Source organism: Musca vetustissima, unplaced genomic scaffold (genome assembly GCF_032173495.1).
Source record: "Musca vetustissima isolate MV318-11 ecotype Yass unplaced genomic scaffold, APGP_CSIRO_Mvet_v1 utg17137, whole genome shotgun sequence".
Lineage (NCBI taxonomy): Eukaryota > Metazoa > Arthropoda > Insecta > Diptera > Muscidae > Musca > Musca vetustissima.
Genome location: NW_026880094.1, coordinates 74,902 through 219,080, shown reverse-complemented (window position 1 = coordinate 219,080; position 144,179 = coordinate 74,902). Strand labels below are relative to the sequence as shown.

Here is a 144,179-nt window from a genome sequence, read left to right as displayed (position 1 = left end):
AAGGAAACGAGATAGACCCATAGTTCCTTTTGAGAATATGCATAGAATCACTTTCTGAGTTGATTTATGCATGTCCGTCCGTCCGTCTGTTGGTGTTAAATTGTAAACAAAGTACAGGTCGCATTTATAAACCGATTTGGATGAAACTTGGCACAGCTCATTTGTTTGGCCCAAGGACGAACCCTATTGAAATTGGGAAAAATCGGTTCAGATTTAGATATAGCTCCCATATATAGTTTTCTCCGATTTTATGTAAATGGTGCACCAAAGTCTCTATATATCTTTCGATTTGCACGAAATTTGGAATAAGGGACTGAATAGAGCCTAAAGTAATGTCTGCCAAGTTTGGAGAAAATTGATCCAGATTTAGATATAGCTCCCATATATAGTTTCGTCCGACTTTATGTAAATTGTACACCAAAGTCCCTAAATATCTTTCGATTTGCACGAAATTTGGCACAGCATACTGAATTAAGCCTAGAATAATGTGTGCTAAGTTTCGTGAAAATCGGTCCAGATTTAGATATAGCTCCCATATATAGTTTCGTCCGATTTCATGCAAATGGTGCACCATTTGCACGAAATTTACCGTAACGTACTGAATTGAGCCTAGAGGAAGGTCTGCCAAGTTTCGAGAAAATCGGTCCAGATTTAGATATAGCTCCCATATACTGTTTCGTCTGATTTCATGTTAATGGTGCACCAAAGTCCCTATATATATTTCGATTTGCACGAAATTTGGCATAATTAGGCTGATAGGAACAAATCGTACTGAAATTAGTATAACCAAACCTGTGGCAAGTTTCGTTGAAATCGCTCCATATGTGGATATAGCTTCCACATATATTTTCGCTTGATTTTAAGTAAATGGTGCATCCAGATTGTCAGATTGACATGAACTTTTGCACAACGTACAAAATTGAGCATAGAATAACGTTGCGTTTTCTAGAAGTACATACATAGCCCAACGATTTACATACTTTTGTCCCATTGTAACAAACGAATGACATGTTTATGCTTAGATATAGGTAGATTCACATTTAGATAAATATTGCATATTTTATTTCATCCAATTTCATGTTAATAGTCCTGTTTAATATACCCATAGTGGTGAAGGGTAACATATAGTCGGCCCCGTCCGACTTTACTACTTTCCTTACTGGTTTTGTATGTTGATGATCCTAGACGCATTTTCCAACCACTTCGGTTTAAAGTCATTTCGGGTTTTAGGTGGGTAAAAGTTTTAGGTGGGAAGGTCCTAATTACCCTGAATCTGTAATTTGGTATTTCGTATTCTCAGATGCATAGCATAAATGTACATACTCCACAATCGTAGATTTGTAGAGTAATATCAGAAGCAAAACCGTCAATTTGTTAACTAATATGTTTATTAAAGTTCTATTCTAAAGGGACAGACTATCCATACAATTAGCTTGAAATGTTTAAAGAATATTTTATAGGAGCGTCTTACAATAAGTGTCTCACATTTAAATAATATCCTAAAATAAGGGTCAATTTTGTACAGAATATTTTTAGAGGACCTTCAGCAAATTTTTATTTCGTCATATAGCATCCACTTAAAGGCCCAAGTTCGCCCCATCGGAGCGATCGGGCAAATATATCGGATTGGGAAATAATGTTCATTAAATCTAGGAAGAATTAATGAGGGGTTTCACCAATTGTAGAGTCTGTCCCTGGTAAAAGTAAATGAGTGTAAAATGAAATCACATAAGTTTTGACACTGTTTCTGTTTTCAAATCTGGCAATACTATGAAGGTTAATTTTTAATAGCCCATGTGACGGAAAATTTTTTAAGGTAGTGAAATAATTTTTTAAGGTCAAAATAATTGAAATCGCTTTTGCAAACGGATCTATTATAATTTGGAATTCACAAGGACACATATCAGAAATTTTTGAGAATATTTAATATTGCTCTGTATCGTAATAAATTGAATCCATTATTGTAATAAAATATATCATCCTTATTCAATAACCCTATTTCATTACAATGATCTGGATATTACAAAGAACCAGAAAAACCATTATAAATACAGGTGTTATGATTGCGATTTTTCATTATTTCCATATTGGCGTGAGTAGGAAATATTAATAGCTTTCAGCAGTTAAATATTGCAACTGGAAACACAAAAAAACATGGCTTTGAACTTCAATATATTTAAAATATTAATTTTAGTTTTGAGTGTTTTTAGTATAGCCAAGTCTATAAATTATTGCAGTAAAAATTTGTGTCAAGATAAGACACACATTGCCTGCAATAACAATGGGGTAAGAGTACACGACATTTACTACAAATTTTTGTAAGTCATTGCAATTGTGTTTTTCATCGCTCGCAGAGTTTTAGTCCACGATGTGAAAATCCCAAAATAGTGACAATAACTCCCAAAATACGCGATTTCATTGTGAATCGTCACAATCAGCTGCGTAATCAAATAGCCAAGGGGTTTCCACCATTTAAACCGGCCGCCCGCATGGCCACAATGCGTTGGCATGGGGAATTGGCCAGATTGGCTGAGTTAAATGTACGCCAGTGTGCAATGATTCATGATGAGTGTCGTAACACGGATGCATTTAGATATGCGGGACAAAATCTGGGTGAAATTCGTTCAAGTCGTGCAATAGATGTCTTAAAGGCTTTGAAGTTTCAAATTCAGTCGTGGTTTGATGAATACAAAGATACCCCGGTGGATTTGATTGATAAGTTTAGATCGTTGGAGAGTGGGTAGGTATTGCGGACATACGTTACTATTATGGGTTTTTAATACATTTTATTTCAGGGCACAAATCGGTCACTTTACTGCCATAATTCAGGATAAATCTACGCATATTGGCTGTGCTATTATGCATCAGACTTTACTCACCGGTAGACATCATCAATTACTGGCTTGTAATTATGCCTACACTAATGTTCTACACAGACCTGTGTATGTAACCGGAAGAAGTGCTAGTAAATGTACCACAGGTACCAATGCAAATTATACTTCGTTATGTTCTGTCAATGAAAAATATAGTTTGGTACCTTAGATGGTATTTATAATTGAATAAATAACAAATTAATAAAATGTAAACAAAATTAAATAAAAAATATCAGTTGGTTTAGCCGATGAGAATTATCATGGGCCGCAAGTTCACCCATAAGAACTATAAAAAAGGGTTGAGCCGTCGGTTTAGTTGCCCACACTCGGAAAAAACCAATACAATGAAAAAAAAACAACAACGAAAAAGCGAAATTCTTCTACATCAGCCTCATTTGCGCCCCTGATCCGACCAAAGACCTATTTTACGAGCGCCTAGGAACAGCATATGAGCGCTGCTCTGGTCATGACATTAAAAATCTGCTAGGGTATTTTAATGCAAAAATTGGAAGGGAAAATATTTTTGGAAAATTCAGCCTTCATGAAGAAACATCCGACAACGACAGCAAAAAACATGGTAGTTAGCAGCACCAGATTCAAGCATCACGATATACACAAGGCCACCTGGATTTCTCCTGATCAAGCAACGAGAAATCAAATTGATAATGTTGTGATAGACAGTGTTTTAGACGTTAGATATATCCGAGGAGTTAACATCGATTCGGATCATTACCTTTTGGCATCCAAGGTTCGCACCCGTCTTAGTGTAACAGCAAAGGCTTGATCTAATGTAACACGGAAATTTGACGTCGAAAAGCTGCAAACACAACACATAACAGAAGCCTACTCCGCTCAACTTGCCCACCTGCTTGAGGAAAGCACTCCTTGTTCCAATAATAAAATAGAAGCACAATGGCAAAAAATTGCCCACTCCCTATAAACTGCAGCAAAAGCAACACTTTGGTACCGAAAACCACCATCAAGAAACCCATGGTACGATCAGGAGTGTCGTAATGCTACTGATTTGAAAAACGCAGCGTATAGGGCAACCCTGCAGACAGTAACAACACGTAATGCGAGGGAGAATTCTCGGGAGAAAAGGAGAAACGAATTTTCAGAAAGAACAAGAAAAACGTGAGCGCGAGAAAATCAAGATGTACAGGAATCAGAATCAAGTCCGGATATTTGACCAACAAGGCACATCCTCCCGTAGCGATGAAGATGGAAACCTGGTAACGTATACAGAGAGCTTGCTGAGGATCTGGAAGGAAAATTTTGAAAATAGTGGCGGTGAAGAAGATACCCCAGAACCAATAAGAGATAACGGGATATATTGTATGCCACGTAACCAAGATGAGGTCAGAATAGCAATCAATCGGCTGAAAAATAATAAATCAGCAGGTGCCGATGGGTTACAAGCCGAACTATTAAAGACTGGTGGTCGGATGCTGGTAAGGAGCATGCACCAACTGATTAGAACAATCTGGCTAGAGGAATACATGCCAATTTATTGGAATCTCAGCATCCTGTGTCTCGTGTACAAAAAAAGGGCACTAGGCAATATGTACCAACTATAGAGGAATTAGTATCATTCGCCTCGCATATAAAATCTGGATAGCACTTTCTTTGTGAACGACTGAAGCCTAGGATCAATGACATTATTGGATCATACCAATGCGGCTTGAGACCTAGAAAATTAACCATAGACCAGATTTTCACACTGCGCCAAATCCCGGAAAAAAATCCCACGAAATATACATCGACACATTCCACCTATTCGTCGACTATAAAGTTGCATTCAACAGCCCTATCCGTTCAGAGGTATTTAAAGCCATGTCAACGTGCGGCAATCCTGCAAAATTAATACGGCTATGCAGGATAACTTTTAGTGGCACAAGGTCAGAAGTTAAAGTCGGAACGGACCTGTCGGAGCCCTTTAATTCCGAACGAGGATTCAGACAAGGTGACAGTTTGTCGTGTGACCTATTTAACATGCCGCTGGATAAGGCCATACGAGGGGCAAAGGTGAACAAAAAAGGCACTCTTTACACCAAACAACACATATTACTCGAACTTTGAGAGCGGTAACAGTCAACTTTGAACAAATTGAGAAGGAGTCTGCCAAAGTTAGTCTGGCAGTAAAAGACGAGAAGACCAAACTGATGGTGTCAACGCGAAAGACGTCCAGTAGACTCGGACCAACTGTGGAATTTGATAATTACAGCTTCGAGGTAGTTAACGATTTTATATACCTTGGTACCGCTTCTGGGGTTGTTTGAGAGAAAATGTCTCCGTAAGATCTACGGTCCGATCTGTGTCGACAGTGAATATCGGCGTCGAATAAACCACGAGCTTTACAATCTATACGCGGACATCGACATAGTCAGTCGTATCGAGCTGCAGCGACTACGGTGGCTAGGCCATGTTGTGCGAATGAATGAGAATGCCTCAGCTCAAAAGGCATATGAAAGCGAGCCTACTGATGGTTCACGCAGAAGGGGAAGGCCATGAATTAGATGGAAAGACCAAGTAGAAGACAGCATCTCGGAACATGATCTTTCAAATTCTACGAATAGTTACAATGTATGTACAATATTTCAATGCTCTGTCTATCTTATGATAAAGATTATAAAAATAGTTTATTATTAATAAAATATTTAACTTTTAAAATGAAATATTCGATGTTCAACAAAAAATCTCTTTCTAATATAGCCATATTCTTCACAAATACGGCATGGCAATTACTACGTCTTTACTGTTAATTAGTGTATGGATTGCTAGAATAAAGAGAAATGTTGTCATTTTCCTATTTATTATTGCTTAAAATAAAATTTAAATAAAATATAATTTCATTTATTTCAATTAAAAGAAAATTAATATTTATTTTAAATTGCTTGAAGATTCTATGAATTTATCTTACCGAAGTACAGTTGAACCTGGCTTATGAAGTTGACATTGTCATTGCTATATGAAAAAACAGAGCGGAACTTTTCAACATTAGTCACTTCAAGGTTCATATTAAATTGAAAATATAAATCTGAAAATCTTGACTAGCACAAAATAGAACAATTTTAAATTTTTAGGTTTTTAATTATCTCCTCTTTTATAAACATTTTGGGACAACCAAGTCGCAACAATCAATGTTTTACTGTATTTGATGGTTCATTAATTTACCCCCAACGTCATTGAAACAGAAATGGGTGATCTTATAAATTTGTATATATTGGAACAAAAGATGATTTATTTGATGTACGTTTTATGTGGTGTATTTACTTTGGTCTATTTAACGCCTAACTTTTGTGTTGTTAAAGAATTCTAAAACAATTGCTTAAATATCAGAGTAAACAATACTAAATATATCGAATGAAATATGTATTTTTTATATTTTCCAAGAAAGGAAGTATAAAAGTATAAACATATGTTATTTTTCGAACATTTGTCAGTAAATATTTCGATAGAACGACACAAGAAAATGTTGGCCTTCAATAAACGGTGTTTGGTGATTTTGTTAGTATTCATATTGGGTACTTTGGATTATTGTACGGCAACGAATTATTGTGATCCTGATTTGTGTTATGGCCTTGAGGGACACATCGGATGTAATCATAATGGGGTAAGTAGGTGGAAGTTGGGAAAAATAAAAAATAATTTTTTGTAAGAAGTAATAAATTTAAAGTGATTTGAACTGATCTCAAAATTGCCGAGTCCCAATACAATAAATGTAAAAACTCCACGTCAGTTCGTTTAAAAAATGGAAGGTAACCTGATCTCAAAATTGCCGAGTCTCAATACAATATATGTAAAACCTCCACGTCATCTCGTTTCCAAATACCCCCTTCAGCTCGTCTATAAAGACTCCCTTCAGCTCGTTTATAAAGACTCCCTTCAGCTCGTCTATAAAGACTCTCGTAAGATCGTCTATAAAAACTCCCTTCAGCTCCCCTACATAGACTCCCTCCAGTTCAACTAAAAAGACTCCCTTCTGGTCGTCTCCAAAGACTCCCGTCAGTCTATAAAAGACTGCCTTCAGCTCCGCTATAAAGACTCTCTTCAGCTCCGCTATAAAGACTCCCTTCAGCTCCGCTATAAGACTTTCAGCTACTAAAAAGACTCCCTTCTGGTCGTCTCCAAAGACTCCCGTCAGTCTATAAAAGACTGCCTTCAGCTCCGCTATAAAGACTCTCTTCAGCTCCGCTATAAAGACTGCCTTCAGCTCCCCCATGGAAACTCCCCTCAGCTCGTCTCCAAAAACTCCCTTCAGCTCGTCCATTTTAAGTTCCACTTTTTCAGTTCAATTCCTCATCTTCTCGCCTCAAAAGATCCCATTTCGCCTCTATTCCCTTCTCCTATATTATTGTGTTTTTTTATTCTAGGAATTTGCCTCCACATGTTATCCCGATGCAAAAATAATACCCATCGATGAAAATTTACGCGAAGACATTGTTCGTAAACACAATGAATATCGTAATCTTGTTGCGGCTGGCTTTGATAGATTTGCACCAGCCTCACGAATGGCCAAAACACATTGGAATGATGAATTGGCCCAATTGGCTGAGCTGAATGTCAAACAGTGTGAAGCTAAACACGATTTGTGTCGTAACACCGATCAATTCAATTTTGCTGGACAAAATATTGCGGTGCGCTATTTTTGGAATGATCAGTTTGATGCCGGTGCAACAGCTCTCGATCAAATCGATCAATGGTTTGATGAATATAAATTGGCATCAATGAAGGATATTCGTGAATATAGAACACCTAGTGATGGGTAAGTGAATAAAAATTCGCTATCATAAAAATTCATCATTATTAAAATTGTAAATTATTTTTTTACAGCACTGTTATTGGTTCCTTTACTGCAATGGTCCAAGAAATGGGAACAGGCATCGGCTGTGCAATATTGCAACAGACAGGTGAACAGGGTATTGTCCAGCAAATATTGACCTGTAATTATTCCTATATTAATATCGAAGGATTGCCTGTCTATGGTATTGGAGCACCTACCAGTCATTGTACCACAGGTCCCGATGCAACATATACTTCGTTGTGCAGCGACAATGAAGTATATGAGGTGAATGATATTCCTCATTATCAAGATTAAAAAAATAGATAAGTAAATATGGTAGAGGATATTTAATTAAAAAAAATAAAATAATTTTCAAACGAGCAACTAAAATATATATTTGTATACCAAAGTACGATGAAGCACAACGCCCAGACTCTTAGGTTGGAAAAGTTTTGTTATTAACAGCAATATACTGATTATTGTCCGGCACATACAAATCGTTGATATGTCAGAACATGCACCTCTACTTAAAGTGTTCTGCCAAATTATAGCATCTTCAGAATGCCGCAAAACTTTCATAACACAAATGGGAGAGGACCGATAAATCTCATTTTCAATACCAAACATGCTACGAGTAGTATCAATATATATGCAAAATTTTGCAGAGATATCTAAAATTGTGATTCCAACAGTCGGACGGATATGGCTAAATCGACATAAAATTAAAATCGTATTAAGACCAAATATATGTATTTCGAGGTTTGGGATACACCCCACTTTGTGTAGGAGGGTCATTGCTCAAAAGCAAAGGTAGCCAGAAATTTCTACAAATTCATTCCTTACGTTATTACATCTTGCAATAACCCAATACCAATGTGTTTCCAAAAACACAAACCAGTAGAACAATTCTGCAATAGTGCCACCTGTTGCCAACCATTCACTATTGAATGTGACATGGCTATTTTTTTTTGGTATGGTAATACCGATAGGTTGTTGACTTTAATATTTACAGTGTTTTAATGAATGTTGACAGGAACTAATCCAACAAAAAGGCGTATGTACACTCATTCGTCTTACCAACTTCCTGATTACAATATGTCGACAATCAAAATGTAATTGGTGTTCTTTCGTTTTGAATTTCCTGTGTGAAAGAGACAGCAGGAACGTTAGGTTAAACGTGCTTCAGTTTGCGAGAAACTAATATTCATATTTTTATTGTATTTTAAACAATTAATATTTTAGAAAAACAAACTAATATTTGTTTAAAACATATGTTTATAAAGTGTTAATAATGATTGTTTGGAAATAATAGAAAACTTCATAATTTAAAATGTTTATAAAATAAAAACGTTCAAGATTTCCATTGGCCGGAAAATGGGTGGTGAATAATAATAAAATGCGATTCACTTATACGAACTGACTAATGAGTTGACATAAGATAAATGTGTGGTATGAATCGACTACGGATGTTGTATGTAGGGAGAGGGGGCCCCTTTGAACAGCGCTCATAAAATTTTTCCAAACCACATCCAATTTTCTTATATGACAATCCCTTTTTCTCAATCATCGTAAAAAACGTTGGATAGCTTTTTCAGTTTTCGACGAAATGTTGATGGGTAAGCATGTTTTCGTAATGTGGTAAATTTTTAATTTTTTTTTTTTTTTTTTTTTTTTGGTTGTTGAGCGCAGGAAGAATTCAGTGATCGTTTTTCCGTTTGGGGTCACCTTTTGTTAACAAATGGACGTACTACAACATAATTATAGTACAACAAAGTGAATAAGAATTATCCGATTGAAACTAAAACTTAAGTTTTGATGAAATCGGTTCAGATTGAGACATAGCTCCCACACATATTTTCGTCAGATTTTGTGTAAATGGTGCATTGGTGAAATTTAGCATAGCGTACTGGATTGAATCTAGAGTGATGTGTGTTAAGTTTCGTGAAAATCGTTTCAGATTTCGATAAAGCTCCCATATACACTTTTAAGCGATTTTATGAAAATGTTGCGCCAAAGACATTGGGTGTCATGCATAAAAACGAGTAATAGCGATGAGTTGAGTCATGTAAGCAATTGCTCGTTAGTTGAGTTAGATCGAACAGCAACAGCTTTTGCTCAATTTCGTATGCATAATAATGAGTTCAAACCAATGGTTATTGTTATTATCCTCCTTTTGTTTCTTCCAGCTTCTGAAATTCTTGCTGATTGTTGTTCGAAATAATTTCCTAACTGTCATTCATCATTATTGCTCTTATAGTCACTGATAGGGGTCTTTTAAAAAATTACCTATACTATACAGAATGAAACAACTGGCTATTATGTGTGGCGCTAGCTCTGTCGATACACGAATTTTATTGAAGCATAGAAAATCTTTGCTTCAATTGTCCAAAACACCGTTCTATAATGACACGTTCCCTTGTAAGCACTTTTTGGAAGGTTTTTTCTATATCAGATGTTGGGTTTCGGAATGGTGTCATTAGCCATAGGCATATTCCATAACCCTCATCTCCCAGAGTGAAAGCCTTTTCTGCAAATGTATTCATCGCTGTGATTGTCGGTTTATTAATTTTCATATACAATATACATAAGTACAATCAATAACTCCAATTGCAAATGGAAAGAAATATTTTGAGTGACATTTCATTTGACCATCTTTTATTTGATCTGTATCTTTCGGGAATTATAGCAAATCGCTTGCTTTGGCAGATATAAGTTTTTGATGTTGATTGATGTACTCCAATATCTGTGGCTATACCATTTTGGAATCCAGGATATGCACAGAATCTTAAATAGAGTCAAAATGTATCAATGTGGCTGAGGGCACCACCACACCATTCCTCTGACTCCTCAAAAAAATAATTCGCTAACCAGCATCAAACCTATGCATTTATCATTTTATTATTAATCATATAAAAATAATAATAATTAAGATACAAACATGTATAATTTTTTATCCTCACTTGCTAAATTTGTCTTACGCTGTTGATAATTTTTTTTATTTATTTGTGGTACAAAATATGCAGCCATGATTTTTTTAGTGTACGCGAGTCAACTAAAAGGCATGCTCCACAAAAGTTAAGCAAGAGCTCAGTAAAAGCTTGTTTTATGCATATGAAAATGAGAACAATCTTATCAAACTTCAACTTCTAAGTTCAAACGTGAACAGTGAGTTAAGGCAAATACCTCAAATATTATTATACATACGACAAGCGCCTTTTATTCAAAAAATCGATTCCAAGCTCAAGCTCACGTTTTATGCATGAGACCCATTAAATATTTCTCCGATAGCGATAGAACTTTGCACAGGGTACTTTTCCACCCAGTGGGAAACAAAAATACCTAATTATAGCTAATTAGTTAAAAAATGAAGAAAAACCTTAAAATATCGAATTTTGGGGTACCGCTATATGGGGGCTACCGTAAAAATTGGTCGATATATCTAATTTTCAATACCACACATCCCAGAAGTAACATTAATATAAGTTCAGAATTTCTATCTTCAATATTGCGAGCTTTAGTTTTTTACAGGATTGTAGGTACGGCTGTTTGCATTAATAAAAACATGACATTGTAGTTACGTCCGTTTGAATTCTTTAATAAGATCGCCGTTTTTGACGTTAGATGACTACATTTTTGTGTGAATATGTAGTTTGATTAGACGAACAATAATAAAACAAAATCCGTTTGCTTTTATGATGACGATATCAAGTGAAGTATTCAAATAATAAATATGTAGATAAATTTGCAAACTACAAAATTTAAATTTAATATTGAACAGAAAAATATTATCTTTTACCATAGACAGACGACAGCCTTAATTTGCATTAAAAAGTTCTTAATTTGAATTAAAATTTACCCCTGACAGACGAGAGTTTCTTCATTTATGAACCAGTTTTTTGTTTCAAAACAATTGTTTGTCTGTGTGTAGGAAGAAAATATTGACATTTGTTTACAATATTTTTTAGGGTTACATCTTTTTGAATTGATATATAGGAAGGAAAACTAACAGCTATAATGAAGATAAAACAGCTCCAAATTTGAAGAAATGTTGAATTTTCCCTTTATTTCTAATTTTTATTTTCGTAAACATAAACAAATTTGACAACAATCAATTTATTTTCTACAGCATTGCCATATTGAAATTGCTTAATTCAGTATAAATTCAGTTTGATTTTGTGCATTAACAACACATAAAAATGAGGATAATGTACAAGTTAATTTGAATTAAGGCTGTTAATGCAAATTACGGCTGTCGTCTGTCTACGCTATTACCGCTATCACATTTCACAACTTTATTTCCAGCAGTGTTGGGCAAAATTAAATTGAGAGCAAGTGTGTGCGAGCGTAACTGAGAATTCACCATTAAAAACGGCTGACGTAAGGAGAAAGAAAGAGAAAATGTGTTTACCCATCGACCCTCCGTTACGGTAGCGTATATGGCCGAGCATGCCTGATTTCAAGGGTTTTACCATTGTTTCCACTACAATTGGAGCATTTGATGAGAGGATTACAAAAACAATTGACAATTGGAATTGGGGAATGGAGAAGTATGCACATTGTTGTTGCATTTATTTCTCTACTATGTACAACAAAAAGGAACACTCACAAAGAGTAACTGCTAAACTGAGAGAATAAAACCGTACACTTGTTATGTAAAGATGGCAATAAGAACAACATAGAAATAATCCGTTATTTTTGGTGATAGATCAGATCAGGTGATATGTGTGACGTCATTGAATGTATTTGTTTGTGTATTTTCGTGCTTGTTTAATTTTGAATGAACAGTGGTGCTCATATTTGTAACATACTCTCCCGTCTATGCTAAACAGCGGCAGATCTAAATAGCGACAGGGAATACGTGTGGTTTGTTTTCAGAAAACGTAAAGGGCTGAGCAACACTGATGTATAAGTTACACCTTTTTGCATTTTAGCTAACGATAGCTATATAGCAATATTTCTGCCCTACACAATTATGTTGAAAGGATGTTATAGCTTTGTGTGGCCCCACAAGTATGTAACGCTGCGAAATTTTGATCATAGACCCACCTTTTAATATCATATCTGTCTGTTTTTGTTCTCAATTTAGAGGCCACAATTATGACCCGAATATCACGATTCTCGGCATGGCTAAATAAGGCATTTTAGAGGTTAAACAAATTTTAAATTAAACAATGTCTTCCATTATTTAAAACCACTCAAAACTGATTTTTTATAAATTAATCGTTATTTAGAGCAATTATTTAACATTTTTCCCAATTTTGAGCCAAAATGAACGAAAAGGTGCTTATTATTCACCCATATGCCGACTATAGGAAAAACTTAATATATATTCTCCTCTATGTTCTTTACAATTACGAAGAAGATCCTTGTAAAAATATATAATTTTAATATCATTACAAGTCTTTTGAAATTGACATGCCCACTAATTTTTTCTTAAGGAACATGAATTATCGCTAGAGTTGACAAACCTAATTGAGCAAATGCCAAACTTTGACTGAATAAATATACTTAGCTCCATTAAATTTTATACAGGGATAGGTTGCAGTGTTATTGAAGATTATTAAAGGTATTTTTCATATTTAGTTATAGCATTTTTTCGTTATTTGAAGTTAAATAAAACAGATGCCGACTATTGGTACATGCCGGAATTAGGTGCGTTTACCCTATTTACTTCTGAAGGACATAGGCCTGAATTTGATATCTATAGTATAGCCAAGTGGAGTGGTTGAACTTTAAATTGATGCCTATTATATGGATGAATGTATTACCATAGCAAGGAGCCGAAATGTCGCGCTGATCGTTTTGAAATTTTATCTGAAGTTGTGGTTATGGTCAAGGACGATACCTGTTATTTTTATGACGATCAGAAAATTGAATGGCTGTTTTGATTATGATCGGTCAATACTGTGTGAATCAAATGAACTAAACCTTCTCGGTTTAAAATAACAAATTTTGTGTGTTATTGCGAATTTTATACTCAGGGAAAACCGGAGATGTTGACCTCTTTTGAATCAAAATATGGTCAGGCTAGGAATATATTGAAATTATTTCATTCTATTGGAAAATAGAATATGCATTTATAAATATTCATTGAACAATTCCCATTTGAAAAATAATCTTTCGAATTTTCTCAATGATCTAAATCTTCTATCAAGTCAATAAATGCAGAAATTTAATATGCCAATTGAACTGAAAAATGTATCTTACCTTGTCCTATGTATAAATTTATCCTTCCGCTGTGGAAAATGTAGCTGCAAATTTTATCCTTCCAAGCCAAATAATATAAACTCCCGAATGCGATGCCGCGGAAAATTATTACTGATTTTTAACACGCACGCACAAATTCATTAATTACATTGCGATTTAAGAAAACTGCGAACATTTATTTTTTATTCTTTTGGGATTTTTATAATTAATTGAAAAACACAATAATTTACATTTGACAATTATGCAAAGCCTAATTGTTTTTTTTTTTAATTTTTGCTTTTTATAAATTTTGAGAAATAGAAGAATAGACCCATAATGGGTGATTAAATTGAACAGAAAAGCTTTTTATCAATTATGCGACACGAAACGACCGCCGAAACAACCATTGAATTTTTTTATGCTTCACGAAATAACGAAATGATAAAAAAATATTTCTTATTGGATTTTCAATTCTAAACAAATCATTTCAAATATACATAACTATTCGGTATCCTTTTGGCCGACCGCACATGTAATTATTATTATTTTTTTTTTTTTTGCATTTTAATTTCTTACTTTAATGTGTAGAATTTACTAAAATATTTTTGCCATGAAAAAACAACGGAAATGCAAAAACCTACTGAGTTGGCCATTAGCACACAATTTATTCTCTTTGGATTTCTCTCTCCTTTTTTTAATTTATACATTTGAACATGCACGAATAGAAACAAACATGGCGCACGATTAACAACAACGTTATCAATATTTTTTCTATGTTTTATTAACAATTTAATTTAAGAAATATAACAACACACTTAATTCACTCGCGAAATACCGAAACAACATTAAATTTCTAATTAGATTTTAATTTTGTGGCCACACAATTTTTGTATAGATTTTTTGTTTTAATTTTATATTCCCAATTTCATTTCTTCTTCATAAACATCGACGACATTACTATGTATAAGTAAACGGGAAACGGTTTTACTCTACTCCATTTATCAAAATGCAAAATATATTTGCCACTTCCACACCAACACACAGATTTCTTCTCCTTTTCTCCTCCAAATATACCATTCACATAGACACGATAGAACAAAAAGAGACGCGCTTTGCCGTTTTGCACAACTCACAACATCCATCAACGGCTTCTATCACTTCTTTATTACATTTTTATTAACATTTTCTTTTTTGGCAAATATGAACACCCTTTACATTATGGCTTTTATAATTTTAAAAATTTTTCTTTATATTTTCTGCATTTATTGAAGAATTGTTGAAGAAAACATCCGAACGGTTCTAAAGTCACCGAGAGACTGAACAATGGAGCCTTTGTTAACAAATTAGGAAGAGATGAGATCAAAAGGCACTTGAATTAATGTTTCCATATTTCTCAATTACACTCAAAACACAACAACACCATTTTTTTGTTGGAATACACTTGCCAAAAGAATGAAACAACGGAAATGCAAAATATATTTTGCAATACACCAATACGCAGACTTATTCTCCTCTGTCGCTCTGGCTCTCTCTCTCTCTTTCCAATTAGACATTTTCACTGACACAATGGAAAACAAAAAGGCGCCGGCTTACCGGCTTCTCACATTTTACAACGTTTTTAATGGGTTTTTAGCATTATTTTTACAATTTTTAATTAACATTTTATTTAAAACAAATATAAAAACACTTTTCTCGATGAATATTATAAATTTAATCACTTTTCCTTTGTATTTTTGCACTTATTTAGGAGCTTTTAAAGAAAACATCCGTGCCGTTTTGAAATTACCGAGAGACTGAACAATTGGAGCATTTGATGAGAGAATGACAAATGGGAGTTAGATAAAATTTAACAATTGGAATTGGGGAATAGAGAAATGTGCAATTGTTGTTGCACCTCTTTCTCTATTGTGGGCAATAACACAACAAAAAGGACGGAGTAAATTAAACTATGTAGAGATCAATGTATTACTTTTTTTCTTTTATGTTTTTTATATTGCAGAAATAATTGCACTGATGTAATTTGTAAATAGTGATTTAATATATTTGTAATTTAAAAACAATCTATTGATACTTTTGTACGTTTCAATTTGTATTTACAGAGCAGTTAAATAACTTATCCCCGCCGTAGTGAAGCAACCGAGAGACTGAACATTTGGGACATTTGATGAGAGAATGTCAAATGTGAGTTCGATTTAATTTGACACTGCAATTTGTGAATGCAAATTGTTGTTGTACGTATGTTACATTCAAGAGGACCACCAAAAAAGGGCTTTAAAAACTATCAGTTTTTAGTGATGATTTCTATTAATTTAATAATACATTAAATTTATTTACATACAATTTATTAAGTGGCGTAGGGGATGATATATACCAAGCAACGGCTCTGATTGGCTTTAACATGGCGAAGTCCAGGCTTATCTTGGTGCCTCTTTAATCTCAATTGTGGACATTGACCTTCCCGTGATGCCACCTGGGGTAGCTATTTTCATCACCCGCTGATATGTGCCGCGAGTTCACCTATTCGAACTATAAAAAATGGGTTGCGGCGTCGGGTTAATTGCCCACACTCGGAAAACCCCTCCTACTATAAAAAAGCAAAGGAAAAGAAAACCAAACCCCTCTAATGTTGACGATCCCCGCAAACGTATAAAGGACCACGATCTCCCAATCTGCACTGGAATGTGTGCACGTTGTACAGAACAGGCGCAGTGTTCGCTTTGGCGGATGCACTCAAGAAGTACAAAGGTGATATTATTGCCTTACAGAAAATACAATGGAATGGGACTGGAGTAAGAAAATCAGATGTATTATAGCTGACATGAAACGAGACATGAATTTGGCTGCGTATTTATGTTTAACAGAAAAATAAAAAAACCTCGCCTCCAAATTCACTCCAGTAGATGAGCGAATTGCTATAATCCGTATAAAAGTGAAGTTCTTCTACATCGGTCTCATTTGAGCCCATGCTCCGACCGAAGATAAAGATGACCAAAGACATATTTTACGAGCGCATAGAAAAAGCATATGACCGTTGCCCTGGTCATGACATTAAAATTCTGCTAGGAGATTTTAATGCAAAAATCGAAAGGGAAAATATGTTTGGTCCCACCGTCGGAAAATTCGGCCTCCATGAAGAAACATCCGACAACAGCATGAGGTTGATTGACTTCGCGGCAGCAAAAAACATGGTAGTTAGCAGCACGAGATTCAAGCATCTCGATATACACAAGGCCACCAGGATTTCTCCTGATCAAGCAACAAGAAATCAAATTGAGTTTGTTGTGATAGACGGAAGGCATTCATCCAGTGTTTTAGACGTCCGATCGATCCGAAGAGCGAATAACGATTCGGACCATTACCTTGTGGCAGCCAAGGTACGCACCCGTCTTAATGTAGCAGCAAAGTTGCGATCTAAATTAACACGTAAATTTGACGTCGAAAAGCTGCAAACGCAACAGATAGATTGCCGGCTTTAGACCTGGCAAATCCACCATTGACCAGATTTCCATTCTGCGCCAAATCCTGAAAAAAAACCCACGAAAAACACATCGACACATTCCACCTATTCGTCGACTATAAAGCCGCATTCGATAGCTCTAACCGTTCAGTGGTGTTTAAAGAAATGTCTTCGTTTGGCATTCCTGCCAAATTAATTCAGCTATGCAGAATAACTTTAACTGATACAAGATCAGCAGTTAATGTCGGAAAGGACCTCTCGGAGCACTTTAATACCGAACGAGGATTCAGACAGTTACTCGCCTACGCCGATGACTGCGACATAATGGGTCGAACATTGAGAGCGGTAACAGCCACCTTTTAACAAATTGAGAAGGAGTCTGCCAAAGTGGGTCTGGCAGTAAACGGAGAGAAGACCAAGCTGATGGTATCAACACGCAAGACGTCCAGTAGACTCGGACCAACTGTGGAACTTCTGAACTACAGTTTCGAGGTAATCAAAGATTTTATATACATTAGTACCGCCATAAATAAAACGAATGGTTTCCGTAGAAGGGGAAGGCTACGAATTAGATGGAAAGACGAAGTAGAAAACAACATCTTGGAACGTGGTCTTTCAAATTGGAGGAGATGCGCACAAGGCCGACCCTCATTCGGACGAACATACATATAGAAGCCATATCACATACCAGACGACTGTACAACAGGGCGCATAAATCAAAACTCGATATTGACTGGAAATCCTATAAAGCAAGTTTCAACAAATACAAAAGTGAGATTAAGTGTGCCAAGAAAATGTCTTGGATAAATTTCTGTGAGTCTATAGAAGGGGTCAACGACGCTGCTAGGTTTCGAAGATTACTATCCAAGCGTGGATGGACTCTGGTTTTGAGACTCTTAACCTTCTAGTATAGACCCATTTCCCATGTTGCAAAGATGTGTATACCATCAACATTGAATGTGATGACACTCAACCTTCTGCGACTATATATTTGGATCTCATTGACAAGATGGTTAGCAGAAATAAGATACGCTGAGCAGTCAACACATTCAAACCATATAAATCACCAGGACCAGATGGTATCACACTGGCGATGCTTCAATTTGCCTCGCCATGTATATATCTGATCCTTGATGCACGCATGAGGCGTGCATGCGTTTCGGGTCTACGGAACGAGGTAAAGTGTACATACATTCCCAAAGCTGGTAATCGAATCCACTCTGCACCTAAGGCCTATGGACCCATTAGCCTATCATCCTTTCTCCTCAAGACTCTCGAAAGACAGATCAACCTGGAGATTAGGAGTCGTGGAAACACTACCTCTCTTAGCAATTCGCAGCACGCATATATAAAAGGCAAGTCTGTGGAATCTGCACTGCATGAGGTGGTAAGTTATATTGAGAGGAATATGGAAAACTCGAACTTTCCGTTCTTAGATATAGAAGGAGCCTTCAACAACGTTAAACTTGAGTCCGTAAACCACTCACTAAAAAATATTTTGCATTCCTGAAACCCTTACTTGTTGGAAAGATAATATGCTAAATAGCAGAATTTTAAATTCAAATGTAGAGGATACAAAAAATCAGGAAAACAGTAAGTAGAGGAGGGGTGCTCCCGCAGTTACTATGGATACTGGTAATCAACAACATACTGATACTGAACCCAACAAAGACAAAACTGGTCATGTTCACTAGGAAACGTAATTCCGGCGTCTTTGCTCCACCAACACTGGATGGAGTGCAGAAATCATTGGCACAATCCTGGATTGTCAAGTACGATCGAACAGGAACGAAGAGAGGGCAAATTACAATCTATGCATGCAAGAACTCCATTGCGAAAAGTTTGAGGCTAAAACCATCGACTATACACTGGATGTATAACACAGTGGTAAGGTCCATCCTTTCCTATGGTTCTCTTGTTTGTTGGCACTGCTTGCGCAACAAATCGACATCCAGCAAACTAGACAAGTTACAAAGAGCCGCCTCGACTGTAATAATTGGAGCCGCGAAAAGCAGCTCTGAACGCAATGCTAAACTTAAGGCCTCTGGGTCTCAGCATCGCCTCGAGTGTAATAACAGCTGCCGCGAAAAGCAGCTCTGAACGCAATACTGAACTTAAGGCCTCTGGGTCTCAGCATTAAGTGTCAGGCAGCGCGTAGTGCCCTAAGGCTGCATGAATAAAATCTATGGCGAAATTGTACCTCCGGGCATGGATGTATCCTGAACGAACTAGATATGACATTGGACCAACGTGTAAAACTAAGCGACTATATATCAACAGTCCTGAGATTTGACGATATATATGTCGTTATCCCTCGGTAGAGACGACTGGAACTGGAACCCTCCTCCAGACGGTCTGGCTTTTTATACAAACGTATCCAAGATGGAAGACGGTACAGGGGCTGGCGTCTACTGTGAAAGGCTAGGCGTTGAGCTTACCTACAAGCTGTATAGCAACTGTAGTGTTTTCCAAGCTGAAATCTTCGCGATTTAGGAAGGCAGCGGAATTGATAAAAAGTCTGAATGCAGATATCGTTGAACCGGTGACTATCTTTGTACATAGTCAGGCGGCTCTTAAAGCCCTCAAATCCTGTAATATCAAATTTGAGGTCGTCCTCGAGATGAAAGAAGGTACAGGGGCTGGTGTCTACTTTAAAAAGCAACTGTGGTATTTCCATGCTGAAATCTTTGCTATTTGGAAGGCAGCAGAATTGTAATGGAAATTTTAAGGTCGTCCTCGAGATGAAAGAAGATATAGGGGCTGGTGTATACTGCGAAAGTCTAGGTCTTGAGCCTACCTACAAGCTGGAGGGCAACTGTAGTGTTTTCCAAACTGAAATCTTCGCTTTTTGGAAGGCAGCGGAATTGATTAAAAGTCTAGATGCATAGATCTTTGAACCGGTGACTATCTTTGTGGATAGTCAGGCGGCTCTTAAAGCCATCTAATACTGTAACATCAAATCTGAGGTCGTCCTCGTGTGTACAGCAATTTTGGAAACACTTACTTACAGCTATCGGCTGTGTTGGGTACCAGGACACCGTGACATCATGGCTAATGAAAAAGCAGACGAATTAGCTAGACGAGGATCTCAATCTACAGATCTAGCAATTGATGGCTCAATCAAACCACCCATTTGTCATCTTTTTCGGAACTTTGAGGCGTTCTTCGACGAACGAGCCAATGATCAATGATCTATTTGGCCGACTCTGTCAACCATGAGTACAAACTCACTGTTAAACCTGAGTAAAACTGAAATTAGAGTAATGACAGAAGTCATTAGTGGCCATTGCAATATCAGGGCCTTTACCAATTAATTGGACCATGACGTTAATGATTACTGCAGACTCTGCGTTGACGAGGATGAGACGGCGACAATGGTTGGGTGGTTTGGAAAGTGCAACCAACGTAATAAGTTTTCTGGCCAATTTATATAGTCATAGAAACTATTTCCCACCTACCTCCTAATACTTCTTGTTAGCTTCTTACCTTTTTTAAATTCATATGCCATATTATTTGTGTGGTATGTATAACTTTATTTAACTCAAATATAATAGAAATTCATTCATAATATACTACATTAACATATATAATTGAAATAAAAAAATTATAACATTTTCAACTCAGAATATATATATGATTCTGCAAATACATATAGAAATAAAAATAATTAGATTCAAATTAATCCATTTATTGCAATCAGTTGAGAAATATACACATAGATAAGTGTTTATATATTTATTTATCAAGTTGTACTACTATTAAAAATGTGTAAAATTATATATAGATGATATATATTAACAATGCAATGAAAAAAATAATAAAAAATTGGAGGGAATTTTTATATGAAAGTTTTCCAATCACATATCGAATTCAATTTTGATTTTTTTGTTGATTACAATTAAAATATTTAACTTCTCTATAGAAAGAAATTCAAAAACAAAAGATATTCCACTCTAGAGAAATGCTAAACGTGATCGCCTTTGTTTGTATATATATAGTAATGACATATAACAGAAAATCAATTGGCTGTATTGCTGGTCCCATGGGCACCACCAACACAGCCGGACAAAGCTGATGTTTGATGAGATAAATACGCCATTGTAACTTTATTTAGTTTATTTGCCTCGGGCCAAGTACAAAGTCCACAGTTCTGTATATAAAAAAACAATATTATTAAATAATTTAAAATCAAATATAGAGCCAAGTTAAATCCTTACATCACATATATAAAAATAGTCCTTATTGTATAGATAAAAAGGTTTGATGCGTTTCACTTTTATGAGATTCCCTTTGGGTGTAGTTTTTGTTTGAATATTTGCATCATTGATTTTTTGTAAATTCCAAAATTTGCTGGCATCCTCCTTAATGTCATGCGCCAACGTTCCATTATCCTCTTGATGCAGCTGGCCAAAACGCATTATCTGCATATCGAAACGATTGGCCCAAAGAAAATCATTACCATTACATTCAAGACATCTTGTAAAGAGCTGCCGTTCATCGATGTGAATTTGAAAATTTTGTAAAATTTGTACAACTTGATTTTCAATAGCATCACATGGCATATCCATGCAATGTGTCTGGCCCAATTCTCGTGAAAATATTAAATATCGCGAATCACGTGTCAGAACAATACGCTGGTCGCGACGTGCTAAATCCAAATAGAATTGTGTATCATTTTTATGTTCATTTATCTCCAAAGAGTCTAGGCCAAGTTTACGCAATTCCTTGGAGAGGCCTATTAACATTGAATCGCAGAGGAAACGAATTTGGGTAGATGATCTGAGAAGATAAGAAAATAAATTTGGATTGAAAGGAAACTCACATAAAAATCTTGCTCAGCTTCTACCTACTTTACTTTCTGCACTTTCGCTTTATGATGATGTTGGCCCCACTCGCTGAGATTCTGATGAGCATTTCTGTTATAGCCCGCCGATGCATTTTGTGCTGTGGACTGTTGTGGCTTTGCCTTTGTACGAAACAAGAAACCAGATTTAGATGTTGTTATCTCCTCAACCAAAACATCGATGTCAATGCCGATGCGCAGTAACAGTTCAGCTAGAACTTGATATATTTGCAACAGACAATGGGCATCCAATGCAGCATAGGTAATTTGATCATGTCGCAGAGGGCGATTTGCCCAATTCGAACATTGATTTGATTTATCCAGTTTTTTACCCAAACACATTTCCGTCAGCGCACACAGACTTTCACCGGCCACCGATATTTGCTGATATGGGAATGGAGATATTTGCATATATTTCAAACGACGCCACAGATCACGTAAATCCAAATAACACGAAGTCGCCTGCAGATTCAATTGTAAAGGCAACGATTTGTGTAACATCTGGAGGTCATAGTGTAGAGAGAAACCCAATTTTAGAATTTCCAAATTATTAAATATTCGCCGTCCCATCATTTTCCACAGCTCACTGTCAAGTTCCGCCGACAAGCAATCAACCAAGTAAACCCTCTCCACAGTGGCTAACTGTATAAGCGATACACGATTGTCATTGTTCACGGATGGTTTCCATTCCGAATCGAAACCGATAAGTAAAAATTGTTCTAGATATTGTAACATTTCGAGGAACTTTGGTTGTGTGTCCACCAAAATGATTGATTCCATGGGCAACTGCAAGCTCAAGTAGACATCCTTTTGCAAGTGGGGAGATCCATAACTATGGTTTTTATGTTTCGTTTTTGTTTTCCCCGTTGTTGTTGGTGTTGTCGTTGCTGCTGCTGCCACATCCCATGATGACTCATTGGAATCATTAAGGCTATCCGCTGCCATTGCATCACGATTTCCCATTCTCATTTGTAATGCGGCTGGACATTCTTCCAGTGGTATATTATATAATTGTACCCAATAGTTGGCTTCTTCCCAATCACCAGCATTTGTTATCCTACCGATTAGATCCAATTGCAGAGCCTTACTTTTTTTGGCCTCCTCACGAGCCAATTCACGCCATGAGTCCAGACTCATGCCACCCTCTTGATATTTGTGATATAAATAATGCAGATACGAACAGGATTTCGAATATTTTAAATTCGGTGTATATTCAGGATTTATATTGTATTTTTTAGCTAAACGTGTTACTAGTTTAGACATAGGACGGTAACTTAATATATTATGCTTAACATCGGAATAATTATATTTCCTGGAAAGAGAAAAATAAAAGGCATTTGAATAAAAAATACGAAGAAAAATATTTGTCCGATGACTTTGAAGATAATATGGAGGGTATATTAATTTAGTCATTCTGTTTGCAAAACATCGAAATTATTGTCGGAGCCTCTTTTATATATATATATATATATAACAAAATGCGTAGAATCACTCTTTGAGTCGATGTCCGTCTGTCCATGTTAAATTTGGCATAGCACATTAATTTGGTCCATGGACGAACCATATTGAAATTGGGAAAAATCGGTTCAGATATAGCTCCCATATATATTTTGGTTCGATTTAATGTAAATGCTGCACCAAAGTTCCTATATATCTTTCGTTTTACACGAAATTCGGTATAGCGTACTGAAATAAGTCTAGAATGATGTGTGTTAAGTTTCGTGAAAATCGTTTCAGATTTAGATATAGCTCCCATATATATTTTCGTCCGATTTAATGTAAATGGTGCACCAATATATCCGCATCGAAGTCATTATTATCATGTTTTCTTTTTCCAAAATTATCACCAACTTACTTTAAAATTTCATCACAATTTTCATAGACAGTCTTTTTACGATCCAATAGAGAATCTAAAAATTGTACTGTAGGTAATTGCTGTTCTTTTGCCACATTCAAAAATTCCTCAGCCAAATTGATTTTGTCCTGTAGCAGCAAAGGTAATAGCAAATCAAATAAACCAAAGATATGAGTGCAGTTTAAAAATATTGACCAATATGCAGCCTGAAAACATACATACAAAAAATACAATTTCATTAAAATTCGAATATTTGATTTCAGTTATTATAACTTACATCACGATAGAATTTATCATTTAATAATTTTTGTAATTTTGGTATCAAATAGTTTTGTATTTTGTGTAATTGATACGTTTCGGTCACAGCCTTATAGAGTGGTACAATGCCACTAGTTTTGACAAAATTAAAAGCCACCATTCGGGTATTATCATCACAGGTTGCCTCAATATGGGGATGTTGTTTGTATAGCTCACACACCGATTCGAGTATAAATAATGCCATATTTTTATTTTTCAAATAATTACAGCCAGGGCTGGAGGCAAATAAACGCAATGCCTGTAGCAAGGGTTGAGGATCTCGTATAAGGACCAATTTTAATTGATGCTGTGTTGCCGGTGTGCGATTGCCTATGGGGAAGAAATCAAATTGGGTTAATTCGAATCTATTATAAAAATAGCTACTGCAACAATGCCAATAAATGATGAAATGTTATTTTAAGTTGGACTTAAACCTGATATCTCCACCCATTACACACATACGCCCATACGAATGGAATGCATGTATGTATAACGGGTGTGGATCTTGGCAAAATAATTTTCATATTATAATCATCCATTTACAACTAATAACCTACATTTTCCAAATGTCTCCTTAAAATCCTCAAACCATGCATTCAACTCCGGACTTAGTGTCTTGTCAAAATCTTCACCATTTAATCCGGCACCAGCCGTTATATCAGGAACTACAGTGATTTTAAGATTTTGTGTCGAACACATCAAACCATCCAAACTATTGTCGTCATCATCTTCAAATCCAGCCGGAATACCACAATATTTTCCTCGATTCGACGTCATCTTGCCTAGTTGTTAGATTTTCCTATTGTTTGTCCTCTGTGTGTTTGTCGAAAAGGAAAATCTACACACCGAAGAAATATCTATCCAATTTCACAACAAAGAAAATTTCTTTTGGTTGACGAAACACAAACGAAACTGCTGCAAATTTCTTGTCGTTCGAGAAAATGATGTTGTTTTTTCTCGTTTTGTGTTATGTTAGTAAAATTGTAATTTTTTTAATTGTTCCACAATTTGTATTTACATTTTAGTTTTTCTTTTTTTTTCTAATATTGAATACTAAGCAACAAATTTTTCGCAAATTTTCTGTGAAAAAATAACATATATTAGGTTTGATTATCGATTACTTTTACAGCAATAGTGGTTTTGTTTATGGCTACTTTTTTGAGTTCCAGGGATGACAAGGCAATAACAAAAAAAAAAAACATCCATGAGGGGGACTATTAAAATTGCTATAATCTTTCGGGATCTTCGAAAATGGCGGCCTATGACATGATACCAAATTACTGCCAATTTGATTAAAATGAGGTGCCCGATCTCCCCAACACACTCAATAATAAGGTTACCGTTATTTGTCGACTATTTGTTAAAAAGATTTGCTACCACATGAGGATTCAGAATAAACCAGTGAGGAAAGTTGTAAAGTCGGACTGAGTCGACTATATGATACCCTTCACCACTTGGGTATGTATATTGTACATATGTATCCATGTCAATGTTCTCTCGAACAACCATTTATGTAAAATCGGACGAATATATATGTAGATGTGAGAGTTATATCTAAATCTGAACCGATTGGCATAAATCACTCCAGGTTGAATTCAGTATGTCATGCCAAATTTCGTGCAAATCGAAGGATATATAGGGACTTTTGTGTACTATTTACCTAACATCAGACGAAAATATATATGAGAGCTATATCTAAATCTGAACCGATTTTCACGAAACTTAGCACACATCATTCTAGACTTAATTTAGTACGCTATGCCAAAATTCGTGCAAATTAAATGATTTGCAGGAACTTTGGGGTACCACTTACCTAAAATCGGGCGAAACTATATATGGGAGGTATATCTAAATCTGTACTGATTTTCACGAAACTTCACATTCATCATTCTAGACTTATTTCAGTACGCTATACCAAATTTCGTGTAAATCGAAAGATATATAGGAACTTTGGTGCAGCATTCACATTAAATCGTACGAAAACATATATGGGAGCTATATCTAAATCTGAACCGATCATAATCTATCATTTTATTCGGCCCGAAGGCTTTGTATGCATGTTATTGTTGAATAAAAATTAAATTAAATATATACACTCAGCCTATAGTTAGCGGAGACCTTCGGAATTAAACCCAAGTTGTATTATTCGCTTATTCCAATAACGGAGTAAAGCAGAAATTTAAAGGAACCCTAGGAGAACAAATTGGAACAGTTTTAAAGCTGGAACAGCATCAGGAATCAAGAGTCGTTACGACCTCCGTACGATCAGTGACGTTGACAAATAATCTCCTGAGTTGCTATGAGAATTCTTATCCAATTACCTACACTAGGAAAAAAACTCGGCCGGTGTTGTGGATCAAGGAATCAAAATCTTACATAAATGGTCTAATTACCTATCCAAAACTGTAAGGTATGGACAAAAAACACCTTTCAAATATCCTGGGTCAGACGGCATTATACCTGCGTTGCAGCAGAACGAGCCTTAAACGTCATAAAGAAAATCTTTAAGGCTTGTGGAGGCAAGTAAAAGTGTTTTTTTAGTACCAAAGCGGGAAAGCCCAGCAACACGCTTCCTAAGGACTACAGCCCGATAACTCTTTTTCTACCTATTGAAAACAATGGAAAGATTATTGGACATAGAAGTAAGAACCAATTTAGATCCTCAAAAATCAGTAATTCGCAACTGATTTTACCGGAGCATTGATCGACATATCAATGATAATAGCAAATTGCGCACCTACATTTCTTCCCGTTCAGTGCCTCATTGAACATAGTTAGGATACCGAAATTGGCAGCGGGGATTCCAAAAACTGTTTAAAACACCTTTTCCCTTCGTGTATACTTGCATCTATATCATTCTATCTATAACTGACGGCCTCTGTTTACAGTAAGGTGTGACTTTGGTAACCGTGTTTTCAGCGTCGATTTCCTCGTACGCCATCGTGGTATCGTTGCATAAGTCCATTGGTCTATTGTGTTTATCCTGACATGTAGTAGATCCCTGATTGTCTCTATTTCTGTCTCATCTTTACATAAAACAGCATTGAAGTGCCAATTGGATGTGAGAGAACGAATCCCGCAGTGACTTGTGAGATTGATCTCTTATCTTCCTTAATGACAGCAATGAATTATTTATACGTCGTGCAAATGAATTTTGAAGTTCTCATACAATCTGATTCTCAGCATTCCGCCAATCCACTCAATTAGGCTTGTGTCATAAGCGAATTACTTCTAGGTAATAATTTGTTAATAATAAGAATGTATCAAAAATATACATTAAATTAAATAATAATAATTTAATTAAATAATTTATATACAATTAAATTTAAAAAAAAAAACAAACAAAATATATCCATAAAACACATGCATTGAAAATGTCCATATACACCGCTTTCCATCCCTGCATTATAAATACAGACGTACAATATGTTTACGTTACGTTAGTCACTAACCCAACACACACACAAATACGAGTTCAACTACAGGTAACCATTGCATTTGCAGCACTGCCTTGTTGGTAGCAAGAACAAGCATTTTATAAATGAAAAACGAAACGATTGATGTAAGACGCGTTTAACAAATCGTAAAATTGTGGAAAAATAAGAAAAAATCTAAAGAATTTCTTGAACATTCGAATTGAATCCGGTTTTTCCGGCACTAGTAGATAATAGTTATTGTAGCAAATATGCCTTCGGTAGAGAATGGTAAGTGCCGGGGATATGAATGGAGAAACCTAGCTGGCATTAGAAATATAAACCTTTTTGTGTTCGATTAACTATTGCTGTTATTTTGATGGTGGCAGAGCATCATTCCTCATTGAGGTTATGTTTTAATGTTTTATTTATATTTCCTATGTATTTTCTTTTGTTTTTTCAAGGCCACAATGAAGACGAACAACAGAATCCTACCGAAACGGATAAGGCACCGGCATCACCTTTAGCTGGAAAAGAAAGAAAATCTCGAAGTCGCAGCAGATCTGCCTCTGTCGAAGGTGACGCCAACACTTCCGGACAAACAAGATCGAGTAAATCACGCTCAAGATCACGCTCACCAAACACCACGGCAGAGGATGGCAAACAGCTGGATGAGTCAGCCGAAAGAGAACATTCAAGAAGCCGCAGTCGTAGCGGTAGTCCTGTAAATAATGAACGTAAAAGTCGCAGTCGATCCCGGTCGAAAAGTCGCAGCAGATCTCGCTCTGCTAGCGGCTCTGCGGGTAGACGTTCACGTAGTGGATCTCGACGTAGCCGTTCTGGTTCGCGTCGCAGTCGATCTGGTTCACGGCGTTCTAGAAGTGGTTCAAGACGGAGTCGTTCCGGTAGCAGATCACGCAGTCGTTCCAGATCAGGTTCAGCCAAATCAAGGTCACGGTCACGTTCGGGATCAAGACGATCACGTTCAGGATCTAGAAGATCTCGATCTGGATCGAGAAGATCTCGCTCTGGTTCGAAAAGGTCACGTTCCCGTTCCAGATCGCGATCGGGTTCAAGAAGATCACGCTCAGGTTCAAGAAGGTCACGCTCAGGCTCCAGAAGATCTCGATCAGGTTCCAGGAGATCTCGTTCCGGTTCGAGGAGATCTCGCTCTGGATCGAGAAGGTCACGCTCCGGTTCCAGACGATCTAGATCCGGTTCTGGCTCTCGTTCACGCAGTCGTTCTAAATCAGGCTCACGTTCCAGATCACGTAGTGGATCTCGTCGCTCACGCAGCGGATCCAGGCGTTCACGTTCCGGCTCACGCAGAAGTCGCAGTAGATCTGGATCCAGATCTCGTTCACGAAGTGGCTCTCGCCGATCAAGGTCCGCATCTCGACGATCTCGTTCCGGATCCCGTTCACGTTCTCGAAGTGTTTCCCGTTCTCGTTCACGCTCGCGTAGTAAATCTGGCAGCAGGTCACGTTCAGTCTCCAGATCTAGATCACGTTCTCGTTCGAGATCCAGATCTCGCAGTGGATCAGAATCGCCAACAAGCAAGGGAAAGAAGGCACAAAAGCGGGCGGTTCTAAGTGATTCGGAAGGTAAGTTTTAGATTTACTATAAAGCGATCTTAAATACTCATTCGATTCTGTCCTATTTACAGGAGAAGATGGTCCCGTTTCCACGAAAAAGAAGAAAACAAAAATCACAGATACTGACAATGAAGACGAGGACGAAGATAAACTAGAGGAAGAAGGCGGTGGTGCTCAGGGTGGTGCCCAAAAAATGGGCGATAGTTCAGACGATGAAAACATTCCCCTTGATAGGGACAGAGAGTATGTTGGAATATAATTACGTGGTTCATCATAATTTTATTTTTTTATTTGATTTTAATTTTCTTTTTCCAGAAACGACAATTTCATCTCTGACTTCGATGCCATGTTATTGCGTAAAAAGGAAGAGAAACGTACCAAACGCCGTAAACGTGACATTGATCTAATCAATGACAATGACGATCTTATTGATCAGCTTATTATGAGTATGAAAAATGCCTCCGACGAAGATCGCCAATTGAATATGCAGGGTAAACCGGCAACAAAGAAAATTTCCATGCTTAAGACGGTCATGTCACAGCTCATTAAAAAGGATCTGCAATTGGCCTTTATGGAACATAATATTCTAAATGTACTGACTGATTGGCTAGCACCATTGCCCAATAAGAGTTTACCCTGTATACAGATTCGTGAAAGCATTCTTCGTTTATTAGGAGATGTGAGTATTGGATTGTTATTTAGCATCGTTGTTAAAATAAGTTATAATTTCTTGTTACTCTCCATTTTTTAGTTCCCGCCAATTGATAAAAGTTATCTAAAACAATCCGGCATTGGCAAGGCCGTTATGTATTTATATAAGCATCCTAAAGAAACTAAAACCAATCGTGATCGTGCTGGTCGTTTAATATCCGAATGGGCAAGACCAATCTTCAATCTAACAACAGATTTTAGAGCCTTGTCTAAGGAGGAACGTCAAGAACGTGATCGTGTCACAATCAGGCAGCGTAAGAAAACCCCCGAACCAGAACCCTCAACTTCCAAGAAAAAGAAAGGTATTAATTCTGCATTCGCCAAGGCAGAGGAAGAGAATACACTGCGTCCTGGTGATCCTGGTTGGGTTGCCAGAGCCCGAGTACCTCGTCCTTCGGAAAAAGAATATGTAAATCGCCCTAAATCAACGGTGGAGGGTGAGATTTCAACATCGACCAAACGTAAACCAAATCGTTTTGAGAAACACATGAAAAAATTCTTGGATCAAAAACGATTGAAAGCCAGTAGTCGTCGTGCTGTTGAAATTTCCATTGAAGGTCGTAAAATGGCCTTGTAAGAGGAAGGACGTCGGGGGGACATTGGGGAGTTGCAGTATAGAGAGAGACTCTGTCGACGACGAGTGTGAGATTAGGGATATCCATTTAATTTACATTTTTTTAATAATTTTAAAGCCAGCCACTATTAGATTTAATTTAATTTGTTTCCTTTTGTCATATGATAGAATACAATTTTCTTGTACTTTTTCTTTTAATTTTTCGCAAAATTTCCTTTTTGATTTGAAATCCTTTTTCCTTTTTTTTTTATTTTTTTTAAGAAACCATCGTATTTATAACTTGTAGCAAATATATTTACATAAATAAAAGAAAACAAAAGCTATATAAATATATACATAATTGTTTGTTGTTATTAACACCAGTATGGGACCTACACAGGCGCGGATTTTTTTAAAGAATATTTTTTCAGGGACCTAAAAAGGCTTGGATTTTTTAAAAAAATATTTTTTCAGGGACCTAAACAGGCTTGGATTTTTTAAAGAATATTTTTTCAGGGACCCAAAAGTGGCCGTGGATTTTTTAAAGAATATTTTTTCAGGGACCCAAAGGAAGTCGTGGATGTTTTAAAGGATCTTTTCAAGGACCCAAAAGTAGGCGTGGATGTTTTAAAGCATATTTTCAAGGACCCAAAAGTAGGCGTGGATGTTTTAAAGCATCTTTTCAAGGACCTAAAAGTAGGTGTGGATGTTTTAAAGGATCTTTTCAAGGGCCCAAAAGTAGACGTGGATGCTTCAAGGACAAAAAAATGGCGGGGATGTTTTAAAGAATATATTAAAGGACCAAAAATTGGGGGAAAATATTTTTCAGGCATTAGCGTGGATTTTTAAAGGACCCAAAATTAGGGAAGCACAGTTTTCAGGCATAAGCGTGGATTTTTAAAGGACCCAAAGTTAGGGAAGATTATTTTTCAGGCAAAACCGTGGATTTTTAAAGGACCCAAAGATTATTTTTCCGGCAAAACCGTGGATTTTTAAAGGATCTAAAATTAGTATAAAAATATATTGAAGGACCCAAACAGAATGGAGTCTTTATTGAGAAATATTTTTGAGGTCCAAACTAGACATGAAATATTAAAGAATATTTGTTAAGTACCAAAACAGTTGGAATGCAGAATAAGACATATTTGTAAGGACTCGAAACAGCAGTCGTTTTTCTTTAAAGATAATTTTTTCCATTTATATTTCTCTCAAACCTGCAAAAATACAACTTTCATAGGATTTTAATTCATTAGTATTTATTTTCAAAGCATAAATAAATATAAAGCAAACACACAAAAGGAAAATGTTATAGAATTAAGTAATTACTTCGATACATAAATGTAAAATACATTTTAAGACTTATTTTTCTTCTACGACAAATCAAAATACTTAGCCTCAGGCCTCAATAGAACCCACTTTAACATAGATGCGACAATTTAATACATGAGTTGTTGGTTCCTTTTTCTCGGGAGTATTTGTTACAGTATTTACATAAGTGTAGAGCATATTGAAACCAACAAAGACATCATTGCCCGATTTTAAATCCTCATCAGGAATGAATTTCAAGCGCAAATAAACCTTATTCGATTTACGTGATACAATAAATCTGAAAAACAAAAAAAAGGGTTTTAGTAAAAAAATTGTAGTTACAAATTACAGTTTAATTCACTCACTCTGGTTCGACTTTTGTTGATGTTTGTGGCTCATCATCAAATTCCTTGGAATCATCTCTTAAATTCAAAATAAAACTGGCCTCCGGTGGCTGCAGTTTGCTATTGACCTTAAGTTTTACAACTCTTGGCTCTTCGAGTATAGATGTCTGACGAACCAATGAAGTGTTTGTCAAACTTCCAGTACCAGTAAGACTGGGAGAACCTGTTAGAGATTTCAATGAATCCATGGCAGTGGCTGCTGTCAATGAGGTGTCCTTCAAGGTGCAAGTACGTTTAAATTCCTCAATCATTTTTAATTCATCTTCTTCCGTGGGCAGTTCCACAATATTTATTTCCATATCATGTAGAGTTGGATTGCTTAATTTCAAAATAACTGTATTGGGTTGACCGGCCTTCAATGGCTGTTCACATCTGACCAGCAATACATCCGGAACATGATAGCTGGCAAATAATTGTATACGATATTTCACCGAAGTTGGGTGATATTCCGGTTTAATGACATTATGTTCACATTCACGACAACGCAAAGACCGCTTAATCCAAAGGCCACGTCTTTGGGGATACAGCTTGTTAATGGTAAATGGTTGTTCGCATGGTTGATTGTGACGCTGCTTGACCGTGGTGACTGGAAAATAGAATTTTGATAAATCACTGTTGTTAACAAATAGTAACCGAGCTACTTACTATTCCTCAAATTGATTTTTTGCGTAAAAATACTTTCTGGCAATTGGCCCACATCTTCGGTGTTCTGAGCTGGAGCTATATTAACCGGTTTAGCTTTTTGAGTATTTTTATCCGACCAACCCATTTGACGTCTTATAATCGATACCGTGAGGCCGGTGCGATCAGTTAAACTGGGGAATTTATGAGTCTTGGGAGTTTTGCGACGCAAATACTCTTGGCGTTCTTGTTTATCCTGTTGCACAACTGCCTGATAATACTCGGCCAAGGCATTGAAACGGGTTTGATAGGCACACTCGTTATCAGGCCAGGAACCGGTAGCTAAATATACAAGGGAAATACAAATTTTATTAACATATTTTTTAATATTTTATCCCCTTATTTACTTACCCACAGATTGATCGGGTATACCCACATCCCTTGAGGTCCATCTGCAAGCCAAACAAGACAAATAATACATTTTCTTGGTAATGACCTTTGATGGGTCCGGTTTAGTTTCGGAGCCAGCAGCTGACTCGCCTTCCTTGGCGGCCTCATCGGGCTTTCTAAAAAATCGAAACAAAAATTATATTTCTATGGTATTTCTGATTTTAATTATTACCCACTTTTGGACAATCACCGTGGTGGCCCTGGCCGACAGAGTATGATGACAACATGGACAATTGAAACAATTGGCACAGCAGTTCTTTTTGTTACGCGCCTCCGATGAGGGTATATTCTCTAAGCAATTGGAACAAAAATTGGAATCCACCTGCACCAAATATGGAGTTAAGTTTTATTAGAACGAACTTTCATTTTTTTCAATATTAGATGATGGACAAGTTTTTTTGATTACTCACTTCGTGGCAGACACAAAAACCACACCTTAGCTTAGGACAATGACGACAGAAAAATAACTTGCTAATTGGATTCAGTATGCCGCAGGAACAGGCATATTTTACAACGCTATCCTGCATAAAATTTGCCATGGTTATTTGATTTCGGTTGGAAATTTTGCAGCAAATCTCTGGATATTGCAAAATCTATGCAATATAAATGATATCAGAAGCAGGGTTGCCAATTTGCGTCATTGCCCACAACAATTGGGGATTTATTCAGTAAGCGGAAAACATATTGCAGTCTTATTTAGTTTGTTTAAGAATTTAATTAATTTGCAGGTTCGTAATCTTTAGCCATATCCTGGAGGTTATATGGACTATAATATTCGCGTCAATAGACTACTTCTTCTGACAATATAAATTTATATTTTTGGTACCTTCTGGGACTTGCTTAATTTTACATTATGGCAACACTGGTCAGAACATATGCTTATTTCTTAACTTGGTAGCACTTTTTTCTGTTTTGTTGTCGTTATGCTACGTTAATACCATGGCACAATGAATAGGTAGTCCATGATGCAATGATAAGGTGATGTATCAAAACAAAAACATTTTTTTTGTCTCGATTATCTGTCAAATTTTTTCTTATAATATTTCAAAAATTTGGCAGCATTGCACATCGCATTCAAGTAAAATTGACCACTTTGACAGTTAATCAAGACATCAGCTGCTCTAAATGGACTACCTATTCATTGTGTCATGAGGTAGTCCACTTAGAGCAGTTGATGTCTCGATTAACTGTCAAAGTGCGTAATTTCTACTAGAATTCGATGTGCAATGTTGCCAACCATGTGAAATATTATATGGAAAAATTTGACAGATGGCCTATCAAATCAAAGTACATATTTTGTGTATGTGTGTTTTTTGTTTTTAATTCCATAGCATTCCTTACTGGATTTTGGGTAGAAATTATAACTTTCACTTTGTAAGAGGTCAACAAGGTTTCCTTATCTGCGCCCAAGTGCTGCCGGCAAGCATCTTGAGGACCTTGTACCAACTTTTCAACTTATCGCAAATAGCTGTGGTTTGTGCGGACTATTTGAACATACTGTCGAATGGGCTTAACTCTAGTTTAGTAAAAACGATCAGATTTTTCTGAAAAATTTTCCAGAGGTAGGTATTTTTACCCTAATTATGGGGATATCTTTTTTTCTTGGGGGACGTACCCGGCTACCCGGTTATTTGACCCGGAAGTTCGGGTACGGGTACCCGGTTATATCCGGTTCTACGGATCCGGTTAATATAATATGGGTATCAGGCCCATATCATATTCTAAGGCCCATATCTTTTGATCCACAACAGATACAGCCACATATCGCACCATTTTGGAAAGGGCAAATGTGGTCTATCATTTGGATCCTGTTTGGAGAGGGACTATAATGGACCCAAGTTCGACTTTTAGGGAGTTTTTCAAAAAAATCGGGGACCAAAACCCAGTTTTTTGACTATATCCCCAAAATGGTTTGAGATAACCTCATCATATTACCACTCAATGGTATTTTTATAACCTTTAAAATGATACCCATATTATATTAACCGGATCCGTAGAACCGGATATAACCGGGTACCCGTACGCGAACTTCCGGGTAAATAACCGGGTAACCGGGTACGTCCCCAAAAAAAAACATATCCCCATAATTAGGGTAAAAATACCTACCTCTGAAAAAAATTTCAGAAAAATTTGATCGTTTTTACTAAACTAGAGTTGTTCCGTCGAATGTGACCCCGAGTATTTTGGGGTAGTTGGTGGTCGGAATTGTTGGCAATAAGTACAGAAACACAACTGCCTCTTGTAAACGGTGTTGCCCATCGTTTACAAAACCGTTCACAATATGGTATCACTTTATTCCACATTCCGTTGCCGCTGTGGCATTACTTTTTCGGTCTCTTCCCCCTATTTGAATGACAGGTAATCAAACCACTATTCTCAGGTAAAAATTTGAAAGTACCGCTTAACTAAATAACAACAAATACTCGAAGGACGACAATCGAAGAAGTTTCTATACAAATGTCTTAAACTAAAGACTTTTTTGTGAAGAAACAATTTAACTAATTTCTATAAAATAAGACTATTTATTTCTAACTAAACGGACAACTATAAAATGTGTGATATTGACTGTGCTAATTTAATAGATTTAAGCTTGGAAGAAAATACTCCCTCTGAGAAGACTGACAATAAAAATGAAATATCTCCGTCCGCTACAAATGAGAATCTTTCGACACTGCTGCATTTTGTTTCCCCGCCACATGCAGATAAACGTACTAGCCTCGACAATAATCCATTTGATATTGTGGAAAAATTGGCCGATTGCCAGAATGATCCGTTTGATATTGTGGAACGAGAGGCCTGCCTTAAGGCTAGGCTTTGCACAAAAACGCCATCGGTGGAGGTTAAACTGGGCAACCTCTTGTGTTTAAGCAATGAAAATCTATTGGAATGTGGTACTGCTGAATCCGAGGAAGCCACGGTGGGTAGTAAGTTGAAGGAATTTGATTTGGAATTAGAAAGTCCGCCTGTTACAATGTTGGATAAATTTCAATCGGGCACCGATACGGATTCCACACCTGGTGATAGTGCTGAAATGTCATCGGCAGCTAAGCAGAAAAAAGCAATGGAATATCGAAAGCGGTTATTGAAATTAAGTGTAACCAATGCGGCATTTAATTCGCCCATTGCTCGAAGGAATTCGGTGGATGAGTTTGGGGATGGAATGGGCACGCCGGTGTCATCGGGTCTCAATAAAACTCCATATTTGTGTGAATATTCATTGGCTGCTGAATCCCCATTAAAATTTGTCGATGACGATATTATGGCCGAAGAGCCACCGGCTTTGATAGATGCTGATAAAAACTTCGAGGCCGATTTGGAAATGTTGAAAATTCCAATGTTGAGTGAATTGGAATCCCCGGTGACACATAATGTGACACCGCCCAGAGAGGAGAAAAATAACGATGTTTCAATTAAAAATAATGCCGCCACAAAATCATCACCACGTCTTGATTTGGAGGCCATTAAATCAAAGTTGAAATCCAAACGTGAGGAGGAGACAAACAACAATAATCAGGAAATAAATTCACTTATTTGCGATTTAAAGACATTGTTGAACAGCGGCGATTTGGTAGCAAATGGCAAGCAAATGCAGGCATCATCTCTATTGGAGTCGCTGAGCAGTGCCTTGACCACGTCACAGACTTTGGAGAGTCAGGTAATGCAAGAAAAACACAGTCTTACTGTTCCAGAACCACAACCGATGAAGCGACAGGGTACATTCGATCTGGATTTACAAGAGAATTCCGCTGGCGATGAACTGGCCAATCAACCACTGGTTTCCGAAATGCCCAATTGCATGGTTAGTTCATCGGCCACCTATGATGGTGAAAGTGCAGAAGATAAACAAGATTTGAATCTTCCTGAAATTGATCCACCTTCACCACAATATTCAGATGGCGATGGTGGTGGTGAAACTACATTGCAACATGATGTCAACGATATCGTCGAACAGTTGAGTAAACTCCTTATCCATAACAATTCTGGAGATGGCCAGCAGGGCAGTCAACCAAATCCTACTTTTATTGTGGTTATGCCTGCTGCAAACAGCCATCACAATAACTCAATATGTGGTGGTGGGACGGTGTCGGCAAAACAAAAAGCCGCCATGACATCCAGTTATATGGAACGTTCATCGCTCGATGATTCGCCTGAAATAAATATTTCTGGAGCACCGTCCAATCCTCATCGTAGAAGGTCGCAATCACTGTCGCTGCACGATAAAGTGAAAATAGTACAAATTGTACATCCACCGACCCCCAAGGGATTACAGAGACAGCACAGCATCATGGATGATTCTCCGCCAGTGACAACCACACCACCACCAAAGGAGGTGGCGGCGGCGGAATCCGAGGAATTTAAGACACCAGAATTTAAAACACCTGGACGCATGGTACGCCGTAATTCCTATTCGAGTGGTACACCATACACGGCCACTGTGGGTATGAGGAGGACTGGTGTTGGGTAAGTTAAAACTCAAGAGAATATAAAAATCTTAAAAAGAAATTCTTTCGAATACAATTTTAAAAAAAATTTAATTTGCAGCCAAACATTGGACACCCACATTGAGGGACAACAACAAAAGGCCATTGTCCGACCAATGCCACCCACAAATAATCTTCAATCGTTTAAACCAGATCTTAAGAAGAAAAATAAATCTCAAACTACCGAATCTATTATGAAATCATCAGGACCCCTGAAAGCTACCATACCCGTTAAGAAGGTGGCACCAATGCTGAAAACATCACCCCCAACACCAGACAATGGAGGTAATATGTCCGATGATGGCCATAATAATTCGCGTTTGAAATTGAAAATTCCCACCACACCCATGGCAAGTGGACGTTCATCGGCATTGGGTGTGGCGGCTGGTTATCCCAATGCATGTTCAACACCCTCTCTATTTACATCACCCATGAAACGTTCTACTGGTGGAACATTGCAAAAACCAAGATATTCTTATCTCTCTGCCACTCCGAATGCTAAAACAACTGCTACGTCGTCGACGACGGCTACAACATCAAACCTAAAAAGACGTACCATATCAGAGTTTAAAGCTAAATCACCATTAAAATCGAGATTAAATACCACTGCTGGTTCGTCAGGCACAAGTGGCAGGACTTCAAGCACATCGTCACGTTTGTCCACATCATCATCATCACGGCTTTCAACATCCTCCAGTTCCAGACTAAGTTCGAAAACAGGTTTAAAAACAGCAAGCAATACTGCCACAGTTAAGCCGGTATGTGTAATTGAATTTTGTTTACAACATTTTTGTTAACTTGTTTTTTTTCCTTAGACTGGTCGATTGACTTCCAGGGCATCCACGGCCGGCTCCACTTCATTATCCCGTAACAAGGAAAATAAACATCCATAATTCCAAATATGTTTTTGTCTTTATATTTTTTGTCTGTACTTAAATTCTGTTGATTTTGGTGATTGCCGTTCTTTTTGTTAATTTCATAATTATTTTTAAACATATTTTGATACGAGTTACATTATTTTTTTACCAGTATTACAATAAAATTGATATGAAAATGAAACTAGTGGAATGAAATTATTATAGATAGATTTCAATATCCTATATAGGATTGAAATACCGGTTTCTCATAGATTAAAAAAAACGTCCTGACAGAGAACATTCCATTAGGTCCATGTTCTGAAGTCGCCCTTATGCAGCCGACTGACATAGACCCTATATAGAGGTATTGCCTCCCATAGGCATCAGATTAACTGTTATTATCTATTTATCTGAGACCATCTTGATGAGATTTTAAAGGTTGTTGTGAAGACTTGTCAATATGTAAAAATTTCGCCTTCACGATGGTGGTCTTCCCACAATCCTTTTTCGCCACTGACGGTACATGAAAGACGAAGGGTACGTTTTCTTTTGCACCTGGTTGCTGTACCTACGTCTAGTTCACCTTCTTCATTGCCATAGGAGTTCAGGAAGATTTAATCGTACAACTTCTGTTAGAGTCTTCCAATTTCTCTTAGATTATAAAAACTTCCTGAAAATTGTCAGCTGTGTCCATGTTTTGAAGAATTCTGAGTGCAATCTACTGGCATAGGCCTTATATAAAGATGCCGCTGCCAATAGAGGTCAGATTTGATAATGATGGCTACTCTCTAATTAGTTGACACCATCTGAACATGTTTTGGCTGATTTTGAAGATAGCTATAAAGACTTTCTAATAGGTCCGGCTATAGTCTGGAATGATGTGTTTAAAGTTTCGTGAATATCGGTTCAGATTTAGATATAGCTCATTTTCATTTTCGTCCGATTTAAAGTCTCTATATATCTTTCGATATGCACGAAATTTGTGTTATGTTTGGTGAAAATCGGTTCAGATTTAGATATAGCTCCCATATATATTTTCGTCCGATTTAAGGTAAATGGTGCGCCAAAGTCCATAAATATCTTTCGATTTCCACGAAATTTGGCACAGCGTATTGAATTAAGTCTGGAATAATGTGTGTTAAGTTTCGTGAAATTCGGTTCAGATTTAGATATACATAGCTCCCATATACAATTCCGTCCGATTTAAGGTAAATGGTACACCAAAGTTCTTATATATCCTTCGTTCAATTTCATGACTATGTAGAATATACCCAATGTGGTGAAGGGTATCATATAGTCGGCCCAGTCCGATTTTACTACTTTCTTTACTGTTTTTTTTTATAAAAGAATTTCTCTATTAAAATTTTTTAATATTTACAACTTTTATATACAAGTAATGAGCAGCTAATTTTGAGACCACCACTGTTCATTTGTCAATATATTTCTTTATATTTCCAAATATAATTTAGTTCTTTTTTAAATCGAATATTAATATTACCGTTATTCCCAATAGCCCCCCCATTTAACACCCCAAAGTCTTTTGAAACACTTCATTGCCATATTTACGCCGTTAAAAAGCACATTCGTTAAACTTTGTTCTCTGTGCAGGATTCCATTGCAATCCGTCAGTACAAAAGAGAGTCTGCTAATGAGAGCTAATCGTACTCACACAGTTTTTCCGTGAATTCTTTGATGTTTTGTTCGAAATAAAATTCTTAAAAAATATATATTAATAATTTATTAAAAAGTTTATAAAATAGATTAATTAAATAGTTGTGCTGTTGCAAAATTGAATAATTAATAATAAGAAATCAGTGATAATGATGATGGAAGACATAGAAAGTGAAGAAGTGAAAAATTTAGTAAGTGTTCCAAAAAAAAAGCCCAAGCCAATGAAAATTGAGGATGTACGAAATTAAATAATCAAAAATGATGAAAGAAAATTTGTAATTAAATTAATTTTACCAATTTCCAAGTTATCGTTTAGACTTGAATTACACAAAAAAAGTTAAGAAAATAATAAAATTTTTGCAAAAATCAATAATTTTTGCTTTGCTTTTTTCTGTTCATAAGCAGCACAGAAGAGCAGGCAGGAAAAAATCATGCACAAGTTGATGTTGTGTGTATATGTGTCTGTGTGCACCACTTACTAATACTAAACAAACCAAAGTTATGATAGAAAAAATCCAACCAACCAGCTAAGACGAATCTATTACATCCTACGCACAATTTGGAATTATGAAATCAGTGAAAATTACATGGAATTTATTTGATTTTGGGGAAGTGGGGGTTGCAAGATGACTCTCCTATGGAGACGGAATTCTGAAAGTACAAAAAATAATTGTACAGTGTAATGGAAACGGATAATCCGACTTGTTCCAAACGGTTCACGGCTTGACTCTAGTTTAGTAAAAACGATCTAATTTTTTGGGGGGCGTATTTTTCTGGGTGACGTACCAGGACGTATGGTTAATATGGGGTTATCTCAAACCGTTTTGGATATATAGTCAGAAAACTGGGTTGTGGTCCCCGATTTTTTTTGAAAAACTCCCTAAAAGTCCATTATAGCCCCTTTTCATCCTGACTCAAATGATAGACAACAATTTGTCCTTTCCAAAATGGTGCGATATGTGACTGTATCTGTTGTGGATAACCGGGTAGCCGGGTATGTCCCCAAAGAAAAAAAGATATGCCCTGTATTAGGGTAAAAATACCTACCTCTGAAAAAATTTTCAGAAAAATGTTAAAGGTTGTAATAATACCTTTCAATGATGGGGTTTGGAAATACAGTTTTTGGATCCCATTTTTATAAAATTTCCAGTGGTAGGTACTTTTACCTCTCCAATAAAATGACAGAATATTTTTTTCCAAAATGGTGCGATATGCGCTGTATCCGTTGTGGATCAAAAGATATTGGCCTTAGAACCCTATACATGACAGCATCTCCTTCGGCCGGGATTAATATAAAATGGGTATCATTTTAAAGGTTGTAATAATACCTTTCCGTTGATGGGGTTTGGAGATACAGTCAAAAAACTGGGTTTTGATCCCGATTTTATTGAAAATCTCCGCGACAGAATCTCTTGTTAAATAGAATAGTTTCTTCGGATCCGTAGAACACGTATAACCGGGTAATCTCACCCGAACTTCCGTGTCAAATAACTGGGTAACTGGGTATGTCCCCCAAGAAAAAAATATCCCCATAATTAGAGTAAAAATACCTTCCTCTGGAAAAAAATTCAGAAAAATCTGGTCGTCTTTACTAAACTAGAGTTGTTTCCGGTTTACTCCTGGGTATTCCCCACAATTTGTCCCGATTTTTGCCTGGCACCCTATTTTTTTCACTCAACCTAGAGCGTGTCCGATTGCCTCACTACTTCTGAAACCTCCGAGACAAGAACTTTTTAAATCTTGCCCTTGCCAAATTCCGCAAATAAATTGTTGTATCAGAACTTCTATAGCTTCAAAATTATGGAATACCTTATCTCAGGAAGTACAGATTTCGACAAGACAAATATATAGTTGCAAACAGGGCCATACATTTTGCTATCGGGCTATAAATTTTAACATGTGTTAAAGGGGCTGACGTATGTCCTCAATATCGATCGGCGGCCAATTATTATTACCTCTTCAAGATATAACATGTGTTGAAGGATGTTCAGCCGCAAGTTATTTATGAGCTGATTTTACAAGAAGCAATTAAAAAAAGTGGCAGACATTTACGATGACCTTGGTCCATTGTGGTCACCCTGGTTTTATTATTCGACTTATACCTATAAGCTATATAGTTTTAACACATATTTGAGCATATTTGTTAATGCTACCAAAAGAGGTTGCTCTTGAGAAAAGTATGTTTGAATGTTTGTGGGGGCATGTACCAGAAGAAGTGGATCGATGGGTTCCATTTTCGAAGGTGATCTTGGTTTAGTAAAAATATTACGATTTGTAAAGATTGAATTCAAACGGACATTCCATTCGTTTAACAAATTCAACAACAATATCAAAATTTTGACACCTTGTGGGGGAGGTATCAGAAGGTGTGGGCGATGGGTCCCATCTTTGGATTTGTTCTAGAAACGGTAAAGGTTTTATGATGTGCAAAGTTTGGATCAACTCGGACATTGCATTCTCTTGGTATTGAATTAACAAATTTTGAAAATTTTGACACTTTGTAGGGCAGGTAGCATTCTCTTCTTTTGATATTGAATTAGAAACATTTTAAAATATTGTAACTGCGGGGGAGATACTTGAAGGAGTGGACCGATGGAGGGTACCATCTTCGGACTTGATCTGTGATTGCAAATCGGTCATTCCATTCGCTTAATATATGGATTTATAAATATTGCAAATTTTGACCCTTTGTGGTGTGACCGTTCACTCAGAGACAATTGTCCATTGTGATCATCTTTGATAACTGAAAAGAAAAGGGAAAGTTCAGCGACTTAAAGCCATCCGTTTCTCAGGCACATCTAGCAGCCTGAAATTTGGTCCTGAGATTACAAGAGCAGAATGGATAGCCTCTAGCTTCACATTGCAGAAGGCTCCTTGAATATCGAGGAACGCAGCCAAAGTGTAGCCGGAGGACTCCATATTCTTTTCGATACTTCCAATCACCACATGTAAGGCTGTATCCACTGACTTGCCTTTGATGTAGGCAATTTCTGAGTCTAGTAACCTTTCTAAAGTCTTGAGTAGAAAGGAAGAGAGGCTAATCGGTCTATAGTCATTCGGTAGCGTATGACTAGGCTTGTGAGGGAGGTACCAGAAGGAGTGAACCGATATTCCCTAACTTAAAACTTGATTTAAGTTTGGAAGAAATGTTATCATGTGCAAAGTTTGTATGAAATCGGTTATTCCCCTCAAGAGCTATCATGCACTCCAGGCAGACAGTCGGAAGGACATTTGTAAATCGACTCCAAATTGTTTGAAATTTGGATTTGGTCAAAACAAACGTGGGTCTAAAACCAATACTTCGATGATGCCGTATCAACGTGCCTTCAGACTGAGGATATAAAGTTAGAAAAAGGAAAATGACGTTCTAGACGACAGAAGTCTGGTAGTAGATCTTACAGATTTCGCCAATATAATAGCCTTCAGATGGTCTTACAGTTTCCTCAATCTGCAGATCGTACAACTGTGAGCCCTTTGGAGCAAGTTCATGCGCTATTTCATTCCCATTTACTTCACGGTCCGGAAACTATTCCTGTAAAAGAGCAAAGGTTTCGTTGCTTGTTAGAATTTCCAGATCTATGACACTCAACTTCGACCATAAATCACTAAAGGCTCTCTATATCGTTTATCCAACCTCATTTTCGAAAAAGTAAGTTCCAATGGCAGCGCCGGACAATAAACCGCCAATAAACAAATAGATAGGCTTATGATTAGTAAACATTCGGTTTTCCGACATATACATGCGACTTTTTTTTTGTAACCAACGAGGTGGAAATTGGTCCCATCACTCAAGATGTGTTGATCGAATTTGTAGCCGCCCTCCGAATTCTTATTGTTTGTTCATAATAACACTATGAAATTTACATATCTAAATCGGTAAGTGGCTGTATTATGCCCTCGATAGCCTCCGCCTCAAGTAATGACCCGTGGGACCATAAACCGCAACAAACAGCCGCACTTGAGAATTGGGATGATTCTAAATAATAATTCATGGACATTCTCTGCCCCAGGTTCGAAATGATGAGCACCACTTCTTCCGATGTGGAAATAAAACCTTCCCAACATTGTATGTTCTGAGGCAATATCTTGATCAAATAGAATGTTATTAGACATAGAAACCTACAAAGCAGAACCAAATCAGAAACCTTATGCTAAATGTTCAAAATTATCCTGAGATGGGTTTGATTGTATTGATTTTATGTTATTGATTTGTTTCATAACCTACAGTTTCGAAACATCTATCAGGGTCATTAGTGGGAGACAAACATCTTTTCTGTGGAAATGTGCGGTTTCCCGCTGCTTGTTGTACACAATAATTAATTACAAAAAAATCAAACTTTACATTTAAATGTGCCCATAACACACACCATAATATACCGAACACATTTTCCTCCACAGTGTAGGGGATCTATAACAAAGATTATCCAAAAAATAAAAATGAAAACAACACACACAAAAGTGTTTCAAATAGTTTCAAATCAATTTTTTTCGTTTTTTGAATTATATTTGTTTATATTTTAAACACAAAAAGCCAATTGAAAGATTTATATGCCAAGAAAAAAAACCAACAACAAACAGATTTGATATTAAATTAATTTTTTTATATTACTTTCAGCAAATTGAATTTGAATGGGTTATGAGGGATGAGGTTCATGCGATTTTAAAGAAGCTACGAGAAATTCTAGTGGTAAGTAAAATACTCAAGTACTTCAAGTAGTTTGTTTTATCAAATCAACCCCTGTGTGTTCTTTCTTCTTATTACCATTCGATATTGACATACATTTTGAACACTACTGCACCCACAACCACCCCGAATAATTTGTCCCACAACCAACATTCCTATCCACCTGCATTGGTATTCATTTCATTTTTTTACAATTTTTGTACATTTTTTGTTTGTTTTCTTTTTAGGAATGTGCCCGCCGCTTTCCAGTCCCATTGTACGATAATGAGGGCAAACGTACTGAAAAATTTCATTTAGTTGCCGCACAGGATCAACTAAAATGTTCTCTTACACTAACCGGGGATAGCATTACACAAGCGGTAAATATTATATGAACTAATTTTGAAGAAAAAAAATTGGCAAATTGTCTTCAATTACCTTACTATGTATAAATAGCATGGAGGTTAACTTAATTATATTTTTAAGAATTTATTATGTGTAGGTTTTTAAAAAAGTCCTAGTTATTAGAGTGTGTAATTAATGTCAATTTTAAGACCATTACAGATAATTTAGCCAGAGGGATGGCAAATTAAAGATTTTTTTGAGATTGAAAGCCTTCGGCGAGTATATGAAACAGGAGGTCAAATTTGTCACAGGTCCAGTTTTCGAGTTATGGCGTGATAATTTTTTTTGCTGGAAAAAGCTTTAATTGCTAGTCATTTTTGACATGTCTTTAATCACATCGAAGAAATAATATTTTTATACCCTCCACCATAGTATGGAGGGTATATAAATGTTCTTTTTCCGTTTGTAAATCATCAAAATTTTTGAGTAGTTGAATACTGAAGATAAATTTCTGTAATTACTTAATATTTTACTTTAATGTTTTTGTAAGTCAATTCAGAGTAGTTCTTATTCAAATGATTTTTATCTATTACTTTTAATGAATAATTATGGAGCTTGAACAAATGTAACATGAAAAGAAATACTAGTGTTTAAAATTTATATTTTTAATTTGGTCTAAGTTTATTTTGTAGTATACTGGCCATATAAGGCTTTTTGGCTTGGCTTTGAAATAATAATAATAATAAAATAATAATCTTGATCAGCGTAAAATTCTATGACGATCTAAGCTTGTCCGTCTGTCTATTGTAATAACTCTAGCCGCTAAACGAATTTAGGTCAATCGCCAAAATTTTGCATAGAGTCTGTTGTTGTCTGAAGGTAAGTTAAGTTGGATGATGAAATATCTTTACAAAAAATTCAAAATGTAGGTTCACTTTTTCTGGTAGCCCGGTACCGAATTTTCAGTTTTTGGGTGGTTTTGACCGTATTTTCCGACCGAATAGGATGTAATTTAGTACTTTGAGATTTGAATAGATACCAAATCTCCCCACAAAAAAATTATTAAAATATGTCCATTTTTTGGGTGGTACCCCCCAATTTTCGGTATTTTGGTGTTGTTGAGCGCATTTTCAATCAAATTCGCTGAATATTGGTACAGTGGTTTCTTATTGGATATCAAACTTTTTCATTTAAAATTACAAATATTAGTCCGTTTCTTCTGGTAGCCCCCATATAAGAGGTCCCCCAATTTTGGGGCCTTTAGACCGCATTTTTCGACCAATTAGGATGTAATTTAGTATTTTGAGTTCTTTATATATATCAAATCTCTCCACAAAAATATTATAAAAATATGCAAATTTTTCGGATATAGCCTACACCTCAATTTTCGGCATTTTGGGGCGTTTCGGCGTTGTTCAACCAAATTCGCTTAAACTTGGTACATTGGGTTCTTATTGGGTATGAAATGTATCCAATAAAAATGATAAATATAGGTCCACTTTTCTGGTAGTTTTTCAACCGAATCATCTGTAATTTAGTTTTTTGTAGTTGTAAAAAATCTCCCTCCCAAAAATTATTAGATTTAGATATGCTCCCATATATATTTTCGTCCGATTTTATGTAAATGGTGCACCAAAGTCCCTATATATCTTTCGATTTGCAGGAAATGTTGCATACCGTACTGAATTGAGTCTAGAATGATGTGTGCTAAGTTTCTTGAAAATCGGTTCGGATTTAAATATAGCTCCCTTATATATTCTCTTCCGATTTTACCCTATATATCTTTCGATTTGCACGAAATTGGGCATACCGTACTGAATTCAGTCTAGAATGATGTGTGCTAAGTTTCGTGAAAATCGGTTCAGATTTGGATATAGCTTCTATGTATACTATTCTCCGATTTTACGTAAGTGATGCACAAAGGACCCAAAATATTACCAATAGGCACAAAACGTACTGAAATTCGTATAAACTAACCTGTGACAAGTTCCTTGCAATCGGTTTAGATTTCGATATGGTTCTTATATATATTTTTGTCCGATTCTAAATAAAAATACAATTTTACACAACGTACTGAAGATAGTATAGCCTAATGTGTGGCAAGTTTCTTTCATATCGTGTCAGATTTAGATATAGTTCCTATATATATTTTCCTCCGATTTTAAGTAAATGATACATTAAGCACCCAAAAACGTGCTGAAATTAGTATAAACTAATCTGTGACAAGTTTCTTTGAAATCGGTTTAGATATAGCTTTCATTAATATTTTCGTCCGATTTTATGTAAATGGTTATGTGATGGTTGCCAGATTGGCACGAATCAGCAGTTTCCACCCAACCCCCGAAGTGAAACCTGGGTACGTTATTGATGGCCTCATGTAACTGTGCCCTCTAAATTGCAGCATTTTGGGGATGTTCCACCCTACCATGTGCCGACAATATCGGTCCATTTTTTTTTTGGTGTTTTTAGGAAAAATCTTCATTAAAAATTTTTGACATTTGTATTTGGTGTACATTATGGTTTACATAAATCAGTTTGGTATATTTTCTATATTTTCATTTCAAGTACCTGTGAGTATACCTATGCTGGAGCGTATCCAAAGTTCGGCCCAGCCGTACATATCGTTTTTTTCACTTGTTGTATATCATTTCGTCCTTCTCACTCCACTCCTCGATTGTCCTTATTTCTTCGGACAGTAAAGTAATTAATATGTACAGCAGGATTTTGGCGAATGTAAAATTGGCCGTACCCATTTTAGCTCGAAAGGAATAGATGTCACTGCCTATTTTTATTTTGTGCGATCATTAAGAATCTAATAATGTTCTCCTTAAACAAAATTGATTTGTCTGGCGAACTGTCAATGTCAAAATTTTCGATTTTAAAGCCATACATTTTTAGATACAGTTTTAAAAGTCTCTCGCTTAATGCTATAAAAACTCAGTACTCCTATAAAAACATATGAAGATCTAATTATCCGTTTTCGAGCTACAGTGGGTAATAAACAACACAAGAGTTTCATACCTTTGAACATCACATCTTAGTCAATTTTTTTCGGAATGTCTCTATTTTTTTAATCTGTCCATTTTAAAATGTGTGTCTGGCTACAACACCTTAAGTTAAAAAGTGATGTTTTATCCAAATTTGAAATATTTACTAATGTTTTTTTTTTTTTGGTTTCGTTTTTTTGTAGGAAATTAGTTTTAAATTAAAACGTTCCTCATCCCAAATCCAACGAACTGCAATAACATCTGAAGCTCCCTGGAAATTACAACAAGTACAAGATGCTGCCAATCATTTACAACAGGCCATTAATCATATTGACAATGTCGATGAAAATTATAAATTTCGGTAAGTCCACAAAATTTGTTTATTAATTTAATATGGGCACTGCATGTATATTTTTGAAAATACCATAAAATAAAATATTTAAGCTAAATGGAAAAGAGGGTGCTTTGGATAATATATATATTTTTTCATATTCGCATATAACTTGTATATAATTGGTAGTTTTCCACACTGTGTATCGCATTATTTGCATTATTTTCTTTTGAAACATAATTTTAATTTATAAAAGTCGTCTTATCAACCTAATATTCATGACACTTTTTGTTTAGAGCTCTATATCTCTGTACTTATTCAACATATATAAAAACTTTATGGCTGATTATTGTCCTCTGATACTAAATTATAAAAAATAAAAACGAGTACCAAAAACATATGATAAATTAGAATTAGTTAAACATTTTTACAGTTTTGTAAAAAAGTCATATTCGCCGAATTAGCCCCTACCCGGTGTAGCTTCGGCATTTGATGGGGCACATTCGGCAACATAGTCATAGCCTGGTAATTATCACCGCTATCAGTGTGGTTGATATTCAGGTCCTCTAAGGTTATATTTACTAGCGTCGGACGTTGGCATCTCAAGGTCACAGACGCCATCAGAAATAGTTTTTTTCTATCGCAATGCAACCACGTTTGGTCTTATATATGTAATTTCAAACCATATTAAAAGATTATTTTTAAAGACAAACTCAAAAACATTGCTAGAGATATCAAACTTTGCGACAGTTATTTATTTTGATATTCGACACCTATGTATCGAAGCTACTGATGTACGGCGAGAGCTTTATAAACGCGAATGCCGAATGTGCCCCAGTCTTTCCTACTAATTTTTTTCCGATTAATTTAACCGACAAAAATAGGGTTTTTTGACAAAAGTACGCACCATAACTAATATTGGGAGCAGATTACTAATGACGGTGACACTCCCAATATACAAAATATGTGATACAATCGTTTGTTGTTTCGCGTCCAGAAGTGAAGAGAAATTTAAACTAAATATATATATATATATATTTGCAACTATTAAACTTCCACTTAATGTGGATGCATATTAAAGGTTGCTTATGTAAATATTTGTCACATAAAACATCAACTTCAATTGAAGTTAATTTTTCATTGAAAAATCGATGTAACTTGCAGCTCCTCTCCAATCGACGAAAAATATTTTTGACTTTTTGTTTATATTCACAGCCTTAAATTAATGGGTTATATAAATGATATGGAGGCATCGAAACACTCTCTCCCATTTTACCGTTATAATTACTATGTTTTGTTTTATACGCCTATTTCGATTCTTGTAGATAATTTTTAAATGGATTTTATTACAATAACATGTGTCTGGTTTTCAATTTTGAATTACTGCCAAAAAAATATACAAATGGCTAGAAACAAATAGAGTACTCCGACAAAACAGCTGATTACTAGTGAATAGTTGATTTTATGCAAATATATCAGTAGCACGGAGGAAGACTGCAAAATAACATAGCAGTAAGAAATACACATTTAAGAGTTCAACGGAATTAGTGAAACGGTTGTCGTTGGATATAACCTCAAGAACGGGGCGTGAACGAGCTTTGGTAGCAGGTCTACATGCCTTACATGCCTGCCGACTATATGATACCCTTCACCACTTTGGGTATATTGTACATATGTATCTTTACAATTGCATGTAAATGTTCCCTCCAATACACATACCCATGTATTTCTGCAACCTATGATAAATTTAATTTTATTAAGAAAATATACATGGGAGCTATATCTTAATATGAAGCGATTTTCATCACTCTAGACTTTATTTAGTACGATATGCCAAATTTCGTGCAAATCGAAGGATATATAGGTACTTTGGTGCACTATTTATCTAAGATAGGACGAAAATATATATGGGAGCAATATCTAAATCTGAACCGATTTTCCCGAAACTCGTCATTCTATATTCAATTCAGTACGCTATGCCAAATTCCGTGCATATCGAAGGTTATAAAGGGACTTTTGTGCACCATTTACATAAAATCGGACCAAAATATATATGGAAGCTATATCGAAATCTGAACCGATTTTCACGAAACTTAACACACATCACTCTAGACTTAATTTAGCATGCCAAGCCAAATTTCGTGCAAATCGAAAGATATGTAGGTACTTTGGTGCACTATTTACCTTAAATCGGAGGAAAATATATATGGGAGCTATATCTGAAATCTGAACCGATTTTTCCCAATTTCAATAGGGTTCGTCTTTGGGCAAAATAAATGAGCTGTGCCAAATTTCATCCAATTCGACTCAAAAATGCAACCTGTACTTTGTTTACAATTTAACATGGACAGACAGATGGACAGACATGCATAAGCCGATTTAGAAAGTGATTCTATGCATATTTTCAAAAGGAGCCATGTGTCTATAGCGTTCCCTTTTGCCTGTTACAAACATATGCACAAAGTCATAATACCCTGTTTTACCACAGTGTGGTGAAGGGTATAAAAAGCAACTTCTAATGAATTTTCCTTTTATGGACATATTAGTTAATTGTATCGAATGTGATCATTATTATTGTGGGCATGTCGGTTTTAATAACTTAATACCTTTTAGTCATTTTAACCACAACAATCATTTGTTGTTATGGGCATCTACATGGTGGATTGTGTAACATGCGATCTTTATTTAAATCAGTAGAAATAATTATAATAAACAGTAAACACCGAATAAAACAAAGGTCCATATCTGAGCAGTGTTAATTATTGCATTACTAAAAATATAAAACAATAATTTGTTTTAATTTTTTTATGGGTTTCTACATTCCTTATTCCGGAGCTAAAAAAAAATAATATTAGTGGTGTTTATACTTTTGAAAATGCCTTTTTTTAATAGACCAATTTTTTTAATATTGATTTTACTACCTTGTTAGCGCTAGTTAAAATCTTAATACCATTCAAAATTGATTAGATTTAAACATAAAAAAATTTACTTCCAATGGCGTTAAATTGTATCACACAAAGTTTATTTGTTTAACATTTTCGTGTATTTGCTTTTTTGCTATTTTTCATTTGCATACTGCTTCATACACAGATATACATATATCTATCTCAATCAATATTGTATTATATTATAATTTCTTTTCTTTTTTGTGTTTACACATACATATTCTATTAATATTATTATATACAATACACAATTTTTTTATTTACACTTGTAAATAAAAATTAATGTGTGTATTATTTATTGCTTTATTTATGTGAATGAAATTGCTTATGCGTTTTTCCAATCATTTGTTAATTTTTTGTTGTTATTGTTGATTTTTTTTTTGTTGTTTATAACAATTGATGAATGCTTCTTGCGGTTCGGCTTTTGGCATGTGTGTATACATCTTGTTTTATTTTATTTTATAAGTGCACTTGTGTTTATTAGTTTATGTGTGGTTGTGAACAGAAAAAAAAATAAATAAGTTACTAAAAGAGAATTAAAAAGAAACATACATATTAATTATTTTAGTTCCTCCGAAGAAGTTCTACAAATTATTGGCGAATTAATTGGAGCCTTACAACGAGGACGTACTAGTCTTATTATACCAAAGAAAAAATCCATTGATGACTTGATGAAAGGTCGTAATATGGTAAGTATATTTTTATATTTTGTCCTTAATTATATGTCGGTCCGAGTATTTATAGGGAATGACGACACTTGGAATAAAGAAAACCTTGTAATGTTTCTCCTACTCCACATACCTTGGAGTATGGCTTTGGCGCCCACCAAGGGATAAGGCAGGGAATATTATAGTTTCGGATCTCGCCACTGATCCCCATCAGTTTCCTTAGTCTTACAAACAAAAATTTTATATCCAAATATCGAAGTACTTACGTTACCACTCAATGTTGTTATTGTAGCAAAAAAATGGATGATATTGTTTGGTTCTGGTTCCTCTATCCCCAAATTCAACCACTAAAGAAAGTACAATAGTCGGACAAGGCCGACTATATGATACCCTTCACCACTCTGGGTACAAACAAGAGATGTTAATATCTACAATATCCTGTAGATAGAACACACATAGAATCTTTAAAGGACCATTGAGACGGAAACAGGAAAAATTAAATGTGCTAATATCCGTGCCAAATTTCGTGTTAATCGAATAAACATAGGCCCTTCGTAGCACCATTTACATAAAATCCAACGAAAATATATATAAGACCTATATCAAAATCTGAACCGATTTCAACAATCCTTATCACACATTATTTTTTCCTCAATTGCATTCGCTATGCAAAATTTAGCTCAATCGGACAAATATTGGGAGTTCGGTGTATCATTCACAAAAAATCGGACGAAACTATATATGGGAGCTATATCTAAATCTGAGTCAATTCCAACAAAACTTCGCATACATAAGTATGGACCTGATTCAGTGCGCTGTGCAAAATTTTGTCCCAATCGTACGAATATTGGGAGTTTGGTGCTTCATTTACATAAAATCGAATTAAACTATATATGGGAGCTATATCTAAATCTTAACCGATTTCCCCCAAATTCAATAGTGTTCATCCTTGGGCCAAATAAGTGAACTGTGCCAAATTTCATCCAAATCGGATAATAAATGCGACCTGTACTTTGTTCACCAAAATACATGGACGGAAAGACGGACATGCGTAAAACGACTCAGAAAATGATTCTATGCTTATTCTCAAAAAGAAATATGGGTTTATCTCGATTCCTTTTGCCTGTTACAAACATATGCACAAAGACAAAATACCATGTACCACAGTGTGGTGAAAGGTATACAAATGTTACAACTTCAATGGGTTGTGTCCATAGGGAATTTGGTAATAGGTGAGTCGGCTTAGCTGGGCAGTAGAAGAGATTTAACGTGTCGTGTGGTCCTAGTCCACATGCAGGACATTTCTATAAGAAGACATTTAGATCTTCTATAAGAAAAACCTCCAGATCATCTATAAAAAGACCTCTACATCTTTTATAAGAAGGCCTCTACCTCTTCTATAAGAAGGCCTGTAGCTCATCAATTCTTACCGAATAGGAACTGAGGCGGTTCCACCATCCTGTACAAAAAAATTGGTTCCACTTATCCGATATTGTTCTACTGCCTGAGGGATTGCATCTGAGTGAATATCAGGCTTCTCTCTCTCTCTATAGAATGAAAAGATCTCTCCTGACGTGTCCATAAGGCTATGAAAGGGGTGTTCACGACGATAACACCTAATTAGGTACTGCATTTGATTATGTTGATGGACGGGTGCAGCCGGCTAGCGAATTGGATATCTTATTCCTACTTCTTAGCTTATCACATATGGCAGTGGCTTGCGCCGACGACTTGAAAAGGCTATCGAATCTTACACCCAGTATCTTGGGGCAGTGTGTGGTCAGAATCTGTTCTCTATCGACTATTATGTTTAGCGGGAGCTTCATTCCAGCCATCCATGTGGTGAACAGTGTGGATATTGATTTGGTGGCGGATATTTTTTCATATTCTTCAGATGAAAGAAATTCACAAGGTCAGCTATATAGAGGTTTAACCTCTCGTAAATGTCATCAATAATGGCACCATGATCCTAAAATCACCCGCATGCATTACGATCTCTATGCCGTCCAGTGAATTTCAGAAATGTAGAGGTTAAACAGAAGTTAATTCCGGACATATGACTGGCGTACACATATATAGTTTTGACTTCTCTCCGTCCTCGTGCAACGGGGCATGGTTAACGGTATCGAAGTCCTTCGATAGGTCAAGTGCCACCATAACTGTTCGGTTTCACGACCTGTTCTTGTTAAGTCCTCAGCTAATGTATGTGGAAATCGGTGACACCGTCCTGTCATCCTTCCTTTCTTCCAGGTTTCGAGAGTGGCCCTCAATTTACTAGTTCCGGTGACAAAGTTTCATTGGCTCAGGTGGTCTATCCTCTTTTTCCTTTTGTGCTCGCATTCTAGCCTTTTGACTTCAAGGGAAAAATTTCGCACCCTTAGCTCTTTGGGGGTGTTACGACAGCGCTCATCACGTTCATTGGAAGTTTGGTCTTACAGGTCGCATTTATGATCCGAATTAGATGAAATTTGGCACAACTCATTTCTGGTTTAGATATAGCTCCCACATCTATTTTCGTCCGATTTAATGTAAATGCTGCACCAAAGTGCCTATATATCTTTCGATTTGTACGAAATTTTGCATAGCGTACTGAATTGAGTCTCTTATGATGTGTGATCAGTTTCGTGCAAATCGGTTGAGATTTAGATATAGCTCCCATATATATTTTCGTCCCATTTAATGTTAATGGTGCACCAAATCCCCGATATTTCTTTGGATTTGCACGAAATTTAGCATATCATACTGAATTGAGTCTAGACTGATATATGTTAAGTTTCGTGAAAATCGGTTATGATTTTGATATAGCTCCCATATATATTTTCGTCCGATTTAATGTAAATGGTGCATTAAAGTCCCTATATATCTTTCGATTTCCATTGCGTACTGAATTGAGTCTAGAATGGTGTGTGCTAAGTTTCGTAAAAATCGGTTCAGATTTAGATATAACTTCTATATATATTTTTTCCGATTTTATGTAATGTTTGATGTTAGTCGGTTCACATATAAATGAAGATCACATATTTAAGTTAGTTCAATTGCATGTCAATATTCCTTGGAAAAAGCGACACCGCCTGTCAGGATACATCAGTTGAATATATCCAAAGTAGTGAAGGGTATCATATAGTCGGTCCAGTCCGATTTTACTACTTTCCTTACTGGTTATAGTTCCATTTGTACTTTGTTTTAAAACTATTCTATGTTTTGTCAATTACTTCTTCAGGCGACGAAAATCTCTTCCCACCGAACGTTCAGAACTAAGTAGAGAAAATCTTCGCAGCGAAGAATGTTTGAATAAAAAATCGGTATATGTATAGAGAAGGACATACACCATTCTGTCTATAGGTCGCACATCGTCTTACTTTACTTGATTTAAAAAAATAAATAAAAGTTAAATATCTGTTCTTATATTTCAGAAATCCTTAACGCCAAATTTACCCGAAGATCAAGCAATATCCTTCTTCTTACAATGCCATAAATTGATAATAGCTGTTTATCAATTACTCAATGTCCAGGGCACGGTTAAAATGGAGGCAACACAGGCTGAATGTTCGGTTGGTTGGCTCAACGATGTCCTAGTACTATTTACGGTTGGCCTAACACTGTGCCAACAACTAAAAGATAAAATGAACGCATTTAAAATCAATAGTATTATAAGTTAGTTAAATTTTATGCTATGATTTGTAACATTTTCATTTGTTTCTTTCATTCATTTTTTGCATTTTGTTATAATATGCAAGATATTCTATTTATATATATAAATGTGTATTTTAACAAAAAAGAGAAAACAAAAATATGAATACTGTATAATTTTAGTCAAACTTATCCTTATATACATGAATATATATATATAATAAATGAAAACAAAATTGCTACTTATAAAATAAAAATTAAAAAACAAAAATAAGTTAAATATATATGTTATATATTCATTCAGTCAAAGAAGTTATATATATATATATAAACATATGTATACTACTAGTACGCTCGTCAAAAAGGTGTTTTCTGATTTCCAAAAAACACTTTCTTGATAGAAAGGATGGATACATGTTCTTAATAAAACACTGAATGTACTTAATACATCATTAGATTACTAAGTTATTAAAGTTGTTATTGTATTTAGAATAAAAAAAAATAAGAAAATATGATTTTGTGAAACTGATAAAAGAGATAACAAATATTGAAGAAAATATACATAACAAATATTCTACATTTAAACATACCAAACAAAGAAGCAATTGTTTTTAGGTGACGATTTCAAATGAAAATATAATAAATTGACGTACATATACATATATATCTAAAAACAAATGAAATACACATTCACGTAATTTATGCATAAAACCAATATGACAATAACTTTTAAGCAAGAACAAAAAGTATGTAGAAGAAGAATAAGTATCTTATAAAAAAACAAATTGATAAACGTATTAACAGCAAAGTAAACATAAATTTTAAGTAAAAAAACCCAAACAAAGCTTATTGTATTCCACAAAAATCATTTATTGTTTTATTGTATAAGAAAACTAATTATACATGCAAAAGTTTAATAAAAAATAATGTTAAATTTTATTAATTCTCTCTATATACGTATATTAATAACTATGTTTGTAAAGAATAACAAAAAAGAAAACACGTATTACTTTTTCTCCATTGAGATCTCAGATAAAAAACGTATTGTTGACATTTGGTTTTTATTTTTCGATTTTTTTTTCAATGTCCATTTTTGAAAAACTTCAATATATATTTTAAATGAAAATCATTGAAATAAAAAAAAATGAATATATTAAAAGATGATAACTTCCAAAAACGTTCTTTTATTTTATTTTTATACCCTGTGGTACAGGATATTATGACGTTGTGTATATGTTTGTATCAGGCAAAAGGAAACGAGAGTATATTCATAGAATAACTTTCTGAGTCGATTTATGCATGTCCGTCTGTCTGTCTGTTCGTCCATGTTGAATTGTAAACAAAGTGCAGGTCGCATTTTTGATTCGAATTGAATGAAATTTGGCACAGCTCACTTATGTAGCCCAAGGACGAACCCTATTGAAAATGGGAAAAATCGGTTCAGATTTAGATATAGCTCCCATATATTTTTTCGTCCGATTTAATGTAAATGGTGTACGAAAGACCCTATATATCTTTCGATCTGCTCGAAATTTGGCATAGCGTACTGAATTAAGTCTAGAACGATGTGTGTCAAGTTTCGTGAAAATCGTTTCAGATTTAGATATAGCTCCCATATATAATTTCGTCCGATTTAATGTAAGTGGCGCATAAACGTCCCTGTATGATTTTCGATTTGGATGGAATTTGGCATAGCGTACTCAATTAAGTCTAGAACGACGAGTGTTAAGATTCGTGAAAATCGGTTAAGATTTAAATATAGCTCCCATATATATTTTCGTCCGCTTTCCCATGGTTCAGGAATGTACGTCGTTCAGAGGTAAAAAATTTGGGTGGTCTTTTGTACATTGCAGCTCGATACGTCTGACAATTCCGATGTCCGAGAATAGATGATATAGCTCATGGGTGATTCGGCGGCGATATTCACGGTCAACGCAGATCGGTCCATAGATCTTCTGGAGAATTTTTCTCACAAACACTCCATGAGCTGCCTCATCTGCTTGCCTAAGATAGTCCTAAGGAAGATCTAAAAATCACCATTATTATTGTTAAGACCTATACCGTCAGGTCAAGGAGATTTAAAGGGTAATTTACCCTACCAATTTATCACAGATTCGTCGAATATTGTTAAATATTGGACGTGATATCGGTACCTAAGTCTCTGCAATTCGGAAAATTATCATCTAAAAAAACACTTTTTCATTTTTTCCAAATGAAATTTGTTCATATAACCATCCTGAATTTTCGCAACGAAGTGTCTTTAATTTGGCATCATGGGTTTCTAAAAGGTATTTTTTATAAATTTTCATGCAACATGAAAAACTTCTCAGAAAATTATTATTATCGACCCATGATTTTTAATAGCCCCTACCATGGGTACGTCGAAGTTCCTAGCCCAGTTTTTCAATGATATATAATCAATTTTAAAAAATATATTTAATGCTCTATAATTACATGTATTGTTTATACAAATCTATAAATTTCATTTAATGCAAAATGCATTTTGTTATATATATATATATACATATTTTCATATATATGAAAATATATATAGAAAAATCACTTATTCAATTTATTTTTTAAAATACTCAATTGTGTTAAACAATTATCACGATATTGACGGCGTTCCACCAATTTATCCAATGGCACCATATCCTCCAATTGGTCGGCAACTAAAACAAATATTAAACAAATAAATTTATTAAAATAAATTAAGAACTAAAAAATTAATTCCCCTCTTACCGGTTTCGGCTGTTGGTCCCTCCATCTTCGGTGTTGGTCCCATGGTCTGACTTACAGCATATATGGTATTGGTATAACGTTCATAATAGTTACGCATACCCTCAGCATTAAGATGGGCCGTTTCAAGTGGTCCCAAAAAGGCATAACGCATACCCAAACCATCGGACATAACGCTGTCGACATCACGAACATTTAAAATCCCGGCCTCCACTAAACGCCAACATTCATTCAGAATGGCATATTGAATGCGATTCAATGCAAAACCTTCAATTTCACGAGACAATGTGACAGGTTTCTGGCCAATCTCTTCCATCAGTGATCTAGTTTTCGTTACCACTTCAGGTTTGGTCCAAGGGGCTGGTACAATTTCCACCAGCGGTACATAATAGGGTGGATTTACAGGATGTGATACCACCACCTGTTGTCAGCATAATGATAAGGAAAAATAGGGGAATAAAATTAGGGTTAAAATTTTTATTTGTTTGAGGTCGTTATCTTATCAAAAAATAAAAAAAAATATTTGAGTGTATGGCTTTCATAAAAAATGTTTTGAACCTACTAGGTCGGATGTTTTATTGCACTTGTTGCGTTTATATGTTGGAAGAAATGATGTGGCATAGAGCTATCAGATTTTTTTTTTTTTTTAAACAAAAAAGCCGACCCCAAGATATCAACATGTATTTGCCACGTACATGGCGTTATTTCCCTTACAAGGTAAAAATCGCCCGATACTAAGGGATTTCAATGACTATCATAAGTTATGACATTGCGCCCTAGGTAATGACCAGAGGGGTACATTGCGAGCTGAGCAAATTGATAGATAAGTATTTTGCAAGATGAATGAAGAACACCCCACAAGGATAAGAGTAGATTGATTTTGAATAAGGACGGCACCAATTCACATAAATGACGAAACCTGGTAAAAATTTCGTTTCCCTTAGTTTTTCATACCTCCACCCCATCTTAGTCTCCGTTAATAGACCTTCCGACTTCATAACATCTGAACGCCTTACTTTCCTGAACCATGAGAAGGCTGAGCCGACGTCGTACTTTCCTGAACAATAAGAAAACTGATTGGTTAATAGACCACCCGACTCCATAATCTGAAGGTCGTACTGTCTTGATCCATGAGAAAGCTGATTGGTTAATAGACCACACGACTCTATAACATCTGAACGTCGTGTTTTCCTGATTTTTTTAAATCACAGCTTCAGAGAGCTGTCCATCCAAATCCCCTAATATCTTGGAGTAGGTAAGAGGAATTTTCCCAAAGTAGTCAATACTTCGCCGAATAACCGAAGTAAGACCAAACATTCCACCAAAGGTGGCTATGTGACGAGAATTTGTCGTGCGATCTCTAAAAATCTAAGAGTGTCAGAATTTACTATTGAAGTCAAGTAAACAATGGAAAATTGTGACCGGAACAATTGTGTGCAATGGTTAAGTCACTGTCGAAGTCTAGAAGGAAGAACGATCGGATGCCTGACTCATTTAACGATGTAAGAGTGGCACCAGGCCTGACAATACCACCTTTCCATCATTGTACTATGAATCGATACAATGATGGAAAGGTGGTATTGTCAGGCCTGGTGCTACTCTTACGCATCACATTTCAACGCACTACTTTCCCGAACCATGGGGAAGATTGGATAGGTTTCAGAAATGTTTCTTCAGAGAGCAGGCCATCCCATCAAATCCTTCTGCAAATGAGTGGATTTTTTTCTTTACTGTTGCCGCTCGATATATACCTGCTGGACGAATACCCAACGTGATGCCAAACTTTCCGACAGTGGCGACGTTATTGACCAATGAACGTGACGAGTTGATCATACGATCCCTGAAGACCCAAGGCTGAGAGAACATTCGACCCTTGTTGACCACCTATAAAACAATAGGACATTCGGTGTAAAATATGTATCATCAGTGCGATTTGCGAAATGATACGCAGTGAAAGGATATATTACAGTAAAAACTCTTCACGAGAAGACGACGAATCTACCCGACCATCGACACGACCAAGTGTAGTCGAAGAATTATTTGCATTTTGTTTTTATGGTCGACAACAACCCCGTTTACCATTCAGGAGCTATCTACGGATTTGGTTTTGATATCGAATATCAACTGATGATGACATATTTTCCTAGATCCCTCTAATGTCCACAATTAATATACATTTTTTAATTGTATAATTTTCATTTGTTTTACTCTTGATACAATCAAACATTATTGATGTTTAAACATCTTGACCGTATATTCGTCAAGTGTTTTATTTTCTGATGCCGGTGATTGTTTATTGATTGGTACGACGGTACGTCCATTAAAAATAATCAATTGTGCTGGTCGATGTGGTACTCATCGATCTTACGTTACGTCAGGTTAATATTGATAAGAATTGTTTACATAGAATTATCAATTTTACCGGCACACTATCTGTATGACCTTAATAATAACCAGATTAAAAAAACAACATAAAGACGAATGTCAATCAATGTGACTGAACAAATCTTAATTTGATTAAAATTTAGCTGAGATTTTAATTTAAGAGATAAAGGTGTTTTGGCGAACGTATCACTGGGGATTTCACCAGGTGATACGTTGCTATGAAGGAAAATAATAAATTTATGAACTTGGGACTGCTTTTGAAAGGTACATCTAATTTTTGTATAGTCCAATGCTATGTATTTTATATGCCTAGGTTTTTCTATTTTTAAAACACGGTTATTTTTTGGGATTTTTAAGTTTTAAGCTCTATTATTTTTTCGTATACTTATAGACAGCAAGGCTATCTATAATACCATACTATCTATATGTAATACAATACCAATTATATTGAACGCACCACCATTAAAAAATGTTTGTAGACTTATTTTGCAAATTCCCAATCCCGTAGTCTCAACACCACCTAACACAATTTTAAGAATTTAGTTCTATTGATCCATGGTTAGAGTATGATTCGCCATTGGGTTAATATTATACTAGCATATGACCGCTACTTGGTTAGCGAATGTGGAAAATATTTAATCATGTCTTAGCACAAAACTGCATATGTCACAAGAGCTAATCAACATACACTCTAATATCGACCATAATTAAAAGTTGAGTACAATTTAGTACCTTTGTTCTCTTATATAGTACGTATTTCCAAAACTACCTCCATATCTCAACACTACACAATAATTCTGACCGCAACAGAACAGAAATCTAGCTTTATACTGAATTTTATTACCTTCTGTACTAAATTTTACCAATTTTCATGATTTGAGCTTCATTGGTTCACCCAAATCCAAATTTGTCCACATTTAGTACATATTAATATAAATTTCCATAAGAAAACGCCTCAGCAATTCATTAGAAATCATATTTCCTAATTTTTCCCAATAGTACCAAATTTGGTACCATTTAGTACGCATACATAAGTACCAAATTCTTAAACTTCCTACATACCTTAATCCTACACTTCAACAGTAATCTTATTTCAAAATTTCAGGATTCCAGCTCTAACGGTTCAAGTGAATCCAAAGTGTATAACAATTTAGTACCACTTAGTATCCATAGGTATTTCCAAAACTGCATCCATACACCAATTGTACACATAAACACTAATCTTATTTCCAGCTCTATGTGTTCACTCAAAATTCAAATTGTACCATTTAGTACACATTATAAAACTTTCTACATGCCCCAATCCTGCACCACAAGTGTAATCTTAATTCCAAATTTCAGGATTCCAGCTCTATTGGTTCACCCAAAATTTAAATTGTACCAAATTTAATACACATTAGTACAAATTTCAAAAACTTACTACAAAACTCAATCCTACACCATCCTCAAATTTCAAGATTCCAGTTCTATCGGTTTACACAAATCCAAATTAGGTACCATTTAGTACACATTAGTATGAATTTTCAAAAATTTCTACAAAGTCCAATCGTACAACCCAGCAATGATCCTAACTCCAAATTTAAGGTTCCAAGCTTTATCAGTTATTTTAAAATTCAAATTGTACTCATAAGTATGAACTTTCAAAACTACATACATATCCAATGCTACATTTCAACAGTGTTCCTAACTCCAAATTTCAGGATTCCAGCTGTATTGTAGTACCAAATTTAGTACACATTAGTGTGAATTTCCAAAACTTTCTACAAAGCCCAATCCTACAACCCAACTGTGTTCCTAACGTCAAATTTCAAGATTCCAGCTCATTCGGCTCACATTTGGTACCACTTAGTACCAATTTCCAAACTTCACACAAAATTTAAATTGTACCAAATTTAGTGCACATTAGTAGGAATTTCCAAAACGAACTAAATAGCTCAATTGTACCTCCCACAGTGATCCTAACTCCAAATGTCAATATTCCAGCTGTATGGTACCATTTGGTACCATATTGTACCAATTATAGTACGATACTAGTACTTTTCGTACAAATTTCCAATACTACCTATATATCGCAATCCTACATTCCGACGTTAATCTTAATGTAAAATGTCGGATTTCATGTCCATCGGTTCCTTCAAATTCTAATTGTACCAAATTTAGTACTGTTTTCGTATACATGAGTACACACTTCCAAAACGACCTCTTTATATCGACCTTACTTCCCTACAACCTTGATTCGCATTCGAAATAAATCCCTAGCTGAAAGCCGGCTACCCACAAAATACCCATATTTTTTTCAGAATTAAAGAAGGGTACCGCGGAATTTCGGAGACCATATGAAAGTATGGAGTATGGAAAGAATATTATATTTTTGTAATCAGGGCTTCAAACGCTTTAAATTGATACCAATATTGCCTTAGTACAATATAAAAATCCCAAAGAAACTTTGGAGGCACGAAATTCCAAAAACCTAGCCATAACTGTCACCTTTGGACCAAGAGTGGTCCTCACCCAAATTTTAAAGATTTAGCGGTTTCGTATGTCCGGAAACCATTTTTTTATTTTATTCTGATGTAGTTAGGATAACTATATTTTCTAAGTCCGGTGCTTTGCCCAGTCTGCCGACTTTGGACCCTACCTTACTGATTTGTTATCAATTATAATATAAACCATCAGAAAACCTTTTATATATACCCAAAGTTCTGAAGGGTAGGGTACCGAATATAACGTCAGTTATATATTACACCTTGGCACTATAATTTCACACATTTCACATTAGATAGTGGGTTACTTGACTAGAACAAAACATTTGTTTTGTTTTCAATTTTAAGCTATTTTGATTTACACTCAAAATTATAAATGCAGTTGCGAAGTACTTAGAATAACTTCTAAATCAACTGGTATTCAGAACCATATCTCTCGGCGTTGGTTGGTAAACATTAACAGCTGTTATCTTTATTATTCAATGGTTGGTTATTGTTATACCAATAAGCGGTATATAAATATAACAAGTGTGTGTGTTTGTTGTGCGCCAGCTGAGCACTTGGCGGGGTGGTTAGTGTTCTGGCAATTGTTCGCGGTGCTAATGAAGTCGTCCGATATCTAATTACCAAATACATGACTTGTGTTAGGCCATAGAGAAGAGATGGTCAATTGATATGAAGGTGGCATTTGGGATGTCAAAAAGGTGTAAATGTCATATATGTATACAAATATTTTTATAGCAGGATAAAATCCGTCCGTCTATGTATTTTTGTTAACAAAGTAAAGGTAGCATTTATGATCCGATTTTGATTAAATTGGGCACATGTCACTTATTCGGCCCAAGGACGAACCCTATTGAAATTGGAGAAAATCGGTTCAGATTTAGATATAGCTCCCATATATAGTTTCGTCCGATTTTATGTAAATGATGCACCAAATTCCCAATATTGGTCCGATTGATACAAAATTTTGCACGGAGTACTGAATTATGTCCAGATTGATGAAATCGGTCCAGATTTAGATATAGGTCAAACTCCCAATATTTGTCCGATGAAGACAACATTTTGCACAGATACTGAATTAGGTTTAGTTTGATATATGCGAAGTTTTGTTGCAATCGGTTCAGATTTAGATATAGCTTTCATATATAGTTCGCCCAATTTTATGTAAAGAGGTGAAGGGTATCATATAGTCGGCCCCGAACGACTTTTCTATTTTCCTTACTGGTTTAAAAATATTTTTTTTGGGTAGCCAATAAGGCGTGGATTTTAAAAAAAAAAATCGGGTAGCCAATAATGCTCCACGCTTTAAAAATATTTTTTCGGGTAGCCAACAAGGAGTATATTAGTCGTATTTTCCAACATTGTCAAAAACGTATATGTCAAATACTCCAACTACCAACATTGCTTCAGGCACACATACACACTTAATTATTCTGAAATTATTATCGCTGTAAAGCAAAGTTTGTTTTTTGGCCAAATCTCTTGAAATTTATCGGAATCAATTAATTGGCAATTGAAATAATAAAAAAAATAGAATTTATTATTCAAGTTGGCCTTCGTCATACACTAAATATCTGTATTCACAATACTCTGCTTTTGAATTCCAAACTGAATTTTAATAATAAAAAAATTCGATGCATACTTACATTTGATTGATGTTTCAAATCTTTACTGAACAACGATGGCAAAAATGTCGAAGTTGAACTGGATAAAATCGTATGGTCTTCGACGACAGAATCCAACTGTTTATATAGATTTTGTTTCATATCCAAACGTTCGGGTATACATTCCTGGATGAAAATCGCCCCTTTGACCAACTCCTTTAGGTCGTTGGTGCCCGAAATGCAGGCAAATTGTTCACTGGCCTTTAGTTTGCCACGCAATAGACCCTTGGCTTCCAAGGAGTTCAATTCTTTTTGGGTTTCTTTCAATGCATTGGCCACCTGTTCGGGTTGAATGTCAAACAGCATTACCTGATAGCCTACAGAGGCGAATAACATAGACCAGGAGCGTCCAATCAGGCCACTATAATATTTGAAATAAATACAAATAAATTCAATCGTATTTGGAAATAATTAATTGGGTCATGTTGTCAGCTCAAAACCGGCCACTAAACGTGCCAGTCAGTAGTCAGTACAACCACACCTCCACCTTTTCCACCTACCTGCCGACAATTCCAATCTTTTCTCGTTTACCGGTTGGGGCCATTGTGGTTTTGCGTCTTTTTTGTGCTGGCGGACTTATTTTTATTTATTTTATTTCTTCTTTCAAAGTAGAAAATAGTTTGCCTGCGGTATATTTTGCCGTGCGGAATGTTTTTTTTTTTGTTTTGAATTGACCGAACTGTATCACAGCCAAACAACTTTTATTTTTAATTTGATTCTTGGCCATTAATGAAACCTCTGGTTGTTTTCTCACAACTGAATAAAATTGTAAAACATGTGAGTTGGAGAGATATGGAGAAAATAGTAGAAATCAAATGTGTATTGCTCAGTTCTCATATTCATTCACACAACAAATAAGAGGAGACTATCAATGGCAAGAGGTCTCACTTGACAATAAAATGCAAGGCATGTTTTTTTTTACATAGCCTCCCATTTTCGATATTTTGAAGGCTTCAGACGCATTTACTAACCGAAGTGTTTGTAACTTGGCATTCATGGTTCCTGTGCTGATAAAACATGTTCAATTTTGACATGGTCCATGTTTTGAAAGGGTCCACACATAAATTTCCGCCCAATATATTTTGAAGGTTTTAGCACCATTTTTCTTGACGGGAATATGCCACCACTTTTTACAAGTTTCCTTGTATTGCTAAGTTAGTGAGAGAATCATACAATATGTTGTGCTCTAATACCGCTTCAGGTGCGACTTTTACGCTTACACTCTCATCTGCATGTTGAATACTCTTAAATATATAATAATTCTCCTAGTTTATGAAATACCCAATTGGAAATTCCATTTTGAAAGACAAAAATAAAATCCACACCTTTTTTGGTCCTTGAAAAAATATTCTTTAATAAATCCACACCTTTTTTTGGTCCTTGAAAAAATATTAATTAATAAATCCACACCTTTTTTGGTCCTCGAAAAAATATTCTTTAATAAATCCACACCTTTTTATATTCTTTAATATATCCACGCCTTTTTTGGTCCTTGAAAAAAATATTCTTTAATATATCCACGCCTTTTTGGTCCTTGAAAAAAATATTCTTTAATATATCCACGCCTTTTTGGTCCTTGAAAAAAATATTCTTTAATATATCCACGCCTTTTTTGGTCCTTGAAAAAAATATTCTTTAATATATCCACGCCTTTTTTGGTCCTTGAAAAAAATATTCTTTAATAAATCCACGCCTTTTTTCGTCCTTGAAAAATATTCTTTAATAAATCCACGCTGGGTGGCGTAGGGGATGATAGATACCAAGCACGGTTCTGATTGGCTTTAACAGGGCGAAATCATGGCTTATCTTGGTCCCCTTTCATCTCAATTGTGGACATTGACCTTCCCGTGGTGTCACCTGGGGTAGCTATTTCCATCACCCTTTGAAATAGTGAGCTAATATGTGCCGCGAGTTCACCCATAAGAACTATAGAAAAAAAGGTTGAGGCGTCGGGTTAGTTACCCACACTCGGAAAACCCCTCCTGCTATGAAAAAGCAAAGATTGATTGACTTTCCGGCAGCAAAACACGTGGTAGTTAGCAGCACGAGATTCAAGCATCTCAACATACACACAGCCACCTGGATTTCTCCCGATCAAGCAACGAGAAATCAAATTGATTATGTTGTGATATACGGAAGGCATTCATCCAGTGTATTAGACGTTCGATCGATCCGAGGAGCGAATATCGATTCGGACCAGTACCTTGTAGCAGCCAAGGTTCGCACTCGTCTTAATGTTGCAGCAAAGGTGCGATCTAACACAACACGGAAACTCGACATCGAAAAGCTGCAAACACAACAGGTAGCCGAGGCCTATTCCGCTCAACTTACCCACCTGCTTGACGAAAGCACTTAGTGTCCCGATAATAGCATAGAAGCACAATGGCAAAGAATTGCCCACTCCCTACATACTGCAACTCTTGGGTACCAAAAACCACCACCAAGAAATCCATGGTACTATCAGGAGTGTCGTAATACTACTGATCTAAAAAAACACAGCGTATAGAGCAACACGTAATGTGATGGAGAATTATCGGGAGGAAGGAAGAGAGGAGAAACGTTTTTTCAGAAAGAAGAAGAAAGAACAAGAAAAACGTGAACGTGAGCAAATCGAAATGTACAGGAGTCAGAATGAAGTCCGAAAATTTTACCAACGAGAAAAACACCAAACCGAAGGCTTTGGTGCGGGCAGGAAACCTAGTGACAGATAATAGATGACTGTATAGAGTGTATACCATCTAGCCAAGATGAGGTCAGAATAGCAATCAATCGGCTGAAGAATAATAAAGCAGCAGCTGCCGATGGGTTACAAGTCGAACTCCTCACGACTGGTGGTCAAATGCTGGTAAGGAGCATGCACCAGCTGATTAGTACAATTTGGCTACAGGAATGCATGCCCAATGATTGGAACCTCAGCATCCTGTGCCAACTATAGAGGAATTAGCCTTCTTCCCATTGAAGTCAATGGTCAATGTCATTAGTGGACCATACCAATGCGGCTTCAGACCTGGCAAATCCACCATTGACCGGATTTTCACTCCGCACCAAATCCTGGACAACCGAAAAACACATCGGCACATACCACCGCGGGGGTTGTGGTTTCGCCCCTCACCAAGGGGGAGAGTATGCCTTCTGCAAGCTCTCCGATTGGTACAGCACTTCGGTGTTGGTGGGTGCATATCCGCCTGTGGCTCAGCCACAGCGAGGTAGGCCTATAGGCACAAAACACTTCGTCGACTATAAAGCCGCATTCGACAGCCCTATCCGTTCAGAGGTGTTTAAAGTCATGTCTATGTTCGGCATTCCTGCAAAATCAGTACGGATATGCAGGATAACTTTAAATGGGACAAGGTCAGTAGTTAAAATCGGAAGAGACCTATCGGAGCCCTTTAATAACGAACGAGGATTCAGACAAGGTGACAGTTTGCCGTGTGATCTGTTAAGAGACGCAAAGGTAAACAGAAATGGCACTCTGTATACCAAACAACACATGTTACTCGCCTGCGCCGATGACATCGACATAATGGGTCGAACATTGAGAGAGCGATAACAGCCACCATTGAACAAATTGAGAGGGAGTCTGCCAAAGTGGGTCTGGCAGTAAACGGCGCGAAGACCAAGCTGATGGTCTACTGGAAGACGTCCAGTAGACTCGGACCAACTGTGGAACTTGAGAATCACAGCATCGAGGTAGTTAAAAATTGTATATACCATGGTACAGCCATAAATAAAACGAATGACATCAGTTTTAAAATTCGGAGAATGATTGTGATCGCCAACAGATGCTACTATGGTCTAAGTAAGCAGTTTAGAAACAAGGCCTCCTCCCGACAGACCAAACTCACACTTTACAAGACGCTGATACTACCCGTGCTGTTATATGGATCTGAAGCATGGGTGTTTGAAAGAAAAATTCTCCGACGGTAATTATCGGCGTCGAATGCACGACGAACTGTACAATTTATACGCCGACATCGACATAGTCAGTCGTATCCTTGAAAAAATATTCTTTAATAAATCCACGCCTTGTAATAATCCTTGAAAAAATATTCTTTAATAAATCCACGCCTTGTAATAATCCATGAAAAAATATTTTTTTATAATTCTCCGTCTGCTCAGTTGGCCCTGTAACATATTCTTTAATAAATCCACGCCTTGTGGTCCTTGAAAAAATATTCTTTAATAAATCCACGCCTTGTTAATCCTTGAAAAAATATTCTTTAATAAATCCACGCCTTGTAATAATCCTTGAAAAAATATTCTTTAATAAATCCACGCCTTGTAATAATCCTTGAAAAAATATTCTTTAATAAATCCACGCCTTGTTGTAATCCTTGAAAAAATATTCTTTAATAAATCCACGCCTTGTGTAATCCTTGAAAAAATATTCTTTAATAAATCCACGCCTTGTTATAATCCTTGAAAAAATATTCTTTAATAAATCCACGCCTTGTTATAATCCTTGAAAAAATATTCTTTAATAAATCCACGCCTTTTGTGGTCCTTGAAAAAATATTCTTTAATAAATCCACGCCTTGTAATAATCCTTGAAAAAATATTCTTTAATAAATCCACGCCTTGTAATAATCCTTGAAAAAATATTCTTTAATAAATCCACGCCTTGTAATAATCCTTGAAAAAATATTCTTTAATAAATCCACGCCTTGTTATAATCCTTGAAAAAATATTCTTTAATAAATCCACGCCTTGTTATAATCCTTGAAAAAATATTCTTTAATAAATCCACGCCTTGTTATAATCCTTGAAAAAATATTCTTTAATAAATCCACGCCTTGTTATAATCCTTGAAAAAATATTCTTTAATAAATCCACGCCTTGTTATTGAATCCTTCCACGAAAAAATATATCTTTAATAAATCCACGCCTTGTTTTTTATAATCCTTATATAATTAATAGATATGAAAAATATATAATATTTGTAAGTAGTTTGTAAAAAAAATTAACTAACTAATATTAAATTGAGGCCAAATATCACTGATCATTCATTTTAGTTAAGTATCTAAGTGAGAAGGTTTTTAACCTACTCGTGGATTTTAACATGGCCATGGCTCTGTAAAAAACAATATTGAAATAAATTTAAATACTCAGAAGAAAACTGATCGCTCCAGCTCACCTTAATTGGGTGGGATATAAATCCACTGTGGCGGCACCCAACACATTTATGGATGTTCCCACCACAAACATTATAACATACAATATGGCCGACACCGAGGTGTAGGGTAACCAAATGGCTACCAGACCACACGAAGTACAGAACAGTATCATAATGACCATTATACATTTTTTGCTAACGCGGTTGATTATCACAGTTATCACGGCAAATGTTGAGACATATAAGATTTCCATTAGCAGAGAATACATATAGGTGGTGTTCTCCAGCTTGTCGGGACAGGCAACAAAGGTCTGTAAAGGACAACCCAAAATTAATATTTAATTTTTTTATTGAAAATTTTGAACAATCTCTGTAACTTACCGAATTATCAGCCGTATCATCCATATGCGCATGTTTATTGTAGACAATATTACAAAGCAGCTCATTTCCCCCCGGATTATTTTTCATAAATTCACCCATGGCATTGATAATGAACGGAAACCACATGTACAGGCCATTGGTAATGACATATAACCAAAATTGGGTTGTACACACGATTGCCGTAGATCGTAAGTATTTCTTTTGGAATAGTGGTGCCGTTTGATTCCACATCATTTGTAAGAAGCTTAAGATATTATGGGACTTTTTATTCTGACTACTTTCAATGCCCGCATTGGCGTCTTCTTCGGAAATTAAATGTGGTATCTGAAAATAAGAAAAATATTCCTTTTAAAAATCCACGCCTTTTATAGTCCACGAAAAAGTATTCTCTAAAAAATCCATGCCTCTTATAGTCCTTGAATAACTATTATAAAAAATCAGCCGATTTTTCTTACTTACCACCAATTTTTCTTTTCCACCATTCATTCTGTACATTTGTTGTATCACCTCTTTCGTTTCTTCTTCCTTATTGATGGATAACAGAAATTTCGGACTTTCTGGTAGGAAATACATTGCCAGGCCACACACCAGACCAGGAATGCCGCAAACAATTACAAATAAACGCCATGGCTTATAGACCAGACCCAAGAACGGTATTGGCAAACGCCATTCACGATTTATGACGGCAAACGATATCACAGGCATAAGCATGGCACCAATGGCGAAAATAAACGATGAGATCATCATTGATTTTGAACGTGTACGATCAACATGGAATTCACTGATATAGGCATATACAGTGGCCGAGGCACCAGAGACACTGAAAATAAAATACGAATCTTGAATAATAATGTAATAAATAGAAGATATTCTGAATTTCACTTACAATATACCATTGATTAGCCTTAAAATTAACATGGTCCAAAACTCCATGGCAAAACTTGAGATTACTGTAACGATAAAACCCGCTATTAGAGTGGGCTTTATGACCCGTTTACGACCCTTGGTATCCGCCAAAAATCCCCACAAATGTGAACTGATTATCATGCCCACATAACCGATGGCACTCAGTAGACCTTTGCGGAAATTTGTCAACTCCAGGTCACAGTGTGCCACGGGCATATAGAAAGCCACAGCCGATGTTTCCAGCAGCACATTGGCCAATATTAGACCCGCTATTATTATAACTAAGTAATTAAATTTTCCATAACCTGAAATTGGAATCAAATTTTATTATTTAGCGGTAATATTTATTGGAATATCTTATTCCACAACCTACCAGTCTTTTCTAAAGCCTCGGAAAATGTTATGGCCTCCTCTAATGATTTGAGTTTACCATTAGTTGCCTTTGTGGAATCAATTGAAGTTTTAATCGGAAGTACTGAAAATAATAGAAAAAAATTGAAATTAAATAACGGATTGCGTGATTGATTTAAACATTTATATACATATGTCTCTTAGGTTAATTAAATTTGATTGATAATTTGAAATTATTATTTTTTTTTCTCGGTAGTAAATCAGTTTCATGTTTCAGATCAGATAAAAAAACTTGATGCCATGAGTAATGGAATGAAAAACATTCAACAAATAAAAAAATAATGTAGCCAGCGGGATAATTTTTTTAATGCTATAAAACTATCAACTATATATATATATATATATAATTTGCGTTATAAGATACTGACTGACGCCAAGACGAATCGGCTTAATTTAAATTCATGAAATTGTGACACGAAATCTTTACAAAAATGTATATCATATAAGGACTACTGTATATATAAATATATTATCATCAAAAAAGCTCCCAAGTATCTCCAGCTCTAAAGCAAGATTTTGGAACGCTTCGATATCAATCTGTGTTTAGACGAATCGAATTTCTGCGAAGACTTCAGTCAAATAAAGTGTGGTGTTCCACTCGGAATTCACAGCCCTCGGAATTCACGGTCCCCATTTTAGTATTATAACGGATACCACACTATTCGGTATTTTGAGGATTTCATACATCTTCTAGAACGTAATTTCGATATGTTGAAGGTCCTAGCGATTTGATTTTAACCCTTTCAGTGTTTTTGTCGAATATATTCGACATTTAAAACTACTCTCTTTCTTTGCGATCTTTCGGTTATCCTATGTACCGTTACAATTGATGTTTTTGTTTGGGATACTAAACTATCCGAAGGTTAAAATAAAAATTGTTTTTTTTTATAAACACTGTGTCTTTATATGATTTTAAATACAAAATTTTAGATTTTTATTCCTACAAAATTTTTTTTGACACTGAAAGGGTTAACCAAATGTAGGGTATGTAGGGCAACTTCTTCTGGTCAAATATTTAATATAAAACATATTCCTATATTATATTTAGCGAATGGTGAACATTGTGTGGTCTGAAGTTGGCAGACTTTAATATTTCACCGAAGTTTTCGCTGCAGTTTTACGACATACACTTGTGGCCAAAATTAAAGCAACTGAAATTGCAAACAGAATAAATAACCTGTAACTATTTTTAAAAATAAACTTTAATAAATGATTTTTTAGAACTAAATAGGAAATTTATTCTCTTAAAAAAAGATATAAACGTAAAAGTTATATTGAAATAAAAAATATAATATGGGAAAACTAATTTGAGCCAATTTTTGCCTGGTCAAAACTAAAGCAACTTTTTGATTTTTTCTTATAAATATGCACATTTCGCTAGTTATCGAAAGCATAAACATTATTAAAATGCTCAATTTGATCCTAGATATACTGTTCCTTGCGTCCTGAACCTGTGGGAAGAGTCTATGTCTGTTTGTTTGTGAAACTTTTTTAATTTTTTTATTTCCATGATAAATCAAAGATTTTCTATAGGGTGAAGATCTATTGATAGTGTTGGCCACTCAATGTTTTGGCTGCATGTTTTGGTGTATGTTTCAGATTGGCTCGCTTTTATATGGCTTTTGAGCTGGGGCATCTTCATCCATTCTCACAACATGGCCTAGCCAATGTAGTCGTTGCAGCTCGATACGTCTGATTATGTCGATGTATATATATATGTTATAGCTCATTCAACGGCGATATTCACCGTCAACGCAGATTGACCCATAGATCTTTCGGAGAATTTTTCTCTCAATATCATATCAGCGTCTTGTAGAGTGTGAGTTTGGCCTGGTGAGAGGTGACCTTGCTATGTATACATATTGTATATATCATCCCCAAGTATTTTCAGCTGTAAAGCATGGTTTTTGAACGATTTGACATCAATCTACTTTTAGACGAATCGAATTTCTCTGAAAACTTCAGTCAAGCAAAGTGTGGTGTACCACTCAGCCTCTAATGGAACAGTCCAAAAAAAAAAAAGAATGAACCTTCTTATTTCATCCATCATACGGTGGAGTGTGTATTAAATTCGATACGACGGAGATCCCATAATTGCAAATTTAGCCATGTCCGTCTGCCTGACTGTCGAAATTATAATATTTAAGATAGAGCTTTGAAATTGTATACAGACATTGCTATTACTTCTTGGACGCTTGAAATTGGAAATGGAAAAAAGAACGGTGGAGCATGTATTAAATTCGATACGCCGGAGATCCCATAATTGCAAATTTAGCCATGTCCGTCTGCCTGACTGTCGAAATTATAATATTTAAGATAGAGCTTTTAAATTGTATACAGACATTGCTATTACTTCTTGGACACTTGAAATTGGAAATGGGCTATAGCTGTCCACGTTTTGGGTATTGCCCCCCATTTAACGGTTCCCCCAATATACGGTATTTTGGGGATGTTGGACACGTTTTGCAAACGAAGTGGCTGTAATTTAGCATTTTGGGGTTCTCAATATACAATGCAACTTCCTAAAATTTATTAATATTGATATTGGGTGTAGCCCCAATATAACGGTATTCCCCTTTAATATTCAAATTAGACAACCAAAAATTATTTAAGGATTTCAGACATATTCTTCCGTCGGACGTCATTTTCCATATAAGCTTATTTGTTGATTCGTTTTCTTCTGGAGGTATTTGAATAACCACCTCATGGTGTAAACATTTCATCCCGGAAGAATATAACGACCAAATTCAATTTAGAAAATGTTCCGCAATACAAATATCCGTTCGATTCAAATCATCTTCAAATATGGGAAATATTAGTCCACTCCTTGTGGTACCTCCCCTAAAAAGGGTAAACTATTTGAACCAAACTTGTATGTTGTTTGAAAATATGGGGTATTTTCACACTAATGTCCCATTCTAGGTTCTTGGAGGTTGAAAGACATTGTTGCATAACTATTTCGATTTAATTTCATGTTTTTTTTTTTTTTTAAATTTGTAGAAGTTTTTCAATGTTGGTCCATGTTTAGGCTTAGATCACATACTTTCAATATTTCTGACATTTTAACATTTCAGAGGTGAATTAAAAACTTCGTCCACGAAATTTGTCTATATAGGAGCTTTGTTGTTTTCGATACGGTGAATTTCCAAGGACAGTTTTCCAATCTGAGTGTCTGTAATTTTGTGTTTTATTTTTTCAGATAATTAACAACCTACTAGCAGACAATTTTAAAGCAATTTTTAACGCACTTCTTTCGGTGGAGGTTATACGCAAGTGCTCTTCAGATTTAAATTGTTTTAAATTATGCGAGTATATGAAATAAATATCTATTTTCGAGTATCCATTTCGAAATTTGGTTCGTTTTGGATAGGCGTAGGTTATTTTGTGAGCATGAAAGCTCAAAATTCCTTGAGAAATATTCTTTAAATATTTTTTTTAAAAAATCCAAAAGGACTAACCGAAACATGACCTATATACAAACTAGTTCGATTCTAACACAATTGTCCCCATAGTCCCAATGCCCAAAAAATCGTGTACTTTTACTTTGTTTACTATCAATTTATTTGGTGTAAAGTAAACATTAAGCTAATTTCAAAAAATCTAAACTATTTTCCAGATTCCGTTAATAAAATATAGTTTCTAATCCAAAACACGTGAATTAGTTCATTTCATCTCAAATTTATTATTCTTAAATATTAACTTTTATCAGTTCACTTACCGTTTACAACCATTTTTCTCAGTTATTTAATTGCAACTTTTATTTTCTTTGGCAAAAAAAGAGAACGTCAAACTGTTTTCGAAAATTTCCGTTTATAAATAACTGTAAGGGCTGCTGTTTGCCGACTTTTCAGCGACGATGTAAAATTGTAAATTATTTTCCAAATAAGATAAGAAGATTTAGTCAAATAAACTTTGCAAGACTAGGATGTTATTACAACTATTATTTATGTGAATAACAAAATACCAAGACATGATGTAAACAAACGCATGCGAAAACATAGTGAAAAATAGTAAATTTTGTTTTGGTTATATTTTGACTTGTTAACACAGTATTTCGTATTATTTTCCCAAAAAACCCTCGAAGTAAAACCAGTCAAGAGTAAGTACCTCGTGGATTTGAGGAATACATAGAAATTGAGCCGCGAGTTGTTCACATTATGGCCAGAGATGGCCTATCAGAAACAGTGACGTAAATGACATACCTTTCCGACGTATAATACATACGTCAGAAACGTCGGAAACCTACCCAAATCCATTAGGTTTTTGACAAAATATCAATTTCCATTAATCAATTTGGAAACTACGCATGCTTTACTCAAATTAAAGTAAAATTTCAAAATTTTATTCTCAAAAAAATTTAGAAATTTTTATCAGTTCTAGTAAGGAATAGTCAGATATACGTAAAAATAATATATATTCTTGAAAATATATGTATATGCTGATAATATTGAAATAAATGACGTTTACTACATTTATTACATTTTATACAAGTATATGACGTTTACACCTTTTTGGCAGTCGAAAACCTAAAAATTCGTCACACGGACCATCCCTGATTATGGCCGAAAATATTCAAAATAGAAGAGAACATATCCGAAAGTGTTTGGAATAGTAAAAATGTTGAAATTTTGGGGAATTTTTTTTATCAAACCCTTTGAAACACCTTGAAATATTAATCGGCGGTGAACGACTGAAGCCAATGGTCAATGACATTATTGGACCATACCAATGCGTCTTCAGACCTGGTAAATCCACAATTTACCAGATTTTCACACTGCGCCAAATCTTGGAAAAGACCCACGAAAAACACATCGACACATTCCACTATAAAACCGCATTCGACAGCCCTATCCGTTCAGAGGGGTTTAAAGCCATATCTGCGGACGGCATTCCTGCAAAATTAATACGTCTATGCAGGATAACATTGAGTGGCTCAAGGTCAGCATTTAAAGTAGGAAGAGACCTCTCGGAGCCCTTTTATACTGAACGAGGATTCCGACAAGGTGACAGTTTGTTGTGTGATCATTTTAACATCCTGCCAGAAAAGGTCATACGAGAAGTAAGGTTGAACAGAAATGACACTCTGTACACCAAACAGAATATGTTACTCGCCGACGACATCGATATAATGGATCGAACATTGCTATCGGTAACAGCCACCTTTGAACAAATTGAGAAAAAGACTGCCAAAATTGTTCTGGCAGTAAATGGTGAGAAGACCAAGCTGATGGTATCAATGGGCAAGACGTCCAGTATACTCCGACCAACTGTGGAACTTGAGAACTACAGCTTCGAGGTAGTCAAAGATTTTATATGCCTCAGTACCGCCATAAATAAAACTAATGACATCAGTTTTGAAATTCGGTGAAGGATAGTATTGGCCAACAGATGCTACTATGATCTAAGTAAGCAGTTTAGAAACAAGGCCACGTCCCGCTAGACCAAACTCACACTCTAAAAGACGTTGAAACTACCCGTGCTGATATATATATATATATATATATATCTAAAGCATATGTACTTACGCAAGTAGGTGCGGCAACTCTTAGAGTGTTTGAGAGGAAAATTCTCCGAAAGATCTATGGGCCGATCTGCGTTGACGGTGAATATCACCGTCAAATGAACCAGTTATACCATCTATCCTCGGATATCGGACGTATCGAGCTGCAGCGACTACGTTGGCTAGGCCATGTTGTGAGAATGGATGAGGATGTCTCAGTACAATAGGCATATAAAAGCGAGCCAATTGATGACTCACGCAGAAAGGGAAGGCCACGAATTCGTTGGAAAATCAAGTTGAAGAGAACATTTCGTCCGCTAAACATTGTATTTATAAATATTCACAATTTTAATACTGATTTGGGATTGATAAAAATATTTCGATTTGTAAAGTTTGGATGAAATTAGATATTCCGTTCGCTTCATGAGATGTACAAGTTTTTTTAAAATATTGACCTTCTAGTACTTCCTTTGTGTGTGAGGTACTAGAATGAGTAGGCCTATCTTTCAACATTATACAGACTTGGTTGAAATATTAGGTTATAGTCCGTTCACATGATATATAAAAAAATAATCAAGTTGAAGAGAACATTTCGAAACAAGGTATTTCAAATTGGGAGAGCTGCGTGCAAAACCGACGTGCTTTGAAATCTTTTTAAGCCAGCTAAAGAAAAAAAGAACAAGTATATATGGAAATCGTTAAATAAAAGTGTCCCCAGACGAATAACATCTTCAGAAAACTTGAGACCACTTAGAAGCCACCCTTTCCTTTTTGTAATATATATATTTTTATTAGGGATTGGGATTTATTGTAGCTTTGGTAAAATATTAGAATATTCTGTTCGCTTGGAGTGGACCCACAACTTTCTTCAACAGACATTTTACAGATCTTATAAAAATTAATATTGAGTCAAATGGAAACATAGTTTGGATAAATTAGGCGCACCATCCAGACAGAAGGACTGTCCGATTTAGTCCATATAAACTTGGGATATAAAATCGATATTTCGATGAGACACATTTTTATCGTAGCATAGAGCCAAAAAACTGATGATATAAATATGGTTATGCTTAATTCCGAAATATGAAAAAATTCATGGTGTGTGAAACAAAATGTTTGCCTTCACTATCAACTAGAACAACAAATACATTTGTTTTCCATGAACTGTATGCAAAATTTCGTATAGGAACTCCCACATTCTAGAATAGCCATTGTCTTCGAGAAACTTTACCACGACATGAGTTTATATTTCTTTCACTATTTATGTACTTCATGTTCTTGGTATTTTGTTTTGTTGTTGTGATTGTTGTCAGTATTATCAATATAAACACCTTAAAATTTTGTATTATTTTACTGCGATGCCACAAAACATTTCAAAAATATATATATTTTTTTAAATTCACTTTTACATTTGTACGAAAATGTCACTTTGATATTCTATAAAGTTCTGCTGCTGGCGATGACACCTTTCCATCTTCACTGTCTTTATAAAACTGACCTCAAATGAATACAGCAGCCTAAATAAAAATCTATTGTATTATTTGATAAAGAACACAATGCTACAAAAAATTTAATATAAATTCTATGGAATATTTCAAGAGAAATATAGATATAATGATAATTTAGAAGCTAATTTTTGTACATGGCCCAACGATTTTCAAACTGTAAACGGGTATTTACATTTCAAATGCCATGCAATTATAAATACTTCGGTATTTTTATGTAGACTGGTGTAACAATCTAATCACCTTGACTGAGAGTAAATATACAAATAAAAATCCAACAAAGCAATGTTCCTAACATCAGACAAGATATTGGCCTGTAATAAAAAATGTCTTAAATCCCGGTGGCGCAGCTAATGATTTCAATTATATTACGGGATTTGTCATGATTAACTTGAATGAAAGATATTTTTGTAGGTACATTTACAAAGAATACAAGATTCTATTGAAATAATTCTATTCATTAAAAAAAAAAAAACTAAAAGGAAACAAACTTCAATTAGGCCATCTTACTATATCCAGATCTTAGTCCACAGTTCGAAATTGCTGAAGGATTTTGGTTTAGGACTTCTATGCATCTGTAGTCATTTTTGGCTTCAAAAACAACTATTTGCTGCACAGATTTCATGTGTGCTATCGACGATCCCATGAGGTCCAATGGAATGAAGACTCGGATTCCTTCATAGTAGAACCTTAAGGTGGAAGTACCAGAAGAAGGTTTGGTACAAATATTACGAAGTTCAAAGTTTGGACCAAATCGAACATTCGATTGGCTAGAGATTAAATTTATTTAATTTTTACACTTTATAGGAATGCTATAACCGTGTGATGGTTGGGATGATACGGTAGTAGGCTCGTCATTTGTACTTATTCATTAGATGTACAAAGTTTCAAAAGGTTTTACCTTTGTGGGGGAGTCTTCTACCTCCCCTACAAAGTTTAAACAATGGACCGATGGGTACTATGTTCGAACTTGATTTAGATTTGTAAAAATAAGACGATGTCGAAAATTCCGTGCGCTCAACATTGTATTTATAAATATTCACAATTTTGATACTGTTTTGGGATTGATAAAAATATTTCGATTTGTAAAGTTTGGATGAAATTAGATATTCCGTTCGCTTCATGAGATGTACAAGTTTTTTTAAAATATTGACCTTCTAGTACTTCCTTTGTGTGTGAGGTACTAGAAGGTGTAGGCCTATCTTTCAACATTATACAGGCTTGGTTGAAATATTAGGTTATAGCCCGTTCACATGATATAAAAAAAAATAATATTGTGTGGGAGATATCAGAAGGAGTGGACCGATATTCCCCATCTTCAAATATGAACTAAGTTTGGAAGAAATTTAACTAAATCGGTAACTAGAGAGAAGGACAGACGGACGGACATCCAAATTGTCTGAACGGGTTTGGTCCAAAGAAACATGGGGTCCAAATGTCGTTAAGTTCGACCGGGTTAGTTATGTTATACCCCACGTTTTATGTAATTTAAAATTCCTTGTATCGACCGGGACCTTTATATGGCGACTATGTTATTGAATTATTTGGTAGTAGTTATGTTCTGCAAAAAATAAAGTTCCAATTTACAGATAGATATTCAAGTTGGAAAACTGTTCCTACCCCAGTTTTCCAACTAGAATGTCTTTTGAAAATTCAACCATACATTTATATGTGGGCTATTAAAAAAATAATAACCCAATAATTTCAAAAACGACTTTTTCTATTCACCAGGAATCAGACACGCCAAATTATAGCCATTTCAATGAGAAATTTCGGTTAAAAAAGATAATACTACGGAAAATGGTCCGGGACCATTATATTTCCTGTTATATACCCCAAACATGAAATATTCCGGAAATTGGCTAAAATACAGCATATCCAGTGAGAAATACTGACAATGGGGCGCTGCCCAAAAGAAAATGTATATTGGCCCAATAAGCCAAACCACTAATCTCGAGGAAAAAGCTCCGGTTTTTAAATTTTTTTAAAAAGGGTATTAATATAAACAAATCCGTAATAGTCCAGGTTCAATAAATTTAGCACTTTTCATTTGTGGCATTTTAATGATATTTATATAAGGTATGTAGACAAGTTTTATTAACTGAATATTCGGTTCCGAAATTTAGAAAACCGCTTTTTTCCTCGTTTTCTTCGAAGTATTTGGCAATATTACGTAATAAAGAATATATACTGAATTTATTGAAAGCGTTTTAGTGACATGAAACGGGTAAAATTCAGAATAGACTGCTAAAATATCGATTTCTCGTCTTAGAGGACACTAATTAAAATCCTATGAGCAACATTTTTTAGAATATTGCGAGGAAGAAAAATCGCATCTTGTGATAATTGTCATCCGTTTCAATAAATTAAGGACGAAAAGAGAATTTCTTTTTTGAAATTTTATATGGATTTCAGTAAAGCATACGTAATTTCCAAATTCATTAATGGAAATAGGTATTTTGTCAAAAACTTAATGGTTTTGGGTGGGTTCTCTTCAGATAATTTCTGAAAAAATGTATGTAATATACGTTTTCCTTCTGAAAATGTATGTCATGTACGTCACTGTTTCTGACGGACCATCTCTGGTGCAGACATTGAATCAAATTGGATAATTCAAGTATTTAAAATTTGACGGGTGGTAACAGATGACGTGGACCAACGGGTTCTATATTCGGGCTTTATCTAGGTTTTGTAAAAATATTAAAATGTGCAAAGTTTGATTGATATTAGATATTCTGTTCGCTTTATATAGGATTTAGACCACACAGTCGGACAGAACTAAATCCAATATTTCTATGAGGCGGCAATGAAAAAGAAACTGAGTAGAATTGGCTCATGAAGGGAAGAATGTCACACTAGCCCAGGAGTCACTTCGAAATAATGCGAAAGTGTTTTTAGTCAATATGAATAAGAGTAAAAAAATATAATAATATTAATATAATTTAATTATATATATATATATATAGTGATGTTAATTTAACCTCAAACTAAATATAGTCAGCCAATTCGCCATAGATTGGTGGTCAAAACTAAATAAACGAAAATTACAAAGACAATAAATGCCGTATAACTGTATCAAAAATAAACATATCTTGTTGTTCTTTTTTAAATCGAGTTCTTTAATCGCTTTAAAATAAAACAAAAGAATCAATGCAAATATCATTTTCAAATAAACAATAATAATAAATGGAAAAGGAAATTGTGGCAATTTTTGCTTGGACAAAACAAAACCAACAATACTGTACAAACAGATGAGCTCTGATATTTTAGTAATTTTTTACCGTTATAATTATGTTTTGGGTTCTACACATATTTCGATTCTTAAAGGTAATTTAAAAATGGCTTTTATTACAATAACATGTATCTGGTTTTCAATTCTAACGTACTGTCAACCACCAAATATAAAAATGTCTAGAAACAAATAGAGTCCTCCGATAAAACAGCTAATTACCAGTGGTTATGAAAATAAATTTTCACTTAATATGATTTCGGTGATATATAAGTTAAGATTTTAATCAACTATACGAGTACTGATTAAAAAATTGTAGTAAAAAAATCTCCAATTAAAAATTCAACGAAATTGGTGAGAGGATTATCATTGGAAATAACATCAAGAACATAGCCTGGATATAAGCTATGGTAGCAGGTCAAAATGCCCGGAAATTATCAAGAAAGTTATTTTATTTCTGAGAAGAATCGGAAAGCAAGATTACCTTTCGCAAAATCTCATATTAATTGGAATTCGACTCAGTTGAGAAATATTATGCTCTCGGATGAATTAAAGTTAAATATTGAAGATTCAGACATGCAAAAAATTACCATGAGAAAGTCCAGAAATTAAAGGCTCATGCCACAGTATTGGAAGGCATGGAGACGGGCCTAGAATGGTATGGGGCACATTTTCTTTTTGTGGAGTTTATAGAAATGTGTTGCAAAACCTTACAGTTCCCTTCGCTGAAGAAAATATGAGGCTTGTTGGAGTGTTTCAGATTGACAATTATCATCACCATGTCAAGGATTGGTTGCGGGAGTCAAATGGCCATCAGGATTTTATAAGGGCAACACAATCATTGGATATTTACCCTATAGAAAAATTCTTGGAGTAGTAAAGATAGCAAACAAACAGACATAGCTTCTTCCCATAGGTTCATGATGCGAGTAATAGTTCAATTCCTCGAAGGTGTGCTACCATAATCAAAAATAATGGTTTAAAAGAAAAAAATAATCAAAAAGTGGCTTTAGTTTTGATCAAGCAAAAATTGGGTCAATTTAGTTTTCCGTAGATTATTTTCTATTTCAAAATAAATTTTGGGTTTATAAGTTTTGTTTTTAAAGGTGAATAAATTACCTATTTATTTCTGAAAAAACGTTTACTATAAGTTTATTGCATTTATTCACTTTGCAATTTTAGTTGCTTTAGTTTTGGCCACCAGTGTATATCTTAAATTTTTTGTTTTTATCGTGATTTAAAACAAATGTTGGCATCAACATTATTCTAGCCCTTTCCTAAAATATTTTCTCAAATGTGTGATAAAGCAAATATTTCTTGTATTTATCTAATTTAAATTATTTTCTATTTACATAATTTGTGTCAATGACATTTGTGATTTCATTTCATACTTTGTTATTGTACTCTTCTTAAATGAAAACAATAGACAGTCATGAATGTCAGTTGCTATGACAATATCAAAAAAGTACTCCATTCATTGTTAAGTGCGAACGAACTGCTGCCACTCTAAATCGATAATGACATTGTAGTATTGTCTGGATTTGCTGCTCATGTAAGATGAGTTGGGAAGTGTGGACAGTTAAGACCCTTCTATATGGGTTACAATTATTTCGAGTTGGGTCGTTCTGGAACGAACTAGTTCAACACTAGTTCCACAAAAGGAACGGTACTTGGTAGGTTTTTTTTTTATCTACTCGTCTATTTATGTATCGTTAACCCTTTGAGCCCCCAATTTTTTCCGTAATCATAGAACAATTTCCTGTTCACAGATTTAATGCAACTATCCTAAATAGGATATAAACAAAATGTGGCATTGCTATATCCTAGCATTCGGACGATATACAGTACATTCTTTCTGAGAAATAAAAGTCCAATAACAAGAAAACCAAATGCAAAATCCACGGAAAAATAATTTTAAATTATTTTCTATATTGTTTTTTACAATAATCAAAAATAATTCTGATGGCAGAATTCGAATACGAAGCGATTTAAATCATTTGGACTGTATACAAAAATTAGTACTGTACACATTTTTTACCCTCTTCTCTATATTGAAAAGCTCACAACTTTACCAAAAAATTTAATTTTGTAGATTTTTCTTTTGATATGTGTCGTCCATGTTCAGGTCTTGACATATGAAATCCAAAGAATCCATATCTGCTAGCATATTTCATTTTACGGAGGGAACCGATATGTTTCTTATTATAATTATCATTTTTATTCAATAAAGGAAACACACATTTCTTTGTCAACCAATAAAGATTTTTGATTAATTTAATTGTTGTTATCGTTAATTATAATTTATTATATTCCATTTCTTCATAAAATGTTGCTAAATAAAAATCAAGGCAACAACTATAACTCACGTGTTTCTAAAAATAAAATTCCGCACATTTCGCGACAATGAATACATGTACGTACATATGTACATGTATTATACATAAGTTTGTCATGCATATGTGCCGTACGTATGTGTACATTTATTTGGCTTGTTTATTTCTTTTATCAATTGAATGCAGAACTCAAACCGCTATAAAAATTTGTTCACTCTACATAATGTTCAAGACTTTATAATGTTTATCTTTTGTGTGGATGCTTATTAACTCCTTAAGGAAATTAGGATCGATTTTTTACATAAACACTTTTAAATTGTGATCTGGTATATAAGTTTCATAAATTTTTTGGAGCCTGAATTACACTGTTCAACAATTTTTCGGATAGTGGAAAATTCCTTTTGTGGATGAAAACCCATAAATCAAGTTTTTAAGTTATGGCGTGATGAATTTTTGTAAAACATATCCATCTTCTATCTCGAGTCCTTGTCGTATTTCCCGTACTTATTTTCTTGGTCCCTAAACAAAATATTACGATACGAGTTTTTTAATCCAAATATCAATAACCCATCTGCCTTTAAAAACAAGTAAAAAAGCGTTAAGTTCGGCCGGGCCGAAATTTGGATACCCTCCACCATATGTTTACTGACAAGTACTTGAAATGAAAATACAGTATTTTTCGGTTAATTGCACATCAAAATTTGCACAAATTTGCGTTCAGTTAACCGAGGAACCAATTATCCGAACCCGCTTAATTTAATAGTTTGTTCAATTACAGTAATCGCGTATTATTGGAACTGCTAATGATTTAAAAAATCTAATGTCAAATACAAATTACGCTTTCACGAAATTTTTCCTTAGCAATAAACATATGTTTTGAATTAGTAAAGATGCCACCTAGTCTTTTTTACAAATTATGTCAAATATATATGTACAAAAATGGCAGATTATTTTTCAATTATTATTGTGCAATTAACCGGTGAAGAGTAAAAGGAAATTTATTTTTGATGACATGAATTTTGAACCAATTAAGCGGGAAAATCAATTAACAGCGTTTAATTTTCCGAGAAGATTTACATGTATTTTCCTATGAAATATTTTTTGCCCCATCATGTGGTTCATTTAAGCGTGGAAATCAATTAACCGTAGGGTCAATTAACCGAAAAATACTGTATAGGGAACATACCAAAAAGTGGATTTCTATAAATCGATTATGTAAACCATAATTTACACTAAATACAAATTTCAGCAATTTTTAATGGATATTTATACCCTCACACTTATGGCTAATGAGGGTGTATACACTTTGCTGTGGTAAAAATGTGCCTCATCGAAATATTGGTTCTAGACCCCCTATTTCTTTGGACCAAATCCGTTTCAGAAAAGTTGAATTACTCCAAACTTTGTAGTTTTCATTATATGAGTTGCTTTGCCTAATATGATATAACTCATATAGCTCTATTTCGAAACCAACATTTTTGAATCAGAATGCATTTCTTTACCATGCATGTTAACCAGTGAGCGGAGCAGTATAGTGGGACCGATGTTTATTTCTAGCCTGGGCAATATTTCTGATATTTACACCTCTTGTCCGATTAGAGGTCAACAGTACTTTATCCCAAAATTATTATATAGACGTTGTCATTGACCATATCTGGAATCTCATGAAAACTTTCAAAGCGATCAGCCCTATATTTCCGCCCTCTAGTGTGGTAATGGGTTACTAAATAATATGCTCCAACATCCAAGTACATACGACAATATAATTGATATAAATTTAATGGTCAACGACTCCTCTTGGATATACTGTCAACTTCTCAGGTTTATGTAATTTTTCACACAAAAGTCAGGGTCCATTTGACCCGCTAATTATTGTCCGATCTTTAAACAAAACATGCATACTTATTCTTTGGCCCAATCCCCTTCTCCATGTTTGCGAACATTTCAAATCAAACAGCGTTATATTTCCGCCTGCTAGTGTGATAATGGGTTACTAAATAATATATGAATACGTAAGCACCTGTAAATATTTATGTGTAACTCCCACATCCGAGAACATACGAAAATATAACTGATATCAATTTAAAGGTCAACCACTCCTCTTGGATATACTATCAACTTCTCGGCTCTATGTCCTTCAGGAGTAAATATATACACCAAAGAATACAACGTTTGTAATTGTCACACAAAAGTCAAGGTCCATTTGACCCGCTAAATATTGATCGCTCTTTGTCAAAACAGGCATGCTTATTCTCGGCCCGATCCCCTTCTCCATGTAAAATTTCGCGATGTTCGGTCCATAATTGCGGCCTCTGGAGCGACCAGAAAAACCGACAAAAAATTAAGTATTGGGTCCATTACCTCCCCTAAATATTAACCGATCTTTACCAAAAAAAGTAGAAGGTTGGTCCATAACACACATGTCTAGATCGACTCAGCTAGTCGAGATATGACGATCGGTATACTTAAAGGTAGGTTTAGGACCAATATTTCGCGGCATTACAAACTCTTGGGGCTGCACAAAGCTATAATACCCTGACAACATAGTGGTGTAGGGTATAATGATTACAACAGTCTTAGAACCAAACCCAAAACGCGGAACAAATCAGATAACAATTTTAATATAAAAAGGGGGTTTATATGGGGACTACCCCAAAAAGGGGGGCGAATATTAATAATTTTTGGTAGGAGTTATATGGGGACTACCCCAAAAAAATTGACCTATATTAATAATTTTTTTGGAGTGTATTGATACCTATTAAGAACTCAAAATACTAAATTACAGCAAATTCGGCGGAAAAAATATCAAATCCCCTAAAATACTGAAAATTAAGTAATACCGTTATACGGGGGCGACCAGAGAAAGTTGGCCAAAATTATCAAATTTTTTGTGGAGAATTTTGGTACCCAATAAGAACACAATGTCAGCGAATTCGGTTGAAAAACGTGCCCAAGAATTCCAAAATACCGAAAATTTGGGGATACCCTTATATGGGAGCTCAAGAATTCCAAAATACCGAAAATTGGGGGGTACCCTTATATGGGAGCTATGCCTAAACGTGGGCCATCTTCGAATTTTACCTGCCTGCAGACAAAACACAACCCTATGCAAAATTTCAGCACCCTATCTCAATTCCTTCTGAAGATAGCGTGATTACAACAGACGGACGGATCAAGCATATATATACATGCTTTATAGGATCGGAAATGAATATTTCGATGAGTTACAAACGGAATGACAAAATTAATATACCCTCCATACTATGGTGGAGGTTATAAAAAGTGTCAGTCTGCGTTGTCGACATATATACACTGGTGGCCAAAACTAAAGAAATTTAAATTGCAAAAAGAATATCCTTTTTTAAAGTAAACTTATAGTGAAAATAAATAGACAATTTATTCACTAAAAAAATATAAAAGCAAAATTTATTTAGAAATAAATATTCTATGAAAAACTAAATCAACCCAATTTATGCATGCAATTTTTTGACTTTTTCTTATAAATGAAAAAAAATGTTTGCTAGTAACAATTATTTTTGATTACGGCAGCACACCTACGAGGCATTGAATCAATAAAATGCTCAATTTGATCCCTGGGTATACTATTCCTCGCATCCTGAACCTTTGGAAAGAGGTTATGCCTGTTTGTTTGTGAAATTCTTCTATTATTTTGATATCTGATAATACAATGATTGAAGATCTGATGATAGTATTTTCCATTATAAAAAAACTTTTTATTTTGCCAAGTAGGAATCTCCTTAACAAAATTATCAATATTGGCCAATTTTTCGGGGTAGGCTCCATATGACAGTACCCCGATAATTTGATATACGTTTCAAATCTTCCTAACAAAAAGCTACTATAATATAGGGTATAATTTGGAGGGTATTAAAAGTTCAGATATGTCGAACATAGTTATATTTTTATTTGTTTACATTGTATTTGCACGAATTTTCATTTATGACAATTTTTGGGAATATTTTAAATGACTTTAGGGAACAAATTTCAGAAATCTAAAATATCGTATAGCCAGAGAAAATAATCTCCAAATCCCCATTGCTTTATATTATAAACCAGTGATCGGAGCAGTACAGTCGGGCGAGGCCGACCATACGGTACCCTACACAACTACCACAGAACTCTATTTTTTTGCGGATTTTTATTCCGTATCTGGGTAATATTTTGTGATAGTTGCACCCTCTTTCCCGATTAGAGGTCAACAGCACCTCTTCCTTACACTGACATATTTTCCGAATATTACCAATATTCAGTACAGTTCTTCTAATTATTTGTCCACATTCCCTTCGCCGTGGGTTGTGTTGTGATGTACGGTGTATAATTATAGCCTATAAATCTGATCATCACAGAAAATTATAGTCATTGTCCGCCCTCCAGTGTGGTAATGGGTTACTAAATAATATCTCAGTACGTATGCACCTGTAAATATTTAAGTGTAACTCCCACATCTGAGTGCATACGACCATATAATTGGTATCTATTTAAAGGTCAACCACTCCTTTTGGATATGCTATCAACTTCTCGGGTCTTTGTTCTTCATGGGTAAATATATACGCTATAGAATACAAATTTTGTCATTTTTCACACAAAAGTCAGGGTCCATTTGAGCCACTAAATATTGACCGATCATTATCAAAACAGGCATGCTTATACTTTGGCCGGCCCGCTTCTACATGCAAAAATTCGAGGTGTTTGGGCCATAATTGCGGCCATGGAGCGTCCGGAAAACCGACAAAAATAAAGTTTTTGGTCCATTTCATCCCCTAAATTTTAAACGATCTTTTCCAAAAACAATAGGGGTCTTCATTGGTCAGAACCCATCCTACATGCAAAATTTCGTGAAGATTGGTCCATAACTGTGGCCTGTATCGTGTTTACAAATTATAATGGACAGACGGACGGACACACATGTCTAGATCGACTCAGCTAGTCGAGATATGACGATACGTAAAGGTGACGATTTCGCGGCATTACAAACTTTTGGGGCTGTACAAAGCTATAATACCCTGACAACATAGTTGTATAGGGTATAAAAAAAACTCTTTGAACTTCAATTATAATTATCCTTTCACCCCAAAGCAAACATACATATGTGCATTGTACTCAAACATAAATTACGGAGTGTATTCATTTTTTTTTTTTTTAATTTCCTACAAACATGAAATAATTTGCATATTTCAAAATATGCTAATGCATTTTTAATCTTAACGTTTCATTCTAACTAGAGTTTTTAATTTGTTATTGCAGTTCGTGATAGTGTAGATGCAGTTTTAAAGGTCATTGAAAAGAAAAGCTTGAACTTTGTATATACAATTATGCAAATTTAATTTTTTTGGCTTTTCCAGATGAATAAATGTTAAAAATTTGGAAAATGAAAATCGGATATAGATATATAAATTTGCATATAAACCCTACATGAAAAATATTAGTTTACCTAAAAATTAAAAAAAAAACTGCATAGTCAGCTAATACGTGATCATACCATATTATAGGGTACCTCGATACAGTTACTTTATTGTTTTGGATTTAAATTTGAGACCTCAGCAGTGGTCGTTGTTAATTTATATTTGTTTGTTTACTTTTTCCTTTTGATACGCGCGCTTCAATTTAAAACGTGATGAATAACAATTTATAAATGTTCAATATGTCGCATGGAAAAATACGTAAAGATTTAATAACATGCAATTGAGACACCATTTCCATTTGCTAGTAACACTATTAATATTCGTTTCATATTTCTGTATTTTTTTAGGTCATCTAATTCAAAAAAGAGCTTGCAATTCAAATAAAATATATTTTGCTCCGGCATAGATAAGAACCTGTCGAGAACTTTAAAAAATTCAACATAATCGGTAAGTGAGAAATTTGGTTTTAAAATTGTAAGCCTATTTTAAGGCGTATATGTATATTTTATATTATGAAACGCATACATCATCACATCATGATTTCATCAGATTAGAAATTTACCATAGCTATGGTGTTTCGCCTAATAAGAACATAAAAATCTAAAATAAATCAAATAGTCCCAACAAATCCTTAAACAAACATCCTTAGTTGGATTCTACAATTCTTATACAAATCCGATATTAATTGGTCTTTAAATGAATTCACAAACTCAGAAATTTGAAAAAAAATCTAATGATTAAAATAACCTATAATTTAATTCGTGGATCTTAAAAAATTGCATTTTTTAATGTTACAAGGAAAATTTAAAAATTTCACGACCTAAATCTTTTAAAAATCCAACATTTAAAGCTTCAATAATCACCACGATTCCGTAAGTCGTCGTCGTTTCTTTGTCGACATCACATCTCTAAAATTTTTGTTTATTTTGTTTGGTATTTTGGCTTAAGTTGAGATCTCGTCTCCCTGATGACGAAAATATATGACATTCATGGGAGAAGTCAGTACTTCCCGAGTTATGGACCTCTGAAGTTGCGGAATTCATATGATCGCTCATAACAGCGTCATTTATGGATCGATGATGATAATATTGACGGCTATTAAGAATTACATGTTTAAAATGTTCCATCGCGTAGCCGAATTTTCCATTTGTCATATATAGAATGGTAATATATATAGAATTACTTTTTGAGTCGATTTATGCACCTTGCTCCGTTCATGTATTATTTTAAACAAGTTACAAGTAACCTTTATGATCGGAATGGGATAAAATTTGGTGCACTCCAAGGGGCGAAACTTTATTTGGCACAAAGACGAGCCCAATTGATATTGGTCAAAATCGGTTCAGATTTATATATAGACCCCATATATTTTTCCTAATTTTGCATTACGTATTGAATAGATTCTAAAATGATGTATCCTGTTTTTGTCCGGTCAGGGTTTTTTTAACTTTTCAAAAAAAAAAAAAAAATGTCCAACACTTGAGTCGTCAACTAAAACAATGACGAAGAAATCTTCGACATCGTCGTCGTCACACTTTGTTACGGAATACCAAAAATGTTTCAATAGTTATCGATAAATGTCGACAATGACATAGGGAATACCTATTTGCAAAAGACGACACTCTTCATCGTCGTTTTGTGTCGACGACGACATACAGAATAGGGGTGAATATTTGAAGAAAAGAAAATTTATATTTACGAATGATCTCAAAATATCAGGCTCTGCATATTTTTGTATTTCACAATTTAAAATCGACAATACAAATAATAATATTTAACAATCAGTCATATTGGACAATATTTCGCGATATTTGTACAGGATATAGTTCAACAGCTACACTCTCTAATCCTGTCAAATTTTTCAATTCTTGTTTTTTCTAGATGAATATTTATGCCATAAAATACAAATTCGGTCACTATGTTTTATGAGGCTTGAAAGAAAAAAGTGTTCACTCTCCCCTATCATTTAGTACTTTTCGTGCTCATAAGTACATATTTCCAAAATTACCTACATATCGCTACCTACACTCCCACGGTAATGTTATAATTTCAAATTTTATGGTTTCAGCTTCATCCGTTTCTTTAATATTAAATTGTACCAAATTAATTTATTTTTATCGTATACCTCTTTATATCGACCCTACATCTCAATCTTTATTCGCATTCTAAATTTCAACTTTTTATTCATTTACATGCTACGAAATTTTACCAAATTTAGTACTTTTCGGATACTTATAGTTCGATTTCCCAAAAACCCTTTGGTACATCCATCCTACACTCCATTAAATTTAAGAGCTCTATCTCTATCGGTTCGCCAAAAACATATGGTAACATATTTAGTAGTTTTCGTGCCGTTTTAGTACAAATTACCAAAAACCCAGCCTTATCTAAATTTCAATTAAGTCAGTAAATCACTTTACTCTTTTCAGTTATTTTTTGTAACATAACACACTGAACACATTTTCAACGGAAAGGATCTTTAAACTTTCATATCGATTTAGTCGATTTTATGATTTCTTTTTTTATTGTTGAATTAAATATCAAAGACATGTGTCAGAAATAAAAAACAAAATTGAAACGTGTATAAACATTTCGATCCAATAAATATTTTGAAATTTGTTACCCTTCTTTTTATACCCTACACAACTATGTTGTCAGGGTATTATAGCTTTGTGCAGCCCCAAATGTTTGTAACGCCGCGAAATATTGGTCCTAGACCCACCTTTAAGTATACCGATCGTCATATCTCGACTAGCTGAGTCGATCTAGACATGTGTGTCCGTCCGTCCGTCTGTCCATTATAATTTGTAAACACGATACAGGCCACAGTTATGGACCAATCTTCACGAAATTTTGCATGTAGGATGGGTTCTGGCCAATGAAGACCCCTATTGTTTTTGGAAAAGATCGGTTAATATTTAGGGGATGAAATGGACCAAATACTAAATTTTTGTCGGTTTTTCTGGTCGCTCCAGAGGCCGCAATTATGGCCGAAACACCGCGAATTTTTGCATGGAGAAGGGGATCGGGTCAGAGAATAAGCATGCACGCTTTGATAAAGATCGGTCAATATTTAGCGGGTCAAATGGACCCTGACTTTTGTGTGAAAAATGACAAAATTTGTATTCTATGGCATACAAATTTACTCCTGGAGGATGTAGACCCTAGGAGTTGATAACATATCCAAGAGGAGTGGTTGACCTTTAAATTGATACCAAATATAGTGATGTATCTACTCAGATGTGGGAGTTACAGTCAAATATTTACATGTGCTTACGTATTTAGATATTATTTAGTAACCCATTATCACTCTGGAGAGCGGAACTATAGCGCTGATCGCTTTGAAATGTTCCATGAGGTTCCAGTTATGGTCAAGGACAACGCCTATAATTTTCGGTGATGATCAGATAATAATTTTGGAATGAAGTGGACCGAAAACTTAATTTTTTGTGTTATTTTCGAGTCGATCTATAGACCTCAAATGAAAGCCGAACATCACAACACAACCCACGGTGAAGGGAATCTGGATAATAGCTGTGCTGAATACTCGTAATATTCGGAGGAAGAGGTGCTGTTTACCTCTAATCGGGCAAGAGGGTGCAAATATCACGAAATATTGCCCAGTCTCGGAATAAACATCCGCAGAAAATTTGAGTTCCGTGGTAGTTGTGTAGGGTATCGTATGGTCGGCCCCGTCCGACTATACTGCTCCGCTCATTGGTTATGAATTGATTTAAATTGCAGCACTTTTTACATCATTATAAAAAACACTTTCGTAACATTTGATATCATTTTCTTTTAAAGTGCTTAAATAAGAAACGAAATCGTTCTGTTTTATTCCATAAAATCCGTTCAATTATTTATAAATATAAAACAAAAAATAATAATGTTAAATAAAATATCCAATAATAATCATAAAGGTATTATAATTAACACTCAAATATTTCACTTTATTAACGATAGACGTTTAATTTGACATTTTTCAATCATTACGGGGCGGAAAGTTTAAATTGTTTTTTGTTAAAAGAGTGTACAATTCATATATTTGATGACAACATAGTTTTTTATAGCATATTTACAACAATACAACGAACAAGGAATTCCCATAATTACAAATGATTTAATTTTTTTTTATTTATTTGAAAATTGCCGCTTTGTGAAATAAGTAATGCCCTAGTGGACAGTCTTTTCCAAGAAAGGAGAGACATAACATTTAAATATACAATATTTTTAAAAGAACTTAACAATATATAAAAAATCCAAGAGTAATTAATATTTCTTAAAAAAATGTATGTTCATACCTTTATATAAGGTGCCCAATATATCCTAAACATATATTGATCAAAAGAAAAATCAAAAAACTACATTAAAATTATAGCTCCAGTTATATTAGTTACTACCCACATTAATGTAAAAGGGAGGGGTTTAGGGTATTTTTAAAAATTGTCTTAATTTGATTAATCTAACTTTACACCTGTGAGCGGAGCAGTATAGTAGGACGGGGCCGACCATATGATACCCTTAACAACTTCCACGGATATCTAACTTTGTGTGGTTCTATATTCTGATCTTGGGCAATATTTGCACTCTCTTTCTCTCCACCGTGGGTTGTGTTGTTATTTTCGGATTTCAATTGTGGCTATAGATCGGCTCGAATAAATCCAAAAACAGGTTTCAGTCCTCTTCATCCCAATATTATTATCTAATCATCACCGAAAATTACAGGCGTTGTCTTTGACCATAACTGGATCCTCATGGAAATTTTCAAAGCGATCAGCGCTATATTTTCGCCATCTAGGGTGGTAATGGGTTACTAAATAATATTTGAATACGTAAGCACCTGTAAATATTTACGTGTAACTCCCACATCAGAGTACATACGATGTATCAATTTGAAGGCCAACTACTCCTCTTGGATATATTTTCAACTTCTTTGGACTATGTCATTCAGGGGAAAAATAGGGGGTCTATCATTGGCCATAACCCATCCTACATGCAAAATTTCGGATTGGTCCATAACTGTGGCCTGTATCGTGTTTACAAGTTATAATGGACAGACGGACGGACGGTCACACATGTCTAGATCGACTCAGCTAATCGAGATATGACGATCGGTATACTTAAAGGTGGGTCTAGGACCAATATTTCGCGGCGTTACTAACTCCTGGGGCTGAACAAAGCTATAAGAGATCAATTGCTACTCTTTCTTATCCTGGCATATTTTCGGAATATTTTTTCCCGGAGGAACATTTACGTTATAACATGCAACGTTTTTCATTTTACGCAGAAAATTCTTTGTTGATTTGACCCGCTGAATATAGTTTACACCAATTTAAAGGTCAACCACTTCTCAAGTATATACTTCAACTTCTGGACTATTACCAAACAATGAACAATTTCGTGACGATTGTCCATAACTGTGGTCTGTATTGTGTTTACAAATTATAATGGACAGGCGGACGGACACACAGGTTTAGATCAACTAAGCTAGTCGAGGTATGACGATCGATATACTAAAAGGTAGATCTAGGACCAATATTTCTCGGCATTACAAACTTTTGGGGCCACACAAATCAAGTGTAGGGTAAAGTAATAAATACTACGGAAATGACTTTCAAAATTGTCAAGGCCTTAAATTACTTAAAAATAATTTACTCAATGCTTGCCCTTGCTCTATTACTTCCAAAGCTCCTCGTAAATGCCTTTGGAAATGTTCCATCCAAATGTCATGTATGTATAAATTATAAATTTTCTCATTGTTCACAAAGAACTTTTATGCCTAGCCCCTATTACTTTTTTTTTCTTTGTATAAAGAGTTGAAGGCCAAATTGTAGCAAATGCAATCTGAAAACAATGCAACAATTAAAGTGTCATTAACTCCCTTTGAATAAAATTAAGTAAAAACGAGCGACCATCAAATTTATTAACATTTAGACAAAGTTTTTTAAGGGGACCCACGCCCTCTAAAAGATTGAATTTTGGTTATCTATTTAATTCGAACCTACACTAATTCAAGAATGACCCTTTTACATTTCAACAACTCTTCTATATATATCGGATTTATTGTGTCGGCATAAATCAACGACAAAAGTGCTTATCAAACTTTAAACGCATTTTTCTCGAAACAGTGTTTTTACAAATAGCGGGCACAATAACACAATAAATAATAATTCAATCCGTTTCAAATGTTAACGCGTTATTCTGTACTAGGATAAATTCAATCGATCAAGATCTTCCATATTTTCTAATTCGGTTTCTGCTCGAAAATGGGGAGTTTTCAATAATTCCACTTCTTTTCCGTTTTTTTTTATTTTTGTTCGATATTAATATTCCTCGTTCATACCAGAGCCAGATATGTACTCTTTCGAATGTGTTTGGAATTTTTGGAATCGAACGTTCCAGAGATCGGAAATCATGCCCTCTGTCGAAAAGGACTTCCCGTTAATTACATAAACAACTACAAAACAACAACAAGGAAATTATGTCAATACGTTTTACATAAGTGCTTATATACAACGTTACAAGTCTTCAATGTAATGCACGACCATTTGCCAACCGGTTGAAAATCATAAGAATTTGAATTTCGAGAATGGGATGGGTCCCCTTAAGCTTATATCTTGAAATATAGCTTCAGGAGGGATAAAAAATGCTGGACATGCAATAAAATAAATAATTATAATAACTTTTGGGCTAGAATCTTCAACATTCTTATTAGAATTGGTTATACACTGCACAAATTTTTTATGGACAAATATCCAAGCTCTCCAATAAAGTATCCAGGCTCTCCAATAAGTATCCAAGCTCTCCAATAAAGTCTAGTAAGAAGATTTGACACCCCATGAAATCAATTCGGTTAAAGAACGTGAATTAGATCTCCAAAAAATTTCCAACACCCCAACAGTGATGCAAACTCCAAATTTTAGGATTCTAGCTCTATCGTTTCTCCCAAAATTCAAATTGTACCAAATTTAGTATACATAAGTACTACACACCTAGGATTCCAGCTCTGTTGGTTCACCTAAATCCAAATTGTATCAAATTTAGTACCATTTGGTACCAATAACAAAAAATTTCCAAAACTACAACCATTCACCAATACTACACTTCAACAGTTCTATCGGATCCCCTAAATCTAACTTGTATCAAATTTAGTACCATTTAGTACACATAAATACAAATTTCCATTACTACCTACATCATACATTCCAATAAAAATCTTATTTCCCAATTTAGTACCATTTAGTACCCATAACAAAAAATTTCCAAAACTACAACCATTCACCAATACTACACTTAAACAATTCTATCAGATCCCTTAAATCTAACTTGTATCAAATTTAGTACCATTTAGTATACATAAATACACATTTCTTTTACTACCCTACATCATACATTCCAATAAAAATCTTATTTCCCAATTTCAGGATTCCAGACCTATCGGTTTACATTACATCCAAATTACACCAAATTTAGTACCATTTAGTACACCTATGTACGAATTTCCAACACTATATCGGTTCATCTAAATCCGAATTATATCAAATTTAAAATTCAAATTGTACCAAATGTAGTACCATTTAGTACATATAAGTACAAATTCACAAAACTACCTCAATTCTACACTCCAACAGTAATATTAATTTTGAATGTTCACTATTTCAGCTCTAAATTTAGTACCATTTAGCACCCATAAAATTTCTATAACTACATCCATATCCCCAATCCTACACTCCAACAAGCTCCAATTTGTACCAAATTAAATAACTCAAAATTTCAGGATTCTAGCACTATCGTTTCTCCCAAAATTCAAATTGTACCAAATTTAGTACCATTTAGTACATATAAGTACAAATTCACAAAACTACCTACCTACCTACTCCAACACTCCGACGGTAATGTTAATTTCAAATTTCAGAATTCCAGCTTCATCCGTTTCTCCAATTTATTTATTTAATTTAAACGTACACAAATTTAAGAATGCCTCTACAAAATTTCAAGTGCAGAAATGATTCTCAAACTTTAAACGCGTTTTTCTCCAAACAGCATTTTTGCGAATGGAGGGCGCGGAAATTCAAAAACTTATAATCCAGTCGGTTTCAAATTTTGACACGTTTCTCTGAGAGTGTATGGCTATCGTATGAACTGGTATAAAGCCAATCGGTGGAGATCTTCGTTATTTTTTAACTTAGTTTGTGGTCAAAAATAGGTTAATTTCCCAAAAAAAAAAAATCTAAGGTCCGCCATTTTTTTAATTTTTGTACGCAGTCAATAATCCTAGTACATACGATAGCCAGACATGTACTCTTTCTAACACCGTTGGAATTTGCGGATTCCGATGTTCCAGTGAGGAACATCAAAAATGTGGAATTTTCTTTAATCACATAAAACAACAACAAAACAATAAAAAATTTGTGTAAATTATTTTTGCAAATTTACAAATTATATGTGCAAATTTACAAACCTTAACAAGAATTGGTATTGATTTACCAACCCATTGAAAATCTTGAAAATTTAAAATCGAGAATGGTGGTGGGGTCCCTTAATAATTAAAAGGAATAAGAATAGTTAAGACATTGAAAAAAAAATTTGAGAAAAAGTAAAAAAGTTATAACCCTAATATATACCCCACCTTATGATGGATGACAACCACAGCTAAATACCACATAACTTTTTCATTTATTTTTACGAATATATTTAAATTTCCATATATTAATCACTGATACATAATACATTTTAGTATGTGTCATTTCAGCTAGCCAAAGTTAGGTGTTTTCCAATTAATTTGCATAATTTTTTTAATTATGCCGGCAAATGTTTACAATCAAAATGTTTATTAACAAATTGGAAATGGTGTAGAATAAAAAAGAACCACATTACAATTCGACGAACACACATGTTGATATTTTCAAACAATTTACTTCACAATGTTGGTATTTGTCGTTTAAAGCCGCCGCCTGGTAGCAGTGTCATTACTACTCACCAAACTACCAGACTTGTTCCTCCCCATTTTTATGTTGTCATGTGTAAATATTTATGTTCTTCAAAAAACACCAATGAATTTTAGACTTCATTATAATTATTAATAATTTGTGTTGATAATATTATTAATTTTTGTGTTTGACAACCGCTTGACAATGTATTAACAAGTCTAGTCTTCTTTGTCGAAGTGTGCCAATCTAATCAGAACTATCATCAGCACATGTCTTTTTTATTTCTGAATGGAGGGGGTTTTCATTCACCCTATATATTATATATGTTACTTAGATTTTATTATATTTTTGAACACTTACAATTTTCACTAGCGCCATCATCCTGATTAGCATTTTTAGTTTCATCTATTTTTGAAGAAGTCATTTTGTTGTGTTACCACGTAAAGCGGCTATTTGTTGCAGTTGTTAATGTATTTTTTTGGTATTTCTTGTATTGTATTGCACTAAGATAATTTTGTATTTAATTTGTTTTGGTTTTTGGGATATTTTTGATTCTGTTGTCAACATGCCAAAAAAACAGCTCAGCAGCAACAATACGAGTTACGATGAAATTTCCACCGTTCCGTTCCTGTTGTTTACCTTTTTTTTCTCTCTTTTTTGTTTTTTCTTTTTCTTTTGAATATTTTTTCTATATAGAAAATAAACAAATTAATTTTATTCTTTCATGTTTGCATGCCTTCTTTCCGTTCCGTTTACTCGCCGTCGCGTCACGTTGTTGTTTCGAAGAGCAATTTTGGTAAACTGAAATTTTTGCGATGACCAACGAAATAAAACATTCACTAAATGCCTCAAAAATCCGATTGTGTACAGTACAAGCTGTGTAGAGTAGAACATATACTCCATATAGATTCTCTCTCTCGCTGCCTGCCATACAATCAATAATTAATTTACACACATTTATAAATATGTGCAGAGTTTATTTAGTGGTGGTAATAGTAATATGTTAAAATGTTCTCGTATACAATTCACATACATATATGTGCATAGTGTTTAATATACCCTCCATCATAGTATGGAAGGCATATTAAATATGTTAGTCCGTTTGTCACATCTTAAGATATTCACAGGAGACTCCATAAAGTCGATTTAGCCAGAGATTTGAAATATTTCACATACGTAGATATTTATCCTTCGAGGTATTACAAATGGTATATGTTGGTACATGTTCTGGTATAGTCCCCATATATCCTTACTCCGAAAATATTCCGTTTTTGAAACAATTTGGCTGTAATTATATTGGATTCTCGTCGATTAGAAAATCTAAATACCAAAAATGATCCATATTGACCCAAATAGACCCCATTAAAAGGGAAATCCAAATATTAGGATTTTTCAACAGAATTTGCTGAATTTTAACATTTTGTGTTCTTAGTAGCAAATCTTCCCAACAGTAATTATCGATACATGTTCTCTTGCTAGAGTAGAATGCATATACGGTACCTATCAAATTTCCGTATTTTGAACATTTTTGGCACGTTTTCCACCAAATTGTATATGTATTATAATTTGCATTCGCATTGAGTATAAACTCTTCTTTCCAAAAATGATCAATATAGGCCCAAGATTCAGGTTAGCCACACTATTACTTATTTAAGCAAATTGTCTCAATTTTTATATTTTACATTCTTATTGAGTATGAAATTTCCCTACAAAATTATTATCAATATAGGGTCCATGTTTAAGGACAGCCCCCATATAAGAGAACCCCAAAAGTAATTGGTACTGTGTAGATATTGGACACGTTTTTCAACCGAATTGGTATGGTTTCCATATAACGGTACCGCATTTTCGGTATTTTGAAGATTTTTGCTACAATTTCCAAAACAAGTGTTCCCTGTTTCGACCCATTTCCGTTATTTTTATGATATTACTTTAATTTTCTCTGTAAAACACATATTTCAATAAAACTGCATATTTAGGTCCAGCCCATTTTCGCTGTTTTAAAGTTTTTAATTGCATTTTCTCATACAGCCCACTCATACCCTCAGCCTTATGCAATTTGGAGTCCATCGATTTACCGTTCATCTAACATTGCACACCTTAATATTACCGTTAAACTTAGTTAAAGTTCGAAGAGGGGAAATATCAGTCCACACCTTCTGGTACCTCTCCCACAAAATGTTCAAAATTATGCTAAAAAATTATTTTATAATATCATGCGAACGGACTCTCCGATTTTAACCAAACTTTATACAACCTATTATCATTACCAAGCCTAGATCAAGTCCGAAGATGGGACCCTTCTGGCATCTCCGATCCCCCACTTACTCATCTGGCTTGTAACAGAGCATTTGTCCCATAAGCAAAGCTTAAAAAAGATTTCCAGGCTCAGCGGTCTTTTGCGCAGCTTTTCCAATTTGAAATTCCATGTTCCGTTGTCTTTCATTTGATCTTGCCCTCGAATTCGTGCTGGTTTTTTTATTCCTTTTGACCTGGGGCATCCTCATCCATTCTCACAACAGGGTCTAGCCAACGTAGTCGCTGCATCTCGATTCATGGTTCATTCGAAGGCGATATTCACCGTCAACGCAGATCTATAGATCTTTCGGAGAATTTGTCTGTCAATCACTCCAAGAGCTGCCTCATCTGTTTGGGCAAGTATCCATGCTTCAGATCCATATAACGGCACGGGTAGTATCAGCGTCTTGTGGAGTGTGAGTTTGGTATGGCAGCAGTTGGCCTTGTTCTAAACTGCTTTCATTGACCATGGTAGCATCTGTCGGTCAGCACTTTTCTCCTCCGAATTTCAAAACTGATGTCTACCTTGATACCATCAGCTTGGTCTTCTAGCCATTTACTGCCAGACCCAATTTGGCAGACTCCTTCTCAATTTCTTCAAAGATAGCTTTTACCGCTCCCAAGGTTCGACCCATTCTGTCGATGTCGTCGGCGTAGGCGAGTAACATGTGTTGTTTGACCTTTTCCAGCAGGATGTTAAAAAGGTCAAAATTTTACCTTGTCTGAATCCTAGTTCGGCATTAAAGGGCTCCGAGTAGTCCTTTCCGACTTTGTGCCAGTTAAAGTTATCCTGCATAGCCGTATTTATTTTGCAGGAATTTCCCACTACTGGTCAAAATTTTCAAAATATTTATAAATCCGATTTGAAGCATGCTTAGATCAAGTCAAGTGAATGGAATGTCTGATTTCTGTACCAAGTCTAGATCATGTCCGATGGGGGGACCCATCAGCCCTCCCTCCTCCAAAAAAGTCAATATTATACAAACTTGAAAATTGTATTTGAAGCGAATTGAATAAGCGATTTGATCCACATAAAATTTAAAACCTCTTTGATAAAAACATATACTTTAAATAAAACCTGTGCGTAACACCGAAGACCTCCGCAAACCATAGGTTGAGGGTATATATCTGTCGTCAACACTGACTGACCCTTTTCTACTTGTTTTTACAAGTCTTTAATATAATCGTAACATTTTAAATGGTGAATGCGGGGTCCCCTTAGGATTCGGTGTAGTCCCAATATAACGGAATCCCACCTTATTCGGAAATCTACAGGTTTTAATCCCGTTTTCTAACCCAATTGGCTAAGGCATTACGGTTTCTGGAGGGTGAAAACTATTTTTTGCAGAAATATTTCGAAATAGTTCCATGTTTTTACATAGCTCCCGATCGTCATAACCGTATTTTCGATATTTGAAGGTTTTAGCATAGACATAAAGGTTAAAGGTTTCACCTGATATTCGATATTTTGAAATTCATTTCCAAATGGTTGAATAACTTTCGCTCATCTCAAAACGTTGATTTTGAACGTTTGGGATGTGAGGGAATAAAAAGAAGTCGGTGGATAATTTTTAACGTCACATTGTCAGGGTGAATTTCTCCGAAAACGATAGGCCAACTGAATTGATTATCCTTTGTTGCATACATCATTGACTATCCTATGATGTGTGTCCGTCCGTCTCTCCATTATAATTTGTAAACACGAAACAGGCCACAGTTATGGACCAAACGTCATGAAGTTACACGGATAAGGTATCAGGCCAAGTATTTACAAAGGCTGGTTTAAAAATGGTCGGTCAATATTTAGAGGGTCAACTAAACCCAGATTTCGTGTGAAAAATAACCGAATTTGAATCGTATGGCGTAAATGTCTACTCCGAAAAAAATGATTTAGAAAATATGCCAGGGTAAGAAAGAAAAGCTGTTGACCTCTAATCCATTATGATGATGCAAATATCGCAAAATATTACCCAAACTAGGCAATAGATCTGCAGAAAATTATAGTTCGGCGATAGTTGTGTAGGGTATCACTGCATTGATAATTGTTTTGTGTGTAAAATAACAACATAGAATTTTAGAATCGTTTATGGTTGATAGAAAATTTCTGGGAAAAAATATTTATTAACGAAGCTGAAAATTGTTACTGTATTTGTCTCCTGATTTCAAAAAAAAAGTACTTGTCATATTATATTTTATAATATTTCTAAATAATAGTAATATTTTCTACGTTAACGATTTTGTTTTCTTGCAAATTTTAATTTACAAACTGTTAACATGTAATAAATTTCTATATACAGCAAACCTAAATACTTTAAGAAGTCTGTTTTGAAAAACCGCATATTAAAAAATAGTAATAACGTTAACGATTTTGTTATGTGAAATTAAATTTTTCCACTATTCAATGAATTTCGCAAATTGTGTTTTGTTTCTACTCAAAATGTGATAGCCTGGGGCTCAGCAACAAATTACTGCCTTCGTTTGTAAGTTAATAACCTTTGACAGTTTGGCGAATTGCATAATTATTAAATTAATTAAGGTGAAACCCCATATCTTAATTGGGTGATAATATACAAACAAATTGTTTGTTTTTGCATTTTTTTTTTAATTTTGTTGGGACAAATATAACAGTTGGTCATTTGATTATGTTCTAAAGATCGACTGGCATAAATAAGCATACTTTTCTCAGAATACAAATATGAAATTGAACGAAAAATGTTTTTTCGTATGATTTTATATAATTTTGCATCTTTATTCTACCTGCATATACAGCAATGTTCACTTAATTAGCACACTTCATTTTTGTTTAAACAAAAGTCCTGTCCAATCAATCATTTCAGTGGCGTTAATAAACATATTCAGCCTTATTCTGAATATTCGTTGGGAGATATCTCGCATGTAAAAAAATTCGCTTTCACATTCTCGCCTTATTCTGAATGCATAGGGAGACGCAAAAAATGCGAGATGCGGATTCGAGTTTTCGAAAATGGTGGTTGAAAAAAAATTTGTGTTGCCATATTGCAATTTAAGTTGTAACGTGTGTGGCCGTATTGTAATTTATGTTGCAATCTGTGTTGCCCCATTGTAATTTAATTGTGTAATATTTTTCAATATTTTATTTATTGATTTTTTTATTACAAATGTTTACTTTTTATTGTTATTTAAACTTTATAACAATACAAATGTGAAATATCAATAATCCGCTGTATAATAGCTTTGTAATTAAAAGAAAATAACTTAAAGTTAAAAAATATGGCATGTGAAGCAGCTGTTCATTGTTTTGATGCATTGTTTTGGTGCAACAACTACAACAGAGAATACAACAACGAATAATGGAATGAAATCTGCGATTGAATTAATTAATTCAGTTTATTATTTCACTACATAATTGTGTGCCTTTTTATTTAATTTCGATATTTATTTCCCGAGATTCTTAAAGTGGCCTGTTATGTTATGATTTGCTCCTACTCCTTTATTTCTTCCATCAAATCATGCACACGATAATTTTGAAAAAAAATTTTTTTTGTTCTTTCATATTTTTTTAAGTTTTTCACTGTTTAGCGGCTCATCAGGCAAATCTGGGTTTTCCATAATTTTTAATTTTTTTTTTTTCTTGAAAGACAGATCCTCACCCAAAATGTCTGTATTTCGCCTCCAAAATGCATCAAACTCGACTTAAATATTCCTTATTACCATCATACATTCCTTGGCAATACTTTGTTCAGCATGCATCGTTATCAATAGGATTTTCAATGGCATTTTATTGGTTGTTTTCCAGTTAAAAATTAGCTTACTATAATTTATAATATTCTAAGTCGTCATAGAATAAGTATTGTGTAAATATTTTTCATAAAAATAGTTATTACTTATGTTTTTGTAGTCAACTCCCTTTAAATTTATTAGCGAAAAATTTCGCACAAAATGTCATCTCATTCTCCTACTCCCTGTAATTCAGAATACCTAATTTTTCCCCAAAGCGGATTTTTTCGCTTTCGAACTTCATTCAGAATAAGGCGAAAGCGAGAATGCGAAAAAATGCACAGGAAAATGTTGTTCAGAATAAGCCGAAGGGGAAGAGCGAGTAAATTCACATGGAATTGACATCCAGAATAAGGCTGATTGTGTTTGTCTCTAGTTTGAACAGGAATTTCTAATTTCGCTCAAAGAATGTTGTATACCCGCATTTATTTCTGGGGGACATGAAACTGTATGGGACATATTTTTTGTGTGATAATTCATCATCTAAAACCCGTATGGAGAAAAAATGGACCAAATCCGTTTCAGACAATTTAGAGTCGTTTATTTTCGAAGGGAGTATCTGATTTCACCTAAAATTTAGACTATGCAAATTTTAGGGTGAAATCATATTTTTATCTAGTTTGTATAATTTTTGGGCTTCTTCATAAAGGGTCAACATTTTGAAAACTTGCAAATTTTATCCAAAAGTTTCACATTGTGGTATTTTAACCAAATCTAAGTCTAAATATGGGAATCATTGGTCTATGTCTTCATCTAACTCCCCCAGAAAATATTAATATTTGAACATTTGTATAATATTTTTCATTCAATAATATTTTGATTGCTCTGTTGTACATACGAACGAACACACAGGTCGCATATAAAATAAGGCCATGCAACGTGTGTGTACAACACGTTGCTCAACAAATTCGATACGATATTGCTTGATTAAAAATATTGCTTTGATTAATGAAATGAAAAATTAATGCATATTTTTAGGCTTTCGATATTATTAAAACAAATTCCATGATATTGCCAACGTAAAGAAAGGTTCAATAATTGAACTAATACTACCAATTGACTTTAGCAGAAAATTACTCCTAAAAGAATTTTCAAAATACCATGCCATAAAACATACGCACAAACTTTACAAAATATAATTTCGAAATATAGAAATTCCAAGGCATCTAATTTATATAATCCACTATGACCAATGGTTTCAGTCGTTCGTCATGAATAGTTCGGCTGCCATCGGCACAGGCTGCTTTATTATTCTTCAGCCGAATGTACCGTCATCATACACTTACCGTCATCTCCTATTGGTTCCTTCTTCACCGTAAATATTTGATACCAAAAGCTTTACAAAATGCTCACTTCATATCCTCAACATGATATCTGTATCTGTCACTAGATTTCCTTCTTCCAAGCCTTTCCAAAGCCATCAGTTTGGTGTTGGAACATATTCCGTATTTCATTCTGACACCAGTATATATTGATTTGTTCACGCTCACAATTTTCATATTCTTTTTATACCCTACACAACTATTTTGTCAAGGTGTTATAGCTTTGTGCAGCCGCAAGAGTTTGTAACGCCGCGAAATATTGGTCCTAGACCCACCTATAAGTATACCGATCGTCATATCTCGACAAACTGATTCGATCTAGACATGTGTCTCCGTCCGTCCGTCTGTCCATTATAATTTATAAACACCATACAGACCAGTTATGGGCCAATCTTCACGAAATTCTACATGCAGGATTCATTCTGGCCAATGAAGACCCCTATTGTTTTTTGGTAAAGATCGATTAATATTTAGGGGATGAAATGGGCCAAAAACGTTATTTTTGTCGCTCCAGGGGTATATTTGTATTCTATAATATTAAATAGTGGTTGACCTTTAAATTGATACCAATTACATTGTCGTATATACTCGGGTGTGGAAGTTATACTTAAATATTTACAGGTGCTTACGTACTTATTAACAATTAACCTTTAACATTAGAGGACGGAAATATAGCGCTGATCGCTTTGAAATTTTCCATGAGGATCCAGATATGTCAAGGATATCGCCTTTAATTATCGCTAATGATCATATAATAATTTTGAGATTAATTGAACCGAAAACTTAATTTTTGTGTTTTTATTTTTCGATTCGATCTATATGCCACAATTGAAAGTCGAACATCATAACACAAACCTGAACAAGTCATTAGAAGGAATCTGAACATGTAATTAGAAGGACTGTACTGTTTATAAATATTTGTGATGATCATATAATAATTTTGAGGGGGTGCAATTGAACCGAAAAATTTTTTGTTTTTTTTTCAGGCTCCGACCCTGCATTATTATGCCACAATTGAAACTGCTCCGCTCACTGGTTTTATTTATTTATTTATTTATTTTTTTTTTTTTGAAAATACTTTTCTCATCTCTCCTTTTCTCCCGATAATTATCTCTCGCATTACGCGTTACTTCTGTACGCAGGGTTGCCCTATACGCTGCGTTTTCACCTCGTACCATGTATTTTTGATGTTGGTCTTTGTACCCGAGTGTTGCTTTTGCTGGAGTTCGTAGGGAGTGATCCGAGTAGATATTCACTTCTCAGATCGATCGAATCTATTTTATTTCTCGATGTTAGATTGGGTGAAAGCAAGGTGGCCTTGGGTATATCAAGATGCTTAAATCTGGTGCAATTGTCGCATATTTCCTCATGGTATGACCAAATATATTTTCCCTTCTAAGTTTGGCATTTAAATTTCCTAGCAAAATTTTAATGTCCTGACCAGGGCAGCTGTCATATACAATTTCTAGGTGCTCGTAGAATATATCTTTAGTCTGCTTAGTCTGTCTTCGGTCGGAGCATGGGCGCAAATGAGACTGATGTAGAAGATCTTCCCTTTTATTTAGATTATAGCAATTCCTCTTTTCCTCATCTTTTATATGTTTACGGAGGTCGCACCATAAATAAAGAAATCAAGGTCGAAGAAGACGATGATGTGTTTCCCATATATGGAGATATTGCAGAAAAAAACCGAGGCCGAAGAAGATAATTTTATGGGAAAAATAAGGCGTTCCATTAGTGGCATGTACAACGTTGTATTTAAGAAGTTGTTGCAGAAAGACTATGGAGGTAACTAAAAGCGAGCGAATGCCTGGGATCACGTCGTATAATGTCAAAGAGAAGGAAACAGTGTCTAAAACAATAATTTAGAGCTGGCTGGGTTTCCAAACCTAAATAATAAAAAATCTAATATTTGTATATCGGATGTTCGTCATTAAAACACAATTTTCAAAATTTATTTACATCTACACACATTTAATAATAAATAATTATAACAATTAGATATATAAAAAATGCAGACTTATGGTTTACTGAATTGTATGTAGGTATGAATCAGGTAAATTATTGTGAGTTATTTTACGTTTTTTTATTTATGAGAACAATAAAAATCAGACTTTATGAGATTCCCTAGCACTAACAACTAAATATAAAACTACAAACTAAGAACACTACTATGATTACTACCATTTTACAAAATTATATATACTAATCGGCTACTAAATGCCTTCTAATCAGAAATTTCAAAATACCTACTACATATAGGTATAATATGAATTTCAATTTTGAGAATATCAAATACATTATGGTATGCACAAAAAAAGAAAACACAATTTTCAATTCCACAGCCCACATTTTAGTTCCCCGTCATGGAGACCAAACTTAAACGTCTTGGTGGAAGTGATTGTTTTTTGTTTTTCTTTACGATAAGGAAACCCAAAAAGGCAGCAAATATTAGGGATGATCCGGATAGTATGAAGGCAGTGTCACAGTGATTGATTATGAGGGCACCAACAATATTGGCACCCGCTACACTACCCAAACGGCCCATCATCAAGGAAATACAAACAGCCATGGCCCTAAAATTTTGAGAAAGTTTAAAATTTTTATTAGAAATATTAATTTTGCTTTTTGCTAAGAAAAATATTTACCTTAATCTGGTGGGATACAATTCCACTGTGGATGCACTTAACACGTTGATGCCCAAACCACAGAGCAGCAAGACCACAAACAAATAAATGGCAACCATAGGATGATCAACAAATATTGTGGCCACACCGCAGGCGCCACAGACAGCAAGGCAAACAACTGAAAAATTATTAAAAATTAATTAATAAATCTCTCTTAAATCTTCAAATCTCTCATTTTTAACTTACACAATATCAAACGTTTGCCAATGCGATTAATAATACTGCCAATCGCGGCAAAACCCACCGCATATAGCACTTCCAAAATCAACGAATGTTGAAATGTGGATATTTCCAATTTTTCATTACATTCGGCTACCAAACTTTCATCCTGTTTCAATGCCATTTCCAATTCGAATGTTTCTTTTTGTTTGGCATAGACCACCTGGCATATATACGTTCTATTATTGGGATTCTCATTCATATATTCCGCCACACTATTCAAAATCGAAGGGAACCACATATACATTCCGTTCGAGGTGCAGAAAATCAAAAATTGTATGGTACAAATGAGAATTGTGGTGCGTGCATATTCACGATTGAATAGAGGTTGTGTCTGAACCCACATCGATTTTAGAATGTTAAGTACAGGATTACGGCGACCACTCAAATCGGCCGGGGTGTGGGGTTTATTGCTGCTGCTATCCAAATCCTCTTTGACATGGGCGATCTGAAATAAAAACGAAAACATGTAAAAAATTATTATTTATTTTGAGGTTAGGTGACATTAAAAAAATCCAAATATGTTGTACATTACTTACCGGATATTCCTCCTTGGCCTTTCCGGTATTAATGCTAAATATGTTCTGCAAAATCTTTACACATTTCTCCTCTTCACCCATGCTGAGTAAAAATTTAGGACTTTCCGGGATTTTGAACAAGCTAAGGCCACACAATAATCCGGGAACACCACAAATGATCATAAATAACCTCCATGGCTTATAGGTTAAACCCAAAAATGGCAATGGCAAACGCCATTCTTGATTAATAAATACCCAGGCAATGGCAGGCATTAGCATTGCACCCACACCAAAAATAAATGCTGCACTCATGATGGCACGTGAGCGATTTTTCTGTGTGTGGAATTCACCCAAATAAGCGTAGACTGTGGCCGAGCCACCAGAAACGCTGAAAGAAAGAACAAAATGTTATTTTTTAAATATTAAAAATAATTAAATCTTTGTTAAACTTACCAAATACCATTCAAATATCTCAAAATAACCAATGTCCAAAAGTTGGTGGAGAAACTCGATACCACCGTTATGGCAAATCCAATCAACAACGTTGGTCGTATTACATTCCTTCTCCCCGTGGTGTCAGCCAAAAATCCCCACAAATGGGAACTCGTTATTATGCCAGCAAATCCAATAGCACTCATAATACCACGTTCCTGCACCGATAAATTCAAATCACATTGTGATACGGGTAATACAAAACTTATGGCCAGTGTCTCCAGCAGGACATTGGCAAGTATGAGACCACATATTAATATAAGCAGGTAATTGAATTTGCCAAATGCTAGAAAAGATTTGAAATTAAATTAATAACATTGTAGCTGATATTTGAGTTGTTACGATTCTTCACTTACTCGTTGCCTCCAATGCAGTTTCATAGTATTCGGTGCCCTTGCTTAATGGGGTCGAATTAAAGGTACCATTGCCGCCGTTTTCAACTGTGGCGACTGTTAGTTTAGTTTTCTCCGCTGGAAATAGAAAAACATATATTTTTTCAATAAAAAACACATTATATATATTTGTAAATGTACATCAAAATTTGACGTTAATTTAATGAAGATAAAATTTGATTATCAAGGATATTTTGGATGGAGTTTTTTGTGCAATGTAACCCACTGTATCCCACATAATCAGGGTGAGTATTTTCTTAAATAAATCCAAATTTAATATTTGTAATAAAAATAATAATTGTTTCCCCAAATTTCATAGCCTTGGTTGTCTTTATTACCCTAATAATGGACCAGTGTGGCTGGCTATCATCCATAATGTTAGTCTTTCTCAACAGTAAACACTGTAATTCTATCAGTATTTGAATAAGATATTTTGCGCCTAAAAGTATGCTCCTTGTGCAAAAACGATTTTTACAAGCTGTCCTGTATGAACGAACTTTTCAAGAGAAATTTAAATGGGGAATGTATCCATTGTATTCCACACGATTGAGGTAAGTAGTTTTAAGAAAAAACGGCATAAATTTTCATAACTAAATATTTATATATTTTTCTCATATTTCAGAATCACCGCTGACTACATTTCCCTGATTAAGGCGCTAATATCTAATCTCAATCACTCTGATACTATCTTATTTCTATCAGGATAATTACCAACAGTTGTTGCCTGTTTCAGATTCCTTATTATGTGGTTGTAGAAATTATCTTCTGCATAATCTAAAATCGTTATAAATTCAAAGTCAAACTTTATCAATCGTGAATATGATCGTGATGATTATATGCAGGGTGGTCTATGCTAAAGAAAATGAAGCATTAGCATTGGAAAGGCATCAAAAAATTGGGGAATAATTAAATTTGAATTTTATTTTATTATTTATTTTTATTTATTTATGGGGAACATGAAGTGCCACCTCTTCTCTGTTCTTTTGCCAAAATCCTAGCCACTTAGAACAAAATACACCAACTTGGATGAGTCCTTAAGGTGTTTTAACATCTAGGAATACATTTCTCAAAATAGAGAATTGAACCATTATATTTATTCAAGACTATCATCACAAAATTATTCTAACTGTACCATGCAATTTTTTATTGAATAGAATTTATGTATGAAAATCCGAACCAACGTAACCTTTATGAACTCTATGACAAAAAAAAACTTAGAAATGGAATATAATAAGAAATAGAAATTTTGAAAATAGCGATTGATTTTGGCTATTTTTTACTCTTCGGTATGGGCCTCAATGTTTTAATTCCGCTGTGAAAGATCACGTAGTCGAGCTGAATGATTTTGAATCTTTTAAAGGCGAAATGAAGAACAGTGAGTCTTTAAGGCCAGGCAGTCGTTATACATGAACTGAAGTAAGTTGTTTTATGCAAGTTGAACAGAGAGGGAGTCTATATACATAAGTGAGCTGAAGATAAATAGGAATGGTCTTCTCGTTATTAATAACCGTGACAGAGCCTTTATTCTATCAGAATCAGCTACATTCATTATTAAAAGTGGCGTGATTTATTTACAACCTAATTTTTCAACGAATTTTTATGGATTTTTTAAGGACTTATCTTCCAGGGACCATAAGATACGTTAAATTTTAAAAGAATACTTTCAAGGACTATAAGTGGCGTGGATTTTTAAAGAATATGTTTTAATGGACTATAAGGGGCGTGAAATTTTTTTCAAAGACTATAAGAGGCTTGGATTTTTTAAAGACGGGGATTTTTTAAAGAATATATTTTCAAGAACTATAAGAGACGTGGATTTTTTAAAGACTAATTTTTAAGGAATATTTGTTCATGATGCTTGAATATTTTCAAGTCTATAACAGCAATATTTTCTTAAGACTATCAGAGCTATGAGCGTTTTTTTTTTTTTTTGTTTTTTTTTTTATGTTTTGAAAAATATTTTCCCAAGGCTATCAAAGCTATAAGCGTGGATGTTTAGGTTTTTTAAGAATATTTTTGTAAAGGTTGTGATTTTACTGAATTCGAATATAAAAACAATTGATTCACTTCATTCTGATAGAATTTATAACAATTTTCTTGTTCTCCCTGAAAGAAATCACATGTTTTTTATCCCATCATGCATTGATTTTTTTGTTGTTTCTTTCTTTTTGCTTTTGTGCAAAAATTTGCTCCGGATGTTGAAATAAAAATATTACCAATTTTTTTTCTACTGATTTATTATCAGTAATGAAAACAAATTCGTTTATTATTTTATCAGTTCGCGATAATGTTTAAACAAATGTTATTTTGTTTTATATATTTTTATCTTAAATTATGTTAACCATTTCTCTTTTTTTCTGTAGATCATTAATATAACAAAATAAAATAAATCAAAATGAATTTGTCGGACAGCTCCAACATTGTCAAGATGTGATGCCAGACTACACACACCCTTTTTTGTAGACCACGAGAAGTAAACTTTTTGCTGATGTGACGAAAGTGGGTAAAATTAGAATAGATAAATAAAATAAATGAACCACAAACCATATCATAGAGTAGAATAACTGTAGCTATTTGATGTTAAAAATTGTGTGCAAATTTTTTTTTTAACATTTATGAATGAAGTGATGTGATATACAGGTCAAAGATAAGTGGGACAAACAGGTGATGAAATTACAATGGATAGTACATACTTTAAGGCGTTATAGAGTGCTTTATTACCAAATTTATAGTCATAAACATACACTTTAAAGAATATTTTTTGAAGTCTATCAGTGCTATACGCGTTTTTCGGAAGGCTATAATGCTGTTTTTAGGGCTTTCGAAGCAATAAGCCTAAAATATTCAATGATTATTTTTTCACAAGACTATCAGAGCTATAATATTTTTCATGGTATATCACATATATTTTTTGAAATAATATTTTCGAGGTATATCAGAGCTGTAATTGTGGATTTTTAAAGAATATTTTTTTGTCACGACGATCGAAGCTATAAGTGTAAATATAAACGTTATTTTTACGAATATTTTTCTGACGGCTATCAGAACAATATGATATTTTTATAGAGGCTATCAGAGCTATAACCGAAGAGTGATTTATTAAAGGCTATCAGAGCTGTAAGCGTGGAGTGAATTTTTAAGAAATATTTTTTGAAGGCTATATTGTTTTAAAATAATATTTTCCCAAGGCTATCAGATCTACAAGCTGGATTTTTTTTAAGAAAAAATGTTCAAGGCTATCAAAGCTATAATTAGATTTTTTTAAATAATATTTTTCCCAAAGCTATCAGATCTATAATCATTAAATTTTTAAATAATATTTTTTTCCAAGGCTATAGCTTTGAAAAAGCGTAGATTTTTAGTGAATATTTTTCTCAAAGCTATAGGATCTATATGTGTAGATTTTTAATAAATATTTTTTTCAAGACTATCAGAGCTATGAGCGTGGTTGTTTTGAAGGAATATTTTTCCCATGGTTATCAAAGCTATAAGCGTGAATTTTTAGGGAATATTTTTCCCTATAAGCGTGAATTTTAAGGGAGATATCTCTCTCGCAAGGTTCAATCAAAAATCCGATCAGCTTTTTTATTTTTGATTTTAACTGACAAAAGTTCGCAGGGTATTTTTAGCAGCGTTCGAAAATAAACATTATGGTACCGTTCCATAGTGTTCTGTACCGTACCAAGGTGGATAGGTACACTAAAATAACGTACTGTACCGGTACACAAACACTAAAAATATTTTTAGTGTTACTGTTCCGGAGCACAACAAAAATCTTAGCGTACCAACTGCGGTACACTAAAAAATCGTAGTGTACCGACAGCGGTACACTAAAAATCGTAGTGTACCGGCAGTGGTACACTAAAAAATCGTAGTGTACCGACTGCGGTACATTAAAAATCGTTGTGTTCCACTGGTCGGAACACTAAAATTTTTAGTGTACCACTGGTCGGAACACTAAAAATGTTAGTGTTCCACTGGTCGGAACACTAAAAATGTTAGTGTTCCACTGGTCGGAACACTAAAAATCGTGGTGTTCCACTTACTTTAACTGTACTGGTAGTGTACCATACACGTCTGTTTTGAGGTAAAATGAGATCAAATAATAAAAAAATAAAAATTAATATAACTTTATTTGCAATTACAAAATGTAGGTATTTTGGCCAGTTTTTGTCACAAAATTATACAGCTTTGGATAAAATTTTCATTAATTTACAGAACGAACACGATTTTTCCCATAAAATTAGGAGATCTCCTTGTAAAATGTTAGTATGAAAATTTTTTCTTAAAAAAATTATACCTGCATCTATGATTCATACTTTTAGGAAATTTTAGCAAAAATATTCAAATATACACAATCAACATAATTATTACCTGCTTATTCATGAAAAGAAGTGTACAAGTTACGCGGATATGAAAAAAGTAGTTTTATGATTTTGGGATAAATATTTCAAGACCACATACAGGTACCATATAAAAACCGAATTTCATATTTCCGATCAGCGCAATGGATTATAACCCAAAATGCAATTCAATGGAATTTTCAGTTATGAGTTGGCCGTCACTAGACGCCCTTTTTTGTTACAAAATATTTATTATGTTAAACTGTTGATGTTAATATAATATTACTATTTTTTAATAAAATATAAACAAATACAAATATAACCAGTGAGCGGAGCAGTATAGTCGGACGGGGCCGACCATACGATACCCTACACAACTACCACTGAACTCAAATTTTCTACGGATGTGTATTCCGAGCTTGGGCAATATTTCGTGATATTTGCACACTCTTGCCCGATTACAGGTAAACAGCACCTCTTCCACACACTGACATATTTTCCGAATATTACGAGTATTCAGTACAGTTATTGTCCAGATTCCCTTCACCGTGGGTTGTGTTCTTGTAGATCGACTCGAAAATAACACAAAAAAATTAAGTTTTCAGTCCACTTCATTCCAAAATTATTATCTGATCATCACCGAAAATTAAAGGCGTTGTCTTTGACCATAACTGGAACCTCATGAAACATTTCAAAGCGATCAGCGCTATGTTCGGCTCTCTAGAGTGATAATGGGTTACTAAATAACATACAAATACGGAGATACCTGTAAATATTTAGGTGTAACTCCCACATCAGAGCACATGCGACAATATAATTGGTCTTAATTTAAAGGTCAACCACTCCTCTTGGATATAATCTCAATTTTTCGGGTCTATGTCCTTCAGGGGTAAATATATACGCTATAGAATACAAATTTTGTCATTTTTCACACAAAAGTCAGGGTCCATTTGACCCGCTAAATATTGACCGATCTTTATCAAAACAGGCATGCTTATTCTTTGGCCCGACCCCCTTCTCCATGCAAAATTTCACGATGTTCGGGTCATTATTGCGGCCTGTGGAGCGACCAGAAAAACCGACAAAAATTTAGTATTTGGTCCATTTCATCCCCTAAATATTAACCGATCTTTCCCAAAGACAATAGGGGTCTTCATTGGCCAGAACATGCAAAATTTCGTGAAGATTGGTCCATAACTGTGGCCTGTATCGTGTTTACGAATTATAATGGACAGACGGACGGACGGACATGTCTAGATCGACTCAGCTAGTCGAGATATGACGATCGGTATACTTAAAGGTGGGTCTAGGACCAATATTTCGCGGCGTTACAAACTTTTGGTCTGCACAAAGCTATAATACCCTGACAACATAGTTGTGTAGGGTATAAAAAGATATTGTATTTATTAAATATATTGAAAAGCAATACAAATATAAATTTTATTCATACAAAAATAAAAGATAAATGCATCATTTTGTTTTCCGACAAATGGAACACTATAATTTTAAGTGTTCCGCCAAGTGGATCACTACGATTTTTAGTGTTCCGCCAAATGGAACACTACGATTTTTAGTGTTCCGACCGCGGTACGCTACAATTTTTTAGTGTTCCGACCACGGTACACTACGATTTTTTAGTGTTCCGACCGCGGTACACTACGATTTTTAGTGCTCCGACCGCGGTACACTACGATTTTTAGTGCTCCGACAGCGGTACACTACGAATTTCGTTGTGCTCCGGAACAGTAACACTAAAATATTTTTTAATGTTTGTGTACCGGAACACTAACGCTAAAATTTTTTTAGTGTTTGTGTTCCTGGTACGGTACACTACGATAGTGTACCGTTTTTTTGCGAACACTGATTTTTAGTTAATACATTTGAATTTGTTCTTCTCGTAAGATCTCTGTTTATTTCTCGAATATTTTCCCCTGTCAAATGTCAAATTTGTTTAAGAACTTTCGTTTAATTAATTGATTTGGATCAGATTATAGGCGGCCACCATGCACTCGTTCATTTAACACTTTCAACACACATCGACGTATCACTATGAAATCTACAGAACTTTCCATGACAATAACAAGACCGGCAACAAATACCCTCAATCATCAGCACTTATTATTTTGTTCCACACATTTTAATTGATACCGAACAATTGTCTGAAGCATCTTTATTTAATATTGAATGTTATTGTTGTTTGTATGCTTTGTTTTTTTAATTTATTATGGCAAGTCCAAAGACATTTCTGGAAATCTTCTTAAGATCATTGTATAAGTGTATATGACACCAATTAAATACAAATTCATTTTGTTTTTTTGGTTTCACATTGAACTTGAATTTGTAGCTTTGCCTAGGATTATTTGTGATATGTGAAAGATGTCTGGACTTATAAACACACACACACTCTTACACATATGAAGGGTGCAAACATATTTTTTAATTTAAATATTTTCAAATAAATATGTCAATGACCAATATAAACAAAACAATTGCTGGCAGTTGCAGATTAATATTAATTGTTTTGTTATGTTCAGAGGCTAAGGATTAGAGGTGACTTACTATATTCATAGGAATCCATATTTTTATTATTTTTTTATAATAAAAAATGTTCGAATTTTTATTTTTTTATTAGATTTGTTTTTTAAGTTCCACTTAACACCACATTTCTTGTAATGTCCACCGCTGTTTGTTTTATAAAAAGATTTTACTACTTTATAAATAGCTATATAATAGACTCTGATTGATCGCTCACTCGCTTTCTCACTCTTGTAATGATTTAAGGCGTCTGATTACTTCGCGCCATCGAATGCATCATTTAAGATTGGCATTTCATCGATGGCAACAAAATCCATGTTTATTGACACTCTTTGTGATAGCTTTGCATTGACATTGAGAGTAGAAATGGTATAAAGCTTAGATTTTGAAAAAAACATACCTCTTGGTTTTTATTACAAAACATTTAACAGACCCACTTCAACATGGGCTTTGACCTCATATAGACAATTTTGTTATGAGTAAAAATATTTTTTTATTTTATTTTCTTATCTTTGATTTCAGTTCATCCACAATATTATTGAAAATTAATTTATTTATGTTGTAATCGAAATATGATTTTCATTGTCAAAACGATCGCTTAAAATAGAATGAACTTTTAGCGGTCAGTGTACTTCTCCTTTACATGGCATCGGTTCAGTGTGGAATAAACTGGTTTTGCCGTAATTGGGTGTTATTTTTTTTTTTTTTTTTTTTTTTTTTTTTTTGTGGACTATTTTTATTTCCCGACATTCGGAAATTATATTTTTCTATCGTGGTGATTTCAGGATTTTGATGACTTGAAATCACCATCGAACTAGTAATCATTTCGTATAGAAGGGTTACGGTGGATTATCAGGAAGTGGTGTAAAATGTAATGACTATACGAATAGTGTTTTAAATATTATTTTTGAATTCTATCAAAACCAAAAGCCTTTTTATGAAATATTTTGCTCAAACTATCAGAGCTATAAATTTGGAGCTAAAAGCGTTGACTTTTAAGGTGTATATTTATCAAGGCTATCAGAGGCATTAGGGTATATATCTAATAAACATTTTTAAAGGGCAATCAGAGCTATAAGCATGGATTTTAAAAAATATCTTTCTCAAGGCTATCAGAGCTTTAAGCGTGAACATTTAAGGAATATTTTTGTCAAGATTATCAGAGAGTGGACTTGTTAGGAATATTTTTCATGAGGCTGTCAAGATTGGAGATTTATCCAAACCTATGAGAGCTATATTCCTAGATGTTTTAAGAAATATTTTACCCAACCTATCAAAGTTATAATTATGAATTTTTAAAATGGAATTTTATAGAAAATACGTCAATATTAAGCGGGTGAAATGGGTCCAGATTTTTTATTTATTTTTTTTTTTGTGAAAAATTGCAATATTTGTTATCCAGGGCGTATATATTTCCTCCTGGAGGACATAGACCCGATAAGTTTGTAGTATATCCAAGACCTTTAAATTGATATCAATTGTATTGCTGTATGTACGCGGATGTGGGAGTTATACTTAATTATTTAAAGGTGTCTATGTGTAACGATATTGTTTAGTATTACTATTATCCCAATGCAGGGTTGGAATGGCGCGTTGATCGCTTTGAAATTTCACATGAAGTTCCGGTAATGGTCAGTTATGTTGAGATGATATTTGAACCGAAAACTTTATGTTTGTCAGATTTTCAAGTTCCTCTAGAGCCCATTATTGAATGCATGACATATTTTACACGGTGAAGGGGATCTGACCAAATACTTAGAATGGCTGTTTAGAAGATAAATATTCCGGGCGTCAAATCAACGAAATGTAACCAAATTTTTATTTTTTTGCGCAATCAATGTAGATTTTGTAATGAATATTTTTTGTAGGCAATCACAGCTAGAATGTTGTTTTTTTTTTTTTTTTTTTTTGAAAAATATATATTTTGAAGGCCATCAGAGCTACGGTAATTATAGTAATAAGCTAGGAGTTTTAAAAATTATTATTTTTTATTTATTTGTGTTTATTTATTTATTATTGTTCAATTTAAAATTAGATAAACAATTTATAATTTCGGTATTTTAATCAAGCTACGGAAGCTTTAAGGGAACCCCACCCATTCTCGATTTTAATTTTTTAAGATTTTCAATGGGCTGGTAAATCAATACCAATGATTGTTGAGGTTTGTCACTTTGCACATATATATTTGAATATTTAAAAGAGAAGAAAAATAATTTACAAAAAAAATTTGTTATTGTTTTGTTGTTGTTTTTTGTAATTAAAGAAAAGTCCTTATTTTTGATGGCGGGCATGATAACTCCCCACTGGAACATCGGAATTCTAAAATTCCAACGGTGTTAGAAAGAGTACATGTCTGGCTCTCGTATGAACTAGGATTATTGACTTCGCTCTAAAATTAACAAAATGGCGACCTTTGAATAAATATTTTTGGAAAATCACCGATTTTTGACCAAAAACCAAGTTAAAAAATATGGAAGATCTTCACCGATTGGCTTTATCCTAGTTCATACGATAGCTATACACTCACAGAGAAACGTGTAAAAATTTTGAATCGATTGGATTATTAGTTTTTGAGTTATCGTGCCCGCCATTCGCAAAAGAGAAAAACGCGTTTAAATTTTGAGAATCCCTTTAGCCGTCACTTGATGCTGACACAATAAATCGGCTATATTTTCAAGAGTTTTTGAGATTTTCACTTGAAATTTTGTAGGGACATTCTTGATTTAGTGTAGAATCGAATTAAGTGACCCCGAGAATGGGGGGGGTCCCCTTAAACGAAAATGTTTTAATAAATACTGTTTTGTGGACTATAAAATCTATAATAATGGATTTTTATAACGAACATTTTTTTGTAGTCTATCGCAGCTATAAGATGGTATTTAATAATATATTTTTTAAAGGCTAACTTTAATTTTTTAAATAATATTTTCTGAAGAGCGTCAATGAATAGGCATGATTTTTTTAGAATGTGTTTTGTGGCTATCAGATTTTTTTTTTAACAAATGATTTTATGCGAGAATTACACGTAAAATATTGCGAATATTTTTGATTCACAGTTTGGAGTCTAACCGGTCGAAAATGTTCGAATATATTCTGATTTTGGAAAATCGAACGTGAATATGTTTTGAGGCTATTAGATTTGGATTTAAAAATTGATTTTATGCGAGAATTAAACATACAAATTTTCGAATCTGTTTGATTCACAATTAGGACAAAAAAATAAAGGTTGACATTTTCGTTTTTTTGTTTGATCCATTAAATACTTCAGACATTTAAACTGGAACACCTAATTTAAAAAAAAATCACATTTTCTCGATCTTTCACAATTGGGTGGCCAATTAAAGAATAAAACCTTCAAGAATAAATCTTTTCATTTTTTTTTAATTCCAATTAGACCAATATATTTTTGGGAAAAATTAGTAGTTTTTATTAAATTATATTTCAAAAAAAAAACATATTCTCCTCCATCTGATAATTTTTGTCAAAATAATGTGATTTTAAAATTGGCTCTCAACAACAATAATTATTAAGTATTTTAACTTAATTGAAAGGTATTTCGAATAAAATAAAAGACTGCGGAATTATTAAAGCCACAAATAAATGTAGACTCAAACTGAGTAGAAAATTCGGATATAAAATTCTTTAAAACTTGAAATCCCCACTTTCTGTCTTCTACTATTTTTTTGAACAGTAAAGTTTTTGGGATTCTTTCACATACTTTCAATATAATAAATTTTAATAAAATAAATCACTTTTTTCTAAGATAAAAATAAATTTTCAAAAAACTCCATCCGAGAAATTGTGTCAACGAACTGTGATTTTAAAATTGACTTCCTACAACAACAATTCTTTAATATTTCTAACTTAATTGCTAGACATTTCGAATAAAATAAAAGACCCCAAAAGACACAAACTGAGTAGAAAATTCTGGATAAAAAATTGTTAGAACTTCAAATCCCCAATTTTTTACTATTTTTGAATTACACAGATTTTGAAATTCTTTCATAATTAATTTAATAGAACCAAAACACATTGTTTCCTTATATAAAAAATAAAAAAATACAATTTCAAACTTACCACCGCGGGTCACACTTTCAGGTTTGCTTTTAAATTCACACATTTTTAACGATTTTTTTTTTCAAAATTCAAATAACAACTATTCAACTACGTTTCGTACTTATTTTTCAATATGAAAAATATATTAAAAAATAGATTGTTATTATTATTTTGAGAATTTTTTTCTATTTGTATAAAAAATCACAATATTATTTAGTTTTTCAATTTAACATCAATAACAACTGTCACTTGTGATTTTCTTGTCAAGCTATTGGCGCGTTCTGGTTTGGACTATTTTTTGCGTTGCTTCGAACTTGCGTTGCTTTTCCGTTTTCTTCTAAGCAAAAAAGCGAACATAAGAAACTTGAAACTTTTTGGATCCTCACATCTGAACTAACTGATTTCCTATGGGACAAATTAAACACTTTTATAGGCAATGCACAAATGAGAGTGAGTGAGCGCGAGCAAAAATAAGATATAAGACAGTCAGCCACCCATTCAAAGATAGCAAAATCAGTTGTTGCTGTTGGTTTTTCTTTGATTTTGCAAAAAAGCATTCAAATCAACGTGTGTAACAAATCTTTTTTGAAGGGGGACAAAAAAGAAGGCGCGAGCGCCATTTACTACTCGCACTCGAGTTAGCAGCAGCAGCAACACCACCAAGAAAACTCAATAAACAAATAATAAAAATTGTCAACAAAAATGTTTCACCAGTTATAAAGTCATAAACCGATATAATAACAAATTAAATTGCACACACACACCACTACTACAGTGACAGATGGTCGTTAGGGAGTCCAAGGAAACACAGAGATGCTGACACCAACTTGTGTTTTTTTGTTTTTACAGATACAATTTAAATGGATGACTGCGCTTACACTGAAAATGCATTATATATTGTATTAAGGCGTTACTTTTTGTGGGGCCTTTTTAAAAATATTTTTATTTTTTTTCTAGGATATAGAAATATATAGAAAATCCTTTGTGAATCAAAAATTTAAAAACAAATAGATTATTTTCTCTCTACATAATTTTTTTATATTGATTGAATTTATGATTCCAACAAATATGTTTGCCTTAAGCACCATGTTAATGCCCATACTCACTTATACGGGTATCTGCCGATTTTTTGACCCCTATGAAAAAAACAATATTGGGCCTAGGCCCAGATCGGTGATAATATACGAGGTGTCAGTGTTATTAGTAAAAAAGTTATTTAGTTTCCCTAGAAAGGATTTTTCTACAGAATTGTTTCTATAGAAAAAAAATATTCCTTCGTGCGCTAAAGATGTAGATGTTTAAAGACCTTGTCTAATGAGGTTATATATACTTTGCTACCGAAAAAATGTGACTCATCGAAATATTTATTTAGACCCTATGTTATCGAAACATTTTCACATAAAGTCGATTTACAAATGTCCACCCGTCTGTATATATATACCTGACTGGTGCTGTATATCTATCTGACTGGTGTGCACGATAAATCTCGAAAGGAGTAATCAATTTCATACAAGTTTTGCACATCGTAAGCCTAGATCAGGACCAAATAAAGGGTTCATCGATTTATAAATATCGGTCCTGTCCGCCTCTTTGGCTGGCTGATGCGCACGTAATATAACTCTTGTAATATTTCTTCCAAAACTTAAACCAAGATAGAAGATGGATAATATCGATCCACTCCGTGTAGTACAAAAAGGCCAACATTTTACTAAAATTTATTTTATTATATCATCCGAAAGGATTTTCCAACTTGAAACATACTCTGTACAGCCTAATATTTTAACCAAACCTGTATAATATTGGAAGGTGGGAATTATCGGTCCACTCCTTCCAGTACCTCCTCCACAAATGGTCAATATTTTAAGAATTTAATCCAAACTTTGCATATCGCAATATTGCATATCGCAATATTTAGCGAATTGAATGTTCGATTTAATCCAAAGTCTACATTTAAAAATATTTTTATCGATTCTAAATTAGGTCCGAAAATGGAACCCCTCGCGGAACTCTCTCTAGTACCTCCCCCACAAAAGGCCATTATGTTGAAAATTTTTAAATCGAATATGAAGCGAACAGAAAATCAAAATTTCATTCAAACTTACCATATCATAATATTTTTAAGAAGTCAAGTTCGAAGATGGGACTCGTCGGTTCCCACAGTGTAAATATTTTAAAAAAGTTTTAATTCAATATCAACCAAATGAAATGTCGTTAATTACAATGTCTTATAAAAATAATTAAAACTACTATGTTTTTATAACATCGTAGAAAAACATAAAAAAAACTATATAGAGTACATTTGGGGTAGATTCCGCATTTTAAAGAGGGGTACATTCGGCCATATACAGAAAGTGCTATATTACTTTTTTAATCATTTTGGGTTTGCCTCTAAAAACAATCTCTATATGGTTCGAAATTACATATATAAGACCAAACGTGATTCTGTTAACGAAATTGCGATAGAAAAAATCTATTTCTGGTAGTGTGTTGGCGTCAACGTCCGCCGCTAGAAAATATAACCTAAAAAGTCAAACATTAAGTCGCATATTAAAACAAAATAGAACCTTTAGAGGATCTGAATGCCAACTAGATTGATAGCAATGATAATTACCAGGCTATGCGTATGGGTGCCGAAGATACCCATCAAATGCCGAAGCTACCCCGGATAGCGGCACATTCGGCGAATTTGATTTTTTTGACAATTTTTTAGTGCGAATTTTTAAAATGAAGTTCAGAGGACAATAAACAGCCATGCAAATTGTATATCTCTTGAATATGTACTGAGATATAGACTCTAAACAAAAAGTTTCGGATGTGCCTCAGTCTCCCCCATATATCTTTCCAACATCTAAATTCCGGAAACGATTTTTGTACAAAATATTTCCTTTCCAAATTGGAAGCCAAAACAGTTTAGTCTTTTCATTTTTCTAATAATATCTATTCACAATTTTTTTCCTTGCAGATCTGCACCTGTTGAACCCCAACCTAGGCTACCATCAAAGATCTTTAGTCTAACGCATGTAAACTGGTCTTTGTAACGGGGAATCACTCGCAGCAATATTGACATAGTAAGTAAAATGGGAATCACCTTTGTGTCTGCAATACCGGTATTAAAAGAAGTAAATGCAACGATAGACAACATTTTAGATAATTCAATGCCTAATGATATTTCATAAATTTTCATAAACGTTTTGAAAATACGGGTGGTAAAGGATGTATAATTTGGTCATTGATATATGTAAAACGTAATCCTTTGTGGTGGAGGTACCCGAAGGAGTGGAACGATAAGTTTCCTCTTCGTATTTAATCCAGGTTTGGTAAACATATTACAATTTGCAATGTTTAGTTCAAATCGCTTGATATTGGATTAACAAATTTTCAAAATGTTGACACTTTGTGGAAGAGGTACCTGAGGGAGTGGACCAACCAACTTGATCTATGCAAAGTCATATTACGATGTGCAAAGTTTCGATGAAATATGGGTATTCCGTATGCTAGATATGAGATTTACAAGTTATCAAAATGAGAGAGAGGTACTAGAAGAAGTGAACCGATAAGCCCCAACTTCCAACAGTATGCAGGCATAGTTAACATATTAGGTCGTCCAGAGTTTAGTTCAAATCGGATAGGCTGTTCGTATGATATAATACATTTTTAATAAATATTATGATGGGCAAATTTTGAATGAAATCGGAACTCCCTTCGATAGTTAGCGTGTGTACAAACCGGCCAGACATACGGACTTACATATACCCTACTTAATTAAGTCTAGAATGATGTGTGCAAAGCTTCATGAAAATCGGTTCACGGTTAGATAGAGCTCCCATATATAGTTTCGCCCGATTTTAGATAAATGGTGCACCAAAGTCCCTGAAAATCATTCGATTTGCACGATTTTTAGCATAGCGTACTGAATTAAGTCTAGAATAATGTGCAAAGTTTCGTGAAAATCGGTTCAGATTTAGATATAGCTCCCATATATATTTTCGTCCGATTTAATGTAAATGGTGCACCAAAGTCCCTATATATCTTTCGATTTGCACGAAATTTCGCACAGCGTATTAAATTATATCTAGAATGACGTGTGTCAAGTTTCATAAAAATCGGTTCAAATTTAGATATAGTTCCCATATGTATTTTCGTCCGATTTAATGTAAAAGGTGCATCAAAGTCCCTATATATCTTTCGATTTGCACTAAATTTGGCATAACCTACGGAATTAATTTAAGACTGAAATCGATTCAGATTTAGATATAGCTCCCATAGTGGTGAAGGGTATCATATAGTCGGCCCGTTCCGACTACTGGTACTACTTTCCTTGCTGGTTTTTATTTGGAAAACCTTCTTGAAAATAATATTGATCATTTTTTTATCCTATACCTTTGCTTTTTACTTTAAACTTACTGACCTTATATTTCGCTCTCATCACATGTCATATGCACTTGCTCAATAATCTTGCCATATAATACCCCCCATGAATTCTTATATGAAAGTATGTTATCATTGTTTATTTTCCTGCATAATTCATATTCTGGAAGAATTTATAAATTATCAAAAAAATAAAACAAATTCTAGATGTTACCATGGTAAGAGAATTAGTGCAAACATAGTTGGTTCCTTAATATTGTATCCTACGGTTAACAACAAAATAATTTGTTCATATTTCCTAAGAATATATAATTGCATTATAAACTATTGTTATTATACACTAATTAAGCTGTCGTGTAAATAATTATATGTAAATTCACACGATAACACACATTTTATAACTGAGGATCATCGTCATCATCTTCAACACACATACACACTCACATTTCACGATTTCTATTTTGTTTTATTTTTGGAAAACACCTTCCACCACACATCTCCCTCATCACTGAGTACCGGTCTTCCCTTTCCACTCTCCCAAATAGATAAGATAAATTGCACCACGATAGAAGTACACAGCGAACTGATATCTATCTCAACGTACACTCTGTGTTTGTTTGTTGGCGTAGTGGTCGTAGTTGTATCTGAATTTTATCGTGATCAACACCACTACATAGATTTCATTCATCAGGAATTTGGGGAGACAACTGGGCTTTATCATTATTTTTACCCGTTTACTTTTCTTTTTCTCGTTACGATGACTTCGTTCAGATTTGTGAAACGCCGCTGACAATTATTGTCATCCGTATGACACATCTGTTATGTTTACGATATAATGTGATAATGTCATTGCACGGATATAGATGTCGCTTTCGTGCTACGCAAACAATACAAACGTTGTAAAGGAAAGTAAAAGCAGATACTATGTTTGATCGGAATGTTTACTTTTGTAAAACGATGATTCATCCATTGTCGTTATATTGAACTTCTATATGGAAGTAATTATTTGTTATATGTCTCTGAAGGTCGTTTATGTTCAACAATGTCGTGCCTTTCTTCATCCTCAGCTTGACTTATGATTTTCGAAACTGAGGGAATCAATATTTACACTAAATGAATTACGCTGTCGAGAGATTTTTTATGATCGGAGTTGGATGTTATTGATCTGGATAAAGTTTAAACATGACCGCGCTCTGTATCACACAAGCACGGATATGTTTTGATGTACGGGATGTTTTGAGTCATTTTTTTTCTCGAAGAGATGATCACAATTTGCCATCACCTTACTACCTTTGCGGTTACTGAAATATTCGCCATCAGCACAAAGTCGTAGATCGGCAACTTCGGTTATATTTTCATATATCTAAAATATGTATGAGAATTGTAATTAAATTTATTTCCATTTTAATTATTTTCTTCGATGCCACCAGTGCGTATAAGTATTATCGCAACGTATACGTATCAGAGTATATTACATTAACGCTAATCCCAAAATGTATATTTGATTGAAGTCTTTTTTATAAAGAGTTTTGTGATGACTTAGATAGAAGGAGGTTTGCCTAGTTTTTTGTAACTAATAGACGTGAAAAGCGAAAACTCCGAATTGCTATAACACATCGTTCTTTGAGGTTATTGTCATGCTGTAACATTCAAACAATCGGTATATTTTCTTCACCGAAGGGAACCAGAGCATTTTCCCACACATTTGTATAAACAATTCCATTAATTCTTTATATATGTCGTAAATACATCGAACCCCATTAAACCAGCCCAATACCATTATTGACCTTCCTCCATGCTTCCCAGTACCCTCGTAATACTGTGGCTTGATCCTTTAAATTTTTAACTTTCTAATGGTAACTTTTTAACTTTAATTCTTCGGATAACATAATATTTCTCCACAAAGACGGATTCCTATTAATATGAATTTTCAGGAAATTAAAGTGCTTTCTTGACTGGTATTTAGATCTATTACCCCCCTCTACGCTCTGTTCTTGAAGTTACATCCAACCATAACCCTCTCACCAAATCCGTTAAATGGACGTTTTCACTTCTCTAACAATTTTTTGATTGGTACGAATTGATGTTCTTTTGCAACCTTCCTTCGTGCTGTACTGCCACTACTGATATAGTTGCATAAAACCAGCGTATAATTAGGGACATAGGGAGTTGATTTAAGGAGTTGCTTTAGTTTTGCCCAAGCAGTACTTGAGACAATTTTCTTTCCCATACAATATTATTTATTTCAAAATTAATTTTGCATCCGATTTAAAACTGAAAAAAACAATACAGTTGCTTTAGTTTTGGCCACCAGCGTATCAGAGCATAAAACATTTAATAATTATTTCTTATATTGATGGCGAGGATTTCGATGAAGAGTTTTGAATAGGCTATTGGGTATCCCATTTAATATTAATCCCTAATTTTATATCTGATGGGAGGTTTGTCTAGGAGTTGTTTTAGGATGATCTGGACTACGGGAGTGGGCGTGAAATTGTATGGATATATTCTCGAGAATTACTTATCTCAGTGTCAGATTTGTAATAAAATTTACATCCATTTAAAAATTTTCTTCCTGGCCACCAGTGCGTATAGGTGTTAGCACAACGTATACGTATCATATATATAAAAATAAGATAATGAGGGTTTTGAGGAAGAGTTTTGGATAGAATTTATTTCAATTTGCAGCAATATAATAATTCATATTTAAGCTTAATTTCAAAATATATGAATTGATTCTTTGAAACTGTGCGAATATGATTGGATTGCGCTGTAGAAAGGTGATTATTTGTGTTTATAGTCGTACTTGGATGGTAACAATAGCAATTTAACTAGACAAATATCACACCAATTTATCTCTCGATAATATCGTACCATTGGCCAATATCTTGCAACTTCTTCCTTTGTATCCTCTTCAAAAGTAAAATATACGTTAACTAGAGAATGTCGATTCAAGACTTCAAAGTTAGAATTCGTGAGGCTATCGGGCACTTTGTTAAACATTTCTAATTTCAAAAAGCAAAATGTAAATGTCAATGTTTTCGTCGAGAACACCAGTACGTATACGTTTTGACACAACGTATACGTATCAGGGTACATTTTATACATAAATATAAACACAATAACCCCAATGTTGATTGTGAGAATTTCTGTGATAGAATTTTAGAATTTTCAGCAACATAAGGTACATAGATATTTAGTTTTCTAAGCAAGGATCGGTTAAAAGTGGAAACGAAAAATAAAATCATATTAATATAAAGTTTTTGTCTTTGAGAATCCTATTTAAAATCTTATGAGCGACATTTTTGTAGAATATTTGGTAAAACAATCCTTAGAATTTAGGTTACGGTTCATGAAAACAAGAACGAAAAGGACTCAAGATAGATAAACAATATGTTTGACAAAAACATTATGGATTCGATTTATCAGAAAACAGACTTATAGTACGTTTCCATTATACCGAATTTATTAAATCCAGTAGATGTAAATTGTGAATTCAATTCGATTATAAATCCTCATAGAGGAGGTTAACCCGGCAAAAGTTTTAAAAAATCATTTGTACTAATATTCTATTGAATTTAATTCAATTGATATTGAACCTCCTTCTTTACAAGGAATTTCAAAATCTCTCCGAACATCGGCCACATCTCTATTCCCTTCAATTTTATTGACTATATTATTCAAAAATATAAATTGTCAAGTGTATATACCATTAAACTGAAAGCTCAACTTATATAAGATGTCACGGCCTTTAACAACTGCAAAGGCTGTCATTTAATGTCAGAGATAAAAAATAAATTGTGCGATAGCTTTCATTTTATTTAGACAGATAGCATAGTTAAAATGGTGATGATGATAAACGTGCGACAAAGATCAGATGAGTAGTGTGGCACATTTAATTTTTTTAGCTAGATAAACGTAGTCATTTGAATAAAATGTATATAAACTAGAACAACTATAACATATAAAATTTATATATATGAAAACCAACAGTTTGTCTTTGGAAATATTAAAAATTATGGTACTCGTTGGGAAAAGAGATTTTTACAAACATTCGAAAATCCATCGCAATTTTTTACAAAGATTTAACATACAGCAAATCAGCAAATTTTAACTAATTGAAACATTTTGAATGTACGTTCTGCTCCCTGATTCTCACACTCGAAGTGGGATATTGAGGGAACATTGTTTTCATTTTTATGGTAGATGTATTCACGCACCCTTTCCTTTTTACACAGTCTAAGATAGGTTAGGTCATATTGTAATACTTAGTTCATAAGAATTTTTTTTAAAGTATACGTGCTTTCACTCCACGGAGAATATCCGTGTAATATAGAACCCTGTTGATCAGTGATCGATCGTGGAGAAGTAGATGCTGAAGAATTTAAAGTAGAAGGTCGAAGAAATTCTGTCAAAGAAATGAAAAATGTTAAATAAATGAAATAAAGAACACGGTAACGGCAAGTAACAATGTCGGGGAAGCTTCGATTCTGAGTATAGAGGCTATATATAGAAGGGGGGAGACTATGGATGCGGAGAAAACAATTGGAAATCTTATGACCGAGAAGCTGAGAAAGGCTATGTTCAATGGTTCAGGCTGGAAGAATAAACCGACTGACAAAGTTGGGCGCCAACATGAGAAACTGGTTGGAAAGAGCGGTTAGGTCATATTGTAATACATAGTTCTTAAGCAACATTTTTTATATTAATGATTTACTGTGAAAGTGCACAATGACTGATTTGGACGTGCATTCACTCCGTGGAGAATATCCGTGTAACTATATAAAACCCTGTTGAACAATTACACTCTTTTAGAATAAGGCCAATGTGGTATATTTATCAAGACCCAGAAATTGTCTTGGTACGAAAAGAGAATGACTTAGAAGACACAATATATACCATATCTGTAAGAATGAAGAGTTCCCCTAATTATTTCAGTTTTAATAGTCCTGTTCCTCAACCATAATGTGGTTTCCTTCGTAGACATATATTCTTCATAAATCTTAAAAATTACCGCAACCTTGTTAACCGACAATTCTGCCTAATAACAAACAAATTATGGATTTTTCTGGATTATGGATTATTCCCTAGACAATCATATATTACACAGTACAGTCATCATCAGTACTAGACTTTACCTTTCCTACCCTACCATAAAAAAAAACTAGGAAAAATAGAAACTGCTTTGGTTTTTATCAAACAAGGGCAATTAACACCTTTTTGTTCCATTTTATAAATAAACAGTCGCTGCTGCTGGGAATGATATTGTCACGAAGGTAAATCATAAAAATCCAACCCAAACAACAAACTCTTCATCTCGACCTCTCCTCCCATTCACTCGCTTGAGATTTTATGGGGTTTACCCGTTCATAAACGTTTCATTTGTCAGGAATTTGGGGAGACAACTGGGCTTTATCATTTTTGTATTCAAATGGACTCGCGAGACTTTTGTATTCTTTACGATTAACATTGTGTGGTGTAGTAAAATGTGAATTATTTTTTTTATATTCGCGAAATGTGGAAGATGTTTGGAATAGGTGACGACGATGATGACGATGACGACGACATCAGGCCTATAGATAGATATGATGTGGTCTAACACACCTCCTTGGGTAAATAAATAGACAAATGGAGTTTGAATTAGAAATTTACTTTACAAGAAATGCTTGTAAGGGTTTTAACGTGCTTCAAAGACGACGGTTTTGAGGACCATTAGGAGAGAATGTTAGGAATAAAATTCTTTGGGATGGGTGTATTGGACGAGAGTTCAATGCAAAAAAATAAAATAAAAATTCAATTTAACTTCGATATATCCATCCTCAAACTAAGGCTCTAAAAATTATCTTTAAGTTCGATATTACCAACCTCGAACTAAGGCTCTTTCAACAATGTCAACTTAAATATATGTGTTATACTGACTTTATTTAAATAATATGTATTTTTAATACATTTTTAGTAAATAAAAACTTTTTGATATGTAAGACCCTCACATAGTGAAATGTACCACCTCTTCCTCCATATTACCACCCTCTAAAATATCTTCGTAATTTCTACTACATCAAATCGTACTATATGTGAAAGTTTAGCTGAGATAAAACAAGTAAAAACGCCATTCTCCCGGGCCTAACTCCCCAAAATAGTACCATTACTGGTACCATTGTGTAGTACCATTACTGGTACCATTGTGCTGTACAAAAACGAGGACCGATATATTCCATTTTCAACAACAATGATCCTAGGAGTAGTTGCAATATATTTGTGTTTTCCATAGCCCTTATACTAATTTTCTTGGCCATCAATGACGATTTTTTTTAATTGTAAGTCCTCGAAGTTTTAATTCCTATATATGGAACCCCTTTACCTGATAAAAAAAGTGTAGCAAGTCTCAAGGGGAATATATTTCGCTCCCATCCACTTATCATTCATAGTTTATATGACTATGTAATTATACCTTGAAAAATGTTTCATCAATGTAAATTACCAAGTGCATATCCCTTAACTTATTCTAGAATTTCGCTATTTGCGTTCGAGAAATATTCCCAACTCCTAACGTCAATTAAATACCTAACAGCCACAGAATGGTTATTTTCCATTGCAACTTTATTTGTTGAAATGTCGCCTAGATGATTCTACTAAATTATAAGATATTGTGTTTCTACTAAATTACAATTTTTTGTGTTTATTTTTCCAAATGTCTTGTCTGGAGAAAAATCTACAGATCTGGGCTATTGTAATGTCGCCCATATGATTCTACTAAATTATACGGTTTTTGTGTTCTACTAAATTATAAGGTATTGTGATTCTACTAAATTATATTTTTTTATGTTTATTTTTCCAAATGTTTTACCAAGAGAAAATATCTACAGATCTAGGCTATTGTAAAGATTAGCACAAAGACGAGATGCGCAGTGCTGCACAAGTCACCAGCTATCTATTTGCTCGAGGAAAGGCCATAAAGATTGTAGCGTTTTTGCGTTATACCAAGTACAAGGAATAATACAAAATTATTCTTTTTGTTGGAGAGAAATTGCACTTTTGATTTATTAAATTGAATTGGGGGAATGAACTTTAGAAAATCATTTTAAAACATATGGAACTAATCGAACTGTGTATGCTTATAATTCATAGTCCAACATGCGTATACGTATTGACAACAATAATACGCTCCAGTGTTTCACATTACCTATTTACATAGCTGGCTTAAGATAGAACGGTTGTTCCATAAACCGAACTTAAAAAAGATTTCCAGGCGCGTCGGTCTTGTGCGCATCTTATCCAATTTGAAAGAACATCGGATTCGTGGTCTTCCCTTCTGCGTGAACCATCACTTGGCTCGCTTTTATATGTCTTTTGAGCCGGGGCATCTTCATCTATTCTCGATGTCCGAGAATAGATGATATAGCTCATGGTTCACTCGACGACGATATTCACCATCGATGCAGATCGGCCCATAGATCTTCGGGAGAATTTTTCTCTCAAATACTCTAAGAGCTGCCTCATCTGCTTGCGCAAGTAGCCATGCTTCAGATCCATACGGGTTATATCAGCGTCTTGTAGAGTGTGATTTTGGTCTGGCGAGAGGTGGCATTGCTTTTGAGTTGCTTACTCAGACCATAGTAGCATCTGCTGGCCAACACTATATAAAATCGTTCACTACCTCGAAGCTGTAGTTTCCAAGTTCCACAGTTGGTCCGAGTCTACTGGACGTCTTGCGCGTTGTTACCATCAGCTTGGTCTTTTCACCATTTACTGCCAGTCCCACTTTGGCAGACTCTTTCTCAATTCGTTCAAAGGTGGTTATTACCGCTCGCAGTGTTCGACCCATTATCTCAATGTCGTTGGCGTAGGCGAGTAACATGTGTAGTTTGGTGTACAGAGTGCCATTTCTGTTCACATTTGCCTCTCGTATGACCTTTTCCAGCAGGATGTTAAATGGGTCACACGACAAACTGTCGCCTTGCCTGAATCCTCGTTCGATATTGAAGGTCTCCGAGAGGTACTTTCCGACTTTAACTGCTGATCTAAACCAGTTATCCGGCATAGCTGTATTAATTTTTGCAGGAATGCCAAAGGCAGACATGGCTTTAAACACCTCTGAACGGATGAAGCTGTCGAATGCGGCTTTATATTCGACGAATAGTTGGAATGTGTCGATGTGTTTTTTTTTTCCAGGATCTGGTGCAGAGTGAAAATCTGGTCAATGATGGATTTGCCAGGATTGGAGCCGCATTGACTTCAGTCGTTCAGTACGCTGAATAGCACTTTATATGCGATGGGAAGGAAACTTATTCCTGTATAGTTGGCATATATCACCTTGTCTCCTTTTTTGGGCACGGGTCACAGGATGCTGAGGTTCCAATCATTGGGCATGCATTCCTCTAGCCAAATTAGCTGGTGCATGCTCCTGACCAGCATCTAACCACCGATCTTGAATAGTTCGGCTGGTAATCTATCTGCACCAGTTTGCTTTATTGTTCTTCAGCCGATTAATTGTTATTCTGACCTCATCTTGGCTAGATGGTATACATCTATACCTAATCTCTTTTTGGTTCTTGGGTATCTTCTTCAACGCCACTATTTGATACCAGAAGCTCTTCAAAATGCTCCTTGCAGATCCTCAGCATGTTATCTGTCACCAGGTTTCCATTTTCACCTCTACAGGAGGATGTACCTGCGTCAAAGCCTTCGGTTTGGTGTTTTACTCGTTGGTAAAATTTCCGGACTTCATTCTGACTCCTGCAGGTCTCGGTTTGCTCACGCTCACGTTTTTCTTGTTCTTTCTTCTTTTCCTGAAAAAAAACTACGTTTCACCTATATTATTATCGGGACAAGGAGTACTTTCATCAAGCAAGTGGGTAAGTTGAGCGGAGTAGGTTTCTGCCATCTATTGTGTTTGCAGCTTTTTCATCGTCGAATTTCGGTGTTAGATTAGATCGCATCTTTGCTGCTACATTAATACGGGTGTGAACCTTGGCTGTCACAAGGTAATGGTGCGAATTGATATTCGCTCCTGGTATTGATCGAACGTCTAAAACACTGGACGAGTGCCTTCCGTATATCACAACAAGATCAATTTGATTTCTCGTTCCTTGATCAGGAGCAATACAGGTGGCCTTGTGCCATGTCCAAGTTTGATTGTATGGCCGATTTTCTTGGTAGGCCGTTTCCGATTATAGTTTATTGATGTGTTTTATTTTTATACCCTACACAACTATGTTGTCAGGGTATTATAGATTTGTGCAGCCCCAAATGTTTGTAACGCCGCGAAATATTGGTCCTAGACCCACCTTTAAGTATACCGATCGTCATACCTCGACTAGCTGAGTCGATCTAGACATGTGTGTCCGTCCGTCCGTCCGTCTGTCCATTATAATTTGTAAACACGATACAGGCCGCAGTTATGGACCAATCTTCACGAAATTTTGCATGTAGGAAGGGTTCTGGCCAATGAAGACCCCTATTGTTTTTGGAAAAGATCGGTTAATATTTAGGGGATGAAATGGACCAAAAACATTATTTTTGTCGGTTTTTCTGGTCGCTCCACAGGCCGCAATAATGGCCCGAACATCGTGAAATTTTGCATGGAGAAGGGGGTCGGGCCAAAGAATAAGCATGCCTGTTTTGATAAAGATCGGTCAATATTTAGCGGGTCAAATGGACCCTGACTTTTGTGTGAAAAATGACAAAATTTTTATTCTATAGCGTATATATTTACCCCTGAAGGACATAGACCCGAAAAGTTGATATTATATCCAAGAGGAGTGGTTGACCTTTAAATTAAGACTAAATATATTGTTGCATATGCTCTGATGTGGGAGTTACACCTAAATATTTACAAGTATCTCCGTATTTGTATGTTATTTAGTAACCCATTATCACTCTAGAGAGCCGAACATAGCGCCGATCGCTTTGAATTGTTTCATGAGGTTCCAGTTATGGTCAAGGACAACGCCTATAATTTTCGGTGATGATCAGATAATAATTTTGGAATGAAGTGGACCGAAAACTTAATTTTTTGTGTAAAGTGAAGGGAATCTGGACAATAACTGTACTGAATACTCGTAATATTCGGAAAATATGTCAGTGTGAGGAAGAGGTGCTGTTTACCTCTAATCGGGCAAGAGTGTGCAAATATCACGAAATATTGCCTCGGAATACACATCCGTAGAAAATTTGGGTTCAGTGGTAGTTGTGTAGGGTATCGTATGGTCGGCCCCGTCCGACTATACTGCTCCGCTCACTGGTTTATGAATGTTTTTATTCTTAATAATATTATTTCCAATTGTTTATTACAGATATTGTCAACACATCACCATATGTGGTAAGTTTTTACAAATATATATTTTTAATCAATTTAGAAAATTATGATAATTTTTCTATATATTTCAATATAGAAAACATTATAAATAATTGTAGGATTTAAGAAATTTATATTCCTTAAAAAATGCTCAGAATGATATAAAGTTATTAAAAAGTACTTAACATTTTTATTAACATAATACAAATTATAAAACAAAATATTATAACCCCATCGCTGTGTACGAAACATTCATGTGCCGCCTGATATTTGTACATTTTTTTGCTAACAAAGTCATATTTCTAGATTCTGTGCCATAAAAATAGAAGAAAGATTCACAAAAACTAATTGCCCACCATAAACAGCGTCATGCAAAATGTTAGCCCAGAAAATAATATCGCGATAAGAAGCTATTTTTATTATTTGCTCCAAACAATTCTATCTTTAGGAATTTGGGGAGACAACTGGGCTTTATCACTTTCTACACGGAGGAAAAAAATCGCCTCTCTAACATATGTCCCAAACATATTTTGCAGCAAACATATATATGTTTGCAACAGTCCTAAACATAACATATGTTTGCATCCAAACATAACATATGTTTGCATCCAAACATAACATATGTTTGCATCCAAACATAACATATGTTTGCATCCAAACATATATATGTTTGCATCCAAAGATATATATGTTTGCATCCAAACATATATATGTTTGCATCCAAACATATATAAGTTTGCATCCAAACATATATATGTTTGGATGCAAACATATATATCTTTGGATACAAACATATATAAATTTGCATCCAAAGATATATATGTTTGGATGCAAACATATATATGTTTCCATGTGAACATATAAATGTTTGGATGTGAACATATAAATGTTTCAATGTAAATAAATAAATGTTTAGGGCATTTGAATACTTACGCCAGATTTAAGGAAAAACTAATTTTTAATAAATTCTTATTTTATACAAAGTTTATTTCATAAAAATAAGGCGGATATAATTATACAAATAAATAATAAAATAAAAAAAAATACTATTCTTACATTTTGTTGGGGTTGAGAAATAGAGAAATTTGAGAAGTTTTCCGGGAAAGCTCTTCAGAACCAGCTACAGATTCGCATTCCGACAAAGCCTCACTAACTGTGGATGCTGATGTCGCAGATCGCACTAAACCTAAATGAAAATAAAATATGTAAATACATTTAAAAAATAAAATAATAAATGGGGTATTCTTACCTTCAATTTGAAATGTTGGTGTTGACATATACTGCAGAATAACTTTTCCGAACTGGTCTTCTCTTTTCTTCTAATTTTTTTAGAAAGGACTATATTTATCTCCAAACAATTCAATTTCTAAATTAAATAAGACAAATAAAATGAAATAATAAAAATAAATGCAAACGCAACAATATGAACGAAATTGTTGTTGGGACTATTTTTTCCGAAAAAGACAGCTTGTTAAACATGGTCGCAACAACAACAACTAAAATAATAAATTTTCTGTCCTTTTGGGTGGTGTGCCCACGACAGAATTACCAAGGTGGATGCAGTAGCCCAAGTGATAGATCGTGAAATTTGCTAAAGAAGCTGAAGAATAAAACAAGCAAAAATAACTAAAAAAACTTGACTCATAGGTAAGTGTGTGTGAGGGGACGCGACCGAAGAAACGCAATTGTTATGTGCTTTGTTTCCATCGCCATGCAAAACAAGAACAGCAAACACAAAACACACACTTACCTATGAGTCAAGTTTTTTTAGTTATTTTTGCTTGTTTTATTCTTCAGCTTGGTAATTCTGTCATGGGCACACCACCCAAAAGAACAGAAAATTTATTATTTTAGTTGTTGCGACCATGTTTTACAATCTGTCTTTTTTGCATGGCAAAAAAAAACGGTGCAACAACAACAAAACACATGCGTTTCTTCGGACGCTTATATACCATGCACACACTTACCACTTTTTTATTATTTATATTATTTAATTTGTTATTAATTTTTTTTTTATTATATTTTCACTTCAGTAAAAACTTTTTTAACACTTATTGGTTGTTGTTCGCTTACCGACCGTCACAGACTAAATGCAAAACAAAAACAGCAAACACAAAACACATGCGTTTTTTCGGCCGCGTCCCCCCCACTCACACCCGTACCAACGAGTCAAGTTTTTTTCTGGTTCTTGTTGTTCGTTTTATTCTTCTGTCGTTTGGTTATTTGCTTCACAAGCAGGCCCGTTTTTGCATGACGGTGGAAACAAACCGTCACAGCAACAAAACACATGCGTTTCTTCGGCCGCGTCCCTCTCACTCACACCCGTACCAACGGTCAATTTTTTTTCTGGTTCTTGTTGTTTGCTTTATTCTTCTTCTGTCGTTTGTTTATGTTTCGATCCAAACAAAATATGTTTGCATCCAAACATATGTTTGTTTGCAACCAGTCCCAAACATAAATATGTTTGGATGCAAACATATTTCTAACATATATTTTTCTGCGTGTATGTGAAATATTATAAGGCTTCTGTTTTACTATTAATTAAATATGAACAAATGTGGATGAGTTGTTTCAGTGCGACGACACACCTCCTAAAATAAATAAACACAGAAGGAGTTTAGGTTAAAAATTTACTTTTTGTAGAAAAGTGAGTTTAGAAACTAATTATTATTTTTATTTAAAGGGGAAATAATGATTTTAATCAAGCCATATGGGGTAAATATTATATATACACAAATTTTAACAAATTTTTGAAAAGTCATGAGATCTACAAATCAGAGACGAAATATCTCGAGAACTATTCTATTAAAATATAGGAAAATCGAATTCTAATTGTAGATATAATTCTAAAAACCATTTGCGTATGTTGTTTATTTCTCGTATTATTGCAAACATTTCCATAATTTATGATATGTCGTTTAGGGGATTTATTTTTAAACAATTAAAAATATAATTTATGTAAGATTATTACGAAGGAGATTTTGTAATATATATTTTTTATTAACTTTACAATGTCTGCATGTTATTATTAGAGATAATAATCTGTGAGATAGAATTCTAGAATTTACACGTTTAGGTTTCATGACGTTAAATGTATCTTTTCAAGGGCATTTATGTCGTAGTTTGTAAAAAAACCAACAGTAATTTGGGTTACTATAGTTTATCTTTTAATGTCCATAACTGAATCAGAATTAGAACCGGATCTCTAGAAAACACATACCATGTACTAAAGATATTGAGATGTGATTTTCAATATTACATTTAATTAAATGCGTGAGCCGATATAACCGCCACGATCCACAATCTCAATACAAAAATTGGAATAATAACAATTTATAAAATAACTATCAGAACACGGTCCGCTTCGCAGCCGCTTTTAACGTTTTTAACGTTTGACTGTATATTCAACAAATTGGCTGTATATTTATGTTTCATATTCTCGTTGTGGGAATATTAGTCCATGTTTCGGGTTAGCACCTTTTTATTCGATGTTTTTTTTTTTAACTGATTTGTATCATTTGGTGGCGTATCTTACTTACAAGCGGACTTAATCCCTTATACTTGTCCATGTTTCTTCATGGTTCTCATTCAAAGGGCACACGTCATTGTAGTCCAATTTGGCATTTCATTTTCTTCTGGCAGAAATTGAGCATTGAAAGTGTCGACATTTTTACTTCTTTTTTGAAAATCTTATTCGAATTTTACATATTGATGTACAACTATGATGTATTTTAGCTATTTCAGGACTACAAATGTTGATCTTCGTGTTCACAATTGTAATCTTAAAATCTAGTAATAAATTAATCTATCTGAAAAAAGGAAAATATAGATCTGGACCACTCACATATCTTAAGATAATTTAAGATTGTAATCATAATCTAGAATAATAATTTTTCAACAAAAATTTTGTCTAAATCGGTCAAGCCGTTTGGGAGGAGTATTTATACGAACACAGTGAAAGGAGGGAAATTTGCAGTCGATTTTGCCATTTCCATCCGTCCGTCTGTCCGTGCGTTGTCTGTCTAGCTGGCTGGTGTGCACCATAAATCGATTTCATCCAAACTTTGCACATCTTAATATTTCTTCCATACTTAGTTTAAGTTCGAAGATGGGGAATATCGGTCCACTCGTTCTGGAACCTCCCCCCAAAAAATGGTCAAAATTTTGCTAAAAATTAATTTTATAATAACATGCAAACGGACTATCCGATTTGAACAAAACTCTGTAGAGCCTATTATCTTTACCAAACCTAAATCAAGACCGATGACGAGCCCATTGGTTGACTCCATCTGGTGCAGTGTTGCCAAAACTTTGTTGATAAAAAATGCTAGATTTTGTTTAAAAAAGTGTTAGAAAGTGCTAAAAATTTTTAAAAAGTGCCAAATGAAAGTACTAAAAATTTTATAAGAGAAATTAGAAGAATCGACTTTAAGGGAACATCCCCACCCCCCATTCCCGATTTTAAATTTTCATGGTTTTCAATGGGCCGGATATATGTTTGAAGCTATAAAGAAAAAGAAAAATGATTTACAATTTTTTGTTATTGTTTTGATGTTGTTGTCGTATGAACTAGGATTATTGGCTTTGCACAAAAATCAACAAATTGACGGACCTCTACAAAAATATTTTTGAAAAATCGCCTATTTTTACCACAAACCACCTTAAGGAAGATTGGATTTATCCTAGTTCATACGATAGTTATACACTCACAGAGAAACGTCCCAAAATTTTGAATCGATCGAATTATTAGTTTTTGAGTTATCGTGCCCGCCATTCGCAAAAACGCTGTTTGGTGAAAAATGCGTTTAAAGTTTTAGAAGCCCTCTTGCCGTCACTTAATGCTAGCACAAAAAATCGGCTTTATCTTCAAGAGATGTTGAGATTTTCACTTGCAATTTCATTCTTGTAGATTCGAATTAAATCAAAATACAAAATATTTTTTTAAACCGAGAATGGGGGTTCCCCTAAATATGATATGTTGCTTTCATAAAAATGTCCATACAAAAAATTTTCAATGTGGATCTATGTTTCGAGGTAGTCCCTAGAGAAAAGCATTTTGGAGACTATAATTTGAAACTTTTATTTTTTTTGTGGAGTTTCGGAGAATGGCATATATGCAGAAATTGTCAAGGCACATGTACTCATATTGAAGTACTGCTCTACCATCTTTATGTGGAAGGTTTTAGACGCATTATCTGTGTTCTCGAAGGGTAGGATATATTTATGCGGACAATTTTCTACATAGGTCTATGTTTGGACATATCCCCCGTTTGAAGATTCTATCCTATTTGTGTCCTTTAAGGATTTGAACCTTTTCCCGACGAAGTGTAGGCCCATCTTTTGACATAACCCCATTATAAAGTGGGACGCGACCCATTTTCGGTACTCTGAAATGGCTACAATTTGGTATTCGGGATTCCCGATGAATTAAGAACTCATTTCTCCTTTCCGATTTAGGTCCAGGCTTTTACTTCGCTCTTAATTTGGTTTTTTCATTTTACCTAATAAACAACCTACTAGCAGGCGATGCTATAGTAAGCGTATGAAGTACCCGACCATTTTTTGAGAACATTTTAATACACTCCACATGGTACAGGGTACAAACAGTTCTGACCGTCCGAACTTTAATACATATTTACAAATGTACTGGCACTTTTTTTTACATTGAACATTAAAATCATAGCGTGAAACATAAGGACATTTTAATGTGTCAATGTAAAATCGAAATAATACCAAAAATTGTAACAAATTCCAAAAAAAAAAACACAAATAAATAAATAAAAATGCTAAAAAATGTGCTAGGTGCTAGATCAATTTTTTTGTGCTAAACGAGATTCAAAAGTGCTAAATCTAGCACTAAATTGGCAACACTGATCTGGTGTCTCCCTCAAAAATGCTCAACGTTTTCAATATTTAAAAATCCAATATTAAGCGAATGGAATGTCTGATTTGAACCAAAGTTATCACAACCTCTTATCTTTACCAAGCCTAAATCACGTCCGATGCTGGAACCCATTGGTCCACTCCTTCTTACACCTCCGCCACAAATGGTCAAAATTTACAATATTTATAAATCCAATATCATTTTGAAATTAGGACGAGAAATTATCAAATATTAAAAGGAATATTGCTCAAGAATGTAATGAAAGTAAATGTGAGAAAATATTCGCGAGAAAAATACAGTGGTTTATTGGAATCGTCGCCAAATCGCTTTTAGTATGTGGTTACCGGCAATAGTAACTATAAAAGGTAAAGCGTATGTTATATAATGATTTTTTCAAAAATAATAATAGAAAGCAAAATACTTTTTTGTGATAATAATTTTTGGATTGGTATAGATTTTGGCCGATATCTTCTAGACCAATAGGTCTTTCGCAGTGATTCTTGCAGAAATAAAATCTAAATATGTCCACAAACATATCCTATCATACATAATTCATTCTACATCTTTAGTATGCTGGCTTTAGACATATATATTAGAAATTTGTCAAATTTGTATTGAGGCAAAATACTTATTACACTCACTGCATGTCGATTTACAAATACAAAATTAAATAATTCCAGTTCATACCAAAAGTGTTGCAATTGACAACGAAAGGAGAATGTCAAAAAAGTACACACAAATATTTTATAGAACATGGTACAATTATGAATGGTAACAGTCATGGTATATTAACCAGGTAATCGTATCAAGCCAGTTGATGGTAACATTATATGTCACAATAATCTGTTGATGTTTGAATTCCCAGTAACAATAAAAAAATCAGTATACAAAAATTAGAGACATTGGAAATAAAGTAAAGTCTTTGATTGAACTATTGGTGTTTTGATTTTATGAAGAGATATTTTGTCTTCTATAGATATTTTGGTTTATTATAATTATACATCTTTTATTCTAAGGCATTTTGGTACATTTCAAATAAAATTATATCCTTCATGGTCAGGTGGTTCTATATTGAACCGAGAATATAATTTATTTGGCGGTGAGGGTATCTTCCGATCCGAAACGATAGCTTCCACACATTCTTTTGATAAAGATGATACAAACATATAAACAATGGAACCAAAATCACTTTTTGAAGGTCTATTATTGAACATCAATCAGGCAGAATTCAATAATATTTCTTGAATTAGGACTTTGGTATTTTAAAAAAATCTGTCATTTGTTCCAGCTTCCATGTAGTAATACGCTCGATTTCGGTTGTAAATTCACAATTTTGAATATAATGCAATATTTTGTTGAGTTGTGACCACTCAGAAGCTTTAAAAATCTTCCGGAACTATATTGATTATGGGTCCAGTTCTTTGCATATCAAAAAATTATCCATTACCAATTCGCGGATGCGGCTACCTTATATATCTACCTTGGTAACATCAAAACCCAGCTGATTTGATTCCAACGTAATACTAGTATCAATATGAATATGACAAATTATGTTTTTAAAAATCACCCCACAGGAAAATTGGAAGCGCATACAATGCGAAATATCTCTTTATTAAATGTCCTCCCATATTCACTTTACTCAATCTGCCTGCTGGGAAAGTTTGAGGAAGCAAATCTTTCTTCATGGAATAACTCACAAGTCCCAGGATTTTCATATGTGTTACACGTATAAGTGGCAAGGGTTCAATTTTAGAAAAGACGTGGAAGCGATATAAATAAAAATTTGAAAGATTTTCATACATGTTTTCAAATTTTATTTTGAGGATTCGAACTTATTTCATTTTCAAAATAAATAAATTTGCCACTGAACACATCGACGCCTCCGAACCATAGTATGTTAAGTCGACTTAGCATGTTTTATTGTTCTTTACGTTTTAAGATACTAGGTCCTTAATTTAAATTCTATGAAATTTTGGTAATCATCGGCCATTCCAAACCAAAGTTATAAAAAAGTTTAAAAAACGTCCATACTTTGAGAGCTTCTGCTGGAAAACTATTGAAATACAACTGACTTTAACTA

The 144,179-nt window shown here is 34.5% G+C and overlaps 10 protein-coding genes across 10 annotated transcripts in view; 5 read left to right on the top strand and 5 right to left on the bottom strand.

The window, feature by feature from the left end:
• LOC133325455 (antigen 5 like allergen Cul n 1-like) overlaps positions 1 to 3,042 on the top strand; it is a gene marked incomplete at its 5' end in the record, with an annotated part of 3,444 nt that extends 402 nt beyond the window's left edge. Inside the window, 3 exons of the mRNA XM_061534218.1 lie at positions 2,211 to 2,292; positions 2,355 to 2,740; positions 2,796 to 3,042. Of these exons, the coding sequence (XP_061390202.1) occupies positions 2,211 to 2,292; positions 2,355 to 2,740; positions 2,796 to 3,042 (715 nt within the window). The remainder of the gene's footprint in view (positions 1 to 2,210; positions 2,293 to 2,354; positions 2,741 to 2,795) is intronic.
• Positions 3,043 to 6,345: 3,303 nt separating this feature from the next.
• LOC133325454 (antigen 5 like allergen Cul n 1-like) lies at positions 6,346 to 7,971 on the top strand. Its single transcript, XM_061534217.1, has 3 exons — positions 6,346 to 6,486; positions 7,247 to 7,638; positions 7,707 to 7,971. The coding sequence occupies exons 1-3, from the start codon at positions 6,346 to 6,348 to the stop codon at positions 7,969 to 7,971; spliced, it is 798 nt and encodes a 265-aa protein (XP_061390201.1).
• Positions 7,972 to 21,317: 13,346 nt separating this feature from the next.
• On the bottom strand, positions 21,318 to 25,068 carry LOC133325452 (exonuclease mut-7 homolog). Its single transcript, XM_061534216.1, is given in 6 exon segments — positions 21,318 to 21,449; positions 21,517 to 22,168; positions 22,252 to 23,454; positions 23,998 to 24,203; positions 24,275 to 24,624; positions 24,852 to 25,068. Coding segments are annotated over 6 exon segments (2,685 nt in total). The 5' UTR covers positions 24,994 to 25,068.
• Positions 25,069 to 27,979: 2,911 nt separating this feature from the next.
• LOC133325451 (IWS1-like protein) lies at positions 27,980 to 30,591 on the top strand. Its single transcript, XM_061534215.1, has 5 exons — positions 27,980 to 27,998; positions 28,172 to 29,311; positions 29,374 to 29,545; positions 29,618 to 29,981; positions 30,054 to 30,591. Exons 1-5 carry the CDS (start codon positions 27,980 to 27,982, stop codon positions 30,588 to 30,590), a joined length of 2,232 nt encoding a protein of 743 aa, XP_061390199.1. The 3' UTR covers position 30,591.
• Positions 30,592 to 31,961: 1,370 nt separating this feature from the next.
• On the bottom strand, positions 31,962 to 33,896 carry LOC133325446 (dynactin subunit 4). Its single transcript, XM_061534209.1, has 6 exons — positions 33,760 to 33,896; positions 33,526 to 33,671; positions 33,311 to 33,465; positions 32,924 to 33,241; positions 32,240 to 32,864; positions 31,962 to 32,172 (listed from the first exon to the last, which is right to left on the bottom strand). The coding sequence occupies exons 1-6, from the start codon at positions 33,886 to 33,888 to the stop codon at positions 31,962 to 31,964; spliced, it is 1,584 nt and encodes a 527-aa protein (XP_061390193.1). The 5' UTR covers positions 33,889 to 33,896.
• A 2,004-nt stretch (positions 33,897 to 35,900) lies between these two features.
• Positions 35,901 to 38,723, top strand: LOC133325450 (uncharacterized). Its single transcript, XM_061534214.1, is given in 2 exon segments — positions 35,901 to 38,588; positions 38,646 to 38,723. Coding segments are annotated over 2 exon segments (2,766 nt in total).
• A 1,779-nt stretch (positions 38,724 to 40,502) lies between these two features.
• LOC133325441 (protein rogdi-like) lies at positions 40,503 to 55,959 on the top strand. Its single transcript, XM_061534204.1, has 6 exons — positions 40,503 to 40,549; positions 44,974 to 45,045; positions 45,270 to 45,401; positions 48,557 to 48,714; positions 52,198 to 52,318; positions 55,711 to 55,959. The coding sequence occupies exons 1-6, from the start codon at positions 40,508 to 40,510 to the stop codon at positions 55,954 to 55,956; spliced, it is 771 nt and encodes a 256-aa protein (XP_061390188.1). The 5' UTR covers positions 40,503 to 40,507; the 3' UTR covers positions 55,957 to 55,959.
• A 2,519-nt stretch (positions 55,960 to 58,478) lies between these two features.
• LOC133325443 (lambda-crystallin homolog) lies at positions 58,479 to 65,791 on the bottom strand. The gene is made up of 4 exons (XM_061534205.1): positions 65,702 to 65,791; positions 65,184 to 65,562; positions 58,670 to 59,087; positions 58,479 to 58,599 (listed from the first exon to the last, which is right to left on the bottom strand). The coding sequence occupies exons 1-4, from the start codon at positions 65,743 to 65,745 to the stop codon at positions 58,487 to 58,489; spliced, it is 954 nt and encodes a 317-aa protein (XP_061390189.1). The 5' UTR covers positions 65,746 to 65,791; the 3' UTR covers positions 58,479 to 58,486.
• A 4,540-nt stretch (positions 65,792 to 70,331) lies between these two features.
• Positions 70,332 to 99,356, bottom strand: LOC133325449 (synaptic vesicle glycoprotein 2B-like). Its single transcript, XM_061534213.1, has 6 exons — positions 99,293 to 99,356; positions 71,975 to 72,076; positions 71,582 to 71,906; positions 71,155 to 71,515; positions 70,696 to 71,019; positions 70,332 to 70,625 (listed from the first exon to the last, which is right to left on the bottom strand). The coding sequence occupies exons 1-6, from the start codon at positions 99,354 to 99,356 to the stop codon at positions 70,332 to 70,334; spliced, it is 1,470 nt and encodes a 489-aa protein (XP_061390197.1).
• A 9,305-nt stretch (positions 99,357 to 108,661) lies between these two features.
• Positions 108,662 to 121,614, bottom strand: LOC133325448 (synaptic vesicle glycoprotein 2A-like). Its single transcript, XM_061534211.1, has 7 exons — positions 121,572 to 121,614; positions 110,581 to 110,694; positions 110,186 to 110,510; positions 109,754 to 110,120; positions 109,182 to 109,662; positions 108,957 to 109,113; positions 108,662 to 108,884 (listed from the first exon to the last, which is right to left on the bottom strand). The coding sequence occupies exons 1-7, from the start codon at positions 121,612 to 121,614 to the stop codon at positions 108,662 to 108,664; spliced, it is 1,710 nt and encodes a 569-aa protein (XP_061390195.1).
• Between the last annotated feature and the right edge of the window lie 22,565 nt (positions 121,615 to 144,179).

Coding starts and splice junctions, on each gene's coding strand:
- LOC133325449 (XM_061534213.1), bottom strand. CDS start 99,356: ATGACTTCTTCAAAAATAGATGAAACTAAAAATGCTAATCAGGATGAT. Junction 71,516..71,581: donor AGGCTAATCAATGGTATATT/GTAAGTGAAATT, acceptor TTTTATTTTCAG/TGTCTCTGGTGCCTCGGCCA. Junction 70,626..70,695: donor ATGATACGGCTGATAATTCG/GTAAGTTACAGA, acceptor TGTCCTTTACAG/ACCTTTGTTGCCTGTCCCGA.
- LOC133325443 (XM_061534205.1), bottom strand. CDS start 65,745: ATGGCCCCAACCGGTAAACGAGAAAAGATTGGAATTGTCGGCAG. Junction 65,563..65,701: donor AAGATTGGAATTGTCGGCAG/GTAGGTGGAAAA, acceptor CAAATATTATAG/TGGCCTGATTGGACGCTCCT. Junction 58,600..58,669: donor GGGACCAACAGCCGAAACCG/GTAAGAGGGGAA, acceptor TATTTGTTTTAG/TTGCCGACCAATTGGAGGAT.
- LOC133325446 (XM_061534209.1), bottom strand. CDS start 33,888: ATGGCAAATTTTATGCAGGATAGCGTTGTAAAATATGCCTGTTCCTGC. Junction 32,865..32,923: donor AAAAATCAATTTGAGGAATA/GTAAGTAGCTCG, acceptor TCTATTTTCCAG/TCACCACGGTCAAGCAGCGT. Junction 32,173..32,239: donor TCAACAAAAGTCGAACCAGA/GTGAGTGAATTA, acceptor TTTGTTTTTCAG/ATTTATTGTATCACGTAAAT.
- LOC133325448 (XM_061534211.1), bottom strand. CDS start 121,614: ATGTGTGAATTTAAAAGCAAACCTGAAAGTGTGACCCGCGGTG. Junction 109,663..109,753: donor AGGCCAAGGAGGAATATCCG/GTAAGTAATGTA, acceptor TTTTTATTTCAG/ATCGCCCATGTCAAAGAGGA. Junction 109,114..109,181: donor TGGCAAACGTTTGATATTGT/GTAAGTTAAAAA, acceptor ATAATTTTTCAG/TTGTTTGCCTTGCTGTCTGT.
- LOC133325451 (XM_061534215.1), top strand. Junction 29,312..29,373: donor GGTTCTAAGTGATTCGGAAG/GTAAGTTTTAGA, acceptor TCCTATTTACAG/GAGAAGATGGTCCCGTTTCC. Junction 29,546..29,617: donor CCCCTTGATAGGGACAGAGA/GTATGTTGGAAT, acceptor TTCTTTTTCCAG/AAACGACAATTTCATCTCTG.
- LOC133325454 (XM_061534217.1), top strand. CDS start 6,346: ATGTTGGCCTTCAATAAACGGTGTTTGGTGATTTTGTTAGTATTCATA. Junction 6,487..7,246: donor TCGGATGTAATCATAATGGG/GTAAGTAGGTGG, acceptor TTTTTATTCTAG/GAATTTGCCTCCACATGTTA. Junction 7,639..7,706: donor TATAGAACACCTAGTGATGG/GTAAGTGAATAA, acceptor ATTTTTTTACAG/CACTGTTATTGGTTCCTTTA.
- LOC133325441 (XM_061534204.1), top strand. CDS start 40,508: ATGATGATGGAAGACATAGAAAGTGAAGAAGTGAAAAATTTA. Junction 45,046..45,269: donor AGCTACGAGAAATTCTAGTG/GTAAGTAAAATA, acceptor TTTTCTTTTTAG/GAATGTGCCCGCCGCTTTCC. Junction 45,402..48,556: donor GGGATAGCATTACACAAGCG/GTAAATATTATA, acceptor GTTTTTTTGTAG/GAAATTAGTTTTAAATTAAA.